The 116,351-nt window shown below is 36.0% G+C and overlaps 30 protein-coding genes across 30 annotated transcripts in view; 15 read left to right on the top strand and 15 right to left on the bottom strand.

Annotated features, from left to right (window-relative positions):
- Positions 1-5,704: 5,704 nt before the first annotated feature.
- Positions 5,705-6,622, top strand: MONOS_5564 (uncharacterized protein; the record flags this gene model as incomplete). Its single annotated transcript, XM_067875724.1, has 1 exon — positions 5,705-6,622. One exon carries the CDS (start codon positions 5,705-5,707, stop codon positions 6,620-6,622), a length of 918 nt encoding a protein of 305 aa, XP_067732042.1.
- Positions 6,623-10,152: 3,530 nt separating this feature from the next.
- On the bottom strand, positions 10,153-12,345 carry MONOS_5565 (uncharacterized protein; the record flags this gene model as incomplete). Its single annotated transcript, XM_067875725.1, has 1 exon — positions 10,153-12,345. One exon carries the CDS (start codon positions 12,343-12,345, stop codon positions 10,153-10,155), a length of 2,193 nt encoding a protein of 730 aa, XP_067732043.1.
- Positions 12,346-13,094: 749 nt separating this feature from the next.
- On the top strand, positions 13,095-16,966 carry MONOS_5566 (putative efflux ABC transporter, permease domain containing protein; the record flags this gene model as incomplete). The annotated part of the gene is made up of 9 exons (XM_067875726.1): positions 13,095-13,097; positions 13,155-13,279; positions 13,338-13,527; positions 13,658-13,735; positions 13,806-13,895; positions 13,973-14,122; positions 14,231-14,305; positions 14,486-14,640; positions 14,749-16,966. The coding sequence occupies 9 exons, from the start codon at positions 13,095-13,097 to the stop codon at positions 16,964-16,966; spliced, it is 3,084 nt and encodes a 1,027-aa protein (XP_067732044.1).
- An 833-nt stretch (positions 16,967-17,799) lies between these two features.
- MONOS_5567 (uncharacterized protein) lies at positions 17,800-20,409 on the bottom strand (the record flags this gene model as incomplete). Its single annotated transcript, XM_067875727.1, has 4 exons — positions 17,800-19,424; positions 19,484-20,051; positions 20,113-20,209; positions 20,290-20,409. The coding sequence occupies 4 exons, from the start codon at positions 20,407-20,409 to the stop codon at positions 17,999-18,001; spliced, it is 2,211 nt and encodes a 736-aa protein (XP_067732045.1). The 3' UTR covers positions 17,800-17,998.
- Positions 20,410-20,657: 248 nt separating this feature from the next.
- MONOS_5568 (uncharacterized protein) lies at positions 20,658-21,573 on the top strand (the record flags this gene model as incomplete). The annotated part of the gene is made up of 2 exons (XM_067875728.1): positions 20,658-20,724; positions 20,810-21,573. 2 exons carry the CDS (start codon positions 20,658-20,660, stop codon positions 21,571-21,573), a joined length of 831 nt encoding a protein of 276 aa, XP_067732046.1.
- Positions 21,574-21,625: 52 nt separating this feature from the next.
- Positions 21,626-24,433, top strand: MONOS_5569 (uncharacterized protein). The gene is made up of 2 exons (XM_067875729.1): positions 21,626-21,707; positions 21,790-24,433. The coding sequence occupies exons 1-2, from the start codon at positions 21,681-21,683 to the stop codon at positions 24,298-24,300; spliced, it is 2,538 nt and encodes an 845-aa protein (XP_067732047.1). The 5' UTR covers positions 21,626-21,680; the 3' UTR covers positions 24,301-24,433.
- A 5-nt stretch (positions 24,434-24,438) lies between these two features.
- On the bottom strand, positions 24,439-27,481 carry MONOS_5570 (uncharacterized protein; the record flags this gene model as incomplete). Its single annotated transcript, XM_067875731.1, has 9 exons — positions 24,439-25,216; positions 25,376-25,589; positions 25,783-26,350; positions 26,449-26,542; positions 26,644-26,741; positions 26,800-26,893; positions 26,939-27,036; positions 27,085-27,312; positions 27,380-27,481. The coding sequence occupies 9 exons, from the start codon at positions 27,479-27,481 to the stop codon at positions 24,652-24,654; spliced, it is 2,061 nt and encodes a 686-aa protein (XP_067732048.1). The 3' UTR covers positions 24,439-24,651.
- Positions 27,482-27,580: 99 nt separating this feature from the next.
- On the top strand, positions 27,581-30,511 carry MONOS_5571 (putative NADK protein 2; the record flags this gene model as incomplete). Its single annotated transcript, XM_067875732.1, has 4 exons — positions 27,581-27,584; positions 27,637-27,713; positions 27,769-29,478; positions 29,548-30,511. The coding sequence occupies 4 exons, from the start codon at positions 27,581-27,583 to the stop codon at positions 30,289-30,291; spliced, it is 2,535 nt and encodes an 844-aa protein (XP_067732049.1). The 3' UTR covers positions 30,292-30,511.
- A 5,958-nt stretch (positions 30,512-36,469) lies between these two features.
- MONOS_13364 (uncharacterized protein) lies at positions 36,470-40,079 on the bottom strand (the record flags this gene model as incomplete). Its single annotated transcript, XM_067866057.1, has 7 exons — positions 36,470-38,262; positions 38,503-39,388; positions 39,502-39,610; positions 39,669-39,752; positions 39,801-39,825; positions 39,894-40,016; positions 40,067-40,079. The coding sequence occupies 7 exons, from the start codon at positions 40,077-40,079 to the stop codon at positions 37,337-37,339; spliced, it is 2,166 nt and encodes a 721-aa protein (XP_067732050.1). The 3' UTR covers positions 36,470-37,336.
- A 1,507-nt stretch (positions 40,080-41,586) lies between these two features.
- MONOS_13363 (uncharacterized protein) lies at positions 41,587-41,859 on the top strand (the record flags this gene model as incomplete). The annotated part of the gene is made up of 1 exon (XM_067866056.1): positions 41,587-41,859. The coding sequence occupies one exon, from the start codon at positions 41,587-41,589 to the stop codon at positions 41,857-41,859; it is 273 nt and encodes a 90-aa protein (XP_067732051.1).
- Positions 41,860-42,549: 690 nt separating this feature from the next.
- On the bottom strand, positions 42,550-45,441 carry MONOS_13362 (putative PHD finger protein; the record flags this gene model as incomplete). Its single annotated transcript, XM_067866055.1, has 7 exons — positions 42,550-43,799; positions 43,970-44,197; positions 44,349-44,502; positions 44,597-44,741; positions 44,811-44,961; positions 45,189-45,293; positions 45,402-45,441. 7 exons carry the CDS (start codon positions 45,439-45,441, stop codon positions 42,661-42,663), a joined length of 1,962 nt encoding a protein of 653 aa, XP_067732052.1. The 3' UTR covers positions 42,550-42,660.
- Positions 45,442-45,506: 65 nt separating this feature from the next.
- On the bottom strand, positions 45,507-47,376 carry MONOS_13360 (DNA repair protein RAD51, RAD51C). The gene is made up of 6 exons (XM_067866054.1): positions 47,249-47,376; positions 46,942-47,196; positions 46,772-46,876; positions 46,636-46,705; positions 46,112-46,562; positions 45,507-45,994 (listed from the first exon to the last, which is right to left on the bottom strand). Exons 1-6 carry the CDS (start codon positions 47,367-47,369, stop codon positions 45,770-45,772), a joined length of 1,227 nt encoding a protein of 408 aa, XP_067732053.1. The 5' UTR covers positions 47,370-47,376; the 3' UTR covers positions 45,507-45,769.
- Positions 47,377-47,552: 176 nt separating this feature from the next.
- MONOS_13359 (Protein disulfide-isomerase) lies at positions 47,553-50,085 on the bottom strand (the record flags this gene model as incomplete). Its single annotated transcript, XM_067866052.1, has 3 exons — positions 47,553-49,780; positions 49,834-49,991; positions 50,045-50,085. 3 exons carry the CDS (start codon positions 50,083-50,085, stop codon positions 47,553-47,555), a joined length of 2,427 nt encoding a protein of 808 aa, XP_067732054.1.
- Positions 50,086-50,424: 339 nt separating this feature from the next.
- MONOS_13358 (uncharacterized protein) lies at positions 50,425-51,197 on the top strand. Its single transcript, XM_067866051.1, has 2 exons — positions 50,425-50,767; positions 50,825-51,197. Exons 1-2 carry the CDS (start codon positions 50,636-50,638, stop codon positions 51,068-51,070), a joined length of 378 nt encoding a protein of 125 aa, XP_067732055.1. The 5' UTR covers positions 50,425-50,635; the 3' UTR covers positions 51,071-51,197.
- Positions 51,198-51,256: 59 nt separating this feature from the next.
- On the top strand, positions 51,257-54,592 carry MONOS_13357 (putative N2,N2-dimethylguanosine tRNA methyltransferase). Its single transcript, XM_067866050.1, has 5 exons — positions 51,257-51,757; positions 51,846-52,767; positions 52,901-52,986; positions 53,235-54,188; positions 54,316-54,592. Exons 1-5 carry the CDS (start codon positions 51,270-51,272, stop codon positions 54,509-54,511), a joined length of 2,646 nt encoding a protein of 881 aa, XP_067732056.1. The 5' UTR covers positions 51,257-51,269; the 3' UTR covers positions 54,512-54,592.
- A 2,112-nt stretch (positions 54,593-56,704) lies between these two features.
- Positions 56,705-56,953, bottom strand: MONOS_13356 (uncharacterized protein; the record flags this gene model as incomplete). Its single annotated transcript, XM_067866049.1, has 1 exon — positions 56,705-56,953. One exon carries the CDS (start codon positions 56,951-56,953, stop codon positions 56,705-56,707), a length of 249 nt encoding a protein of 82 aa, XP_067732057.1.
- Positions 56,954-58,078: 1,125 nt separating this feature from the next.
- Positions 58,079-64,333, top strand: MONOS_13355 (uncharacterized protein; the record flags this gene model as incomplete). Its single annotated transcript, XM_067866048.1, has 1 exon — positions 58,079-64,333. One exon carries the CDS (start codon positions 58,079-58,081, stop codon positions 64,331-64,333), a length of 6,255 nt encoding a protein of 2,084 aa, XP_067732058.1.
- Positions 64,334-69,137: 4,804 nt separating this feature from the next.
- MONOS_9967 (uncharacterized protein) lies at positions 69,138-75,242 on the top strand (the record flags this gene model as incomplete). The annotated part of the gene is made up of 4 exons (XM_067880513.1): positions 69,138-72,800; positions 72,995-74,515; positions 74,672-74,926; positions 75,114-75,242. 4 exons carry the CDS (start codon positions 69,138-69,140, stop codon positions 75,240-75,242), a joined length of 5,568 nt encoding a protein of 1,855 aa, XP_067732059.1.
- Positions 75,243-75,266: 24 nt separating this feature from the next.
- Positions 75,267-76,304, bottom strand: MONOS_9968 (Spg1, Ras superfamily GTPase). Its single transcript, XM_067880514.1, has 4 exons — positions 76,163-76,304; positions 76,039-76,110; positions 75,847-75,983; positions 75,267-75,797 (listed from the first exon to the last, which is right to left on the bottom strand). The coding sequence occupies exons 1-4, from the start codon at positions 76,284-76,286 to the stop codon at positions 75,501-75,503; spliced, it is 630 nt and encodes a 209-aa protein (XP_067732060.1). The 5' UTR covers positions 76,287-76,304; the 3' UTR covers positions 75,267-75,500.
- A 177-nt stretch (positions 76,305-76,481) lies between these two features.
- On the bottom strand, positions 76,482-78,770 carry MONOS_9969 (kinesin 19; the record flags this gene model as incomplete). The annotated part of the gene is made up of 1 exon (XM_067880515.1): positions 76,482-78,770. One exon carries the CDS (start codon positions 78,768-78,770, stop codon positions 76,725-76,727), a length of 2,046 nt encoding a protein of 681 aa, XP_067732061.1. The 3' UTR covers positions 76,482-76,724.
- A 1,533-nt stretch (positions 78,771-80,303) lies between these two features.
- MONOS_9970 (uncharacterized protein) lies at positions 80,304-86,966 on the bottom strand (the record flags this gene model as incomplete). The annotated part of the gene is made up of 1 exon (XM_067880517.1): positions 80,304-86,966. The coding sequence occupies one exon, from the start codon at positions 86,964-86,966 to the stop codon at positions 80,304-80,306; it is 6,663 nt and encodes a 2,220-aa protein (XP_067732062.1).
- Positions 86,967-87,503: 537 nt separating this feature from the next.
- On the top strand, positions 87,504-87,752 carry MONOS_9971 (uncharacterized protein; the record flags this gene model as incomplete). Its single annotated transcript, XM_067880518.1, has 1 exon — positions 87,504-87,752. One exon carries the CDS (start codon positions 87,504-87,506, stop codon positions 87,750-87,752), a length of 249 nt encoding a protein of 82 aa, XP_067732063.1.
- A 1,942-nt stretch (positions 87,753-89,694) lies between these two features.
- Positions 89,695-90,507, top strand: MONOS_9972 (uncharacterized protein; the record flags this gene model as incomplete). Its single annotated transcript, XM_067880519.1, has 2 exons — positions 89,695-90,030; positions 90,376-90,507. The coding sequence occupies 2 exons, from the start codon at positions 89,695-89,697 to the stop codon at positions 90,505-90,507; spliced, it is 468 nt and encodes a 155-aa protein (XP_067732064.1).
- A 2,744-nt stretch (positions 90,508-93,251) lies between these two features.
- Positions 93,252-94,057, bottom strand: MONOS_9973 (uncharacterized protein; the record flags this gene model as incomplete). The annotated part of the gene is made up of 2 exons (XM_067880520.1): positions 93,252-93,542; positions 93,620-94,057. The coding sequence occupies 2 exons, from the start codon at positions 94,055-94,057 to the stop codon at positions 93,252-93,254; spliced, it is 729 nt and encodes a 242-aa protein (XP_067732065.1).
- A 68-nt stretch (positions 94,058-94,125) lies between these two features.
- MONOS_9974 (uncharacterized protein) lies at positions 94,126-95,340 on the bottom strand (the record flags this gene model as incomplete). The annotated part of the gene is made up of 3 exons (XM_067880521.1): positions 94,126-94,966; positions 95,026-95,271; positions 95,324-95,340. 3 exons carry the CDS (start codon positions 95,338-95,340, stop codon positions 94,126-94,128), a joined length of 1,104 nt encoding a protein of 367 aa, XP_067732066.1.
- Positions 95,341-95,392: 52 nt separating this feature from the next.
- Positions 95,393-96,427, bottom strand: MONOS_9975 (uncharacterized protein; the record flags this gene model as incomplete). The annotated part of the gene is made up of 1 exon (XM_067880522.1): positions 95,393-96,427. One exon carries the CDS (start codon positions 96,425-96,427, stop codon positions 95,393-95,395), a length of 1,035 nt encoding a protein of 344 aa, XP_067732067.1.
- Positions 96,428-98,831: 2,404 nt separating this feature from the next.
- On the top strand, positions 98,832-99,194 carry MONOS_16750 (uncharacterized protein; the record flags this gene model as incomplete). Its single annotated transcript, XM_067869624.1, has 1 exon — positions 98,832-99,194. The coding sequence occupies one exon, from the start codon at positions 98,832-98,834 to the stop codon at positions 99,192-99,194; it is 363 nt and encodes a 120-aa protein (XP_067732068.1).
- Positions 99,195-102,707: 3,513 nt separating this feature from the next.
- MONOS_17247 (uncharacterized protein) lies at positions 102,708-102,929 on the top strand (the record flags this gene model as incomplete). The annotated part of the gene is made up of 1 exon (XM_067870148.1): positions 102,708-102,929. The coding sequence occupies one exon, from the start codon at positions 102,708-102,710 to the stop codon at positions 102,927-102,929; it is 222 nt and encodes a 73-aa protein (XP_067732069.1).
- A 9,011-nt stretch (positions 102,930-111,940) lies between these two features.
- MONOS_17248 (uncharacterized protein) lies at positions 111,941-112,486 on the top strand (the record flags this gene model as incomplete). The annotated part of the gene is made up of 1 exon (XM_067870149.1): positions 111,941-112,486. The coding sequence occupies one exon, from the start codon at positions 111,941-111,943 to the stop codon at positions 112,484-112,486; it is 546 nt and encodes a 181-aa protein (XP_067732070.1).
- A 3,686-nt stretch (positions 112,487-116,172) lies between these two features.
- The window catches only part of MONOS_5822fu5823 (putative Dual specificity phosphatase, catalytic domain), a gene marked incomplete at its 5' end in the record, with an annotated part of 10,701 nt that continues 10,522 nt past the window's right edge, over positions 116,173-116,351 (bottom strand). Inside the window, one exon of the mRNA XM_067876005.1 lies at positions 116,173-116,351. This exon is cut by the window's right edge and continues 10,217 nt beyond it.

Raw genomic sequence — 116,351 nt, forward strand, 5'->3', positions numbered from 1 at the left:
TTCTTTCTTTCTTTCTCTTTTATTTTTGAATCTTATTTGAGGGCTGCTTTTATCCTGTTCATCAGTTTTTATCTTTCCTTGTTATAACTTTCGTATGTTTCAGCAAATTCTTTGAGAATATGAAAAATTGTTAAATTTTTTATTTTCTATTTTTTTTTTCACTTTCTTGTGCTTCTTTTCTTATCGTATCTGTATTCATATTTACTCAGCTTCTTTTTATACTTTTTATTCTTTTTATACTCTTCCTTTTCCTTTTTCTTCTTCTTTATATTTTATTTGATGTGCAATATTTTTTTCTGTTTGGGAATGCGCATTCAATAAATAGTCTTTCAAAAGCCGGTTTTTTGCTGTTTGTTCAATTTTTATTAAGAAATATGGATTGTTCTATTTTTATTCAATTGTTTTATTGTTTTTATTTTTATTTTTATTTTTTATTTTGTTTAATATTTCAGTTATGTTTTTTTATATATGAAATAACTTATTTCTTGTTCAATATAGTTTTTTCGTGATAATTTTAAGAATTTATTTTTATTTTTATTTTTTTTGGAGAATAATTGCGTTGTTATGCTTTTTGCATATAAAAGTTATTAGTTCATCGAAAGTTTTTATTGTAAAACTTTATATTTTTATGAAATATATTTTTCAACATTTTTTTTACGGTTCAAACATTTTGTTATGTGGAAAGATCATTCAGATTTGTTCTACTTTCTTAATTTATTGAATGAATAATAAATAAATAAATAAAATAAAATAAAAAAAATACTGTTTCTTTACCATGCAAACATTTCTTTTTTTTCTCTTTGTTGTAGTTCTTTTGTTTCTTACAACCTGATCTCTTCATTCATTCTTTGATATTTACCCCAGTCATACAAGCAAGCTTCATTCCACTTACTGCCTGCTTTGTTGAATCAGAGAAACTTCCTGCTTTCTGAAACACTTTCATTGTTATATCCTTTGTATTGCGCAGTTCACTCCAGATAGGCATCAAACACGGTTTTTTTAACTTTTTTAAAGATTTTCTTTACTGAATATTTTTAAGTTTAATTTTTTTTTTGTATTTTTATTCAGTTTTTTGTATTTCTTTTTTTGGATAATTTATCTTTTCTGTTGTGAAATCAAACTAAAAAAAGAAAATATTGACATTTGAAAATGAGTTCTATCTATTTTTTTATTTTGAATAATTATTTATTCACCACTTGAACATAAATATGATTTTTCAGATTTTCTTGATTAATCTGCACCATTATAATTTTTGGATATTTCTTTTTTAAGATAAAAAGCTACAACTTTATTTATCTGTTGTTGTGTTGAGATACTATCTGGATTTTCTTTGAATTAAAAATATATAAAAATTTTAACACTCCAGAAACATTTATATTGTATTTCAATCGTCATCATTGTTTTGGAAAGATATTTTACTAAATACAAGGAATATATGCATACAAACAACTCCAATTCCTTTTCATTAGATGAATTGCACAATTTTTGTGTAATTTTGAAATTATTGAATAATTTTGAAATTAGTATATGCTATTTTGAAATAATCAAGTAATTTTGAAATTTTTCAGATGAATTGAAAATAAGGTCGTTATTTTAAGTTTCACCAACAAATTTTATATTTAATAAAAATTGTGGGAAGATCTTCAATTTTCTCTTTAAAATTGTCGTATTCACAAATTGTAGTTTATTTATCACTAATATTATTAAATATGTTTTGCACAAATTTCAGAACGTTTAACAACAAATAATGCGAAATATATCATTTTTCATATTTTAGTGACAATCGAAAAGAAAAAAAAAATTATTTTACGTTTTATTCGATTATTGAAATGTTTCCATGAACAATAAATGATTGTCATTATTCAAAACATTTCAAAATTTCAATAAAATGGTGAAAATTTTCTGATTTGCAAATATCAACAGAATACATCAAATATGAAAGAGGAGAGCAAATTAAAACTCAAAAACATTTCAAATATTGATGTTTTGCGCAATAATGAATATTTCATGGAAAATAAAAATGTGAACGTAAGAAAAAAATTCAAAAAAAGAAAGAAAAAATAAAGTTTCATTTTAATAATAAATCAGCATTATGTTTTGCTAATAGGATTGACAAAATCATCCAAAGATTTATGCAAATCTCGTTGCTTCTTTCTCTTCCTCTTTCTCTTCTTCTTCTTCTTCTTCGGCATATTCCTCTTCTCTCATCCGCTCAGACATTCCCAGAAACAGCATTTGCATAGACATAGGCGTTTTTTCAATGATGAGAAAATTAGAAGAACATCATCTTGATAACAAAATTTTCTTAGTATCTTTTCAATGAGGCAGTTGTCAGTTCAACTTATGTCAACTTTGCCTCAAGAAAAGAAATCACCACAGACCAGTTCCTCTTTTCTCTCTTCTTTCAAGCCGTCAAAAATTTCATTTCCACTTCTCAATCATTTGCCAAATTTCTTCTTCTGCTGCATCATCAATTCCTTGATCTCATTTTCGGCTTTTAACAAGATTCGTCGTATATGTCATCCAAAACCTTCAAAAAAAAAGAAAAATATCTTCTCATTTCATTTATATTTCTTTAAAATATCTTCTTCTTCCCGATTTTTTTTGCCAGATATCTTCTTCGGCCTTATCATCAACTTTTGTTTCCCTCTTTTTGCTTTTAACAAGATTCGCCTGATACGCCATCTAAAGCCTTCAAAATAATTATCTTTGTTTCCTTTCCTTTCATTTATGTTTCACGCCACCTCACTCCTCCATGCGCCCCTTCAATTGTTGTTTTCTGCCTTCTTTAATGCATTTTTTATCCTCTCTTTCCATATTCTATAGGCATATATTCGCAGTAAATATACCTGAAAAAATATTCTAATTTCAACAACAATAATAATTAATGATGAAATTAAAAATAATCATAATAAGCAAACCTATGACTTTTATACGAATAATCTTTGTAAATTTTCTTCTTCTCCAAATATTGTTCCTTTCTGTCTATGAATTCCATCTTTCCCGCCTTCGCTTCATCTCTGCTCCCAAAAATTGCTTATTTCCAATCTTCGGTACTGCTTCCACTCGAATAACTCCGCAAACTTCATTCAATAAAAAAAAACTACCAATGAAGAAGATTCCATCTGAAGAGCCCCTTTCCATCCCTTCTCGCTGCATCACCTTCTTCTTCTCTCCATTTCCCCTCAAAGCAACACCAACACCCCTCCGCCACACATCCTCCATCTCTTCCACTTCATTCCCCAACATCCTTTTCCCAATCAAAAATATAAATGCCTCCAATATTTTGCCTCTCTTTGGTGCAAAACACTCCCTCATGGTCAGCCCTTCACCTCGCTCCATCCTTGTCGCACCTCTGTCTCCACACCCCCAATGCAAAGTGCTGCGTTCAATGTTCCTTCTTCCCGTCTTCCTCCGCCTCGGCCTCCATCCCTTGCCCTGCAAATGAGAGGCGTGACCAAACGGTTCGCAAAATAAATTATATAAAAATATAAAAAATTTACTTTCATTTTTCTTCTTTCAACCCCACTTCTCTTTCTTATCAAGCAAACATCCACAAAAACTTTTCCTCCTTGCTCTCCCTCAAGAGAACCCTCCTCAATATCCCTGAATTTGAAAAAAAAATGATCCCTTTTCCATATCACTCCATTTCCAACCTAATTCTTGACCTCCCCTCCAATAAATATATTCCATAAACTCCACACATCTTCCACACCTATATCCCACCTCGCCCCACCTCCTCAACAATAAATTCCATTTCTCAAATAACAAACACAACTCCCACTCCTTCCAACTCACAATAATCTCAACAACAACCCCTCAAAACCCCATCCCAATCCGTCTCCCGCACATCCATTTTGCATCTTAAATCTCAAAAAAATACTTCTTTTTCTCACAAAGCTCATCTTTTTATCGTTTCATTCCCCATCAAAACCCTGTTTGTTCGTAATTACGAAAATTCTTCACCCTGCACAATAAATCCATCCTTTTAATCACCTGTTAACTCTTCTTATGCCCATTCAGTCACAATACAGAGCTGAGCCTTCTTTTCTATTTTTGTAGAAAATATGTGATGGGAATGATCAAGCAATATCAAATGCTCAGAAACTATCAACGGAATGAGATTCCGAGGTATAAACAAGGACAGTTTGACTAAATGAAATATTGCCACTTAGAAGGATGACATTTCAAAAGCGATATTTATTTGAAGAAAATAAAAGTTGTTCATTTTGATTTGTGGAATGCTGCGGAGCAACTATATTTTCTATGAGAATATGAAATTTTTGGCGTTCGTATTTTTTTATTATTCAATTGATTGTTATGATGTTTCCATCTGGATCCTCCCCAAAGTCGTGATTCAGACAAATTATTAAAAATGGACAATTTATTCTTTGCAGAGCAGAACAGCGAGGAAGCGAGACAAACATTATCTTACATATATATTAGAGCCGGAATATATTTTGTTGCAAATATTGATGGTAGTTATTTTGAACTTAACATGCGCGATGGATAGAAATACGATGAATATGAATTAATACGGAACAGACAGCCTCAGAATGAGGAAGACATGTGGACATAAGAGATTTTATTTTAACTTACGATGACGATGATAAACCCTGTCCGAAGAAAAATATGAAATTGATATTTTGGAAGAAATAAATGATGAGAGAAAAAAATGAAGAAAAACGAGGAAAAAAGGCTAAACAGGAAGTTTGAAGACAATCTAAAATGAAACTGCACTTTTGTTGAAACAAAAACTTGAAGAATTGAAGAAAAGATGCTGTGCTGTTGAAATACATCAAAGAGATCTTTTTTTTGATTTGCATTCTTTTAATCTCTTTTTCTGAAGAAGTTCTAAAACAAAAATATTTGAAATTGTAATGAATATCGTTTATTGTGATTTTTTCCCAATTGTTTATCAAAAAACAGTAGTGTAAAAAGGTTTTATTCGAATTATCTTAAAAAAATCACAAAAAATATCCTTTATTAGTCTTGACAATTGATTTTAATTAAAAAAACAGCAGCGTATTTTTCGATAAAATGTTTTGAAAAACTTCATATATATGCATAATATATATTTTCACAGTAAAAATTTATCTACCTGAGTAATTGCAAAATTCCCCAAAAATTTCAAAATTTCCATTGACAATTTCAAAATTATTGGGTAATTTTGAAATAACCCAATAATTTTGAAATTTTTTTTTATTTCACAATTCATCTATTACATTTTAATGGTGTTTTTCCAACTCAACTTTTGATATCATTTTATTTTATTTTTTATTTATTTTATTTTTTTGAAAAATTCTTTGCAAAAAGTCAAATTTCTCAGCAATGTGATGGAAGTTTTTGTTTGAAAAATTATATTTATAATTTTTTTCAAATGAACAAATTTGTCATCTTTTAAATTGCTTAAGCAAGCCAAGCGTTAAGTTCATCAGAGAAATACCCTTATCAAAAATTAAAATCTGCATCCGAATCGTCTTTACCGTTTGAACTGAGTAAAAGAGAATTAGACTCTAAATATACATTTAGAAAAAAAACTGATTTAAAAATAAACAATGTTTCATCTTTTTCTGGAAAATCGCTTCTTTCTCATTCTCCTGAATTATCATGCAGGCCTCCAAGCTATTCAGATATATATAATAATTGGCAAACATCATCCAAGAAAGATTTGCTTCATGAATTTTTGAAACAGTCAAGCTCAATGGTTTCATTTCTAACAAACAAACCGAGCTCTATTTCATATGTGCATGAAATCCAGAATCAATTTTCATTAAAAAATCCTTCTCAAAAAATTGAAACTGAAACAAACGCACAGGCGAAGGATCCTTTATTAATTTTGATAAAGGAAAATCCAAAAGATGAAAGTCAAAAAAGCAGTTCATTTTTATCTCAAAAAAGAAAAGTTATTTTCAAGCTGGTGACAAAAACGAATCCACAATTGAAACTTCCAAGCGGAATTACGCAATTTGGAGCTCGAACCGTGTTGCCTGTTAATCTTATAACTCCGGCATGTGACGAAGAAACAGCAGAATTAGTTAACTTATCTTCTTCAGTTGAGAAGCGGTCTCGAAGCGATGATATCTATTCAAAACAACAAAGCAATGCAGATGAACCAACTTCTTCCATGCTTGGCTATTGCAAAAACACGATTCCAACATCAGAAGCTCCATTCATTTTTCATAGGACTATAATTTCACCATCTTTAATTCAACGCTCATCTTCTCACAGCATACAAGAGGAATCGTCTTCCCCGTCTGACGAAGAAAACTCATGTGGCAGTGACTCAAATGAAGATCATGAACTCATCGAGAACTTTTCCAAGTGGAGGCCTGCATTTATCAGCAGAAGTGGGATGAGCTGCGATATCGACTTCGAGTTTGGTAGAGAAAGGCATTCGACTTTTGCAGACATGAACAAAAGCATCATAAAAAAGAAGTGGGAAAATGACGACATTATGCTAAGGCAAGAGGGATGGAAGCACACGGATAATGTCTTTGCGAAACAGAAGAAGCAGTTAAACAGAAGGCAAATGAAAGAAGTAAAATTGTATTATTCTGCGTTTGGGGAATGGATTCATAAGGAGTGGATTGCAGATGAAGAGGAAAAAAAGGCTTTGTGAGAATGCTGAGAGAAAGATAAGAAGCAAAGAAGAACATGGGCACAATGAAAACGAAGATGACAGCTGCAAAGGAGTGAATCAAAAAGATAGCAAAATTGAATGCGAAAGCGAAGATATAAAAAAACGGAGAGATGACATTGGAAGAGATGAAGGAATTACTGAACAATGGAGAAGATAAAAGTCTGCCAATTGAGGAAAAAGACAAATTAAACAGATTGATCCAAAAACAGGAGCAGTGGAACGAGAAACTTGAACAACAAAAAACTCTTTCTGATGTTGACAAATTTCGAATTAATTTGTTTTCGTTTTTTCCAAAGAAAAAAGACAGGAATGACATAAGAAAGGAGAATGCTCAAAGATTTGACGGATCCAATAGTAATTCTTTATCAAACAGCTCTTCTCAAGATTTATTTTTTCAGATGGAGTCATTCAACCCCATTTCAATAGCCTTTCAAAGCAATGAATTGTTGCTGATGAAAGATGAATCACACGATTTATTTACAGCACATATCCCTCCTGCTCCAACTTCTTGCAATCAAATGAACGCAAAATCTCAGACTAATGAAACGCTAGTAACTCAAATCACAGCCTCATTTCCTTTATTTTCATCAGTGCTATCAGGAACAAATCGACCGAATCTGTCTGTTACTGAAACAGAGCATACGAAGAATGCTTTTGATTTCATCGATGATAAGTCTCTTTCTTTATGCAAATTTGACGAAAAGCTTCTTAGCAATTCTTTTTTTCGATGCAAAGAAACTCGAAAATTTATCACCAAAAATGCATTTCCACGCATAACCTCCAAATCTAAAAGTTTACAGTATTTGCATGTAAAGCACAAGAAGAAGAATGCAAAAGCTGCACACTCACAGTACATACTTCTGTTGACAATGTGGACTCTGCTAGACCTCAATTACAAGGAGGTTTTTCTCCTCCTGCAATATTACCACTCTTGAGTTCAGATCCGATTTATGGAACGACAAGAACAAGAAAGTGTAGTGTTATCATTTAACCCCAACCCATTTTTTTATTCTGACCCAAATTTTTGAAGTGAAAAATAAAGAAAAATTTAAAAAAATACAAAAGAAGAATCAATTCTTCGAATTATCTTTCTTTTTCCTGGTTTTCTTTGCATCTCTTCGTTTTCCTCTTCGTTTGGGTCATCAAAAATAACATCAGAGCGTCTTCTTTTGATTTTGTGTTTGAATTCAACCATTTCATCTTTTTCGTTTTCTATCACTTGTTTCATATCTTTTTCATTCTCCTTTTCTTCATTTCTCCCTAAAAATCTTTCCCAATCGTCGAGAAGTTCTTTTTTTGTAATTAACTTTCCAAAATAATCGAAACAGGAACGACGGGAAGGAAGAGGGTATTTTGATGATTCTGGTTGTTTGCGAAGAACCGGACCGAACGAAATATGAATGAATCAGCTTTATTAAAAAGCTTTTTTTATTACAGAAGGAGTGAAAGCGGAGTGAATTGCTTGAGGAAGCACGTCGACAAGTGCTTTTCTCGAAGCAGACGATGAAGTTGACGATGGAACATCAAATGATGAAGAAAGAGAAGTTTTGAGAGTCGCAAATACTCCTCTATCGAGTGGCTGAGACAAATGAGTACTGTGGGGGATGAATGTTACGACATCTATGTTATTTTCTGAGAAAGTTTTCCAAATTGAAGGATCACCGCGTGAAGGATGAGAGTCGATGAAAAGAAGACATTTCTCTGTTTCCAGTGACATGCGCTTTCTTCTTTCAACTATGGAAGGGAGAAGAACTGTTTTTGTATATTTCTTGAAGTTTTGCTTGCCCATCCAGTAACTTTTGTTGGACCAGATGTCCAGAGTTGGAGAGAGAGAGGCTTCAGTTCGTCCGGTTGTTTTTCACTTGGCCAGAGAATGATGCAAGGCAATGAATAACCATCTGCAGCCACTGCAGCAACAAGTATAGCATTGTTCATTCTTTGTGCTTCTTTGCAATACCAAGCGCTTTTGTTGGATTGATGGATTGCACTAATACTGGCAGAAGAGGGGATGAGCAAAGAAGATTTGTCAACATTAAATATTAATGAAGGATTGTGGTTATTTGCTTAGTGTAATTCTGCAATCATTTGATACCAGGGCTTCATTACACTCCTGCATGACACAGTGAGCCAATTAATATCTAAACTTTTTGGCTTGCTCTTCGTCAACTCAGGATGTCGCTTCAAAAACCTGTACGCCGCAGCATTTGAAACTGAAATATGTGGCTCGTTTTCTTCTTTTGTATCGTTTTAAACATTTTCCATCAAAAGATAAAATGTTATTGTTCCAATAAAAAACTTGAACAAACCAATTCTCTTGTTTTCTTCATTGTTAAACTGCTCACTCAAATAGAATCAATTTTGATTTCATCCAGAACTGTTTCTTCTTTCTCTTTGCTGACTGCCTGCGGTCTCCATGGTTTTCCAACTTTCCTTTCAGCTCGCAACGCCTGAACTGCGTTTTTAATACTCCTTCGGCTGATTTGCTTTGAATTGATGGTGTCTGTAATCCGGACGACTCCACCATACGCGATGTGTTCCATTCGTTCTAATTTATTTTTGTATTTTCTGTAATGAAAAGATTACATGAAATGTTTTAATTTTTTCTGCCCTGCTTTTCTTTTTTCTTCAACAAGTATTTTCATTTAATATTTTAAGGTTTAGATCTTATTTTCATTTTTTAAAAAAAAAATTGAATTAAAAAAGAAAATTAAAAAATATATATTTTGAATGAGCAAAGTGGTTTTACACCTCTTGAAACCAATCAATTTTCCGAGGAAGCTTGAATGATGGTTTTTAACAACCCCCCCCCCCCCCCCCCCGCCCCCCCATGAGAAATAGGCTTCATTTCAAAATACATTTTAAAAATTCAATATAGATTCCTTTTATACAAAAAATTAAGTTATTATTTCAAAATGTGGGATATGAAACTTTTGTAATAAAAAAAAAGGTCAGAGTAAAAAAAAAAGGAGTGGGTTAAATAATAACCCTACAACACAAACAAGAACACTGTTGAAAGAAAGACTTTCCGAAACTGTTCAACTGATATCGTCGAGACATCTCAAAACTACTCCTCCAAACAATAAATTCTTGTGGTTTCTTGAAAATCTTCCATTGAACCTGAAAAAGATAAGGCAAAGACTTTATTTCAGTAAACATCCAGAAGCCGTAAAGTCAGTGAAGAAAAGTTAATGTTACAACATATCTCAGACTTAGAAAATAGTTTTATATTTCTTTGAATTTCTTTCTTTCTTTCTTTCAATGAATATAATTTTAAAAATGACATGCTATCGTTGCTTGAAAACTACAAAAAAGAAGCACACGCTCAGCAATGCAAACAAACAAAAATATTTTTAAATAATCAGATCTTCATAAAGAAAAAATTAAAATAAATAAAAATTTCGGATTTCATACATTACGCAAAATGAAAAATTTAATTCCATTCAACATCATTGAATACACAACGCAATAAAAAAAAATAGAAAACAAATAAATGGTTACCAATAAAAAATTTAGTTCGATTTTCCTTCTATTTCATTTTGACGATCAGGCAGAGGTATCGTAATTGCAGGAGGAGGGCCAAGGAGAGGCTCAACTTCCAAAGGAGGTAAGAGAAAAGTGATCGGAGGATCGCGTTTGAGCACTGAAAGAGGGATTGGAGCAGGCATCGGTGCATCCTTTGGAACAGGCACAGGAAGCAGTCCAACTGAGGGATCATAGTCATCTGTAGGGAGTGAGGGTTCAGGTTGGTTCTGAGGAGAAGGCAATGGTAGTTGTGAAACAGATGAGAGTGAAAGAGAAGACGGAGATTCAGGTGGAGGTGTGGAAGGCGGTGAGAAAATGGATAAATCAGAGTTTGATTCTGTGTCAAGCTCACATTCATTACTGATATGACGCTTTTCCACATCTTTCTTTTGAACTTGAAAATGATCAGATTGGGCGTTTTCATCAAATAGCTTTTCATTTGGTTGAGTGAAGTCTGAAGATTTAGTTGCTGAAAGCAATTGTGATGTTCCAATTGATAAAAATTTATCAGAGGAAATAAATGAAGGAGCTTGGGGAAAAGGAGTTGGATGATCCAAATAAAGGAAATTGCTGAACGGAAAATTGTCAGAAAAATGATGAATGTCATTTATTTGCTGCGAATGTGATTGAAAATCTGAAAATGAGGATATATTTTGATGACTCTGCTGCGAATTCATATCAAAGCTGTTCAATATTTTATTCTCTTTATCAGCAAAACTTGTAAGATTTGTTAATGATGATGAGAATTTAACTTTGTCGTCTTCAAGAAATGAGTCATGTTCATGAACTTCTTTTCGATCTGTTGATGCACTTGTATCTGAATATAAGAAAGGAAGTGATGGAGATGAAAATGACTGGATATTTTTTACTTCAGTTTCCGTTGGCCTAACGAGCATAGAACCATCAGCAAACAGCTCAGGCATCGAGAAGTCTATGCAATTGGATAATATGTTATTACTAAATTTTCCATAGCCGTCTTGAAGCTCAAGATCATTATTCTGAATTTCAGAGTTGTAAAGAAGTCTATTTTCACTTCGAACTAATTCCGAATCATTAAGTTCATTTTTTGTACTATCTAATTTTTGATGCTTATCCATCACATTAGCTCGCAAATATTGCTCATCTTTCCGCTTTTTTCGCTTTTTCCGTTCTTTCGATTCAATTTTGTTTCTTTTCTCATTCAAACTCTCATAAATCGACTCTGAAGAATTGCTTTCTGTCTGTGAATGCATCTCCCTTTCCCACTGACTGCATTCCTCATCAGCCATTGTGCGTTCCTTGGCCATCTCCCACTCCATCATCTGCTCTCCGCTTGTGATCCAATCTTTCACCAGCCACTCTCCCGTCTTTCTATAAAACTGCACAGCCTCTCGAATTTGCTTTTTGAACCTCCGTCTGCTAATATCCTTCCCAACTTGCTTTATTTGGTTCACATAATCCATTTTATCCTCAAGATTTTTGATCTCTTCAATAGGAGCTTCTTCCACATCCAGCCTCCTCCGCCGCTCCACCAGCTTTTCCCACACCTCTTCTCGTTTGGCTGCCTTATGAGCTGCTCTCATATCAGCTTCCTTCCAACGCTGGAGAATGGCTTCTTTGTCGTCTTTTCCAAAAGACAAGTCAGAATCAAAATACTGTTGAGTCATATTTTTTGTGGTGCTTTTTGAATCGTCACTCAAACTTTCATGAGGACTCGAGGGAAATGTGGAGTGCGCATAGTCGCTTGCTAAACATGAAAATTTGTCAAGATGAGAATCCGCTGATTGTCCAGTGCCTTCAGTGATGACTAAAAGTGTCTTTGGTTTTTTTAACGCTGCTGAAGAGAATTCCTTTTTATTCGAGTGTTTCGCATCTGATGCTTTTTCTTGTTTCCTTTTCATATAGAACTCGCTCAAATTGAATGCCTGACTCTTTATAATTTCTTCTAGCTTGTTAGCAAAATCTTCAGAGACAGATGCTTCTGCTTTACGGTCAATGTGATCTCTATCATCATAATTATCAGATGAAATTCCTTTGTGATCAATGCAAGTGCAGTTCGGAAGTGTTTCAAGAGGCTTCAAATGATGCGAAGCATACGCTTGAATTGAAAATAATTTTGATGTTTGATCGCTGTTGCCATTGTCCAATGAAAAAGTACTTGACGTGACACTTGCACAATGTTCAGAGTATTTTGATTTCATTCTTATTAATTGATCATTTTTATTTGATTCAGGATGCTTCACTTGATCATTCGAAAAATGATTTTGTAACAAACATTCTGAACGGCAACATTGCTCGTGGATAATAGATTTTTCTTTAAAGCAAATATCCGCGCTTACAGAAGGAGTAAAGACAACAGAACTTGAATTTAAATCATCTCCAGAAAGAATGTCTTTTGTTCTTGAAGGATATTCTTTGAGATTTTCGCTAGAAATTAAGTCGCTTGCAAAATAATGTGTAGAATCTATGCATTTTATATTTGCTCCTCTATAACCGCTTGAACTACCAGAACAAGATAGATAAGAAAATGATTCTTTTTGATCAGGAATAGAATTGCAAAACGAATAATACATCAAAGAAGCTGGACTCGTTTTCAATTCTGTGTTCCTAACTGGATTTAAATTTTTTTCATCCTTATAATTGTTAAATAAGAAAATTGCAAAGAAATATTCAAAAAAAGTTTGAAAACCAATTAAAACTTTCATTTTTAAACCTTTAATTTATCAATATTTCCTTGTGAAGCAAAATCAAAAAAATTCATCATGTTTATCAAAGTAGAGCCAATAAAACGAGAAAATTACTTCATAACTCTTTTTAAAAAAAATTACATCACACATTTCTTTATTCATTGAAATCATATTTTGTTAAAGTCTGCTCTTGTTACACCATAATTTCCTTTCTTCATGATTTTCGGAGGAAAGTGACCATAATAAAAAGTTTTGAAATACTCATGGTATTTATCCTTGTGTTTGTTCCATAAATAGAGTTATTTTGCTTTCATTAACTCTAGGGCCAACATAATATTGAGAATGATTCTCATTCCGGAAATGTGTGTACTCATCTTGGATTTTATTTGACTCAGAGCGCGAGAGAAATAAAAACCAGAAAATGCAGTTATATTTGGGGCTTTTTAAGGTAATACTTTCATACACTTATTTTCATCATTAAATATAACTAAACAATATATTTATAGCGTTATGCTTGTTTGCTGCATTACATCAGTTGTTCTTTCTGTTAGTGAAAAGTTTCCTGTGGTTGTGCTAATGCTTTCAGAAGGTAGTGCAGGAGAAATTGATATGTCAATTAAAGTTGGTGAAAATACAGATCGGTTTGGGATTAATGCAACGGAAGTGGAGAGGACGGTGTCAAATCTTGGAGAGAAGGTTTGCTCCTTGCTGTTGCTCTGCAGTTAATAGAATTATCCAAATAGTATTCCCACTTTTCTCCTCGAATTGGAGTTACAGTATTTCCAAGAAAAAACGATGCGTTTGCGTTTTATACAATTCTTATTAGTTTTTGAAGATTTTTTCGTATAACAGGCCTGAGCGTACTTATTTGACTCATTTCTTAGCAATAAATACTGAAAGAGAGGTAATGAGAAATTTATTTTAATTCTCTTGCATATGCTTTTTAACGATTCGTTTTTGTTATTATGTTTTAGCGTTCAATTGAAATTGGAAGAGAGTGGACAGCCAAAGCGATTCCAAAAGGTGAAACAATAATCACTGCCTCTCTTGCACGCCTCCTTAATGTATACTTTCTTTTTTTTACTCATTATGCGCAATTTTTTTTTAAAATACATTTTCTTTTAAATGATATTATTATTAGTTGCATATTGGAGATATTCTTACCGTTCCTTTTCCAGTGACCGAGGCCACACCAATTGCAGCTTCTATTGTGCTTAGCAAACTTCCTGATGCTCTTCCATTTATGATGGATTTGTTGAAGGAAGTTAACATTTCATTCAGAATAAATGATGTTTGTGGCTTTGCGTTAAAGAATTAATCAAAAATTTTTTTGAAATATTGTTTACAATTGAAAAATTGATTAACATTTTTTTTCCCTATGATACATTAAATTGGTCAGATCGTTGATGATGCTTTGGGAAAAATTGAAGAAGAAGAAGTGATGTTTGTTGAATTAGAGACACTGTGGGACAAGGTTTATTTTTTTCTGTTAATAATTTCAAATGTAGATTTTTTTAACGTCAATTTCTCTTTGTTGTGAACAATATATTGAAACATTAATGACCATTTTATTCAATCTTCTTTCCTTTATTGATTCTCACTTTGCTATTTGTTATTCAAATTGTGTTCATTTCATTGAAATTTTTCAATTCAGATTGTCGATTCATTTCCTTCTGAAGCACTTATCACAATACACGATTCCCAATGGAAAAATGCAAACATTAGCGAATTTGTGTCAGAAGTTGTATTTTCATGCGAAGTGCCCCGCCACCCGATTTACTTGACTTTCGACACAAGAAATCTGAAAAAGTTTGCATTTCTTTTCTTTTTTTATGATGTTCGTGATTTGTTATTTTTCAATTTATTATTTTTTTGTATGCTTTGATTTCACATGCAAAACTATCTATTTATTCTTAGAAAGCTTGTGAGTTGGGCATCTCGAATAACATATGCACTGTCATTTGACGACCTCGACATCACAATGCCAGTCCCCGAAGCATACACTTTGTGGTCGATGCTTGGCATGCTGATAAACATGGTGAGCATGCTGATTGTGGTTGTTCTCGTGGGAATCTCCATCCTTCTCATTTACTCGCTTTTGCAGATCTCTGTGGATACCAGAACATTCGAACTGGGCATTCTGCGGATGGTCGGACTGAACCGTTTGGGTATCGCGGGAACGTTGGTGGCGCAGGCTTTGATGTATTCGCTTCCTGGATGGATTATTGGGATCGGTCTTGGATACTTAGTCAACTGGATTGTTGTTGGGGTGCTTGCGCGCGTAAGCTCTGTTGCGCTGGATCCGCTGATGCCTGCTGTACCGATTGTTGTCTCTTCTCTCATATCATTTGGAATATCCCTTATTGCATCAATCTTCCCAATCCGATCAGCACTCACACAGAATTTGCATGATTCAATAGACGTGAATCATTCAAAGACAAAAGTTGTGATGGTTTCCATTGAGCGTGCAAGCGATCTTTCCACTCCATGGGGATATCTGGTTGCAGGCCTTCTTCTGGCTGGTATTGGCGGGTCAGTTTACATAACTTTCCCTCAGGCACTTTTGGCAATGAACACAACACTTATTGCTTTCTTGCTGTTTTTCATGCTTTTGCTTATTCTTCTATCGTTGGTTCTTATATGCATGAATTTCGAATATATCCTCGAAACGATTGTGGCTACCGTGTTTCTGTTTTGGGAGAAGCGGGCTGTGCGAGAAATTGCGGTGAAGAATCTTGGGGCACACAGATTGAGGAACAGAAAAACGACCATTTTGTACGCAGTTTCCTTGGCGTTCATTGTGTTTGCGAACATCATGCTGACGATAGCTGTGGATCAAATAGAAACAATGGTGTTTATGGACCATGGGTGTGATATACATCTAAGAGCATACAAGTTTGAGAGTGTGATGAAAGGATCAGCTGGAAGATCGCAGTCGCGATATGATCCCGATGCACGTTATTTGAAGGATCCTGAAATGTTGGAAGCAATTGTAGATAAATACTCAGACATTGTTGCGTCTATTGCATGGGTCACACACGAAATGGAAACTGTGTATAACCAGGCGATCCGGACACAGATAGCGAACCAGGGAAGATCACATGCGTTTTATCATCATGTCTACGGAACGACTCCGAACTTTATGGACAATCTGGATCACAAATATGTCAAAGTCATTGATGAAGAGAAGTCTGGAGACTCTGTTATCAAAGCGCTGTATACAGACAGAAACAATCCGTATTCGACTGTTCTTTCTGGAGGAATACGAAAGGCGATGGACGCCAAACCAGGAGATGTTCTGATGATGAACATCATTCCAGCCACTGAATCGAGCGACGATGGCGGGAGCGCACTAAGCTTCGGTGATGCTTCTGAATTTCTTGATTTCTCGCTCGCTCGGATTAATATCACTGCCACTGCGTATCTCGAAGCCATCCCGTTTTTCAACTTTCCCTCACAAACGATCTCAAAAACAGACGAAGCTGATGTTCCACTGTCAATTCCTGCGTATCTCACGATGATTCCAGGCAATTCTGGACATTTAGACAACATCAAATACAACCATCTCCTCATCCGCTTTAAGGAAGGAGCCACTGAAAGTCAAATGTCTCGTGTGCAAGCACTGTATGACGAGCTCAAGGCAGTCATCGATGACCCAGGCGACAATGAGTCGACATACAAAGTGTGGACGCTTTTCAATGCGCTCGACGGATTTGTGCTTGCTTCAGACATTTTGAACATAACGTTTTATGCAGTGACAGTGCTTGTGATGATCTTATGCTTCTTTTCTTTGATGTCTTCGATGCACACCAACGTCTTGGAGCAGGCCAAAGAAATTGGGATAATGAGAGCGTTGGGTCTGACACGGTTCCAGCTTGTGCGTGTGTATGTAGAAGAAGCGTTTGTGCTTGTGCTCACAGCGACTGTGATGGGGATGATCAGTGGGATGGTGGTGGGTTATCTGATCATCTCTCAAATGGGCTCACTCCAGGGCCTACCGACGCCAATGTACTTTCCGTGGCAGCTGGTGCTGGTGATGATAGCAATGGCTGTTGTGACGTCAATCCTTTCTGCTTTGGAACCGACTTTGTCAACAATGAAAAAATCCATTGTTTCTATTATTAAAACTCATTAGATTTCTTTTTATTATTTTTGATGATTTTTTTGAATGCAATTTTGCTGTTTTGTTTTTTGTTATATTAAGCTTACAATTTTTTACTATTTTACAATTTTTTAAAAATGTTTTCATTATGAAATCTATTTAGCTGCTGATTTTATGTTGTTGTATGTAATTTGGAATTATTTGAGTTCTGTGTTTTGTTATATGAATAATTCTTATCTGATATGCTTTTTTAGTTTCTTTCTGTTTGCCTTTAAAATTTTTTTCTTTTTTATTTTGAATGTTTTACAATTTTATGCGAAAGTTTTATGTTGCTCTGTGTAAATTATTAGTGTTTTTTTGCATTTTCTTTTGAAAAAATTTGAAACTTTCGTTTTTTGTTAAATATTGTTTTATAACTTTTTAATTCTTTGATTATGCATTTTTCTTTAAAAAAATTTTTTCCCTATTCTAATTTTATTTTCTGCTCTTTTTATTGCAGCGAGTTTATTAATAAGCGTCTAATTTCTGCAATTTTTTTGTTTTTATTGAAGAAAATACGATGAAGATTTTGCTTCTAAAAAGGGATTGCGCTTTCTTCTTTTCTTTGAATTTGACTTCGATAGAGAGATTGATTTTTCATAATAATCACAGATTTATTCAGCAAACAACGAAAATAATGATGCTTACAAGAAGCTTCAGTTCTCATGCTATTTCATCAATAACAGAAATATTATCTCTTTTTAGCATTCGGATTTCATAATGTCAGTATCAAACTTTCATATGAAGTTAATAATTTTCCTAAAATAACTTCATACTCAGTTTATTATATAGCAAAACGATGTTGCTAAACAAATAAATAAAAAAGATTTTAACTGACCATTTCAAAAATGTTTTGCTGTTTGGATTTCCCACAAAACATCTGTTCTGAAGTGAATTAGCAATACTTTAAAAGTCAGTTACGAGAATTTTAATGAAAAAATTGCTGCAAATGAACAACAATTGCAAAAAGTGCAACCGAATTTTTGAAAGAGTAATCGAACTTAGACTAAGACTAAACCTGAGATATTACAGGTGAGCCGACGAGAACGGGATGCTTGGAGGAAAGTGTGAGAGAGGAGGAGTGATAAATGGGAAAGCAGATGAGGAATGAGACAGTTCTTGTGAAGAAGAAGAAGAAGAAGGAGGAGGAGGAGGAGGAAATACTGAAATGAATGGTGAATTGGCAATTCCTTGTGAAGCGTTCAGAGGATCTGTGCTGTGCAAAGATGAAGTGACACTTGGTGAAATGAAAGGTGACTGTGATGTAGTTGAGGGAAAAGATGGCAAAAATGGAGTAGAAACAGGAGGAGAAAGTGAAGTGCTTAGATTTGATGGAGTGATTTGTGGATCTTTTTGAAGTGAAAATGGCGATTCCGCAGACGATTCACTATTCTTATGTTCCTCTTGATCTTTAAGCATTTCTGCACAATCCTCATCTGTCTTCATGTCATTATCTTCAATTTCATTCATTTCTTTCGCCATATCCGCTCTATCAATATCTTTTGCATTATAACCCTCATCATTGTCATTATCATCATATTCCTCTTCCTCTTCTTCCTCTTCCTCTTCCTCCTCGCTTTCATCAAAATCTCCCCCTATATCGATGAAGACAGACTGCTCCATGTCAAATAGCTCTTCATGGTAAAAGTACCTCTGAATGATGCGCTTGGAGAGACGGCTGATTGTCGCATCCTGATGGCCCATCAAAACCGTCAGAACATCAACACCACGCGCCTTCACAACAGAACATGCCACTTCGTTTTGCGGCATCTTCGACTCTTCGTTGTCTTCTTCATCCATACTCTTGCTATCATCATCATCATCATCGTCTTCATCTTCATCTTCCTCCTCTGCCTCATCAGAGCACATCTTCTTGCTTCCATTCTCCTCTCTTGCTTTCTGCATCCTCTGCGCTTTCCGCCTCTTTTCGTCCTGCCTCAATTTCTTCAGCAGTGCATCCATCTTCTTCTGGTTCACCAGCGCCAGCTTTGCCGAGTTCTCTCCGCACCGCAGCAGCCTCCACAGTATCCGCAGCGATGTCTCCACACAGACTTTGCTCGGCAGCGGCAGACACGTCAGAACAGGCTCCACGATTCCTCGCTCGATCGCCTTCTCCAGCTGATACGAGGTCGCTAGCCGCACCACTCGCCACAGCATCTTCAGCAGAGCCTCCCTCACGTCCAGTGCCTCCTCCGCCACGCCAAGCTGCTGCACTGCATCGTCCACAACGCCTCCGTCAAACATGGCCTGCCGCAGCGAGTTGTCTGTCTCTGCCACCAGCGCCAGCACATCGCTCGCCCCGCGTCGCAGCTCGACCGAGCTGCTCTTCATCAGCAGTGCCAGTCCGCGCAGTCCTCCGACAGACGCGATTGAGAGACACATTGCAGGAGACTTCTTTGCCAGATGACGCACCCCACGCAACGCTGATGATGCAACTTCCATTGTACTGTTGCTAAAGGAGTGCAATAAAATAAAATAAAATAAAATAAAACAGAGCAAAAACTCACAAACTGTAGCTGGATAGCGAACTTCTTTGGGATGTTATATTTCACCAGATCTTTCTCTGAGATTGCATCCTTCGCCAAAAGACACCCAATTGCATTTAGAGTATCTTGAAGTACAGTATCGTCCTTCGATGCCAGTGCATTCGCAAGAAACTCAATGCACGCTTCTGCGTCGCCTTCCTCTACGGAACTGTGGAACAGTGCATACAAGAAAAATACCACGTTTGCCTGCCACGTTAGTGTGCACCGTCTAACTGCCATGTTTGGTGCCATTTTCTCAAGCACGCCCAGTTTCCTCACTGTAGCCACAATTACTGCACTTGTCAGGCTGAAATTCGCCAGACACCATATGCTCTGCTCCCGCACTTTCGCACACGGAGACGCAACAAATGATACAAGTTGTGCAAGAATCCCAGTCTCGATCAGAAACGCGTGGTTCACCTTAGCTGACACTGCCACGTTCGTCAATATCCACACAGCCTCGTACTGCACGTCTGTGTTCGTATGAAACAGAAATCTATTCACACAGTTCATAAGCCCGCTCGAGTTAAGCATTTCTATTTGCATCTTTGAAGCTGATGAAAAAAATAATAACAAAACCAGACGATAAAGAAAGACAAGAACAAATGTTATAACCTCTACAGCAAAGTTTGCGAATTGTTGTTGCATATCCTTGTAACTGCTCTTCTGAACATTGAAGAACAGTTTGTAAATAAGTTTGTGGATCATCAACCTTTCAAACAAAAATATGTGATAAATTTTGGAAAAAATAATTTAATAAGCTAAAGCTTAATCAAAATATCATTAATAAACAATTATTTGAAGTTCGTAAGGCAAAGGTTCATTTGGATTCCAATCTTTTTCAGTTCTCTTCCTTGATAGAAGATTTTGTCTGTTCATATCTCTAAGATATATTTGATCGTCACTTTGCATAGCTCGAGCAGAATTTTTTGCGGAATCTTGTTTTGAATACCATCAAATAATGAAAATTCTTCAAAAATTTTAAAATATTTAATTTAAAAACCTTGGTGAAATGTTTTTTCTCTAAGATGCGCTCTTTCTTGCGATGAAAGATAGAATTCAGCATAGGCCATTCATATTTTTCAAAAAATAATGCTGAAAATACGATAGAATCCAATTATTAAGAATAATTATATGGCATTTCTGATCGAAAAGCGAAAATGTCAATTTCTCAACAAGATAATTTGCAAGACGCTCAAGAACAGATTTCAGCAGTCCCAATTCCATGTATGATTGTTGCTTGATAAGATACTTTCGAATCAAACTGTTTTTTATTTTTTATTTTCAAAAATATAAAAATTTTGCTGTTTAGTCTTTCCTGAGGCTTCAATCGAGCAACAAGAACGCAAAGCCACCAAAAAATTTAAGATTCCATCAAATAAAAGAATGAAAAGAGAATCATATGATAGTGAAAACGAGGAAAGCGAAGAAGAATTTGAAGAGAATCAAAGTGAGGGAGATTCCGAGTTTTCTGAAAGCGAAGAAGATGATGATATGTCCGAGCATTCGGAAATTGAAAATGAGGACGAAAATGCACGAAAAATTAAACAAAGCGGAAAAGTGACTCAATCTTTGTCTGAAGTTAAATCATTACAAAAAAGAGAGACTCGTCTGCAGAATGAAAAAAAATCCATTCATAATGAAAAGGATGAAAGTGTGACAACGGTATTTATTGCGGGGCTTCCTTTTGATTTGAAATTGGAAGGAGTTCAAAAATTACTCTCAAAATATCATCCTCGAGAAATAAGAATAGTTCATGATAAAACAAGTGGATTATCAAAAGGATGCGTTTGGGTCGATGTCGATACCCCCAAAATTGGATGGACAATGGAAAAAGAGATACCTCGTATTGTTGTTAAAGGGAGACGGCTCGTAGCAGCTATGATGGAACGGAAAAATTGGATACTTATCGGTAAAAAAGGAGCTCAAAACAAGCAAGAAATTGGGGCGTTGCAAGAGAAGAAAATGAGGCATTTGCTTCAAAAGAAAAAGAAAATACAAAAGAAAAACAGAGAAATGAAAATGCAGCAACAACACCAACAACGCGAGAAATACATTATGAAAAAAAAGAAATAGAATTAACAAAAAATCACTTCACATTATAAAGCATTTCATTTTTCTTTAAACCATATTTGCTGTTTTGATAAAAAATCTATCTTATTTTTATCAATCAATGGAAAATCATGAGTAACTTTTTAGCTGAAAGACCTGTATGCGTTGCATGAATTATTGTTTAATGGAACTTATTCAATTCTTTTTTCAAAATATTTTTATTCGGATTATTTAAATAAGCTTGAAACGAGCTTTTTACCGACAACGACAACATCAAATGCTCATGAATTTCTATTTTCTAATGAAAATTTTTCAAAGCCCTCTTGCTCATTGCTTGCATTTTCCTCGAAAATCCAGCAAGTACATCCATCTTTGATACATTCAAACTCTGAACTTTTTGCTTTTGGTACTTCTTCTTCTTCTTCTTCAGAAAGTTACTTGCCTTCGCATGAATCAACAAATTATTGTTCTTTACATCATCTTAAAAAAGAAAGCAAATTTCTTTCACAGCATTATCCTTTGTCATTTTGCGAATCCAATCCTTGTGTACTTCAGACTTTTACAAGCACGTTCTCTGATCCATTGACTGGTCTTTTAAATGCATCAACATCATCTTCGGAAGCAACTATTTTTTCAACTTCTTTCCCACAAAAGGATCAATGCGGAACAACAGATGGAAAATATATATCATTGAAAAGTTCAAAAGTTAATTACTCAACCAAAAATGATGAAATGGCTATTCATCTACGAAATAAAGCGAAACTAGGCCATTGTGATTTAACGAAACCTCAGTTGCATTTGGGGGAAATCAATGAAAATAAAGAACTATTGAACTCTACGCAATTCCCAGAATTACCTCCACTAACCCCATCTTCTGAATTGTCATTATCAGAAAATGCATCGCCCGTAGAAGATCTTACGACAGCAATTGATGCCTGGCACCCGCTGGGTTGGACATCCAGCATGTTCGCCGCAGATCTGCAAGGCGCAAAGGAGCAGATAACTGGCACAGAAGATTTGAATGCGCTGATACACGAAATCATGTTTCATTGGAACTCGCAGGACTCGAGGTGCGAGAGGCACTACCGCACAAGCCTGGAGCGGCTGTTGGACACGCTGCGGCAGAAAGAGGGCGAGGAGCGGACTGCTGTGGTTCAGCAGATCACAAGCTTGGAAGCGCAGCACAAGAGGAAGCGGAGAAGGCTTTCGTACAAACAGGTGAATGAAGCAAGAGAAGTGAAGAAGATTATTGGCATGTGGATAACAAAGGGCCATTTCGCTGATAAGAAGGAAAAAGCCATTTGGAGCAAAGCGGAGCAGGCTGATGCTAAAGAAAATGTTGAATATGGAGATTTAGATGGTGATGATTTTGGCGAAGGAAAAATGGAAACAGAAAAGAAAGAGAGAGGAAATGAAACTACAGAATGTGAATCTGACAGCGAGAAGAAAAAAGAAGTGAAAAATTTGGATGAACTGCAGAAGCTGACAATCGAAGAGCTGAGAACAATGCTCATTGAAGGAAAGGATGATCAGTCATGCGACGAGGATAAAGAGGCAATGCTGCAGCACCTTCGACAAAAGGAAATAGAAGAACAAAAAAGAACTGAAACAGCAAACTTCCCATCTCCTTTAGAAATGATCACAAGCATTGCGAATTTGAAAAGGGCTATTTTTGATGTTATGCCCACAACCGATGCAAAGAAATCTGATCAAAAAATCCTAGCAAAAAAAGAGCATGAAAATGGTGAAGCAATCGCGAAAGAGAAAAGTAAGTATTCTTCTTTAGGAACATCTTCTTCAGTTGCTCTTCTTCGAGATACAAGAAGTTCTTTAGCCAAAAAGAATCAAAGCAAATTCATAGCATCTGCCAATGATGACGAGTCAACTTATTCTTCTGTCTCGTCATCAATGGATGATGCAGAAGATGAAAAAGCTTCAAATGACAATTTTGATTTATCACCCAAAATGAGTTATTTGGATCAACAATCTCCATTTCAATCTTTCACACAGAACGTTCCATTATGTTTATCAAACCATCATCCAATTGTCGTTCCATCCATTCCAACATCACTTCTCCTAAACACTCCAACACAACAAAGGACTTCTCAATGCATGCTTAACTTCAGTAACAGAACTGGACAATCAGCTTCACCCAAAAACAACCATTCGTTACTTGAAATAATGAAAATAAGTGATAATTCAAATAGAAGTTCTATTTCGCATGATTCATTCACATCCTTTCAACTTCAATTTCAAGATCCATTTTCGCTTTCTTCAGCAGCACAATCACAATACCTGCAAAACACAGTAAAGCCAACTAGAGCTCTAAATATTGTTCCTTATTCTCGCAATGAACCTAAATCAGAAACTTCAGAAGGCATTCAATGTTCAACTGGTAATGTTCAATTGTCTTCTCAAAAGCCTTTTTATTTCTCTAATTCTTCCTCTTCCTCTTCAAAGAGCGTTTGCTTAAGTGAAACCATTCCTATTTCCTCGCTGGTCAATCACCGCTATTCCACAAAAGTGTACATCCGCCAGCTTTCTCCTCTTGTTCTGTTTGGATCTGCTGCTCTGCTGCATAAAGTGTGCATTCTGAGAAGAGCAAGGAAGAAAGTGAGGCTGGAAAGGGGAAGAAGGATCTTTCAGAAGATACAGTTCAACCCACCGCGCAAGGATCAGATCTATTTGTGGACATTCACACGATTTAGCGATAGAGACAGGAGAAGAGAAGAGAAGAAGAGAAAGAAGTGATAATTTTTCTTTTTTTGTTTTGTTTTTTTGACTAATTTGCTGTAACTGTTAAATGTTTTGACTCAGAAAAAAATTATTTTTTATTTTTTATTTTAAATTAAAAAAAGATTGAAAATTGCACTTTGAATCGCTTCTATATGTTTTTTTAACAATTCTTATTTTTCACTTTCAATTGTGCTTCAGGAAAGCAAAAAAGAATCATTTCTCATTCTTTTTTCAAAACGCACCCTTTAACCTTGCTAAAAGAAAGTGATGTGATTCTGCAAGCAACTTCAACAAAAAAAGAAAGAGAGATTTAACAAAAAAGGTGTTGAATTTGAGGATGAAACAAACAGCGAAGTGGTGGAATGTTCAATGACGTGTGGAGGACTGCGATCTTTCGTTTTGAGAAGGCGAAAGGCGACGTGATGAAGCAGAAGAAGAAGAGCTTTGCGCTGAAGCAGACGCGGAGCGAGACGATGAAGAAGAAGCATTCCTCGGAGAAATATCATTTTTCCGTCTGTCAGAGTCCATTTCTTCGTCCCTGTCATTGTCATCTCCACGAGAAGACGAAATAGCAGCGCGCTTCACTTTCGACTGCAGCGCAGAAATGCGCGTCTGCTCGTTCGTCACTGACAGGCTCATCAGCGGAGTGTGCTTGTCCTCCCTCTCAATCGCATCTTCCAGCATTGACAAAGCATCTCTTCCTCCGAGGCTGCTCGCCTGGAGCGCCCGCCGCCTCGCCATGAAAGACGAGTCGGAGGCAGCAGACAAAGCATCGTCCAGAAGCTTCACACGCTCCTGCAATGCGTCGTTCTGGTTGCGCAGCTCCCGAACTTCTCGCTCTAATTCTTTTCTTCTCTTCGCGCTGTCGCGGAGAGAGTCTGCTTCTTCGTGCAGCTTGTCGTGTCGCTCTTTCAGCGCCTGGTATAACTCTCTGGATGTTGAAAGAGGCAAAAAATAATTAGCAATAAAAGACAATTTAATGTTTTTTTTTAAAAAAAAGTTGAAAACAATTGAATTCGAAAAAATGAAGAATATGAAAGAAAAAGGAAATTATTTCTTTCAAATAAAGAAATGAATCAAAAAATCACACTTTTGTGCTTCAAGATTCTTTTCACATTCTTCTGCTCTTCGTTTGTACAGAGAGATTTCAATGAGTTGTGTCTCCAGCTGCTCAATTTTCTGATGCAGCGCAAAGTTTTTGTCATCTTGTTCGTGAACATTCCTTTCCAGTTCATTAACATGTAGTTCAACAAGTCTGCGTGCTTCCTCCACATTTTTCAGGTGCTCTAATTCTTTTTGTGTTCCTGGATATAGTTAATAATGAAATCATAATAAAAGTGGAGGAATTACAAATAAATATGAAAGGAATAAATGAGTGTCAATTTGAATAGAACAATAATAACATGATAGATTTTTAAAAAGAAAAAAATATATTTTATGAGCAAAGATAATAAATATCTCAAGTAACATTAACTTAAAGATGTGCAGTATTCACACTTTCCAAGTCTGCTTGGGCCCTGTTGAAAGCCTCAGTGAGTCTTCTTTCGTTCTCTTCTGTTGCTTGTTTCGCTGCTTTCCGTTCTGCCTCCAGCATCGCCACTGTTGACTTCAATCTGTCGTGGTCCTTGATTGTCTTCAAATAATTGTCTCTTAAATCTTCAAGTTTTTCTTCGGCATCTTTCCTCGCTGCCTCGCTTCGCTCCAAATTCACCCGCTTTTCTTCTACCTCGCCTTGCATCAGCTTATGTGACCGCTCAATTTCTTGTGTCAGTTCTTGCATCTTTTTCATATCGATTTTTACTTCATTAATTTCTCTTTGTCTCTTTCTTGCTTCTGTTTCGCTTTCCCTTCGCTTGTTCTCTTCTCTCTGAAGATTGTCTTCAGTCCCTGCTAATCTAATAGACAGCTCAGAAATCTGCTTTTGAAGATTGTCTATTTGGAACAGTGATTCATCATTGCTCCTTCGAAGCTCCTTGATTTTTTCGTCATATTCCTGTTGAGTTGCTTTATGTGCTGCTCTTTCGCTTGTTGTCTCGTTTCTCGATTCGCTCAGTCGATTTTTCAGCTGTTGAATGAAAAATAATACATTTCCATAACGAATAATAATGATTGCGTTACGAAATCGAAATTATTTCGTATTAAATAAGTCAAAAATTCAAATACTTCTTCGTTCTCTTCTACGAGCAAATTGGTTCTTCTTGAAATCGATTCAATATCATCTTTTTGCTTCGAAATGGTATTGTTCAATTCTTCAATTCTAAGATGTCATAAAAAATCAATGTGTTCACAAATTAATAATTGAAGCATTGAAAATGTCAAAATTGAATGTTTCGTTTAAAAAAACAAGCTTTGACGTACTGATGAAGAAATTCTTCTTTTTGTGAATAAATTGTTTCGCGCATTTCATCTATTTTTGCATTTGCTGCATCTTGAGCTTTTTGCTTTTCCTCTCGTACCTTTTCAGAAATAGAAAATATAAAAAATAAACAATAAGATTAATAAATGAAAAAATACTTCGTCAAGTTTCAATTCCAAATTTTTAATTTGTAGTTTTAATTCATCGTTTTCGGTTTGTTTGTTTTCTAGGTTTTGTTGAAGCTCGTCAATTCTAGATTTTGATTATTAATTTTTTAAATGCTAATATCATTCAAACTGTTCTCGAAGTTGAAGTTCCAAGATTTTCCTTTGCTCTGTAGATGACTCGCCAAGCTTCTGTGCTTCTTCCTTTGCCTTTTTAATTGTATCTAGCAACTTGAAAATGGATTAAAATTCAAAAAATTAAAAATTTTCATAAAAAACTTTCTCGTTTTCTTGCTTGAGCCTCTTTATTTCATTACTTTGCTTTTGGCATTTTTGTTGTAATTTATCATTTTTTTGTTGAAGTTCTTCTGCAAGTTCTTCATTCTCCTGTTCCTTTTCCTCTAATTCTATTAATCTCTGCCTACTTTCTTCATCAGCTCTCTGATATTCTTTCACCATTTTTTCATAGTGTTCGACTTCCGCTTTTTGATAATTTATTTCTCTTTTCTTCATTTAATAATTTTAAAAAAATATTTCAAATAATTATTTTTAAATAAATTTCAAGAATGCAAACAAGTTTTTCATTTTCTTTCATAGCTCTTTCATATTCTTGATAAGCCTTCAACGCATCTGGCCCTTGAGCAGCCGCTTCTTCTGCTGTACAAAAATTTCCCATTCGAAATATGAAAGAAAACAAAAATATAACGGTTGTTAATGATCCAATTCCCATTCTGAATTTCTTATTTCTAATTTCCTTGCTGTTCTCTTTTTTTAAATGAGTATGAATGAATTCTTAGAATTTTTTATCATTAACTTATTTTTGTACACAAGAAAATTGCGTAGATGAAGGAATTCTTCACGCTCTTGGACCGAAAATTCATTTCAATGGAATAACTCCTGATCACAAAGTACTCATATTTTTTTGGCATTTAGCTTTAAACGTTGATTTTTACGATTATTTAGATTCAGGCAAAATGGAAACGTCGTCCGAAATACGTGATGGTATATCGAAAGCCAAATGCTCCTTCAATTGACAAGCCTACATTTGAAATTGTTGAATATTTATTGTCCAAACGTTTGACTGTGTTTATGGAAGTTCCAGAATACACACACTTCCTTGAACATTGCAATACAACTCAAATTCCATATTGCGGCCCTCAGATTTCCTCTTCAACTGCTCCTGAGTCGGAGAAAATCCATGTTTGCAATCAGAATGTCTGCAAAAATTCAAAGAAATTGGGACATCTGGAGTGGATAATAGCAAGAGATCCGTTAAATGACTTAAGAATTAATTTTCAAGGGATTCTCTCAGAAGATGAAGCAAAAGCAAAAACATATTTTTCGACTTCTCCATCTCCTCAGCCAATTCCTCAACCTTTAACTCCTAAACCATCTCTTTCGCGGTCCTCGTCTCAGTTGTCATCAAGGAGAGGGCATTCTTATTCAAGGTCTCTTCTCACATCACCTACAAAGGAACTTGAACAGCATGAAGCTGCAATTGATCTTTCTCCGTACATCATTAATTGTAGCATTCCATCATTTCAATTAAGCGAAATTGATTGCCTTGTTGTTGTTGGAGGTGACGGGACGCTTATCCGCGCTGCGGGGCTCTTTTCTGAGCGCTGTCCTCCAATAATACCATTTTCTGGAGGAACAATGGGATTCTTAACACCATTTCCTTTAAACAACCCTCAAAGTGTGCTTGAAGAGATCTTTGGCGAAGACGATGAGGAGGAAGAAGAAGAAGAACGGAGCACAGCCGAGGAGAAAAATGAAGAGTCGAAGCAGCTGCTGAGCAAAGACAGCGAAGACTCGCTGCTGAAGCCGCGGAAGAAGCGGCGGCGGTGCAGAATGACGAGGCAGTTCAGTCTGATGGAGCGGTCGCGACTGTGGGTGCGGATCATCGACATGAACGACACGGCGTCGGAGGAAGAAGAGGTGAAGAAGGAGAGAGAGCGGAGGCGCATGGAGGAGATGCTGCGGGACAGCGGCGGGCAGCTCGAGGCAGGAGGGATAACTGTTGTGAAGGCGCAGGATATGTCCTCGTTTGCAGAGAAGGACATCGTCCTGCCAGCAAATATGCGCGTCCCTGCGGCTGTGCCTGAGCGCCTCTCTTCATCCGCCACTTCATCGCTCACTCCTTTGTCTCCTTCTGCATTCTCTTCTTCTTCTTCTTCCGCTTTTTCCTCTTCCTCCTCTTCTTCTTCTTCTTCTTCCTCCTCCTCAGGAAGCGTTTCTGCTCTCAGTCCAACCACCAATTCTCCTTCGCTTCTTTGTGCGCCACAAGCAACAATCCCCGCGTTTTCTCTTCTTTCTCCGCTGAACTCGCCCGCATCTGCCTCTCTCTCCACCTCCCCCAACGCTGTCGTCTCCTCCTCTCTTTCGTCGTCTGCCGGCTCATTCTCCTCTTCTGCCTCGTTCGGCTCCACCGTCTCCTTCGCCTCTGCCGCCTCGCTCCAGAGGAAGCCCCGCAACTCGCCCGCACTCGTGCTGGAGTGCCACGTGATGAACGAAGTCGCCACGAACGGCGTCGTCTCGCGGCTGGAGACACTGCAGCTCTGCGTCGACGGCTGGTACACCACTTTGGTGATGGCCTCGGGGCTGATCTTAGCATCGGCCACCGGATCGTCTGCGTTCTCCGCTTCTGCTGGAGGCGCTATTGTGCATCCTTCTGTGTGTTTATCTTGTGCTTTTTTTTATTATTTCTCCTTCCTTTTTCAATTTTTTTTTCTTCTTTAACAGGTCCCAGCCATCCTCATCACCCCCGTCTGCCCTCACTCTCTCTCCTTCCGCCCGCTGATTGTCCCAGACTCCTCCACCGTCGCCATCCGCATCCCGCCTGAAGTGAAGCACACTCCGATTGTGACCTTTGACGGGAGAGGGATGGTGATGCTGCGGAGAAACCAGCTGATGGTCGTCACCCGCTCTGCCTCGCCCGTGCTCGCCATCTGCCGCAAATCTCCGCTCGCTGACTGGATCGCCAGCCTGGACACGTGCCTCTTCTTCAACAAGCGCACACAGATGCAGCAGCCCCCTGCACCACCTCCGCCACTCGATTTGAACCAGTTCACATGCAAAACACGGAGAAATACGGAGAAATTTGACAGTGACGACGATGAAGAAGATGAAGACGAGGATGAAGAGGATGAAGAACTGGAATATTCAGACGCAGCTGTAGAAGGGGATGATTTCTACGTCAGCTCAGACTCCAACGATGAAGCTTCACGTGCGAAACGGCTGACGCTCCTCGAACCTCAGCACCAGCAGCAGATGCTGAACGCTTCTCCCACTCATTTCCCTGCTTCTTCCTCAACCACTATCACCACAACCTTACCTCCATCCTCTGATTCTCTCACAGATGAAATTCATTCTCAACTAAAGAGAATTCCTTCCTTTCAAATCACAGGAACTCTTCCAAATCAGTCTGATTTTCTTCCAAGACCTCTCATCGTTCCTTCAACTTTTCATCATTCAAAAAGTTCTTAAAGAACTTGATATGTAATTTTGTACTTTTCAATTATTTTTTGTTTTAGATTGATTCAGGTGTTGCCTGCTCTCTTTTACAAAAATTTTCGTTTTTTCTTGGTATATGTTTTATGGTCATCTTGTTAAAAAGGAATACAACTTTTTTGAAAAAAGTTCAATCATTGTTTTCATTTTGGATACAAACATTTTCAAAAAATCAAAATATGAAATGAATTCTCAAGACGAAAAATCTTTATTTTCAAAAAAGAGTAATATTCACATGTTTCTTTTTTGTTGTTCTCTCTATCTCTCTCTTTCATCCTTAATAGAAAATAATAAAAATTAAAAACAGTTAATGAAAACAAATACAAATTGAGAAAAAAATGAAAATTTTTTCAAGTATTTGAAAATTCACATTCAAAAAAATCATTTGCATTTTCTGAAATTAAATGTTAATCAGCCCCTTAGATGTGTAAGGAATGATCCACATGGGTTGCATTCGGAACAGGTCTGTGAATAGGTTTTCATCATTAACATTTAGTGTGTAAATGAAGAAGAAAAATCAAATAACATCAAATTTTCATATATCTTCTTTCACGCATTTCATAAATTCCTCTCGTTTTATAATACCTTTAAAATAACTGTGAACCATCTTTTCATTTCTTTTTCCATTACGAAATGATTTATCAAAAGCAATAAATGCTCTTAAACACGAAATAAAAAATTTTTGATTATCATATGAGGAATTAATTGATCTTTTGCTCACCCATTTATTGAAAAGTTATTTTTCTTGTTTTTAAAATCTATTATTCCAGTGATTATTCAAAAATAATTTTCAACAAAATTATTTGGAAATATCAAAGAGTTGAAAATATACGGACATGTTATTCATTTGAAGAAAATTGCGAAATTTCTCAATCAATATTCAAAAATGTTTCAGAATAATTTTTTTAAATTGTTGATTTACAAGAAGTTTTGGACTTAAACTTATCAATGTTCAATTTCAATGAGTCATTTTCTCGATGATAAGCTTGGGGAAGATTTTTGACAAGTGTTTGATGGATCATTTTCCTTGTTTTTTCTGTTTTTACAGAATCGTTTGAATTCTTTCAATTTTATCCTCGGAGAATGTCGGTTTCCTTGTAATATTAAAAAAATAAGCAATTTATAATTTCTTTCGCATTTGCTTATAATTTTTCTTCGTCATTTTTCCTCTCCCTCATTATGATTAACATATTTCCGAATTTCAGGTTAAAAATGTGTAGCAATTTAATTTCTGATTTTATCAAAGCTCTGTCCACCAGAAATATCGCATTCATAATTCATATTCCTTGTCTTTTCTTTTTTTGAAGCCACATAAACAGTATTCTTCAAACGATGAAAAATTCTTCAAGAAAAAGTATATTTGTTAGTGTTGAGACTTTGAAATATGAATTTCTGAGAAAATTGTCCTTTATTTCCCTTTTGTAATGCATGCAAAGCTCGATTTCCGAGTTGCGTGGATTGCAAAGTGTTTTATCGAAAAGTTAGGATGAAAAGCTGAAAGGGATTAAAAGCGCTTTGAATTCAATACTATCAACAGTGTTAAGTCTGGAACCAAAGAAATCTCTTCATTTGTTTTCCGTTTATCGAATTAAAGGAACGGAGGTGGTTATCCTTTTTCAACTAAGTTCATCGAACATGTCTGCTTTTTGATGATTCAACGAGAGATTTGACATAGGGTCATAATTTTATTAGTACCCCGTTTTTTATTAGATCCTAAATTTTTTTTCTCATATTGCTTTATATAGACGCTTATACGCAATGAGAATAATTTTAAAACAAATAATATATTATTATAAGGTTGTATACCAATTATTTTTGAAAATCATTTCTTTTAAAAAAAGATCTGAATTTTTTAAGTTTTATTTTTTGATCAATGTTTTGCTCGTGTTTCCACGAGTTTTTGAAACTGAGCATTTTCCTTGTTAGGATTATTTTTAAACTTTTCTTTTTAACATTTTTGGTTATTTAATAACATGAAAAACTCTTTTTTTTCAATAGTTTTCACACCTCACCTTTTTTTCGTAAAACTGAAATTTAGAACGAACATGTTGTTATTTTTTGAATTAGTCATGTGTGAATAATTTGTAAATTAGTGTTACAAAGAATAAAGGTGATGAAAAATTTAATCAATAAGTATTTATATCAGAAAATGAAAAAGTTGATTTTTTGTTTAACCAGTTTATTTTTTTTTTAAAATGAAATTTTTAAAGTAATCTTAAATATTTGATATAACATTAAATAATGTATCATAGAAAAACAGACAATCATGTTAATAACAATTTCCTTTGTTGAAATTTCAGTTTTACGAAAAAAAGGTGAGGTGTGAAAACTATTGAAAAAAAAGAGTTTTTCATGTTATTAAATAACCAAAAATGTTAAAAAGAAAAGTTTAAAAATAATCCTAACAAGGAAAATGCTCAGTTTCAAAAACTCGTGGAAACACGAGCAAAACATTGATCAAAAAATAAAACTTAAAAAATTCAGATCTTTTTTTAAAAGAAATGATTTTCAAAAATAATTGGTATACAACCTTATAATAATATATTATTTGTTTTAAAATTATTCTCATTGCGTATAAGCGTCTATATAAAGCAATATGAGAAAAAAAATTTAGGATCTAATAAAAAACGGGGTACTAATAAAATTATGACCCAATATCTGCTTGTTCTGTGAACCCCAGATTACTTTATTTGTTTGAATTGAAATAGGGTGATTTATAAACCCGAATATTTTCATCAACCCGGTTATTTTTTTTTTTTTTTTTTTGTTCGTTGAAACAGAATAAATACAACATAAAAATATAAAAAGCAAACATTTATTTATTTATTTAACAATTTTGTGACAGTACTAGAATTTTTTTGTTTCAATTTTTGTTTTTGATGAAGATCTGAGGAATTTTTAATTTATTTTTGATCATTTGTTTTATCCAATTTTAACCAACTCTCTTTCTTTGTTTATTTTTAATTACAATGTCATAAAACGTGCATATTGACCTTTAATAATTCCAAATGTTCTATGTTTTTATCTTTTTTTTCGAATGTTTTTGACATTTCATCTTTTTTGACAAAAAATTTGAAAATATGAAAATTAAGAGCTTAAAAACATTTTCTTCATATTTTAAATGATATACATGAATAGAAAAAGGTTTGCATAAAGCATTCACCGAGTTAAAATTTTGTGAAATGTTGTTGTTTTCATTACACACATTAAATATTGAAAATGATAAAAATGTTCATTTTGCGTTCAATTTAATTTAAAATGACTAATTATTTAGATTACCAATGCATTATAATCTTTTTTACACGACGCAGTAATGAATAATCCTTTAAAATAAAAATATAAGCTCTGTAATTTTCATTTTTACATATTTTTTGAAAAAAATGATGAAATGTGAAAAACATTCGAAAAAAAAGATAAAAACATAGAACATTTGGAATTATTAAAGGTCAATATGCACGTTTTATGACATTGTAATTAAAAATAAACAAAGAAAGAGAGTTGGTTAAAATTGGATAAAACAAATGATCAAAAATAAATTAAAAATTCCTCAGATCTTCATCAAAAACAAAAATTGAAACAAAAAAATTCTAGTACTGTCACAAAATTGTTAAATAAATAAATAAATGTTTGCTTTTTATATTTTTATGTTGTATTTATTCTGTTTCAACGAACAAAAAAAAAAAAAAAAAATAACCGGGTTGATGAAAATATTCGGGTTTATAAATCATCCTAATGCAATTGTTGATAAATGAAGAACAGTCCTGTTATGTATGTGAAGTGCAATTTTGGATTATGCACAAGATATGACTGGGAACAAAATTATCATATGTTGCATCCATGTTGATAACATATCGTACCATATGTTTTTATCTTCAGACTGTTTACGAAAAGAAGGGAATAAATATTTTCAATTTTTTTGTGAAAGAATCACTTTATCAACTTTTGATTGAAAAAAAAATCCATAAGAGTTCTTTTAACGAGAAGTTGCAAATGTTAAAATTTCAGGTTAAAAGAAACTTTCCACTTTTTGATTGATTTTTGAAACTGACAAGTCAAACTTCTCCACGTTAAACGGATTTGTAAAAAAAATTTCAATAACAAATCCAAAATTCACAAAATATGAAAAAGAAAATAGATAACTAATTAAAATGATAATAAAATCTGCTTCAAAAACTAGTCAACAAAAACACTTCCATAAATAAAAACAATTACATCAAAAGAATAGCAACTGCAATTCAAATCACAAAATTGAAGCACTGATAAAACAAAACAAAACAAAACAAAACAAAACAAAACAAAACAAAATAAAATAAAAATAAAAATAAAAATGGGTGACTTTTTTTTGCAATCATATTTTTTCACACAAAAATTTCGGTGCAAAATATCTCTTGAATATCAATAATAAGAATTCTAAAAGTGAAAACACTTTTTGAGTACATTTTTATCTTTGATTCGGAAATGCCATTTGTTCTAAAAAAACAATTATCATGCTTTTTCTCTTTAGAATTTAATTTTTTTTTCAAAAAAAGAACAATTTTTGAAAAATCAACACCCCGAAAATTTTTATGATTTCAAAAATAATCACCCAAATAAAATAAATATTAAAATAAAAATTAAATCAAAAATAAAATCAAAAATAAAATCAAAAATCAAAAATCAAAACAAAGAGCCAAACACAAAAGGGCATATGCTCATTTTCCCTTACAAGCCAAAAATAATTCAAACGTCTTTGTTTTTATTTATTAATTGCAGTAATGCATAAATAACATGTTAATAATAGCAGGTTTTAGTTATTTCAATTTTAAAAGTGAATGAAAAAATAAAAAATTATTGTTTAAAATGGTCATAAATGTTAAGATTCAGAATATTCACTAGCATCTGCTCTATCTCCTGGGTTATCGTATTCTTTTTCATGAATTTCAACTGCTTCCTGCTCAATTTGGGGAACATCTGCTTCATCGTCTCCTTCTCCATCATCATAGTCATGGGGAAATGCAGCTTCAGTAGGTTTGTAATTTGTAACATTCCTCACAAATCTTGGGAATATCATTTCTTTTTGTCGTTGAAGCAAAAATGAAGCAAAAAAATCATCAATGAACTTTTCTTTGATTCCACATGGAGGCAATGATCTTCTGAAATGAGACCAACAACCTTCTATTAAATTTGTACATACTCCTGTTTCTGTATTTTTGAATTCGTATTTGTGGCAAACTATCTGATGTTTGTAACTTAAGTAATTCAAGCACTTATATGCACACCACTCATCACTGAAAATAGATGTTCATTTCTGAATGATGGCTTCAATGATGGGAATCAGAGTCTCCTTTTTTCTGTTTGGAACTCTGATAATTAAACATTTTCCAATTTCATCATTTTCTTTTCTTTCCACTGCACCAAAAAGCCATATTTGTTTCTTCTTTTTCCCTTTGTGGAACTTTCTTTTTCTTTGTGTTGCCTCATCTATTTCCACAATGTATCCTTCTCCTCCAAGAACAAACCTCACACTCGACATTCGAATTCCAATTGATTCTCGAGCAACAGAATACCAATAACCGACTGTATTTCAACCAACTCCAGTCAAATATGAGCACTGATCAATTCGAAAATTTTGCTCGAAATGCAAAAGAATAAGAAAAATTGAGTTGATTTTGATATGACTTCGATAAAAAGATGTCTCCTTCAAATATGAATTGAATTTGTTGCATGCTGAACATCTCCATGATCGATTTGTTTCATCAACTGTTGTTAGTTTCATATATCTTCTACAAGATGGGCATTTTTTCGTTTCATCAAAGTTGATTATATGAATGAACCACTCCCAACTCTTTTCTAAATCTTGAAATAGCTTGTTATAATCAGTAACATCTGATTTTTTATCAGGAACAAGAGACATGTGTGTAAAAATAATTAATAAACATTTGATTATTTTTGTTATAAATACTCATATTAACAAATTTTCCATATTTTGTGCACAAACAAAAAATATCAATTATGGGATTTTTGATCTTTTCAAAAAATTTTTCATTTTTGATGAACGATTTTCCGCTATTAATTTGAATTGATAATTGCTTGAAATAATATTTTTTATTGTTTTGAAAAAAAATATTTATAAAATTTCATGTTAGGTTAAGTGTGCACTTGCCACAAACACTTGTTTATTTAAAAAATCGTGTTTTAAGCAAAAACAGTGAAATGAGAAAAAAAGGTCAAAAATTAAATTGAAAATGTTAAAAATAAGTTAAAATAATAATATAGGAATGTGGAATGCTGATGCTGTGGATTTAAACGCTCGGTACAAAATATTTGCCGGAAAACCATCAAGTCTTTGATCTGGGTCCTAAAATTATAAAAAATATTAATAATATTTTGAATATAAAAATATCAAAATTTTCTTCAACAGAATTCTGAAAAACAAAAATATCAAGAAGTCTATTTATTTTGTTTTTGATTTAAGCCTTTTTACAAATCAAAAAAGCAAAAATAAGTTACAAAAAAGAAGGGTTGAGATAAAATTTTGAGGTCAAGATAAAATTTGCACCCTATATCAAAAAATTGATAAAATTCGCATGACCTTGTTGGGCAATTATTTTAAAAATTCATATACAAGCATAAAAACATATTTAAAAAATACTCTAATAAAAATAAGTTTAACACGAACATGGAAAAATAATACATAATTTGCATATCCAAAAATCTCAAAACATGAATAAGAAAAATTATAACTCTTCTTAATGAAAATAACAGCTGCTTCAAGAACTGTGCAACAAAAGCACAGTCAAAAATTTCAATAAACTCATAAACAGCAAAAGCAACTGCAACTGAAATACTAGTTACAAAATTGAAACACTGAAAAAATTTATTCTAAGATGATAAAATAAAATAAAATAAAAAAATAAAAATAAAAATAAAATCGAAAATAAAATCGAAAATAAAATCGAAAATAAAATCAAAAATCAAAACAAAGAACCAAACACAAAAGTTTGTGTGTAATTGGTCTGTCATTCACTTTTCCACATGCTGCTCAGACCAGCCACGAAAACGAACACTTCCGCAGAATCTTTTCCCAAAGTTCATGAATATCAGGATTGGTGGGCGGTTCATCAAAAATACTTTGATTCTCGTTCTCTTTCGCGTTTTCTTCTTCTTCCTTCTTCTTCTTTGCTTCCTCCTCCGCTCTTTTCTTTTCGGCTTCCTCTGCCTCAACTTCTTCTGCCTCTTTTCGATCCTCCTCATCGTAATACTTGTTGATCTCATCAATCGCTGCACTCAGTTCTTCAACATTCAGCTCCCTTTGCGTCACATCTATCAGCCTCTGATCTTTCTCTTTTTCTCGCATCTCCTTCGCTTTCGCCTTTGCTTCCTCTTTCTCCTTCTTCTCCAGCTCTACTCGTTCCGCCTCCTCTTTTTCTTTCTTTTTCTTTCTTCGCTCATCTGCCCGTATTTCCTGCATTTCTCTGCTCCTCTTGCTCGGAGCTAATGCCTGCCACACAAACAGTCCTTTCTTCAAATCCACCCTTCGCTTAATCCACTTCACATCCCCTTTCACTAGATACAGCCCCACACAAAACATTACATATTCAACAAACAGCCACACCAGCATCGGGACCAGTGAAAGCATCATGTTTCTTTCCATTTTGTGCGCCCGCTCAATCAGCTCGTCTGTCACAACCACCGCTGACATGAACCGCTCTGCTCCTTCCCATGCCTCTCCACTCGAAGTGGGCGGGTCAAACTTCCCAATCCCGTCCAAGCACAGCGATGGAATAAGCACAATGACAATCCCAATAGCTGATCCAAACACAATCCCACAGCACCGCATGCTCTTGCTGCATATCGTCTCGAAATCATAAACTTTTGATAGCTTCATGTTGAAAGCAAGAATATGGATCGGGATGATTGTCAGGAACAGCGGAATGAATGTTATTGTCCACGAACTGGTAATGTTGTCTGTTTGGTGGCCAACACACCCAATCATTCCGATCACACACATTCGCGTTCACACAAAAAGAACAGAATAAATAAAATGAATAAAATAAATGAATAGAATGAATAGAATGAACGAAATAATGATTTTTGTGCATCACAGATTCAATAAATAAATAAATAAATAAATAAAAATGCAATGTCTTGTTTCTCAATCAATTCGCATGCACGCACTCACCCACTCTCCTTTGAAACTTTGCATACAACACATCTTCAAAGAAAATAACACCCATGTGGAAATAAGCCCGGACATAGTAAGAAAAAATGTGATAAAAGTGAGACTCATCCTCTCTGGAAGTCTCAGCCAGGAATTGTATTCAACAAGCCCCGCGAGCATTCCTCCAAAGAAGGCAAAAAAATTTAATAAAAGAGATAATAAAATGGTTTCTGCGCTTGTCATCAATCGCCCATCTTCTGTGAATTTTTGTGTGACAGCTTCTGTGGCTGTTGCTTTTCTGAAAAGAACATCATAACCAGCACCACTTACCTTGATGCTCCTTTGAGGATACGGTTTCGTCACTGGACCATCAACCAAGCGATTGCGAATGTTAAACGTGTGCGCATCTCCATTCACAAAATTGTCAAGATTCTTGCACAAAAAGACAAATATCACAATTAGGCAAACTAACGGCGCAGTGTTCATTCCAAATGATATACAAAATTTCTTTCGCTTTACCAAATACAGAGTAAAGAAAAAGAAAAACAATGTCAGCGTCACCAATGCAACAGTGAACTGGCCCTTTGACCGAGAGAGGCTGAAAGAAAAAACCGATCTGGTGACTTTGTTCGTCAAAAGATTCGACACATGCTCATCATCAGCCAGCCTGTCGAAAACTGGCCCACGGATAAAATTCGTTGCGTAGAAGATGGCAAAGAAAAAGAAGAAAAGAAACAGCATCAGCGATATCCATGTCAATGTGAACAAAATAAAACTCATCCACGGATGTTCGATTGTGCTTTTCAGATCGTGCACATCCCTCCATAAACTTTTTCTTTTCCCAAACAGCACTTCTGGAAAAGTCCCATACAACCGAATAGTGTCCTTCCATCCTTTCGAGCTCAGACCAAACCGAGTCTTGTCCGCAACATCCTGAACACAGAGCAAAGCAAAATACAAATCAACAAATCAACAAAAACGAGAAGAAGCCCATCAAAAAGAGAGCCGCCCGCTGTGGCTGCTCTGGCACAGCACAAAATACACACATCTGCATTGTTTGGATCGTACGTGTCCAGATTCTGGAACTCATCCTGGCTCATGTAGATGTTGTCTCTCAGCCGCGGCAGCTCCTCAACCACAATCTCATGCCAGTACCTTCATCCAGCCAAATCCCGTCAAATTGCACATGAAAAAATTAAAATGCATGTCATACTCGTCCGTATCCAGTATCTTTCGGAAAAACTTTGACGTCCCCATCAGCCTCATTTTCGTTTTTGTGTCACATTTTTTCAAAATCCTGCCAAATTTTCAAAAATACATCAAAACCCAACTAAAAATTTCACACTGCTTCCATATTTCGATCGGCATATCTGCACCACCAGCATTCAACGCAAACCTTCCATTAACCGCAAAAAAGCAAAAATCAAAAAATGCACACTTTTCACATCCACAAGATCGCAATACTCATCTGACGAGCTGCTGGACATCATGTCTCCATCAATTTCAACCATGGCAACCGATCTTTTGAACATCATCTCATTTGTTGAATTGTTAATATAAACTGATGAATTCATCGATCTGGTGAATTATATGTTTTGTCAATTCACACACCTTTGCTCAACATTCGATATTCATTCATTACGTTCATTAGCATTGCTGGACAATCTGGTTATTTTCTGGGATGTCTTTATTTGCAACAAAATCTAATTTTAATATGAATATTCACAAAATTCAAAAAAAATAAAAAATAAAAAAATAAAATATTTGAAAATAATTAAAAATTGAACAGAAATCCAACAGTATTTATTTCAACACAGCCATCAAATCACAACGCATTTTCGATTGAAAGGGTGAGGATGGATAGAAGCTGGAACGAAGACTGTTCGTAGGTGCGAAGCACAGACATCCAAGATAAGAATACTGCTGATTGAGTTTTGAATTTCGTGCAGGAGGGTCAGAGTGCAGAAGACAACATGCAGTGTGTCCGAAATGGTTTGAATTTTTTGGTGCATAAGGTGTTTCATTTTCGTTTTTCGTTCAACTTCTATCGCATGCGACACGAAATAAGCTTATGTGAGTGAAATGGGTACTGTCTGAAGCGAAAAAAAAAATGATTTGCTTCTTGTTGCAGAATGTGCGCTTTGATGCATGTTAGTAACTGATAAGAATCATTGTTTTTTATTTATCCTTTTTCGAAACAATTCTGGTTTTTTGGCAGATAAAGGAGATGAAAAAGAATTCGAGAGTGAAACAGACTGGAACGAGAACTCGGAGAACGATCCGGCTGAGGAAGAAAGTGGGCTGTTTATTGGCATGGCTGATGAAGATATTGACTCAGAATAAAACCAGCAAGTGAAAATGGTTCAACAAGAAAAAGACTTCGAGGAGAAATGCTCTGGAGAACTGTCAGATGTCAGCAGCGAGGATGGTGCCGAAATGTGCAATTGAGACATCAAAGGTCTTATCGCTGAAACTGAGGAAGAAAATGGTTTGGAGAGAGGAAAAGAGAGCGAAGAAACAAAAATGCAACAGCTGCAGGCAAGAAAATGGAGAGGAAGAAAATGTCTGGGAGTCAGCTGTCTCATCTCCTTCATGTGACTGGTTGCATCTTCAAAGGATGACTTCTACGGAAGAGTCGAGCAGAAATGGTTCTGTTGTGGATGAGAACTGAGAAACAATGCGAAGAAAAACGATACTGATATGTGCGGTAAGGATGCTGAAGCGACTTTTTGTTCCATGAAAAAGAAAAAAGGAAAAAAGAACATCTGCTTCGTTTTTGATTTCTCTCTGAGAGCAGTTGAAGGTTAATTAACAACAAAAGGATGAGGAGGAGGAATAGGAGAAGCAACTTGAAGAACACAATCAGTGGAAATGGCTGAGTGAAGCGGAATGGATGCGAGGCAGAGTATGAGAAGGCAAAGGGCGAAGTTTGAGGGAAATGATTAAACAATCCTTCGGATATTGAAAGATGAGATTTAGGATGCAGAGGGGATGGAAAAGGACGAGAGCTGGGGAAGAGCACAGAGGAGTCGAAGGAGAGGAGCAGGGAAAGAGCGGGAAAGAGCGAATATCAGGAATAGGGAGCTGAAGTATGTGAGAAAAGAGGCTGAGTGGAATTGACGTGAGATTTTATGAATGGAGGAATGAGCCAGAGAGGAGAAGGGAGTAAGGAGCGGGCATCTGGGAGGAGATTATTTGGGGTAGAGAAGAGGGGGAAGGAGAGGATGGCTGGTTGGGGGATGGCGAGGGAGAAGTTTGTGAGGGCGAGTGAGGAATGGGCAGAGAGGAAAAGTGGAGATTTTGTTGCTGGTTTCACTTGGCAAGTGGAGGAGCAGATGGTTGCAGCTGAGTGGTGTTGGGCAGTGATGAGTGGACAACCAGTGAGAGGGATGATATTGAGATGAGTCACACACAAGGAGGTGTTGATGATATTCAGATTTGTTCGAATACAACAAGCATGAACGCTCGATGAGAATATGACTTTTGCTGCACCTATGTCATTTTTATTGTAGTATTTGTTGCTGCTGTTTTCAATGCTGATCGTGCTTTTTGGCATCTCCCAATTCATTTCTTGCTGATATTGTTTTTCGGCAATTCCTCTGCCATTGCTGCAATTAACAACAATAATTATAAGAGCAACAATATTTATTGCAGCTTTTACGTTGGTGGAGATATTCGCCATGAATGTGGACGCTGAAATAAAATGAATTTGAAAAAGAAAAAGAAAAAGAAAATTCATTTTTGTTTATATAAGAAATCTGACAAAAACATCACAAAAGGATAATGTCATTCATTACGCATTCACACCATATTACAGATTTTCGAACGATCGAATCTTGTGCAACTAAATTTAACTTGCATCGTTTTTTTCTCTCAACCAAATGAAAATTCTTTTCATTTTCTATTTTTTCACAAAAAGAATTTGAAGTTTTTTTATTCAACTTCAATAATTCTCATTTTTATTTTCATTTTTTGACTTCAGAGTCGGAGTAATTTTGGAATCTCAATTCTTTTATTCAATGAGAAATCAATTCGATTATTTTTTTTTTGATCATTTCACTGAATAGCGTTTTTACTAATAATTTGTTTACAAATTAAAAAGAAAAATAAAAACCATTTTGACCCATCGACATGGTAAAATAAAAAAAGATCAAGAGAATGTGAAATGTCAGATATTAAAATTCAAAAATTAAAAATTAAAAAATTCATGTGCTTTGTTGTGATTGCCTGTAAGAAGCACCCTGCGCTGCTGCAGTTTGCTGGTAATATTGTTGTTGCTGCTGTTGCTGTTGCTGTTGCAGCTGATACTGCATCATCTGCTCTTGCGACATAGTTTGCTGGTACTCGGGCTGGCTCGAATAAAGCGTCCTCGACCCCATCTGCGCAGCCATCTGCAGGGCAGCTGCCACAGTGGCCGAAGGCGATGCGGAGGGGCGGTACATCGACACAGACGTCATCGGATAGTACGTCCCCTGGTACATCACCCCCGTCATCCCTTGCTGCTGCTCCATTCCCGCTGTCCCCATCCCAGGCATCGGCGCAGGCGCAGGAGGGGAGGCAAGCGAAGATGAAGCCACAGGAGCAGCTGATCCGGCAGGAGGCGCAACACCATTTGAACCAACGCTTCCTCCAGGCGCTGTGATGGTGCTTCCGATGCTCGCAGCAGGCTGGCCCGAGGCTGAGGCAACAGGAAGCCTGGAAGAAAGAGGCGGGAAGTAGTTGTGGTACATCTGAGGCATCGACGACAGCGCCGCCGGCTCCTCTTTCTTCCGCTGGTGCATCCCTTCGCTCCACCGCCCCACTTTGCCTCCGCGCCGTGAGCCTCTCACACCACGCACTTCGAGTTCTGAAGCAGAGTAGCCATCGTCTGAGAAGTCTTCGTCGTCGTCGTCGTCTTCGTCCCCTGCTTTGAACTCGGAGTCGCTCTCATCGCCGTAGCTGTCGTACATCTTGCTCTTTCTCCTCCTCCTCTTCTCCTTCACCTCGCCCGCCAGCATCGTCATCGTGTCCTTGCGCCTCGGGTGTCTGCCTCCGCTTTCATCGTCCTCGTCCTCGTCGTAGTCGTCCTGCTCGTCCAGCCCAGACTCCCCCGCCAGCGTCGACGCCAGCTCCTCCTCTAGCGCCTCCCCACGCAAATACTCATCTCTGCTGGCACTGCCGCCGCGAGAACCAGAAATAGAAGAGGAGCTCAGTGAAGAAGAAGAAGAAGAAGAGGCTGAGGAAGAAGAGGAAAGCGCAGATGCGATTTTCGGCGCAAGTGCTGCTTTGGGACGGAGCACAGCTGCCAACGTGTCGAAGCAGTTCTCAAAGTCTTTGTATGGAAGTGGTGTGGATTTTTTGCCGGCTGAAGATAGTAAACGAAGAATAAGAAAAATAATATTTTTATTTTTTTAAAAAAAAGATTATAATTATGTTTTCGCACATGAAAAGAAAGATATGAAGAAACGAAGAAACGAAGAAATAAAGGAAGAAAGAAAGCATTTCAAAGTTACTCATGTAAAAGACAATCCAAACCTTTAACACAAGTCTCCTTCAGCCCAATGATGTCCTCTATTGTCTGTGCGCCTGCATGCTTCTCTTTGTTGGACACGTGGCATATGCGGGGCGTAAGCTGCTCGTAATAGAGGCATTTTTCATCAGCCGTCAGAGGCTCATAAGTTGGAGTGTGCACGTGGCAGTACTGGACTGTGAGTGTATCGCGACTCAAAGACGGGTTAGGGATGGTTTCGAAGCATAGAGCATCTATTGTTCAATATATCATTTCATAAGCGCAATGGGAAAATTAAGTAACAAATGCGATAAATGATAAAATAAATAAATAAATAAAATTGTTTATGATTAAAATTATCAATAATATTTAATTAAGAACACTTCAAAAATAAATAATTCAAACTTCTTGCAGCACAGTGGACATGAAAGTTGTTTTTGCAGCCATCAACACTGCATCTAACTGTTGCACCAGTTGGATTGTAGCAAATACAGCAAGATTCTTTAAATCGATACTTTTTTATATTTTCAATGTTTGCACAGCCTTCCTCAAACGTGATCTGAAATAAAGAAAAATAATGAAACAATTATAAAAAAATGACGTGTTGATTTTTTGTTTTCCATTGAAAAAAATAACTAAAAAATGGCACAAACTTCTGGAATATGAATTGCACATGATGCATGAATCCATCCTGCACCACCTGCCAACTCACTCATAGCTCCACCAAGATGTCCACACAGCTTACATCGCAATTTTTGATTGGGTTTTCCATCAGGTGTTCGTGATTTTATTCCTTTTCTATTATTTTTTAAAAAATGAATTTTGTTTAAAAAACTAAAAGAAAAGAAAAAGTTGAAAAATTCAAACGAGCAAGGTCGGCAGAGCCAAGTTTCCTGCCCAACTTCTTCATCTGTAATACCATAGCAATATTGATGGACGGCAGTTTGGCACCCATCACAATAGACGATAAGATCTTCTTGTGATGCTTCCATTTGACCGCATACCGAACAAGTTCTTTCTAATAACGTTTCAGCAATTCAAAAAAATAAAATAAAAGCAATTTATGAATCATAAATATGTTGAAAAATCGAACAAAATGGGTAAAAGAATTAAAATTGAAAAAAAAAATGGAAATTTTATTTTTCCATCAGAATAAAATTATATGATTTATTATTTTCTTGAATACAAAAATTAATAAAGCACGCTCTCCACGAAAAAAAATATTAACGCTTGTTACTTTCAAACCTTCTTCAGGTATCTCATCATCAAGAATGTCACATGGTTTGAATTTATAAGGGGGCTCTTCTTCTTCTGGATCAGTTTTAATGGGGTTTTGAAGTGTCGTTGTAGCTATTTAGTTATTTTATATTCAAATGTTATGGTAAATAATTCATGATTAAATTCCATATGTAAAACAAATGAAGGGAATCTAAACAATTCAAAAATGTTATTCCAAACTCATCGGTGGAAGACCTTTCCGTTTGGGTTTTGCTGACATGAAATTGCAAACAGTTTTTTAAAAAGATAAAAAATCTGAAGAAAAAAGATAGATCTTAACCGTTATTGAGATTCGTTTCAATGAAAGATTTTTCTTTGATCGTTGCCCCATAAATAAGCATTGAAAAAGAAAAAAACAAATAATATCGAAAATTAACAAATGCAGAAGTGATTTTTCGCACGTTCTGGAATATATTGAGTATTGCACATGCAACTACAGAGCTTTTCTTTTTGTATCCGAACAATATCAACAGCAGAGATCTTTGCTATCTTTTTCGAATTAAAGTCAGAATTTAGATCCTATGGTAAGAACATTCAATTATAATTGTTCATTCGTCTCCAATAGGTGAGGAAATGCGCTGCGAAGTTTTCGGTGGTGAACGAGGAGAGTGTGGAGTCGGAGACAAAGTTTGAATTGAAGATAACTCCATTGTTGAAGCACTTCTTAATCCTTGCTCGGTAATGACGAAGGGAATCGAAAGAGAAAACACGGAAACTGGACTTTTTAATACAGTAGCTATCCGTATTGGAAGTTGCGTCGATGGGTCAAGACACTTTTTTTATGAAAGTTACAACAATTTGCAGCAGTTTTAGAAGCACAAAGAAAATAAAAAGAAATAATGATTGAGAAATAATATGAAATATCACATAAAAGAAAGAAAAGAACTAACCATTTTAAGTGCAATTCTATGAGTGACTGATTGAGTCCACGAATCCCCCAGCGCAGGAACAAGGCGAGCTTCCCCTGATTGGCTCGTTCCAAAAGGAAGAGGAGACGGAGAAGGAGGAGACGGAGATGATGAAGATGAAGATGAACTTGCTGTGGAAGACGATGGAAATGGTTTCGTTGTGACTTGATTCGTGCACACAACAGCAACATTATTCTGCCTGGCAATATTTTGAAGAGAAGAGCCGATGTCATGTATAATTCTCATTCTTTGCTGTCCATCATTCGTAAATGCATGACGTAGACATGCGGAGATTGAATCGACTACGACAAGCCGAACATTTGGATGAGATTGTAAAAATTGAGTCATGGATTTTATTGTTGCAATCAAAGTCGTATGAGTGTGAGTTCGAAAAACGAAAATACGACTCAAAAGTACTTCAATCGAAGGACATCTTTGTATTCGTTGTAAAAATCAAAAACATTTTCATTTTTAAAAACAATTTAATAAAAAAAATAAATAAATACTCTGGTATCGATGAGACTAACGATTTTGCCATTGCTTCAACTCTGTCAGGCATAAATGAGCCTTCAGTGTCTGAGATTAATTATATATACGAATTTTACTCGGTATAATTTTTCATTAAAAACAAAAACATCAAACCAATATAGACAGCTTCAGGACTTTCTCCACAATGAAAGGCTGGAAGCTGAACTGCAAGGCAAAGCTGCATTGCAATTTGCGTCTTTCCTGTTCCCGGACTTCCACCTGAAAACAAAAAAGAAAAAATACTTTTAATTCTCACGGATGGAAGAATGAAAAAAATGATATACAAAATTCTGTGATTGTGCCAAAAGGAATTCCTTTTCCGAGAGCCGTATCCAATTCTTCACAAAGTGTTGGAATTGTTGGCATTGAAGCATGATGTTGAAGAAGTTCCCATGCTGATGTTGATTGAAATTTATGTGATAATTGAACTTCCTTAAATTGCTGGGATATTTCCGAACTATCTTGTTTGGATTCTTTCCCACTGAATGCCTTATATATTTTTAGAATGTCATGAGCTTTTTCAATGGTGCATTCGAGTTCTATTGTAAATATTTGAAACTATTATTAAAAAATCGAACGAGAGATTGTAACCTTCCGCAAGATCAGATGGAGATATCCTTTCTAAATCTTCTGCAAAATTAAATCCAGAATTATGAAGAACACTCAATTGAGAAGGCGAAAAAGGAAATGTATCCAACGATACGCGAGACATTTATTTTTGTGGGTAGGATCTTTTGTTTTTTGAGATGAAGAAACAAAATTTTGGAAAGAAATGGAAAATAAAATTATCAAATAAATAAAAACAAGACGTTATTTTTTCATAAATTAATGTAAATATATGTGAATAATGAATTATTTTTTAAAAAAGAGATTTGTTTGTTGAAATGGAAATTATCTATTTTTTCTTATTAGACTTATTTTTAGAATTTTTCTCATGACTTATATCTGGAGTTTTTAACGGATCCTTTGTTTTTGATGCTAATGCTTGTTTGTTTTTGTTCTCCTCTGCCTGAGGTGGAATACGTCTTCTTATATCTTTATTCTCTTCTTTTTCCTGCAACAACTGACTGCTTTGCACCTCCTCTTCCTCCTTCACCGTTCCCTTTTCTGGATCTTCCTTCTCGCTTTCGCTGCTGTCCTCCTCGCCGCCTCCGCCCAGCTGCCGGATGAGGTTCTGCACTGCGGGGTCGTTCTCATCCAGCGGCTCAGACTTTACCACGATCACAATCACAATCACAAAGAACAGCACAATAAACAGAACCACCCCAATGATGATTCCTGTCTGATGATCGGTGATCCAGTTCGTGAAGTGGTCTGCCTTCGACAGCGGCTCTGCCATCGACCCGGAGGGCGCAATGGCGCTGCGTCCAATACCAACAAGCCACTGGGTAAGAGAAGAAGCATTAAGAGGCCTCAATGAATGTGTTTTCGCTCCACTTCCAGTCGCTGCTGCTCCTTCTCCTTCTTTCTTATTGCCCTTTTCCTTCAGCTCTGGAAAGTCGAGGGGAGAGTTGTTCACTGCGAGGCTGTCTGGGAGCGTCCATGTGTCTTCTGAAGTGGCATTGTAGACAAACACCACTGCGTGTTCAGAAGGCGAAGAAGGCGACGCGATTTCGTCTTGCTTCAGCCCAAACCACTTGTCAAACCGCACATATTTCGTAGTGTTCAGAATAGAGAAGTACAGCTTGCCGCTGACATCTGGAGGAATAAGCGGATTAGCCAGCGATGTATTGGTATCAGATAATGACAGCTTAGGCAATGGAAGAGAAGAAGAAACAGAAGAAGAAGCAGAAGAAGAATCGTGTTTCATTGCATTTGCACTTCCTTCCACACGCGGACACATCAGATCCCACGACAGCCTCATAAACGACTGCTTCCGTTGGGCAAGCAAAGCTCCGTCAGTTGCAACACGCACTCTTTCTGCGTCTGCACTGAGCGGCTCTGAAGGAATCGCCAAAATCACACTGAGCGCATTAGCCTCTTCCATCCAGTCGCCCAGTGCCGACGTGTACTCAGCAGAGGGCGGGTTCAGGTTGCGGAAGACAAACAGAGAAATCAGCTTCGCCAGCGTCTGCGTGCTCTTCTTGACGGTCAGAACAGGCTCTGAAGCGCTGCTCTCGTATTTGTCTGTGCCCAACAAGAGCACCACGTCTGGGCGAAACGGCGGAGGCGGGCCAGATTTGAGGGTGAGTCGTTGGGCTGCGGTGGAAGGAGAGTTGGCTGAGCAGCGCGGAAGAGGCTGCTGTGGCACTGATGTGGCGGTGAGGTTCCGAGTGTGGGCCCTCATCCCGTTTTTCTCGATGAAAGGCGAGATGAAAGAAGAGCTTGAAGAAGAAGAAGAAGAAGAAGAGAAATCCACTTTTTCCTCTTCCGAATCTGATGATGTTGTAGTTTCACTCTCTTTCGCTACTTTTCTTCCAGAGTAGCACTGCGGAATCTGCACAGAAGAAGCCTCGCTTTCGGAAGTGAATGGGAAAACAGACACGAAATGGCCATTTACACCCGCCGCAAGCAGCAAGAACTTGCTCTCGTCGCTCATCCACTCGAGATACTTGTCAATGCTCTGTGATGGCTGAGGCAGCTGCACGCCGTCAAGAGAACACTGCCGCCCTCTTTCAGACAGAATCAATCTCAATGTATCTTTAACATCTTCGAGTGATGAGTAGTTTTCTGATGATTGACTGGACTTTTGAGTACGGGAAGGAGCGCTTTCTTTTTCTTTTTGGTTCGCATTGGAGTTTTCTGTCTGTTTGTTTGATGGCATGTGAAGAAGAGGTGTTGTGTCAACAATAAAATACCGCGAAAGTGTGTGTCTCTGATGCTGTGATAGGATGGAGAAGATTTCGGCTGGCTGAATGTTCAAAGCTGATTCGGGCTTTGGCTCGGATTTCATAGCCTTTTCAACAATAAAATCTTTAGAGACAACACTGGGATGTGTGAATAAATAAAAATTATTAAACTGAGCATCCAATCCAAATTCTGGCTCTTTTTGAGGCTTTGTCAATACATCTAAAACCTCAATAATGCTAAAATCAGTAACAAAAGGCTTCTCAACCATCTTTCTGACGTATGCGTCAAATGAAGCTGCTGTTCTCTCCCCGGTGTATTCCTGAATCGGATGTCCTGAAAAAATTTGAATTTCATTCAAATTATAAAATTTAAAAAAAGCTTTGTACCATTTTCAAAAACAATGATTGTTGGATATGCTTTAACTCCCATTCTTTTTCTCAAATGCTTTTGACTCTCACACTCAACGTTTCCGTAACTTACGCCTGGAGGAGCAATATTTGCTGCTTTAATCCATTCCGGCTCCATTGCAGCACATCGATGACACCTTGTAAAAAGAAATGAACTTATTGATAAATATTTAACACATATTACACAAACCAATGAGCATAAAATCGCTGGGTCAATTTTTTCAATATCATATAAATAAATTTGCAGTAAAAATTCAAGGAAATAAGTACAAGAACATACAACTCTTTAAACATTTCAAGTTTTAAAATAAACATGATAATGTATCATTTGAAACAATAAAAACATTAAGCAAGCAATAATGAATTTTAAGCAAACATCCATATTCCTTTTTCTGTTAATTGGTCAAAATAATCATTTTTCAATTCAACAACCGATGAAGTCCCTTCGGAATAAATACATAAAAATAATAATAGAAAAAGTGATTTGAGCATCCTTGCTTTGTTGCTCAAATATTCTCCTCAACAAAATACGATAACAGAACAAAAATAATTATGCTTGAATACCCATATAAATTAATTTATTTCTAAGAGAATTTAATTTCATTTTTTATTAATGTTGTAATTGAATTTTGAATTTAAATCATTGAAATTCCTTTATACTGCTATTAATATTTTGAATAAAAAGTAACAGCTATTTTTCTTTTAAAGAAATTATAAGTTGTCATGTCAACTTTGACGTGAAAAGAGACCTCAAACCATTAACACATATATTTTATCAAAAATGATTTCCATTTATTATGCAATATGTTGCTTACTGGCGATTGTTAATTGCGAACAGTCTCTTCGCAGAAAATGCGAAAATCTTCAACTTGATGCAACTGAACTGAGACATCAATGTGGAGCTAAATGCCAGGTATTTCTTATTGATTTTAATTTAATATCAAGCACTCTTTGATGTATTTGAATTTAGAACGAACTTTCCACGTGCTTTGAAGACAGTTATCCTCAGTGCTCTGAAATGTGCTCAAAAGAATCTGATGAAGAAAAACAAGATGAATGCATGAAAGGATGCATTTCACAGAAGGCATTCGTTTGTCTTGACGTTCATAGATTTTGTAACACAGGATGCAATCGACAAGCTAATCAAATACTTCTCGACGGAGGCTGCATTAGAAAACGACAACGCCCCCAAGAACAAAATAAAGCTAACAATTAATTCTAATTGTTTGCATGAATTCCACACTTCATTTAAATGTATTTGCCACAAGTGAAACAAGTAATTTTTTTGAAACAAATTTTTGCGTATTTCTTTTTAAAGAAAATTTTTTTAACTCGTACAAGAATTATAAGTTCATGTTTTTTATTTTCTTCGAGAATAAGCCTGTTATTTGAAAATGTAACCATAATATACTTTCATGGAGTCAAAACCTTCTTGGATTCGAGAAGGAAGGGCTAAAGTTCATGTTGGAACAGATGTTTTTTATAACCCCGTTCAATGTTTTAATAGAGATATGAGCATGCTTGCGGCGATGATTGCTGCTGAAGATATGAAAGAGGAATATGAAATAAAGCAAAAAAAGCGCTCTTCTTCAAAACTTAGAAGGAATCAAGATGAAGAGCAGAATTACACCAATAAAGATATGCTCCAAAAAGAAAATGAAGCAAAACTTCGACCAAAAATATGTGAAGAAGATGGAAAAACGGAAAACTTTCCAGGTTTAAAAGTTCTTGATGCACTTGCTGCATCTGGCCTTCGAGCTCTTCGTTACTATCTTGAAGTTCCTTACGTTAGCACTGCTTATGCTAATGATTTTGATGAAGATGCTGTGAAATCAATTTTCCAAAATATCGAGTTAAACAATATTAATCCTTCTTGTTTTCATGCAAATCAAGGAGATGCAAGGTTTGTAAACTTTTCAGAAGAGTGCCGCAATGTTGACTTTTATTGTTTGCAAATGCTTCAACACTTGATATTGAAATAAACATTTCAGTTTTTATATGTTATTGAATAAAAACCAGAAAACATATTTCAATATCATTGATCTTGATCCTTATGGAACTGCAGCTCCTTTTATTGATGCTGCGATTCAATCTGTTGCGGATGGAGGGCTGCTTGCTGTGACATGCACAGATATGGGCGTTCTTGCAGGCAATCATATTGATACTTGCTATAACAAATACGGAGTTGTTGCTCACAAAGCAAAATATTGCCACGAAATGGCGCTTCGCATTCTTCTTTCGACACTCGCCACGCGTGCTGCACTTCACGGAAAATACATTGTTCCGCAGCTGTCTCTATCAGTCGATTTTTATGTGCGCTGCTTTGTGAGAGTGTTTATATCGCCCACAAAAGCGAAGGAAACGGGATGCCATCTGAGCTGGCTGTGGCAGTGCAACAGCTGCCCGGCCTTTTGGCTCCAGTGCATCATGGAAAAGAAGAGCGAAAAGGAAGCCAAGAAAAAGATGGAAAAATCATCTTACATTCCAGCTGGTAAAGAGACAGAGGAAACAACGTTCAAAGACAACGTGACTGAGAAGTTTCATGTGCAGGCTGGACTTCCGTTTTCTCCTGTGCCTTCTCTTTTCTCCTCCTCCTCCTCCACTTCTTCTTCTTCTTCGAGTCTTCAGGCGAATGATCGCTGCCCCTGCTGCCGTGTGGGGAGAGTGAATCTTGGAGGTCCTATTTGGAGCAGCCCGCTGCACTCAAAGCCGTTTTTGATGAAGATGACACAGAAACTGATGGAAAGCTCAGAAACGATAGAGGAAAGTGAAGAAGATGGAGAGAAGAAGGAAGGAAAGGGAGAAAGTGAAGGAGAAGAAGAAAAAGAGAAGGATATGAAAGAAGAGAAGCCAAAAAGAGGGATATTTCGAACAAAGAAAAGAATGCTGGGAACACTCGGGGTTTTGCTAAGGGTTTGAAATTATTCACATTAACCACAAAAAAATTTTTTTATTTGAAAAACGAAATCAAAACAATTTAACTTCTTCATTTCTTGTATCTATTTTTTTTTTTCCTTCTCTTTCATTCCATTATTTGTTCTAACAGGAATTACCAGATGTTCCACTTTACTATTCATACAGCGATTTGTGCGGGTTCTTTTCAGTTAGCTCTCCTCCACCTTCGACTTTTATGTTTGTCAATTGAAAAAAAATTATTATTGTTATTATTCTTTTTTTTTTTCACGCTATTTCTTCAAAAATCACTTTTAATGAATTTTATTTATTTCTTTCTCTTTCTTTCTCTCTTCTCTCTTCTCTCTTCTCTCTTCTCTCTTTCTCTTTCTCTTTCTCTCTCTCTCTCTTTCTCTCTTTCTCTCTTTCTCTCTTTCTCTCTTTCTCTCTTTCTCTCTTTCTCTCTCTCTGTTCTTTCTATTTACCAGTTCTTATCTTCTTCTGCGCAAATATTCCGTGTCTCAGTCGCATTGCGGACCAACATTTATCAAAACGACTGCTCCACCGATGGTTGTGTTTGACTTCTTCAAGCATCTCATTCAGCAGCGCACCCCACAAAGATATCTGAAAGCGATTCAAACAGAGGGAAAATTGTGTGAATGTGCTGATGATGAAGCTAATGATGATGCTGGAGACGAAAGCTCGAATGAATTAGAAGCAGAAGAAAGAGGCGAAAACGATAAGATTGAAGAGAAGAAAGAGAAAAATGAAGAAGATAAAACTGACAATACAAATGCACATTTGTGCGAGAAGGATATTGAACAAGCCAACAAGAAGGCACAAAATGAGAAAATGACTTCAGATTCAGCTTCAATAAAAGCATTGCTTCCAGCGCCTCGTCCTACAAGAACGCAAAAACTGAAGGAAAACCGTGTGCCGGCGCTGAGGGGAATTATGCAGTCGAATTATGAGCCACTGCCGGCAACTGTATCTGCAGAAGTCGAAAGTATCACGATTGACCAGATAGAAGAGTCGCTGTATGGGAAAGTGGTGAATGGGAATGGAGAAAATGATGGGGAAACATCTTCTTCTTCTTCAGTAGCAACGAAATCATCATCGTCATCGACATCAGCAGCAAAAGAAGCAAAAGAAACGACAACTTCTGTTTCCTCTTCTTTATCTCCTTCATCCGAAGAGTCAAGCAAAGATTCCTCCAAATCTTTATGCTCTTCTCTTTCTGAAGAAGCGCAAAAGGCACTTGAAGAAGCCAAAACGCATATTTTGACTGTTATGCACTTGACTTTGAGTGAAATTGCGCCTCGTTCAGGGAAAACAGTGAAAACATCTCCAGTTGATGCATCAGAAGACAAGTTTGCACTGCCGGTTCCACGATTTATTATGGCGGAAAAGGGGTTTGGACCAAAAGCGAAGGCACATAAAGGGTTTGATTATATATGTTTGTATTTATATTTTGAATAATGTTTTTGTTTGAATTTGCTTTAAATAAAACTACAATTTTGGATTTGCTTATTAATTTATAAATTTATCAATTTATTAAAAAACTTTCAGTGAAGTATCCGAGAAGAGGAAGCAAAAGATGGCACAAAAAGAAGAAGAAAAGAGAAAAGAAAGAGAAAGAATGAGAATGGAATATGCGAAAGTGTACGGTCCGAAAGAGAAAACTTTAAGCAAAAAGGAGAAAAAGAAGTTGGAAAAAATGCAATCGAGCACAAGCTCGCAAGACGTGAGCAATCACATATCATGAATTATTTAATTTTGAATATTCACTTTTTTGAAAATTACTTAAAATCCATCTCGCATATTTAATACATCAAAATACTATCAGGCGCTTTTGTGTTTTGCTTAAAATAAGGAGAACTTCGTGAACTGAAAAGAATAATCAGAAAGGATATAGGGTCAGTAATTTATCATATCCCCTTTTTTTTTATCGGGACATAAATTTTCTGGCTCTCAAGAGCACTTTCAGAAAAAAATAAATAATAGAAAATAATTAATATATTATAATATACTATTTCAGAAAATATTTTTTCAAATTTTAATTTTTGTGAAAAGATCTGGTGTTTTTTGTTTTATTTTTAAGATCAAAGACTTGCTCGTATTTTCATGAGCTTTTTGTTTTGAGATTTTTAAGTATTGTTATTGTTATTGAACATAACTTCTTTATAATTTTGGTTATTTTTCATTGTTTAACACTTCGTTTTTTTATTATTTTTTGCATTTCACTAAATTTCGACAAATTGAAGAATGCGTCTGAATAAATAAGTTTTTTCGTTAATTTGAAAGCGTAAATATATTAATTATCAACAAATAAAGGTAATCAGAAATAAGAAAATCTTTAATTTTTAATGATCGAGATTATTATTCAAAAAAACATGTTTTTGTGTATTTTTGTGTTTTTAACTTCAAATCATATTTTTCATTTCAAAATTTTGGTGATACACATATCAATCAGTTTTTTAACTATTCTTTTATGAACAAAAACATGCTAACTCTAATTTCACATTTTATTTTTAATTTTATCGAAATTTAGTGAAATGCAAAAAATAATAAAAAAACGAAGTGTTAAACAATGAAAAATAACCAAAATTATAAAGAAGTTATGTTCAATAACAATAACAATACTTAAAAATCTCAAAACAAAAAGCTCATGAAAATACGAGCAAGTCTTTGATCTTAAAAATAAAACAAAAAACACCAGATCTTTTCACAAAAATTAAAATTTGAAAAAATATTTTCTGAAATAGTATATTATAATATATTAATTATTTTCTATTATTTATTTTTTTCTGAAAGTGCTCTTGAGAGCCAGAAAATTTAGGTCCCGATTAATTTTTTGGGTACCGACAAATTTCTGACCCTAATGCAAATTTCATACATTAATATAGCAAAAAAAAAAATAAATAAATAAATAAAAAGAAAATAAACTATTTGTTTCAAACTTTTTCTGCAACCTTATCATCACAGGTTTTTGATTCCCATGACAAAATTAATTATTTAAAATTAAAAATTGGAAAAAATATTAGTTAATTCTGTGCAACACAAAAATCAAAAAAATACATATACATTCATGACAAGACAAAACAAAACCCAATTAATAAAAATAACAACAACAACAATAATAATTTCCTATTGTCAATGAAAAACTATCACATGAAACATTTCGTTTGTCTGAAAAGAATTTTCGTTGGAAAGCGATTCATTTTCCTTCAACAATGAAAAGTTTCAACCTATAAAATTGAATTTATTGCTTTTCAAAAATTATTAGAATTTGAATATCCAAAAATTGTATTCCTTGAAAAGAAACTCTTATAAATACAAAAAAGAGAATAATACGCTTTTCTTTTGAAATCAAAAACAAAAACAAACATTAAACTCAGACAAAAAATTCAGCTTCAATATGAAAAAGTTAAAAAATAAATTTTTATTCATCAAGAATTATGTTCAACAAAAATTAATTTTTTCGGAAACAAACAAATATATTGGGCGCAGGGATTTTTATTTTAAAGTTATTTTCCTATCTTCTTCCATGGCGAATATCTTCACCAGCGCAAAAGCTGCAATAAATATTGTTGCTCTTATAATTATTGTTGTTAATTGCAGCAATGGCAGAGGAATTGCCGAAAAACAATATCAGCAAGAAATGAATTGGGAGATGCCAAAAAGCACGATCAGCATTGAAAACAGCAGCAACAAATACTACAATAAAAATGACATAGGTGCAGCAAAAGTCATATTCTCATCGAGCGTTCGTGCTTGTTGTATTCGAACAAATCTGAATATCATCAACACCTCCTTGTGTGTGACTCATCTCACATTAGCGCCTCTCGCTGGTTGTCCACTCATCACTGCCCAACACCACTCAGCTGCCACCATCTGCTCCTCCATTTGCCAAGTCAACCCAGCAACAAAATCTCCACTTTTCCTCTCTGCCCATGCCTCACTCGCCCTCACCAACTTCTCCCTCACCATCCACCAGCCAGACATCCTCTCCTTCCCCCTTTTCTCCGCCCCAAACAATCTCCTTCCAGATGCCCACTCCCCAATCCCCACCTCCTTCTCCATCTCCCACTCCTCTTTCTCCTCGTTCATCTCCCTCATCCAGCCCTTCCTTTTTTCTCCTTCTTCTTCCCGTCTCCATAACCATCACCAATCCCATACCCACCTCCAAATCCACCTCAATCTCCATCTCTCAAACACCCTCTTCTCCAACATCTCCTCTCCTCAATCCCATCCATCTCTTCCATTCCTTCCCTCATACTCACTCAACCCATTCACCTCAACCACTTCTTCCTCTTCTTCCATTTCCACCAACACCAACACCAATTCAATCCCCTCCTTCTCCCTTCACTCATCCCTCTCCATCCGCTCAACCATCTTCAAACACACTCACAACCCCATCGATGGAGCCATCCTCCCTTCTCTTAACAACCCATCCACTTCTCTCTCTGCCTTCAACGCTTCTTTTCTCCACCAAACACGTTCTTTGTCAAATGATGCTGTGGTACATATTGGAACCGAATCTCAACGAGAAACACCTGGAAGATTGACTTCATTTGATGAGAACAATCATCGCTTCGAATGGTGCGAATGGAATAATTCTGGAGATGGCTCATCTGGAGGTGCGCTTAATGTTGAATGCACAAATGCAAATCTAACAATCTGTTCCTGTTCATATACAAAATGCTCAAGTAAAGGACATGGTGGAGCGTTATACTGCTTGTATTTGTCAAATGTTATCATCACCAAATCCAATTTCACAAACTGTTCTGCTGCTCATGGAGGAGCAGCCCACACCGCTTATCCACAGCAAAATTCTATTTATTTGCATTCAGATAATAAAATTGAAAATTGTTCAATATCTAGTTGGTGTGGGACTGGCTGGTATTTTTACATTGGCGCTTTTCCATTAAATGGACAGTTCTTGTTTTCCAAATGCAAATGCATTACAAATTTTGGTGGTGATTCTGCTGGTTCTATAACATTTTATAATCCTCCGGCATCAAAGCCAAATATTTTTAAAATTAATGACTGTCAGTTTATAAACAACAAATTGAATTCTTCTTCAACATATGGTGGCGCTGCCATTTACAGCTATTCAACTTATGCCTGGATGAGTGGGACAAAATTCATCTCCTTCTGTTTCTTCGATGGCAATACAGCTGCAAATGGCAGAGGAAACGATGTATTCTTCGGTGATAGTTATATCAGCCAATCTCCATTCGAGAATTGCGGATCGACAACCTTATCCAAAAGAGTATGGAATGCGGGAACAGCAGATAACTCCAATTTCAATGGTTGGTTACCATTTGTAATGCCAAATAAAGTTGTTGCCAACAGCGGAATGGATGCAGATGCCTGTGGCAGACAAGGGCAAACCCCATGCGCCACTATCGAATATGCTTTGTTCGGCTTTGTTTTTTTTGAATATACTTCCCTTACCCTCCTGAACTCTTCCTTCACTCCTTCTCAGGTACTCTCTTTCCGTGCCCCAAATGCAAAAATCACTGGAATTGGAACAGATGCAACCATCATCGCCTCCAGTGGCATTCCTCAACCATCATCATCATCTTCTTCTTCATTTTCTTCATCATCTTCCTCTTCACCAGATCCATCTGCCTCTTCTGCCCTCTTCCAACAAACTCAGGGCTCCCTCACAGTCTCTGCCCTCGCCATCGCCCACAACTCCACAAACCCCATCACCCCCATCCTCTTCCACCTCTCCGGTAACTCCCCTTCCCTCAACCTCAACACAACCACCATCACCGGAACAACCCCATCTTCATCATCAATCACAACTCCCCTCTTCTTCCTCACTGCTGGCTCCCTCGCCCTCAACCACACAGCAATCACCCAACTCACCCTCAACAGCCAAAGCATCTTCCACCTCACCTCCCTCACCGCTCCCCTCACCCTCAACTCCTCCAACATCACCCACATCACCTCCACTGCCACCCCCACCAGCTGTGTCCTCTCCTCTGCCACCTCCCCTGCCCTCTCCATCTCCCTCACCAACTGCACCATGACCAACATCAACTCAGAACAGTTGAGCCAACAAACTGCCACCAATGGCGGGTGCATCTCATTCGCCTCATCTGCCCCTGCCAACACATTTTCAGTGAGTGATTCCACCTTTTCCAGCTGTTCTGTGAGCGAGGATACAAGTTCTGGAGGAAGAGGCGGTGCTCTCATGATCGAGTTCAACCATGGCTCACAAGTGTCAGAATCCTCCTTTTGCATCACCAATATCGTGTTTTCAGGCAACAAGGCCAGTGTCGGAAGAGATGTGTATTTTGTGTGTGAATCCCTTGTCGCTTCTGTGAAGGAACCCTTGTTCACTTTCATGAGAAGCATCACTCAGAAAGACAACTCGGTTGTTGGACATGACAGAACAGAAGCATTCGGTGATTGGGATGTGGATTTGTTTATATTCTTTGAAGGTTTCTTTTCTGACACGATATATGTTGATGGAACATCTGGAGTGGAGAATGCGTATTGTGGAATGGAGAAGGCACCATGTTTGAATGTGAATTATGGGATGGAGCGTTTGAAGAGACCACAGATTGTTCTGCAGGAGATTATTGTGTGTTCAAAATCAAAGATGGAAGGGTGTGTAAATATGAGCGGGATGAGTTTGAAGGCAAAAATTAAGGCAATTGTCGAAATCGAATGCCAAAGGGAAGTGAGTGGATCTGAAGAATGCGTTCTGAAATCAGCATCACTGACAGAAATGAAATTTATTGGAATTGTTGTTCCTTCAAGTTTCAGCAGAACAATCACTGATGTGATTGAATCGGGCACTCAAAATGGCGAATTGCATATGAAGAACTGTGAGATGAGTGTTTTTGGAGGGAAGCAAAATACAATTGCATTTTTCTTGATCAAATCGACAGGAAAGATGATTGAACTGGACTCTGTCACGATTTCAGATGTGAAATCAGCAGTCTCGTTGTTTTCACTTTCGCTTTCAACAGGAAATGTGAATGAACAGGAATACAAGGTGAAACTGTTGAATTGCACACTGGAAGGATTGGAGATTGATAGCGGAGTTGCAGTAGAGGGCAAGGCAGCCGTATTTGAAGGGAATGTGGGAGTTGAAATGGTGATGAATGGAAGTACAATTAACGGGACATTGTCAGAGAAGAGCAAAGAAGGAGGAGCACTGCAGATAGCGTTGAGTGAAGGAGGATTTATGACAATTGAAAATAGCTCATTTTCTGGATGTGTCTGTGAGAACGGGAGTGAGAGAGGAAAAGGAGGATTCTTGTATTTGGATTGCCAAAATTGCTTTGAAGAAAAGCCATTTATTTTTGATGTTGGAGTGACTTTTGAGAACAATAATGCAGCAATTGGAAAAAATGTGTTCATTTTGGGAAAGGATTTTAATTCTTCTGTGACAAATGCTTCGTTCAAGTTTGATTATTCATCAATGATAGATGATAAAAATTTGTTTGTGGGAAGTGATAGAAAACATCAAGAAAAGGATTTGTTCATGTTCCTCGTTCCATTCAGCTCATTTGAGATATTTATTTCATCGAGTGGATTTGATGTTGCAAGATGTGGAAGCGAAGAAGAGCCATGTTTCACGATGTGGAAAGGGATGGAAAACATGAAAAAGGAGAATGGAAAGAAGACAATGCAAATTGAAGGATCAACTGTTATTCGAGATTCATTCAACTTATCCAATTTATTGATCAAAAAAGCTACTTCAATAGGAGAAGAGAACACGAAAACAGTCTTGAATTTTGAAAAGGCAGCTGGAAGTCAACTGGAGTATTTCATGGGAAATGATGATCATCTTGAATTGACGAATATCCATCTCCAACTGACGTCTGGATTTGACAATTCAGCCAAAACAATTATTTCAAACAAAGAAGGAGCTTTGGTGATAACTGGATGTTCATTCCATTCAGAGGCAGAAGTGAACAATGGATTTGATTGTGTATTTGTGGATGCGATTGGAGGAACTGTGGAAGTGAATGATTTGTCTGTTGAATCATGCGATGTTGGAGATAGCATTTTTGTCATTCACGATGCTGGAGTTGTTTGCCATTTTGTGAATGTTCGAGTGGAATCATTGAATGAAAGCAGAGGATGCATTTTGTCAATCAAGAAATCTGAAGCAGGATTGAAAATTAATGAAGAAGATGAAGAATGTGTGAATATTGAGATTGGCAAATCATCATTTTCAGGAGTGAAGAGAAGTGACAATGGAGCAAGCATTTTGGAGTCAATGAGCGAGAAAAAGATTTGCTTGGTTGTGAATGAGAGCAGCATAACAGAAGATAAAGCAGAATTGAGTGAAAAAGGAGGGGCAATATTTTTCACATTGGGAAAGTCTGGTTCAATGAAAATAGTTGAATCAACAATCAGTCATTGCAGCTGCAGTATTGGTTCAGGGAAAGGAGGGGGAGTGTATTTGGCAACAAAGGAAACAGGGCTTCTCAATTTCACATTTGTGGGGATGAAGTTCAGTGCAAATACAGCAAAAGTGGGGAATGATATTTTCATTGAATGCTTCAACATCTCATCACAGATCAATGAAACTCAATTTCAATTTGATCTTCGAGAAGGTCATTATTCACGAATTAATGTGATATATGGAAGAGATGAATGCGATTATCCGAATGATACAGATCTGATTGGATTTGTAACAATCCATCAGAGCGATATAATAATTGTTAGTAGTATAAATGGTTCAAATGACAGACAATGTGGAACAAACACACTTCCATGTGATTCGATTGATTATGGCCTTCTACATTTGACTTCAGAGCTAATAAGTCAAATTCTCATTGTTGAAGAGAGTGTAATAAGTGGAGAGATAAATTTGAAAGAGATGTGCTTGAGCTCGAAGAATAGAGATTTATGCAAAGTTGAAGTGAAACAAGGAATTGAAAAAACAAAGGATTCTGTAATTTCAACAACAGGAGAAGTTTCTTTATTGAGAATAAGATTTGTGTTTGATTCAGATTTCATTTCTTCACATGAATCATTAATATCACCGGAGGGAGGGATTCTTGAAATTATGAATTGTTCTTTTTCGTCAAAACAACCTAATGAAGAAGGAAATGCAACTTTTGCAGACATTCAATTTCACATTTTCAACATGGCAAAAGGAGAATTACAACTTGACGGATGTTCTTTGTCAAATCTCATTCTTCAAAAATCTGCATTATATCTTTTATCTCCTCTTCCATCAGTTATTGATTCATTAACAATATCCAATTCAACAATGGAAACTTCTCTGTTAGATATTAATGAATGTGGTCAATTAACAATTAAGGATTTCAATACAGAAAATATCACAGTTGAAGGAAATGAAGAATCATTGATATCTTGCCTGTCAGCGAAAAAGACAATTCAATTGACAAATTGCACAATGTGTGGAGTCAGTTCAAAGACCGCAAAAGGGAAATTGATGAAATTGGAGAATTGCTTGGATGTGAAAATGGACAGTTGCGTTTTTGATGGAAGTGCAAAGGAAAGAAATGAAAAGAATTTGAATTCCGAAGGGGAGATGTGCAAATGGGATGGATCTCTTGTGGATGTTGCGAAGAGTTCAGTGGTGATGAAAGATTCAACAATTGCAAATTCACCAGAAGGTGGAATAACAATGAATGGAGGGGCATTGACTGTTAATGATGGAAGATTTGAAAACAACAATCCATCAATTGAAAGATATCCATCATTGAGAAGAAATATCATCTGTTCAGATTCTGGAACATTGAATGTGGTGAGTTTGAAAGGAGGAGATGGAGTTTTGCCAAACACTTCACTTTGGATGTTAAATGAAGGGTGCAGTTTTGAAGGGATTGTTTCAGAGAGAGATTCATCATTCTTCATTCCAGTTCTGGAAAGTGTGGAAGCAAAGGAAGAAGCTGATAGAATGAAGCTGATATTCAAAGGAATGCTTCTTATCCCATGTAATCTATCATTCTCGGTTGTGAAGAGGAAGGGAGAAGAGAAGGAGATTGAAAAACATGATTTTGATTCAAATGGATTTTTGTCAGAAAGAGAAGCAGAAGGACGTGTTGTAAAAGATCTCATCAGAAGTTGTGGAGATGAAGTCGAAGTTAGTGTGTATGTTTTGTTTGGAAATACAGAATCTCCTTCATCAACAAATTCAATCGTTCTGAAGAATGCAAGTGAAAATCAGTCAAGCGGAAATGAAAAGATTGTTGAAGGAGGAAAAGAAGGGAAATCGTTATGGATGTGGATTGTGATAGTTATGGCAGTTGTTCTATTAATTATTCTGATTATATCAATAATATTGGCGATGAGATGGAGAAAGCAAAAGAGAAGAACAGAAGAATTGGAGATAATCGTGGAAGACAATATTAAAAAGGATCCGAAGCTGATTGAGATGGTGACGATGGAGATGTCACCAGAGGAGCAGTGGAGGAGAGCTGAGAGGGAGGCAGAGAAAAAGAACGATGAAAGGATGAAGAAGAGAATAAATGGAAAGCAGATGGTGCATTCTGAGTCCGAAGAGCATTTGCTGTCTGAGAGTGGATCAACAGAATACATCTTGGGAAAGGATTCAGACAAGATTCCAGAATGGGCACTGGAGAAGGCTGACGAGAAAGAAGAAGATATTTCGAGAAAGAGAACTCCATCTCCATCCATTTCATCCACTTCAACAACAGATACTTCAGACACGGAATCCACATTTGTTCGCATGGAAGATGCTTGTCCGACCACCTCGTCGATGTCGAACTTGGTGGATGCCATGGCCTGTTCGTCTCCTCATGAGAAGCTGATTGTGGACTTGAGGGATTCGCTGTTCATGTTGCTTCATGGAAGGAATAAGACAAAGGAGATGGCAATAGGAAGTTTGCAGGAGAGGGAGCAGACAGCTGCCCAAATCCTGTTCTGGGTAGCCAATCTCGCGCTTCACTCATTTGACGAAATGGAAAATCCTCTTCAATCTCTTTCCAATCTGAGCCCTCACATTGTGTTGTTCTCTGAGCACATGGTCATCTGCATTGTGATGCACTCAGATCTTTTATCAGATGACAGTTCAGACTCATCATCCATCTCTTCATCAACTATTGTGACATCTGCCAGTGATAATGATGATGATGATGACTCTCTGCCTTCATCGGCTTTTGAGGATGAAGATTATTACAAAAAAGAGTGTTTAAGGTGGAAGGCACCAGAGCTGCTGATGAACAAAAACATTGGAGCAACAAATGAATCAGTTTCATTCTCGATTGGGATGATGCTGTGGGAGTGCTTGACACTTCAAATACCGTTTGGAGATTATGAAGCAGAGATAGCAGGGCAGAAGATATCCAATGGTGAAAGGCCAAGCTTGGAGAGTGTGAGTGAATCGAGACTTCACAATCTGGTGTTGAGTTGCTTGTTGCAGAAAGTGGGAAGCAGGCCAACGCTGCTGGATGTGAAGAAGGAACTGTTTGGGATGTATGGAAAAGGCGGATGGGTGATGACAGAAACGGATGCAGTGGGGGTTGTGCCGATCAGGGTTAATTATGGAAGTGGAAGGAGAAGGGAAAGCGGAGCGATATCAAAAGAAATATTGCTTGTTGAGGAGAAAAATGAATGAATGAATGGAAATATGATAAGATGTGTGACACTGAAAATCATTCAAGGAACAAATATTTGATTAATTGGGTGTGTGAAGAAAAGAAAGAAATATGAATGGTTGTTGCGATGAAAACAGGTTGGATATTGGACAAACAGCAATTATGAAAAGCAACACCTTCGAAATAAGAAGAAATGATTTTTAAAACGAGATTGAAGGAGGAAAAAAAAAACAGAAAAGTGGTTTTTAAATCACGAATTATTTGGAATGGCAAAAATGTTTTTTTCTCAAAATATTGAAATGAATGATGTTTTTGTTCAAATTCGATTAGATGTTCATTTTTTTGGAATATGGCTGATCCTTTTTGAAATCAAACTTTTGTTCGAGTTTTGATGATAAAATTTTCCTCAATGGGAAAATAAAGATTATTTATCTTTGTATGTATATCTTGATTGAAAGTTTTAACTTGTGTTTTGCTCTTTTTTTTTTCCTTATTCTCATTGAGACAAAAATTTTTTGGTTGAAAACTCGAATGAAAGTTTGATTTCAAAAAGGATCAGCCATACGCTTTGAAGTTTTCATTTATTTTGACTTTCGTCCTATTTATTTTGTTTATGACATTGCATGAATAATTGTTTTTGAAGCTATATCATTGTTTTTTCAAAATAGATATTCTTTATTTTTCAAAAATTTATTAAGTTTTGAGAGACAAATGAAAAATTTTTCAATTCTTTTGTTGGATGTTTTTGATATTTATTTCTCTCTCTTCTTTTTGTCTTGTTATAACTCCATTACAAATCAAAATGCTTGATATTTTTCCTTCATTCAGTTTTTTTGTTCATTTTCCCAACTGGCAGGTTTTATTTCGAGTATTTATGTGTGTTTTTATTTGAAGGTTTTCTTGTAATTCTTGTAATTCAAATATTTCTTTTTTCAACACCTTTTATATTCAGCATCCACTTCATTCTTACAACAAAAATAATGCAAATTTGTTAATGTTAAAGACAGGGGAACAAAAATTTCTTCATTAGACACAAAATGAAAAATGAAAATGAAAAGAAGAAAGAAATGAAAAGAAGCCAACATCATTTGTTTAATAAAGAAAAAATAGTTTTTTTCTTTTTTTTTTTTTAAATGAAAATTAAAATAAACTATTACTAAAACTTCTTAAGATTTTTCAAAGCACTTTGGAAAAGATTTGTTGATAGCATCTGTAATATCTGGTCGTTGTTTCTCTTTTGTCAGTGACAAATTGAGAAAAAAATATTCCTCAACTGACATTTAGTTTCGAATATAATAAATATTGGGAACTTGACCATATTTATTTAAACTTCGATTTTTTCAAAATAATAAAAATTGCAGTATATCGATTTTCAAATTAATTATTGCAGTAATTAAGAATTACAATATCGTTAAAAATAACCCTTTTTGACAAATCATAAATATCTTGTTAGTCATTTTGTCATTTTTTTCAATTTTCTCTTGTAATGTCACAGAGGCATAAGGGAAAAATTGAAGTTATGAGCAAATTTTTCCAATAAATTAATAGATTAATAAATAAATTAATAAATAAATATTCTTATTCACTTTTAAAGGAATGCATATTTGATAGAGCTGAAAAGAGAAATGTTATTGAAAAGATTCAAATAACAAATATTTTTGAAAAAGAGAGAATTTTCTTGAAATAAAAGACAACTATTCTTGGATTTTCACAGAAAATGGTTCACAACATGTCAACAATAACACAATATTCGATAATGCAGAACAGCGAAATCTGATTGTTCAATATTCGATTCAATCAATTGAAAAGAACACTTGCCTCAACATCCCGAATCTCTGTTTGTTATTTTTTCCATTTTTTGATTTTGAATGTGTTATTCTATTCGAAAATGAAAGTGGAAATTTTTCACATTTTTTTTTAACTGCACACATTTTTATCTATTTGAACACTCAGTAATTGAAATCGATAAAAATGTCAGAAGTCTCAAATAGAATAAAAATTTTTCTTTTTTATCTTTTCAAGAAAATGGCACATGAGGGAAAATACAAACTTTCAAGCTTTTTTTTGAACAAATGGGGGAAAATTTTTCTTTTCAAGCATTTTCAATAAAAAATAATGCACTTTTAATTGACTTTTTTTGATAAAAATACACAATAAAAATGATTCCATTATTCTACATTCGTGAAATGCCACTAAACTTCATGTTGTAAAATCAATGATATCTGATCCCTGATGTGCAAATCCAATTTTTTGAAAATCAGAGAAAGCGAAACAAAGTTATTAGTGAAGCAAATTTTTTGAACTTTGTGCATAAAAAGCTTGAAAGTCCATATTTTTCCCCAAATCATTTATTCTTAAATGAACGCATCACTTCATTAAACTTACAGAGATTTCAAAATAAATAGAATTCTGCTATCTGCAAACAAGTATCAAAGAATTCATTTCTTTATGCTTTGTGACATGATAAATAGATTAAATGATCTGAATCCATTTCAATTGATCTTTTTTATCACAAAAAGCTCATCCAAGGAACAAAATTTTTAAATGAAAAAATTTGAAATGTCAAATTCTGTCACATTTGTTTTGCCCGTATTTGATCAACTCTTTTTTTTTTGATTATTTTTTAAATAATAAGGTAATGAAATAATCATGTTGATTTTCAATAATACCAATTGTTTTTTGTTTTGAAAGAGTTTTTCTAGAGTTTAAAATATTTCGAAGTTTTTGATTAAATCATAATTAAAAATGATTTTTTTCAAATCCAGAACAATTAATTTCTATTTATAACCAAATATCAAATGTCAATAAGATCAAAATGTGTTGCAATTATCACTTATTTGTCTTTTGCAATAAAACTTAAAACAAAATGAGCATATTTGTCTTTAATAATAATTGATTCATATTTTTGAAAGCCATAACATTTCACAAAGTTTTCATGAAAATAAATCTTTGTGTGTGTTGTTCAATTTGAAAAATCCCGAATGTTTTGTTGAAAAAATAAAAGTAATATTTCATGTTTTTATTCAATTTCTATTCACTTGAACGAATCTCATAAGAATGTTTAAATAATATTACAAAGTCACAGCTTCCATTTTTGTGAAGTTTCGCAAGTTTCAACAAAAATTTGATCAGCTCATGATATATTAATTTATTTGATATTTAAACGTTTTCGACCTGGGTGATTATTTTTGAAATCATCCATTTTTTCGGAGAATGTGTAATTTTCTCTTTCACGGTTGTTTGCAAAAGAATTTCCATAAAAGCGTTTCGTGTTTAAAAATTACTGTCTTTCAAATGCATGTTATCATTAAAAGACAGAGAAGCACATTTAAGATTTTAATGAAAATATTAGATTGATTTCTAAATGTTAGCAATAAATTGTCAATTCGAAATTTTTGATTGGAAAAACATGAAATCAAAAAGAATCACACACCTGGGTAATTATTTTCGAAAAGTCGCAAATGTTTAATTTTCAAATAAATCAAAAATTTCATATCTTGATCAAATTTCGGTTCCCGCTCATGCAACTTCACAGCAATGTGTTAAATAGCATTGTCAAATTATATCCTTCGCTTTGGTGAAGTTACATGAGCGGGAACAGAAATTTGATCTAGATATGAAATTTTTTATTTATTTGAAAATTAAGCATTTGCGACTTTTCAAAAATAATTACCCACCTAACAAAAAAATACCACATAAAACGATTTTTCATTTAATACATATTTCGATGAGCATTTAATAAACATTGCATCACATGTAATTTTCTGTTTTCAAAAATTATTTAAAGCTTAAACAAAGAAATGTGAATAATTCATGAAAGACTCTGCAAAAACAAAAAGAATATTCTTGGAATTTTTAAAGGTCAATATGTTTGTTTCATTTCCTCACCAGATATAAAACATTTGCGACTTTTCCAAAAGAAGACCCATATGTTGCATTTTTTTTGCAAATTGTTTATTTCTTCTGTTTCTACGAACGGAATAAAAAAAAAAATAAAAATAAAAAATAAAAAATAAAAAATAAAAAATAAAAAATAAAAAATAAAAAATAAAAAATAAAAAATAAAAAATAAAAAATAAAAAAATCTTTCTTTTCAACTGATAGACAAAAGAAGGAAGAAACTATTATTGCGCATGGAAAGATTGTTTGAAAAGAAAAAGTTTGCTCAAAAAGAATTCTGTACCCTTTATAAGAATTATTTTAATGAATTTTTTATTTTCCCAATGATTAAACGCACAATACAATTGTATAATAGAGGAAAATGGAAATCCGCATTAAGTTGCATCGAAAAGGTAGTACAAATGGATGAGTCATTTCCTACATTTCAGATATTAAAAGCATCAATTATTTCTCATTCTTCTGGATTCTCTGATGATAATTCCTTGCTTGAGAAATTATTACGCTATATCTCCAATAACTTCAAACAGTTTAAGCTCGTATGTGCAACTGTTGAACGAAGCCAACGACTGGAACATTTGTATTATTTTATTTTACAACTATTTCTCGCAGAACCGAACGAAACGACAGCATTGCTGGTATATTTACTGTCAGTCAGACTTCAAGGAATTGCAAATCAATATCATGTGTGCCAGTTCTTTTTTTTTTAATTATTTATTTCTTCAATAGGTTTTAATAAAATTGGCCCCGTATATTAAAAGAGATCGATATCAACAACTTCTCACACTTCTATTTGCTCAAACATCATTGTGTCATACGTACGAAATGAGTAGAGAACCAATTTTGCGATGTGTGCAGACGATCAACCATTATCTCCAAGGAAAAGAAAAATTTCAGAAACATTTCGTACGTGATGCTTTTTATCTGATGGCCAAATCCAAAAACATGGATTTATTCGAGGAGCTGCTTTTTGATCCCAAATATAATTATCCCTTTGTTAACAGTTCAGCAAAATGGGCATTTATAGCTTCTGTTTTATCGATGCATGCAAAAGAAGAAGATTTCGAAATGAGGCGAAAAGAAACTTCTAAATTCAAATCCTCGGAGAGATGGGCAGATGTAAACCGCATTTGCAAATACCTTATGCTCACAACAGCTAATGAGACACCAATTGGATTTGAACTTATCATGCTATATTTGGATTCTGTGATTCATCTGTCTCACACAGTAGCTTCTCCATTATTAGAAAGCATCGAACCAGGATTTTTCGATGAATTTGCTGCAAGGCATCTGAAACAAACAGAAGAAGAAGATGAAGTTATTTCTGCAAAGAAACCTTCAATATCCAAAAAATTATTAGAAACAACTCTCTCAAACCCGTTTTTTGTTCGAAAGTCGCCCTGCAATCAATGCTCGCCTTTTCTTTCAAAGAGCGGCTCAGTGTGGATGAATGAGAGCAAAAAGAAAGCTGAAAGCTTGGTAACAGAAGAGAACCTACGCAACAGGAGTATTGCAGAGAACAGCTTTCATCCTTCATTACTGGAACCAGATTTTGACAGCAAAAGTATTTTTGCTCTATTTGAGTGGCTGAAAGCAACATTTAGCACCAATAGAAACGTGTTTCTGGGAGAAATGGAGTACGTTCGCAGGCTTATTGGCGTGGCTTTTGTGCACATTTCATTTCCATGGAGCGCCAACGATCGCAACAAGACTGTTCCAGTCTCCACATCCTTTGCCTCTTCTTCCTCTCTCGTCACTCCGCTCGACTGGAAGATGTTTTCACAGTGCAGCTCGTCTGCTTTCTGGGATAACCCAATGAAATCCTCATCATTTCCCTTTCAGTTACTACCATCTCAATGGGATCCGTTGAGCGCTTCTTTTTCTCGAGGTACAAAGCTGTTTGATGACACCATATTTCGCGCATATCAGCCTAGGTGTTCTGACTTCTCTTCTCTGGCTTCTTCTTTTGTTTCCACTTCATCCTCAACCTGTTGCCTTCAACCGCTTTTCCCTGTTGCCTCTGAGCAGCGTCTGTTTTATCCGTTCTCTGCTCCGCCAGACATCACTCTGTATCCACTCACAACATTGGCACAAAAGCAAGGAACTCCAAATCAGATTACATCTTCACTTCATTCTCCAACAAGCACACAGTCAAATTCAACAATACCTTCTGCTTCTATTTCACCTGCTTCTTCATCTGCATCTGCATCTGCATCTTCATCAGGATCAAAGCCACTTCCTTCACTTTCATCCAGCACAGGTGCCAGCCGTTTCGACTTCTCTGTTAGCAATCATCATGTGGCAGTCGTATCACCTCATTCATTCACTTCATCCACAATTTACCAACATCTTCCACCACATCAGCACTTCTTCCCTTCCTCGTTCATTCCAGTGTTTGTCGACACACACAGCATCAACATCCTTTCTAACTCTTCGTTGCATTCCTTCTCCACATTCCCTTCTTCTGCCGAATGCACAGACCCCGAATCTGCTGCACACGAACACCATCTCCTGCATCTTATAGAAGATTACACTGACCGCTTCTTCCATCTCGCAGACACTGCTGTTGAGGTACTTCCATTTGCTCGCCTGCTTTCCAGCAGCTCAATCGATGAACTGAACAGCCATCTCGATCAGAGATACACAACACTCAAAAAGAGAATGCAGGCCACACCGACACGAAAGCCAGGTGCTCAAACAGCATCTGTCCAGCCTTCATCTTCAACCACCTCCTCTTCCAATCCAACTCAATCACCTCAGTCAAATCAAACAACTCAAGTTTCTCAAGTAACTCAAGTAACCCAATCACTTCATTCTTCCACTTCATCGCCTCCATCTTCCTCCTCTGGCTCGAACCCACCCAATCTGCAAGACTTTCCCGTTGACAAGCGGTTGAACATCTGCATCTGTGACCATTGGAGCCCCTATGACTTCATGCTTGCAGTGAAAGTGAATGTGACGCTGCTGCTGATCTGCCTGGGAAGACTCGACAAGATTCGTGTGGATGTCATCAAGACCAACCTTATTCTCGGTATGCATCTGGTGAATGTACTGCGGGATACACTACCTTCTTATGTGTCGCTGGAACAACTTCTGAAGGAAGATTCAAAAGAGTTACCATCAAATCCTTCTTCTTCTTCTTCTTCTTCTTCTTTATCTCCTCTTTCTGATTCATTTCCTTCTCTTGTGCATATTTCCAATCCATCTATTTGCGTTCCTTCTCCTTCGTCAGATTACTCAATCTCTCAGCTCCTCAAATCATCCATCCAACGTCCCGTGCTTCTTGCTGACTGGGCAGAATACAACACAGTTGGTCTGCAGATGAAGCTGTGCATCCTTCGTCTCTTCCACCTGCACTTCGCAACCACCCACAGCACACCACAGATGCTGGAGCTGCTTGCGATGAGCGAGGCGCAGGACGATGCGAAGAAGTTTGGAAATGGCTCGCGTGATGTTCTGCTGCTGCTGGCGCGGGTGCAGCTGCTGAGAGAGACAGGGGCGGTGGCTACGGCGCTGGTGCAGTTTATGAAGTGTGTGAGTGATATTCGGGAGGGCAAGCAGCAGAGTATTGCTCAAATGAGCAGAGTGGAGTGGGATACAAGCACGACTTCGAAGAGGCATAAAGCAGAGATGCTGAAGAAGTTGGTGGAGAGGGAGATAAGTGAAGAAGAAGAAGAAGGATCGGGAAGTACTGAAATTATCACTGTTTCGCATGCTAAGCAGGCATTTTTCACTGAGCAGTCGTGGAAAGAGAGAGAAGAGCTGAAGCAAAATATGCTTGTTAATAGACAAAGATGCAGAATGCTTGAAGTTTACGAAAACGATGAAATAAAAATGGAAGTTGATGATGATGACGATGAAAGAAATAAGACTTCAGATTCTTCCAACGAGAACAAAGAAAAAGAGCAAAATTCATCTGAAGCCAAATCCAGCACAGATATCAAAGAAGATTTCACACTGACTTCAAAACAGCAGCAGCAGCAGCAGCAACAGCGTCAGCCAGAAGACTTCATTGAAGAAATTAACCCGCTTAGCTCGTCGTGGATCATGCGCCATTCGTCTGTGTTTGTTCTGGGATTTGCGCATCTCCTGTTGCGAGACTCGCTATTTGCGTGGGAGCCCTTCAGTGTGTACTATCTGCTCAATACGACCGAGCAGGCAGTGAGAGAAGCGAAGATGATGAATTCAGCTCTCTTGATGGATGCACACGCAGCGGGGGACATGGAAAAAATGGAGGACAGTGTGCAGCTGAAGCGGCGGCTGGATTTCTCAATGGAAGAATTCTGTGCGAAAGTGAATGTGAAGCTGATGGAGATGACGACGCTGACACTTGTGACGTCAACCGCTCCAAATCTGCTGGAGGACACAGCAATGCTTGCAGCAGAGCTGATGAATCAGACGAGAACAGAACGAGTGGTGGCAGACGAAGGAACAGACATTGAGCTTCCGCTGGTGGCGAGGCCGAGCTCATTCTCTCCGAGGATGAAGTGGATAATGCTCGTGAATAGAATTGCACTACTGGTTTCGAATGCAAACACGGCGATTTATGACTGCGGATTCATTCCAGTTTATGGATTTTTGAAATGGAATGTTTGCATTTGCTTTGGATATATCTGCTTGTTGGAATGAACTTTTGGATGCTTTTTCGATTTGATTGGGAAAATCATTTCCTTTTTTCTTTTCTTTTCTTTTTCTTTTTATTGATAATAATTTTTCGTATTTTATTGATTATTATATTCAAATTTTCTTTATCTTGATTTTTTTTTATAAATATATTCCATTAGGAAAATGAGATGCGCTGTATGTATCTTGTATATGCTCTCTTTGTCACTTTATACGCCTCCTTCAAATCATCCACCATCAAAAGCAACAACCAGCAGTACTCCACACAACCGCCCATTCGCCTCGAGCAGCCTATCACCGACCCATCCTCACTCTCCAAGTCTGCCATTAAGCCTCAACAGCAAGTCAGACAACCCCAACAGCAGCTGCTCTATCCGATGCCTCTCAACGACTGCGAGGAAGAGTTTCCTCCACTACCTCAGATGTCCCGCCAGACAACACTGTTTGCCATTGCACTTTATGCTCATTCTTTGTCTGCTCTCTCTGCTGTCTCCCGCACTGCTGAGCAGCCGCAGCTGAGTCTGTATCGCAATCCGTCTTTGAGAGAAGTACTAGCGGAGGCAACAAGAGAATGTGCCACAAAAGAATTGGTGTTCTCCACACGATTCATTCATCAAACAGCTCTTGTGCAGAAGCTGCTGCAGCCGCTGCCTAATTTGTATTCGGAGAAAAGTGTGATTGGACTGCCGAAAACCACTTCAATGAAATTGGATGAATTTTCAGGTGATTTGGAAACAGTGAATCAGAATTCACAGCAAAGCTCTTCAATTTCAAAGGAAAAAGAAGCGTTGCAATCAAAATCTGGTGAAGAGCAAAGCCGAACAAGTGCGCAAACTTCATCAACTGGTTCATCAAGTGAAATGAATTCATCTTCTGTGCAAACGCCTTCCTCCTCCTCCTCATCATCATCATTAACATCTTCTTCTTCTGCATTGCCTTCAATTTCCTCTGCTTCACCAGAATCATTTCCAGATGCCTCTTCATCTCTTACTGCCGCTGAAGCTCTTCAACTGAAAGATGCTATTTCTCCACATGTCACATCACCAACCACGATGATGCTGCCTTTTGTGCTGTTTTCATTCAATTTCTTCAAACTGGCACATCTTTTCCAGGAGTTTTTCCGCTTCTTCGGAGTAATTGACAATCCTGCTGATGAGAGTGACGAAGGCAGCGGTAGAGGGAGCTCATCCCCAACATCTTCCTCTTCCTCTTCCTCTTCCTCTTCCTCTTCTTCCACTTCTTTCATTCCACCAGATCCCAAAAGCGTTCCATATGTTCTGACACTTTCCTATTCCAGCATGAACCCTGACGAGCTCAACCGAATCTCGTCCTCTTTCTCTGACCCTGTTCTTTCTTCTTATTTATCCCCTTCTCAGACGTCACCGATGATGCTTCCTCCCTTTTTCACTGAGCCAATTTTAGCACAGCTCCCCTTCGAGTCGCTGACACGAAGCACAAACGTGCCGGCTGAGTTGAAAGAGATGATTTCTGTCATCATGACGCTCTTCACAGACATCAGCAGTGCGATCTGCTCGCTGGGGGCAACTTACCCTATTCAGATGCAGTTTCTTGCATCTGTTTCGTTCTTCATTATATTTTGCGCTGCGCCTGTCACGTCTTTTCTTGTTGATTGGGTTCATCTGACGAACAAAAGAGGATGGAAGCTGCTGAAAACAACTCCGGTTTGGATTATTTACTGTTCTTTTGATATTTTTTTTTTCAAATATATTCTCATTCGATTAATGAAAACTTTGATATTTTCACTCTTTATGCACTAATTTAAATTCATTTTATTTTTTTTTACCAAATTATTTGCTACACTGTTTATTTCCAAAAAGATGGGGAGCATCAAGAATTCCTTGAAAATGCTGAAAAACAAAGCGCTTTTGGAGATTGGGCGTGTGTGCAACTGTCTTCACACTCACTCCATCTGCCCTCTCATCACATCGGAACAAGCAAGTAACAAATTTCCATCCAACCTTTCTTCAGCTTCTTCTTCATCGTCTTCTGCTTCTTTACCAAATCCATTCTCGTCTGCATCTCAGATTGCCAAAAAGACTAAGCACACACTCTTCCACATCGATAGTATTCCGGTTTGTTGTTATCATTAATTGAAAATAGTTTAAATAATAATAATTATTTTTTTGAAACATTCGTGCGAATTTTTATGTTTATAAAACAACCAATTAATATGACAACAAATTCCTTCATTCCATCTTATTGCTTAATTTGAAATTTGTATCTTTGATTACACTAACAATTTTTCCTTATGAATCACAGGAATTTGCGCCAACCCCACTTCATCTGAATACCATTAACAGCATCTCTTCGTCCCTTCAAACAACATTCACTCGTCAAGAAAATGAGCTTCTACAGTGCATAACATATCTCCAAACTATCAAATTTTGATCAACCTTCAAAAAATAAAAGTTATTTTCAAGACTTCTTTTTCTTTTCTTTTTGAGGCCATCTCTTTTTTAGACCATCTATTCATCCATTATGTGAGGGGTGAGATGATTGGCAAAGTGGTGCTTGAGGAAATGATATGATTAATAAACAAAAAAAGAAAGAAAAAGCGAAAAAAGTAATTATAAATATTAAAATATTCATCTAAGTATAACAAAAAAAGAATGGATAAGAGAGTGAAAGGAGGAGAAGATATTAGACCTACAGCTTTTCTTCCTCTTTTCCATCTGCTGTATGTTGAGCGTATGGTTCGAGTTCCAAAATGGGGCATAATGGTTCGTGAATTTCTTCAATTTGTGGTTTGAAGTCAAGGAGTTTCGCCAAAACAATCTTAAATATATTTTTGACGTTTATAGAAATTCTGGCACTCGCAAAGATAAGTGGGCATTTCATTGCTTTTGCATAAGCACGTGCTTTATTTACTGTTGAAGCTTGAGTTTCTGGTGGCAAGGCAATAAATAAATCAAATTTCGTTCCAACCAAAAATGGTGCAGCTTTCTGAAAGAAAATATAACATTCACAATCAAGGAGAAAAAAGCGTTCAAACCTTATTGAATTTTCGAGCTTGTCTGTACCATTCTTTAACTCCAACAAGAGTTGACTCTCGAGTTAGATCAAACATAAACAAGATAGCTGATGCATCGTTACAAACAAGAGGCAGCATATTAACAAATTCTTTTGCTCCTAAACAACGAATTTTGCTAAAACAACGAATAAAAAATGTCCAATAAGTGCAAGCCTCCCAAATCCCAAATGTTAAATACAACTTCTTGTCCTCTGATTTTTTGTTTTTTTTCCATGAAATTCACACCTAATTACGGAAAAAATAACTTGAATTGACGAACTTAACAGAATTCTCAAACCAAGCGTCAAAATATAATCTTCATCGAATTCATTTTGTACGTATTTGACCATCAAAGATGTTTTTCCAATTTGCTGGTCACCGACCATGCCAATTTTAAATGAAAGAGCTTCACTCTCGGACATTCCAATAGTATTAGATCTTTAACCCACAAGACATAAAATTATGATCTTTGTGACTTTGATTAACAATAAGATGAAACAAAATTCATTTCGTATAAACATCCTTTCATGTAATACATATTCATTAAAGGATGTGCGCGTAGAAAAACTTTATTTTTCAAGTTATTTACTTTTATGTGTGGCAATAACAAAATGAGATTCTTCTTCTCTATCAAGAATATTTTTTTATCAAATATAAAAAAATAATTAATAAATAAATGCTAACGAAAAGTTAATTGAAATTTATGACTATTTAAAAACGATGCAACTCTGATCACAAAGGTCGTTTGGAGCATCTGAAGGCTTCATTTAGGCACACTTATCTTCAAATGAATCTGCAAAGGCTCACGTTTTCATTATTAAACAAAGTGAAGATGAAATTCCATATTTCTTTAAAGAGTTTCATTTGACTTTATTCTCTTTTTTCTTTTGTTTTGGTAGTATTTCGTGTAAAAATGCCCTTGCAAGAGGCAAAGAGGCAGCAATGCTATTTTCAATTTGAGGTGATGGTTGAGTAGAACTTGAAGAAGAGGAAGAGGAGGAGGAGGAGGAGGAAGAAGAAGATGATGATGTTGACGATGCCTCAGAAAAGAAAATGTGATTGAAAACGTCTCGTGCTTTGTTGATAATGACATCACGAGCATTTGTAGCTGGAGACAATTCTCCTTCTGAAGTGGATGTAGAATCATTGGAAGAAGGTGAAGTGGAAGAGGAAGAGGAAGAGGAAGAGGAAGATTTTGTGTTTGTCGCTTGAAGATTTGAAAGAACTACTTTTGGCAAAAGAAGAAGTGTCACATCAGCTGTGAATTCAGCACATCTTTGAACGATCCTTTCCTCTCGCTGCTCTTCTTCGTCCTTTTTCATTCTCAACAGCTCGGCCTTCCAAAGCTTCCTCCTCGGCATTGTTCCACCAAATCCCGCGCCTCGTGTGCTTTGCTCGTAGTTGTCGCTGAGCTCATCGTCATAATCGTCGTCCAAATCCCCCAAATCATCCTCTTCTCCGCTTTCTCTACTCCACTCATCGTCTTCTCTGCTCTCTTCGTCGTGATAATCGGAGTCGATGTCAGACAGCCTTCCTCGGCAGCGCTGCTGCAGCCTCGTTTTGGGCCCGCTTCTTTGCGGCGTGCTGCTCCTGCCTCTGCTCAAAGGGCGCGGTGGAAGGCTGCATCTGCGTGTGGATGAAGTCGATGAAAGATTCTGAGTGGATGCTTCTGAAGGATACTCTCCTGTTTGCCGCCTCCCTCTTTCAAGCAACCGCCTTCGCTCCATTCGCTGCTCTCTTTCGAGCCTTTCGCGCTCTTTTTCTTTCTGAATGACAATAAGCTCTGTTTCTTTTAACCTCATAGCAGCACATTTGCGGCAAAACACCAGAGTGAATAAAGTCTCACTTTTATTTTGAGAGCATGGTGAAATGGTTCCAAGTATTACGATGTTTGATGAGGGAGTTAATAACGGCTGAAGCAAGCGAGTAAGTCTTGAGTTGCGAAACGGAATGAAAGGCAAAGAATTGCGACGCGCTGAAGACGAAAAAGAAGATGATGTGGAAGAAAAGCTTGACGATGCTAATGACTGAACCACCAAGCACAGTGAGGATAAAGAACGATTAATTGATTTTGCTTCGTCTAACCTTTTCCCGACAGAACCTGTCTTCTTTATTCTTTCGGACCCAGCAAGATCAACAAAAGCCAAGCAACTTGTTTGAATTTTTGATGTTGGAACAGGACTTGACGAACTCGATGCAAAAGGTATGTTATCATCATCTTCACCAACAGTTTTGGATTCGATTGTGAAGGTTAATATTGTGTGAGATCGCGATGACGTAGAATTCATCATGGTTGGAGCAATTGCACGACGTGTCAGTCCAATGTTAATTACAGAAATGGCTTCTTCTTCGCTTGTTACTTCAACTTCTCTTTGACCATCAACAGTTGGTCTTGGATGGAATATTGTAGCAGAGCGAATAAGAACAACTCCACCACTTGGATCCAATAAATCAAATACATCATCTCTGTACATTTGAAGAAAAGATATTCTAATGTTCCATGCTTTGTTCAGTGGCGATGAATTGATAAAAGAAAAAATCTGTTTGATGGAAAATGGAATAATACCCAAGCTTGACGTTGATAATTTTCCTATTGTTCCCATAGTATACGTTTTTCCTGTTCCAGTTTGTCCATAAGTTATAATTGTTCCATTTTGACCATTCATTACAGATTTTACGAGTTCATAAGCAGATCCAGCATAAACTTGCTTTTGGTCTGCTTCCATCGGATAGACTTTATTAAAATGAAATACCCTTTGCAAGTCAAAGCTCGTTTGTATGGATATAGTGGGATTTTTTGAATCAGAATCAGAATGAATAATCAAATCTTCAGAAGCATTCTTAAACTCGTCTTCAAACGGTGGCCGGATGCGAATTTGCACAGATATAGATCCTTCTCCGTGCATATCCACTTGTATTTTATTTTCAGCTGCTTTAAGTTCTTTTTCAAAAATTTTAAACAAAAATTTTGACCCATAATAAATAATATTGTCTCATTTTTCAAAAAGTGATTTTTACCAAAAAATCATATTAAATGAATAATTATAAAAGAAAGTTATCGAATTTACAATCAAAATTTTAATAGTTTTAAAATGGACAAGTTTTTGTTCAAAATTAAAACCGATTTTTCAGTTATCATTTCTTTTTTCATTTTCGTATCGGTAAAAAATCTGTATAGTCAATATCTTTTTGTATGTGAACTATTTATATAATTCTTCATTTTTTCATGATAAATTGAGTATTATAAAATGGTTTTTATTCCGATGAAATCATGGAATATTTACATTTTGAAAATAAAAATAATTATATTGCTTGCATAATTGTTAATTGATTCATTAAAAAACTTACGTTTTTAATAGTTTTCGATGAATTAAATGATGAGTAATTGAAATGCTTAGTGCAAAAGATAATAAAAACGGTTTTTATGTGATAAATGAAGAAATTTTTGTTCCCCTGTCTTTAAAATCAACTATTTTGCTTTATTTTTGTTGAAAGAAAGAAGTGGTTGCTGAATATAAAAGGTGTTGAAAAAAGAAATATTTGAATTACAAGAATTACAAGAAAACCTTCAAATAAAAACACACATAAATACTCGAAATAAAACCTGCCAGTTGGGAAAATGAACAAAAAAACTGAATGAAGGAAAAATATCAAGCATTTTGATTTGTAATGGAGTTATAACAAGACAAAAAGAAGAGAGAGAAATAAATATCAAAAACATCCAACAAAAGAATTGAAAAAAATTTCATTTGTCTCTCAAAACTTAATAAATTTTTGAAAAATAAAGAATATCTATTTTGAAAAAACAATGATATAGCTTCAAAAACAATTATTCATGCAATGTCATAAACAAAATAAATAGGACGAAAGTCAAAATAAATGAAAACTTCAAAGCGTATGGCTGATCCTTTTTGAAATCAAACTTTCATTCGAGTTTTCAACCAAAAAATTTTTGTCTCAATGAGAATAAGGAAAAAAAAAAGAGCAAAACACAAGTTAAAACTTTCAATCAAGATATACATACAAAGATAAATAATCTTTATTTTCCCATTGAGGAAAATTTTATCATCAAAACTCGAACAAAAGTTTGATTTCAAAAAGGATCAGCCATATTCCAAAAAAATGAACATCTAATCGAATTTGAACAAAAACATCATTCATTTCAATATTTTGAGAAAAAAACATTTTTGCCATTCCAAATAATTCGTGATTTAAAAACCACTTTTCTGTTCTTTTTTCCTCCTTCAATCTCGTTTTAAAAATCATTTCTTCTTATTTCGAAGGTGTTGCTTTTCGTAATTGCTGTTTGTCCAATATCCAACCTGTTTTCATCGCAACAACCATTCATATTTCTTTCTTTTCTTCACACACCCAATTAATCAAATATTTGTTCCTTGAATGATTTTCAGTGTCACACATCTTATCATATTTCCATTCATTCATTCATTTTTCTCCTCAACAAGCAATATTTCTTTTGATATCGCTCCGCTTTCCCTTCTCCTTCCACTTCCATAATTAACCCTGATCGGCACAACCCCCACTGCATCCGTTTCTGTCATCACCCATCCGCCTTTTCCATACATCCCAAACAGTTCCTTCTTCACATCCAGAAGCGTTGGCCTGCTTCCCACTTTCTGCGACAAGCAACTCAATACCAGATTGTGAAGTCTCGATTCACTCACACTCTCCAAGCTTGGCCTTTCACCATTGGATATCTTCTGCCCAGCAACCTCTGCTTCATACTCTCCAAATGGGATCTGAAGTGTCAAGCACTCCCACAACATCATCCCAATCGAGAATGAAACAGATTCCTTTGTTGCACTCATCTTCTTGTTGATCAGCAGTTCTGGTGCCTTCCACCTCAAACACTCTTTCTTGAAGGCATCCTCATCCTCAAAAGCCGATGAAGGCAGAGAGTCATCATCATCATCATTATCACTGGCAGATGTCACAATAGTTGATGAAGAGATGGATGATGAGTCTGAACTGTCATCTGATAATAAGTCAGAATGCATCACAATGCAGATCACCATGTGCTCAGAGAACAGCACAATATGAGGACTAAGATTTGCTAAAGACTGAAGAGGATTTTCCATTTCATTAAAGGAATGAAGAGCAAGATTAGCAACCCAGAACAGAATCTGAGCAGCTGTCTGCTCCCTCTCCTGCAAACTTCCTATTGCCATCTCCTTTGTCTTATTCCTTCCATGAAGAAGCATGAACAGCGAATCCCTCAAGTCCACAATCAGCTTCTCGTGAGGAGACGAACAGGCCATGGCATCCACCAAGTTCGACATCGACGAGGTGGTCGGACAAGCATCTTCCATGCGAACAAATGTGGATTCCGTGTCTGAAGTATCTGTTGTTGAAGTGGATGAGATAGAAGGTGATGGAGTTCTCTTTCTCGAAATATCTTCTTCTTTCTCATCAGCCTTCTCCAGTGCCCATTCTGGAATCTTGTCTGAATCCTTTCCCAAAATGTATTCTGTTGATCCACTCTCAGATAAAAGGTACTCTTCAGACTCAGAATGCGCCATCTGCTTCCCATTCATTCTCTTCTTTATTCTCTCACAATTCTTCTCCTCAGCCTCTCTTTCTGCTCTCTTCCACTGCTCTTCCGGTGACATTTCCATTGTGACCATCTCAATCAGTTTCGGATCCTTCTTCACTGTATCATTCACAATCTCTTCCAGTTCTTCTGTTCTTCTCTTTTGCTTTCTCCATCGCATCGCCAATATTATTGATATAATCAGAATAATTAACAGAACAACTGCCATAACTATCACAATCCACATCCATAACGATTTCCCTTCTTTTCCTCCTTCAACAATCCTTTCATCCCCATTTGTCTTTGTTTCACTTGCATTCTTCAGAATAAATGACTGAGTTGACGAAGGAGATTCTGCATTCCCAAACAAAATATTAACGCTCACCTCAACATCATTTCCACAACTGCTGATGAGATCCTTTGCCACACTTCCTTCTGCTTCTCTTTCTGATAAAAATCCATCTGAATCAAAATCATGCTTTTCAATATCTTTCTCTTCACCTTTCCTCTTCACAACTGAGAATGACAGATTACATGGGATAAGAAGCATTCCTTTGAATATCAGCTTCATTCTATCAGCTTCTTCCTTTGCTTCCACACTTTCCAGAACTGGAATGAAGAATGATGAATCTCTCTCTGAAACAATCCCTTCAAAACTGCACCCTTCATTTAACATCCAAAGTGAAGTGTTTGGCAAAACTCCATCTCCTCCTTTCAAACTCACCACATTCAATGTTCCAGAATCTGAACAGATGATATTTCTTCTCAATGATGGATATCTTTCAATTGATGGATTGTTGTTTTCAAATCTTCCATCATTAACAGTCAATGCCCCTCCACTTATTGTTATTCCACCATCTGGTGAATTCGATATTGTTGAATCTTTCATCATCACAGAACTCTTCACAACATCCACAAGAGATCCTTCCCATCTGCACATCTCTTCTTCTTCATTAAAATTCTGCTCATTTATTTCTTTTGAACTTCCATCAAAAATGCAACTGTCCATTTTCACATCCAAGCAATTCTCCAATTTCATCAATTTCCCTTTTGCTTTGTTTGAGCCAGCTCCACCAATTGTGCAATTTGCCAATTGCATCTTCTTTTTCGCTGACAGGCAAGATATCAATGATTCTTCATCTCCTTCAACTGTGATATTTTCTGTATTGAAATCCTCAAGTGTAAATTGTCCACATTCATTTATATCTATCAGAGAAATTTCACTTGTTGAATTGCAAATGGTTAATGAATCAATAACTGATGGAAGAGAAGATGAAAGATATATTGCTGTTTCTTGAAGAATGAGATTTGATATCTTGCATTCCATAAGTTGCAATTCTCCGTTTTTCATATTAATAATACAAAATGGAATGTTTGCAAAATCTTCTTTTCCTTCTTCATTAGGTTGTTTTGACGAAAAAGAACAATTCATAATTTCAAGAATTCCTCCTTCCGGTGAAATAAGTGATTCGTGAGAAGAGATGAAATTCGAGTCAAATACAAAGCTGACTCTCAGCAATGAAACTTCTCCTGTTGTTGTTACCAAAGCATCCCTTGTTCTTTCAATCCCTGATTGCACTTCAACTTCACAATATTCTCTCTTCTTCGAACTCAAACTCATTTCCTTCAGATTTATCTCTCCACTTATTACACTCTCTTCAACAATGAGAATTTGACTTATTAGCTCTGAAGTCAAATGTAGAAGGCCATGATCAATCGAATAACATGGAAGTGTATTTGTTCCACATTGTCTGTCATTTGAACCATTTATACTACTAACAATTATTATATCGCTCTGATGGATTGTTACAAATCCAATCAGATCTGTATCATTCGGATAATCGCATTCATCTCTTCCATATATCACATTAATTCGTGAATAATGACCTTCTCGAAGATCAAATTGAAATTGAGTTTCATTGATCTGTGATGAGATGTTGAAGCATTCAATGAAAATATCATTCCCCACTTTTGCTGTATTTGCACTGAACTTCATCCCCACAAATGTGAAATTGAGAAGCCCTGTTTCCTTTGTTGCCAAATACACTCCTCCTCCTCTTCCCGTGATACCGCTGCAGCTACAATGACTGATTGTCGAGTCAATCATCTTCATCGATCCAGATGCACCCAATGTGAAGAATATTGCCCCTCCTTTTTCACTTGTTTCTGTTTTGGCTTCTGTTATGCTGCTCTCATTCACAACTAAATCTATCTTTTTCTCACTTGCTGACTCAAAAATGCTTGCTCCATTGTCACTTCTCTTCACTCCTGAAATTGATGAATTGCTAATTTTGAGATTCATTTCCTTTCCTTCTTCATTTATCTTCAATCCTGGTTCAAATTTCTTGATCGATAAAATACATCCTTTGCTTTCATTTAACGAATCCACCCGAACATTCACAAAATAGCAAGTTATTCCAGAATCATGAATGACAAACATGCTGTTTCCAACATTGCATGATTCAACAGACAAATCATTCACTTCCACATTTCCTCCAATCATATCCACAAATGCACAATCAAATCCATTGTTCACTCCTGCCTCTGAATGGAATGAACATTCAGTAATAGCCAAAGCTCCATTTTTGTTTGAAATGATTGCTTTGGCTGAGTTGTCAAATCCCGATGTTAACTGGAGCTGGATATTCGTCAATTCAAGATGATCATCATTTTCCATGAAATATTCCAGTTGACTTCCAATTGACTTTTCAAAATTCAATATTGCTTTCGAGTTCTCTTTTCCCATCTTTACACTCTTTTTGATCTGATAATTGGAAACATCGAATGAATCTCGAATGAAAGCTGATCCTTCAATTTGAATCGTTTTCGTTTCATCTCCTTCTTTCACATTTTTCATCACTTTCCACATTGATTGACATGGTTCTTCTTCACTTCCACAACGAGCCACATCAAATCCTTCTGATGAGATAAATATCTCAAATGAGCTGTATGGAATAAGGAACATGAACAAATCTTTGTCTGAATGAAAATCATCACTTCCAACAAACAAATTGCTGTCATTTATCATTGATGAGTAATTGAAGTGGAATGAATCATTTGTCACAGAACTATTCAAATCCTTTCCCCAAATGAACACATTTTTTCCATTGGTTGCTTTGTTGTTCTCAAAAGTTACGCCAACATTAAAAATAAATGGATTTTCATTCAAACAATTTTGATAATCCAAATACAAGAATCCTCCTTTTCCATTGCCTGATGAAAGTGAACAAAATGACACATTTGTTGATTTGATCACCAAATCTTCATTCCCTTTCAATGTCACCCTTGCAACACCTCCTTCTTCACTTCTTGAGTTCTCAATATTTGAAAAGTTGCTGTTTTCAAGCAAAACAGAAGAAGCCATCACAAATGGAGATTTGGAAAATGAGGTTCCTTTTAAACTGCATCCCTTCAATGTGCAACTTCCAGTGGTTGTTGTTATCAATGAGTATTGAATGATATCTGATGATGATTGAATTTCAAATAAACAGTTTACGAGTCGAAGAACTCCACTCGATGAAACCAATGAATTAATATTTGGCTCAAATTGACTTGGAATTTGGAGCTTCAAAGACAACAAGCTGAGTGAAACTGTTGATGAAATAACAGATGAAGTTGTTGCAGAATCTCCATTGATTCTCTCTTCAAAATGAACAATCTTGTGTTTAATGGTATCTCCTTCATTCACACACCCTTCAATCGCAAATGCATCTGCGAATGAATAAATATCTTCTATTGTCCCTTCATCTTTCACTTTCACTTTCCTTTCTCCTTCTGTCCCACTTCTGTCAATGTGATTAATCCCACTTTTCATCGATTCGCATGGGAATATTTCACTTCCACACCCCAATGTGTCATGTCCATCTGTCGACACAGTCACCTCCACCCACTTCAGTCCAACAAGAAACACTCGAAGATCCATTTCCCCATAAATCCCATCTTCTCCAACAAATGCATTCCCATCCTCCTTGTAACCTGAGCAATCAAATGCAAAACGCTCTGTATTCACACTGTTGACCAGATTGCTGCTCTTCACAAATATGTTCTTCCCAACTTCTGCCCTGCATTCACAAAATGAAATAGATGATAGCATAAATCCCCCTTCATTCAAGTTGCAATCCAAAAATATTCCACCACCTCTTCCTCCGTTATTCACGTCCTCGCTCACACAACAGCTGGAAAAGGTGGAATCACTCACTGAAAATGTGTTGGCAGGGGCAGATGAGGCGAATGAGATGCACCCGCCATTGGTGGCAGTTTGTTGGCTCAACTGTTCTGAGTTGATGTTGGTCATGGTGCAGTTGGTGAGGGAGATGGAGAGGGCAGGGGAGGTGGCAGAGGAGAGGACACAGCTGGCGGGTGTGGCAGTGGAGGTGATATCGGTGATGTTGGAGGAGTTGAGGGAGAGAGGATTTGTGAGGGAGGTGAGCTGGAAGATGCTTTGGCTGTTGAGAGTGAGTTGGGTGATTGCCGTGTGGTTGAGGGTGAGGGAGCCAGCAGTGAGGAAGAAGAGGGGAGTTTTTATAGTTATGGAGGTTGTTCCGGTGATGGTGGTTGTGTTGAGGTTGAGGGAAGGGGAATTATCGGAGAGGTGGAAGAGGATGGGGGTGATGGGGTTTGTGGAGTTGTGAGCGATGGCGAGGGCAGAGACCGTGAGGGAGCCCTGTGTTTGTTGGAAGAGGGTAGAAGAGGCAGATGGATCAGGTGAAGAAGAAGAGGAAGATGAAGGCTGAGGAATGCCATATGAAGAGATAATTGTGGTATCTGAGCCATTTCCGGTGATTTTGGTGTCAACTGCGCTGAAAGTGAGTGTTTGAGAAGGAATAAATATTGAGTTGAGGAGAGTGAGGGAGGTGTTTTGGAGGTGGGAAATGAAGCCGTTGAGGGCATACTCAATGGTGGCACATGGTGTGTGCTGAGGTCTACCACAGATTTCCATATCAATTCCGCTATTGGACACGATTTTGTTCTGGGCTATGAGAGGGAGCCAGCTGTTATACTCTGTGTTATCAGCTGTTTCACAATTCCACACTCTTTTTGTTGAGGTTGTTGAACAACAATTTTCGAATGGTGATTGAGTGATACTTGTTCCATTGAAGAATGCATCATTTCCTCTTCCATTTATTGCGGAGTTTCCATCAAAAAAACAAAATATGATGAATTTCACTTCATTCATCCAATCATACGTTCTGGTGCAACACAGAGCAGCGCCACCGTAGGTAGTTGGATTTTCTACTTTATTTCCGATGAACTGGCACTCTTGGAGCAAGCACTGTTTTGGTTTTTCTGGTGGATGCCAATTAAACGTGACTGCTCCTGCCGTATCTCCACCAGTATTTGCAACACAGATGCAATTTTTAAACAAGAATTTTGCATCTGATGGCATGTTATCGAGACCAAAATACCAACCAGTCCCATAAGCGTTTGTTATTTCACAGCTTTCCACTCTATTATCTGAGAATGTCCAAACAGCATTTGATTGTGGATGCCATATTGCGGCTGCTCCTCCACCAGATGCAGAGCAGTTTGTAATATTGGATTTTGTGATTTCCATTTTCAACAAACTTGCACAATACAAAGCTCCACCATTTCCATTGCTTGAACAATTATTGAATGAACAAGAAGTGATTGTGAGATTTGCATTTGTGCTAATAACTTTAAGTGCACCACCATAATCATTCCCACCATTTGAATCATTCCATTCGCACCACTCAAAGCGATGGCTGTTCTCATCAAACGAAGTCAGTCTTCCAGGTTTCGCTCTTTGGGTTTCGGATCCGACATGCACGACAGCAGTATTTGATGAAGAGCGTGTTTGGTGGAAGAAAGAAGTGTTGAAGGTAGAGAGAGAAGTGGATGGACTGTTGAGGTTGGGGAGAATGGCGCCATCGATGGGGTTGTGAGTGTGTTTGAAGACGGTTGAGCGGATGGAGAAGGAGGAGTGAAGGGAGAAGGAGGGGATTTTATTGACGTTGGTGGAAGAACAGGAAGAGGTGGATGATGTGAATGAATTGAGTGAGCGTGAAGGAAGGGATGGAGAAGATTGAAGTGATTGAGGAGAGGAGATGTTGGAGAAGAGGGTGTTTGAGAGATGGAGATTAAGGTGGATTTGGAGGTGGGGATGGGATTGGTGATGGTTATGGAGACGGGAAGAAGAAGGAGAAAAAAGGAAGGGCTGGATGAGGGAGATGAACGAGGAGAAAGAGGAGTGGGAGATGGAGAAGGAGGTGGGGATTGGGGAGTGGGCATCTGGAAGGAGATTGTTTGGGGCGGAGAAAAGGGGGAAGGAGAGGATGTCTGGCTGGTGGATGGTGAGGGAGAAGTTGGTGAGGGCGAGTGAGGCATGGGCAGAGAGGAAAAGTGGAGATTTTGTTGCTGGGTTGACTTGGCAAATGGAGGAGCAGATGGTGGCAGCTGAGTGGTGTTGGGCAGTGATGAGTGGACAACCAGCGAGAGGCGCTAATGTGAGATGAGTCACACACAAGGAGGTGTTGATGATATTCAGATTTGTTCGAACACAACAAGCACGAACACTCGATGAGAATATGTTTTGTGCTGTGACAATATTATGATTATTGTAGTATTTGTTGCTGCTGTTTTCAATGCTGATCGTGCTTTTTGGCATCTCCCAATTCATTTCTTGCTGATATTGTTTTTCGGCAATTCCTCTGCCATTGCTGCAATTAACAACAATAATTATAAGAGCAACAATATTTATTGCAGCTTTTGCGCTGGTGAAGATATTCGCCATGGAAGAAGATAGGAAAATAACTTTAAAATAAAAATCCCTGCGCCCAATATATTTGTTTGTTTCCGAAAAAATTAATTTTTGTTGAACATAATTCTTGATGAATAAAAATTTATTTTTTAACTTTTTCATATTGAAGCTGAATTTTTTGTCTGAGTTTAATGTTTGTTTTTGTTTTTGATTTCAAAAGAAAAGCGTATTATTCTCTTTTTTGTATTTATAAGAGTTTCTTTTCAAGGAATACAATTTTTGGATATTCAAATTCTAATAATTTTTGAAAAGCAATAAATTCAATTTTATAGGTTGAAACTTTTCATTGTTGAAGGAAAATGAATCGCTTTCCAACGAAAATTCTTTTCAGACAAACGAAATGTTTCATGTGATAGTTTTTCAATACAATAGGGGATAAGTATTTTTATTGTTATCGTTATTATTTGGGTTTTGTTTTGTCTCGTAATGTGTGTTTGAAAATATTGATTTTTGAATTTCATAAAATTAACTGATATTTTATCCAATTTTTAATATATACAGATATCGCATAAAATACCGGACATCGCACAAAATACCGGACATCGCACAAAATACCGGACAAGGTCGATTACACAATAACAGCAAGAGGAATAATTCTGACAATTTTCCTCAAAACACATCTCATTAATACAAACTCATTTTAAAAACGAGACTTTCAAAACGACTTCATTTGTGCTCAGAAAAAATTATTTCTGAAATCTCGGAGAAACTCAAAATCAAATTTCTCCGAGATTTCAATAATAATTTTTTTAAATATTCTGTCGACACAAAAATGAAAGTTTTGTATATCAAATGAGTTTGTATTTATGAGATGTGTTTTGAGGAAAATTGTCAGAATTATTCCTCTTGCTGTTATTGTGTAATCGACCTTGTCCGGTATTTTGTGCGATGTCCGGTATTTTATGCGATATCTGTATATATATATTGTTGTTGTTGTTGTTGTTGTTAAAAATTGTATTGCGTTTTATAGCAATTGGATACTGCCTGGAAAAGTTGTCAAAAACCCGACAAAAGCATTTATGGTTTTTGTTTCTTTTATAAATTTTTTGACAAATTTTTTGTTTTCATGCAATTCTTTGTTAACGTGAAATAAGCTATTAGATGTGTAACTTTCTTTCGAAATTAACTTTATTTTTTTCCAAATTGTTTGAACAAATATAGAGGCTCTTGGTTCATCTTTTTATTTACATTTTTTTCTTTATTGGCACTTTTTTTTTAAATAAAAATTAATCTGACCCACAAATGATATTTTATAATATATTTATGGTATATATACAAATGTCAAGTATTCTCATATTAAAATTTTGAAAGATATCCAATTTCTTGTGGAGGGGAAATGGAGGGGTTCACGTCCTTCCATTGAGCTTTCATGAGAAATTGGACTGCACAAAGGTTTGTAAATATTTCTAATTCATTCAAAAATATAAATATTAATTAAAAATTCTTTAATGAGAATAAATAAATAAAAAAATTTATTAACGATCATTACCAAATATATATATATATGAAATTGCTAGTGAAAAAGATAGCTGAAGCGGCGCAGATGCGGCTGAAGGAAGCAATGTCTTCATTGCATTACGGAAAATATAGTTTAAGATTAGAAAGGATTGCACACATTGTAAATGACAACGTTATCGGGCTGGTCGACGGGGTTAAATACTGTGGAATAAGCAAAAAATCTTTGGAGCACGCAGTTAAATCCATAAAAAACGGCAGACCAATTGCAAAAGTTGGGCACCCACCAATTATCAGCGGTGAAAAAGAAAAGCAATTCTTGGAAGAAGTCACAATAGAATCTCGATCTGGGACAAGCCTCACATTAAGAAAAGCGCGTGATCTGGTTTGCAATTGATATTTGAATTGTATATGAATTTTTATTTCGATGGAAAATATAATTAACGATAGTGAAGAAGAGGAGAAAATGAAGAAAAGAAGAAAAAGACAGTCACTCTGAAGACGGTTCACGCATTCATAAAGCGCCATCCGGAATTGAAGTCATCGCTTTCAAAGCAAGTTGATATAAACAGACTTGCAGCATCTTGTCAGAAAGTTCTAAAGAAGTGGTCCACCAAATTACAAGCATAACACGATGAAAACAAATATCCCGAGGAACTAATCTTCAATATCGATGAATCTTCGCTTCGAATTCCAACTTCTACACGTGGCGTTGTTGTTCATCCTGCAGGATGAACAAGCTGGATTCAAAAAGACTGCCGAACGGATGCAGAATGCCACTCTCGTTGCTGGAATCGATGCTGATGGCTTCTCGCTTCCGTCTGTCGTGCTGTTGCCGAGCGCAACTCTTCCAAAAGAATAAACTACGCTATAAACGCCGTTGCTAGATATTTGGCCAAACACAAATGGCTGGATGGACAAAACACCATTCAAAAAATACGCCTTAACAGTTCTGCTGCCAGCTATCATTGACAGAAGAAAACGTTTCTTGAAGGAATCTCATCGTTGCCTTCTTCTCCTGGACTCGCACTCATCACGGGCTGATCCAACCATATGGGTGATTTTTTTTTGATATCATAAAAAAAGATCAAAAATTGAAAAAAGAATATTAATTGTGGTATTTATTGATCATATAGTAAAATTGATTTTTGACAAGTATTTAGCTTTTATTTCTGTCATATATATTTGTTTTATTTTTTCTCCCCAAAAAGACATACCTTTTTAATGTTTTTGGTGAAAAAGGATTTTATGATCAAGTTTCAAAAAATATTAAAAAATCAATCTTTAAAAGGAAAATATAATTTCAAGTTTCAAAACTTGCAATACAAAAATTTTTGAAGAAAATATTATTTGTTGAACATTATGGATGGCTTTATATACATAAAATTTGTGAATTTTCAAAAGAAGTTGCGATGCATTTAATATTAATTTTGCTGAAACTTCATCATTAAGTTCCTGTTGTTGCTGAGCAGTTCAACGGATTCGTCAAATGGAGATAATGTTGAAAAGGATGCAACAAACAACGGGAACAAAATCGTTGCAAATGGTGGAATTGATGCAGATGCTTGTAGCAAAACACAGAAAAACCCATTTGCCACGATGGAGCATGTTCTCGGATGCGTTGCTCCCTTCAGCGATGCTTCTCTCTCTCTTCTCATCTCCACTTTCACTCCCACAAAGACTCTCACCTTCAGCGCGGTCGATACAAAATTCACTGTATGCGATATTATTTTTCCAATTCTCAAATAAATTTCTTCTAATTCTGATGGCTTTTCATTTCACTTCATATTCATGAATTTTCATCTTCTTTTCAACAGGAGTTCATATCATCATTTATCTTTCATAGAGCCCAAAATTTGCACAGGTTATTTTATTTCTTCTTCTTTTCTTCAAATAGCATTTCTTCAATCATATCAACAAGCTCTTCAAAACCTTCAATTTCTTTTGCCACTCCCATTTCTCCTTTTTCATCCGCTGCAGACGCACTTATTTCATAGATTTGTCCTTCGATTATTGATCTTCCTGAAACAACCGCTTTCTCTCTTTGTTTCATCTTCTGCGATATATTGAAGGCGCATGACATTATGCAATCTCTCGAAGATCATCCACATAATCGTTCGTTCCAAATAACGTTTTCTACTCTGCTCCTTTTGTTTTCTGTGAATTCTTTCAATCTCAAAATGAATTATGCAGAGGCAACCTTCATGGATTGTGCACCCGATGATCGGCTTTTCTTGGTTTGATATTGAATCACTTCCGTTGACATATAATTTCAGCTGATATTCTGCGATAGAATAAATAATCCTTTTGTTCTTCCGAAAAGAAAATGAAAGATGACGCTTGGCCCTGAATTCGATGAGAATTTGAATGAAATGGAAATGACATTTTTTTTGTTGTTCGTTGAAGAAGGTTGATGAAAAATAAGGAGTTGAAGGAGAAAATGAAGACAATACAAAAGGATATAAAGGATGAAGTTGCGATTGATAAAAATCATGTGGTATATAAATATTATCATTAATCTGGTTGCTCCTTCGTCTTTGTATTAATCTTGCTCTTCTGTCTGTTCGACTGTTCATCAAGCACAATGAAGCACTATCGCCCTGACTGCATATGGCAAATGTATTACTTTGATTCAATCTCTGCTGTTCTTGTTCCATTGTCTTTCCAGTTCAATCATCACTTTCATCATCTATTTCCATATAACATGAATCTTCATCAAATTCGATATCAGCACCGTCATCATCATTATCACTCTCGTTTTTGAATTACAAATTCATTTCGCTCATCAGGCGCATCCACCACACAAGTGAATGCGGATCAGAAAGAGACGAAGGAAAGCGTCTGTGAAGAGGTTGAAACATGTGCGGAACAAGTGGTAACTGTGTCGCCTTTGCAATTCGATTGAAGTCCCAAGGAGAAGAAGAGGTGGAAGACTGTGATAAATCAAGCAATGAATAAGAACAAGGTGATTTTGATGTCTCAGCCAACGAAGGTGATAAGGGCGAAGATGAATTAGTTTGAGAAGAGGGATGCATTAATGAATAACTTGAAGCGCCAAGCAGTCAAGAAACACAAAACTTTGGTGAAGAAAATGAAGTTTGACGGAAAATAGGGTGAACTTGTTGAATTTCAAATAAACACGAAGAAGTTTTGTCTATCTGTTCTTCATTCTTTTTCGTTTGAATTCTATCTTTCATTTTTGAATCAGAATCAGACTCATTCTCCGAATCATGCCTTTTCCAACTCTCTTTTTCATCGCGTTTTCTTTTTTCAATCTTTTCCTTCAGATTTTTGCTCAAAGAAAATTGAGTAAGTTCTATTTCTTTCCTTTTCAGCTTTTCCATCAAAACAGTTCTGGCAACTGCTTCCTTTTGCCTCATTTGTCTGAAATACGTTGGATTCTTCTGCTTTAATTCTGCCCTCCGCTGCTTCATAGCTGTTGACACAACAAACATCAGCTCATTTTCTTCTTTGCTAAGATTAGACATCCCGTCTGCTTCCTCAAAACGGCGTCGTCGAAGTAATTTTGGATTATTGTTTGAATATGAAAAAGAAGAAGATGGAGCGAATGAATCCTAATGTGGTGGAGTTGAAGTTATCGAATAGTCATTTTCTTGTCTCAGTCTTCTTTCTCTTCTCCATAACGCACGAGCACATCCAATCCTCTTTGGGAGCACGTCTTTTCTCTTCATCTTTTCTGTCGTGTCTGCCCATCTCCACATTCTCATTTGCCATCGATGGAGTAGTCAGTGCTCGTGGAACAACACCACTATCACACAAAGATGGGTGTGTTTGTGTCTCCACTCCCTGAAGAAGGAAGCGCAGAGTGGGGTCTTCGAGCGAAGGAGCAGACAGATCTCCGCATAGAATGATTGGATGGATGCGCTGGGCAATCGGCTGTGTGGAGGCAGAGTTGAGAACACGATCGCCTCATATCTTTTGTGGAAATTGCATCTCGTCTCTTTAAGTGTCACATCTCTGTTGATTCCCCGTGTGAGCTGCATCAGCTGCATGAGGCGGATGGAGCTGGCTGCTGAAGGAGAGATTGAAGAAGGAGAAAACGAAGAGGATGTTGACGAATATGGCTGTTGCTGTGTTTGAGAAACAGATTGGTTTGGCAGGTCAAACAAAAGAGCATTCACAACGAATATCTTTTTTGAGGGGACGAAATGTCGCGTTGATGAAACAGCCTGCGATTGTTGAGAAAGAATGACCGTTTGTGTCCGAGTGAGTGGAAGACGCCTTCTGAACATCACACGAGACGATGAAGAGGAAGAGTGAATTGGGCAAATATGCTTTTGATGATTTCTGCCTGTTGAATCTTTGTGATGATGATGATGACGATGATGACGGCGATGATGATGACTTCTTTGAATATTATCATCAGGAAAGTGTGAAGGCGAAGATTGCATTTCTACCAATTGACCATCTTTTTCTTTTTTCGTTTCATCGTTTTGTCTATCTTCTTTTGTTCTCTCTGTTAATTCATCACTTTCTTTCTCCTTCTCTTCTTCTTCCTCTTCATCATCACTGTAACTTTCAGACTCAAACACTTCCTCGTTCTCCTTTGCACAGCCTCTCTCATCTCATTCCACGCATCCTGGTCAGCATCTTCATACACAAGCCACTCTTTTATCAGTTCACCCAGCCACATTTCTCTTCGCAGGCGCTGCGGCTTCGGTGACAGCATTGAAGCAGCTTTCTTTTTCTTTGCGGCTGCTTGCTGTTGAGAGGGAACAGGATACACAGGAAACGAATGCCTTGAACTGGAACGCGGAAGCATCGCATCTGAAATCAATGACCTCTTTTGAACAATAGCAGTTTCATTCACATTTTCAATAGGAAGATTTCCTGTTTGCTCTTTTGGTGAAACCTCTTTTCTGTTTGTTTCTGTCTTTTGTGCTTGTTCTTTCACCGTGTTGATTGCATCCAAAGGATCAAAAGCGATTTGCTCAGACGAAGAAAGGTGCAATTTGTTTGGAGTCGAAGGACTTTTCCCTCCTTCTAGGGCAAGCGGCCGAATAGCAGGAGGAGTTGAAGCAGAAGAAGCAGAGGTAATAACAGGAGATGAAGATGAAGACGATAAAGATGACGAAGAAGTTTGCTGAGTTACGGATTTTTCATTTTCCTTTGTTCGAATTGGAATGGACTGAGGTTGAATAGCGGGAGAAGAAGCACCCGAACTTGGTGAAGAGGTTGAAAGAGCTGGTGATTCTGAGTCTATTTTGTGATCCTTTTTGAGATGAGCATCCAAAGTCTTCAGGGCCAACAGAAGAAACTGAGTTCTTTCTTCTGTTGTGAGAAATGAAGAAAGATGCCAACTACGAGAAAGATAGCGAAGAAAACAGCTTCGACAGAGCATCTCTTCTTCCAGGAACACTGCTCTGATTGAATGTTCTTATCCCTTTCTCCTTCTGAAACATCAAAGGTGATCCTTTCCCTGCTCATTTCATTCCCTTCCTGAGTGTCGCCTCTGCTTCCTCTTTGTATGGCCACCAGCCCCTCCACTTCATCCCCCTTCCTCTTCTCAACTCCGCCCTGCTCTGCCTCAGACCACTCTTCAGCGCACTCATCAGATCCAGCTTCGCCCTTGTCTGCCTCGTATCGGCAACCGCAAACACAGGCACTTTTCGCATCTTCCACACAAATTGCACATTTTCCTCGCTTTTGATGCGAACATGGCGGCAAGGCACATCCAATTCATCGCTCAAATCTTCCAGGTCAGAATTAGCTACATCATTCAGCATTCAGTCCAATTTCCGCTCTCTTGTCAAGATTGGCGTTTGGCTTTCTTTCGCCTCTTGTTGCGCCTCGCTGGCCATTTTGTTCTCTTTCTGGTTTGTTGGCGTGCCTGTCTCAAGGTGTGGTTGTAGTATTCCTTGGATGCTGCTAAACAGATTCTTGTCTTTTTCTTCTTTCTCCATTTTCCTGCGCTCCCGCTCTTCTTTCTCCTTCTTCTTCTTCTGTATCTCCTGTTGTTTCATCAGCCGAAGCAGTTTTTCTCTCTGATCATCAGATTCCAATGAACAAAACGTGATCTTCGCTTCTTCATCGTCCACCTTCCCTTTCTCATTCTGAAACTCATCTTGCATCGCCCTTGTCACTTCTCTGTTGAAATTCTTCATCCCCATCACACCCAACGTCACCCCTCCTCCTCCTCCTCCTCCTCCTCCTCCAATTCCTCCTCCTATTCCAATTCCTATTCCTCCAACAGCAGGTGATAGCGGAGTTGTCGGTGCACCAACAGCCCCTCTCCCCATCTCCATCTCTTGGCTGTACACAATCAACGCTCTCCCTCCGACTCCTCTCCATCCGCCGTCCATTCGCTTCCCTCGCGTAAAGTGTATCGTTCCAAAGGCGCCTCTTCCTGAAGTATATTGCTTAGGCTGTGGAGAAGGTGATGGTGTTGGAGAGGTATTTGCTGTTGTGTTCTGTTGTTGTGGTTGTTGCTGCTGTTTTTGCTGAGCTTGCGATGAAAGAGGCTCTGGCTTTGGCTCATCTGAATGCGTTTCGTCTTTTTTGCCGTTTTGAATTGATTCTTTCGCGTTTGCATTCTTTTCTGCTTCTGTTTGATAGTCTTTCTTTTGAAGTCTTTCAACACTTTCCTGAGCTTCATTGTTTTCATTTCCTTTCTTTTTCATCGAAGCACTTTGTTTTGTTTCAGTGTCATTTGCATCATCATCGTATGCTCCTTCCTTTTCACTCACATCGCTCTCCAAACTATCAGTTGATTCGTCATCTGATAGAATTCCCCCAACATTCACCACATTCTCATAGCTCATCAGCTTCAGAATATTCTCATCGTCTGCATTGTCCTCTTCATACAGCCATCCATCCCCTGAGCTTATGTTCCGTCAGTCTTCATCATCGAATTCTTCTCAACTTCTTCGGAACACTGTCAGAATCTTTCTTAGCTTCTTTCACTCCCAGCTCATCTTCATCTTTCTTGTTTTGTCTGTGGAGCTTATCCAATACTTTATAAAGTTCTTTTCTTCACTTTCCAATCTTTCACACAATGATTTTGTTCTGTGACATTTCATATTTCCGACACACTTCCTAATGAAGTGAAATGTTGATAATTTGATAATAATTTCAAATCACACATAAACAGCAATACAATAATTAATTTTTGAGTATTTTGCAAATTGATAATAAAAACAAACTTTGTCAAAAATGAACAAGAATTAATATAGTCACATTGAATAGTCTTTCTCTTTGTTTCATCAAAAATTGTCTATGTGCCAAACAAAATTACCAGTTTCTAAATAAATAGGTCAAAATTCTTATATTAATGAAAAATAACAACGATTTGTAACAAACCTTTTATACAGCTTTGTCATTACAAGTCAGACGTCCTCACATATTAAATATATAGAATGACTGAAAAAAAATAAGAAAAATCTTCGAAGACAGTGCATGGGAAACAATTCATTTCACACAACACTTCATCCCAAATAAAAAATATGTTAAAAAACAAATTATTACCAACTTTTTCCACTAACAGATTTTCAAAAAAAGCATCAGACATGTTTATTATTGTTATTTATTCACATTGAGCAAAATAGATCATGGTATTCTTAATGGCGCCATTAATAATAATTTGTATTTTTTATGATCAAAAATTTCAAAAATTTTTCAAAATTTTTTATTTTTGTTTCATTTAATTTGTGAATATTATTGCTTTATTAATGCAAACATTTCATCAGAAATTGGTTTTGATTTTTTTATTGTATGATTAAAGGTGAAAAAAATTAATTTTACTCAAAGAAATATTTTATTGGTATTTTTTTTATTAAAAATGTTAATTAAAAATGAAAAACAATTACAAAAAAAATAAATATTTATTCAATAAGTTGATAAAATGTTAATCCTGACTTCCATCCTTCCAATGATAAATTTTTCCAATACTGATTCCATTTATCAAATGCTAGCAGTGAAAAACCTCATCGTCGCATTCAAAGAAAATGCTTTTCTCTTCAATCAAATGCTTTTTATCCTTCACAACTGCAATGAAATGTCCATCTTTGAATTTTGATGTTGAATGAATCACAGTTCCACAAAGCTGATATTTTGCTGCAATCATATTATTGTCAGAGAAGAATTTCAGGGAAGTTTTTGCTTTCAAAGGATCAAAAAAGCAGATATCAAAAGGGCCATTTCCTTTTTCAGCAACAAACAGTTGAGTTGGAGGGGGATTGACTGATGAAGGTGTCAGATTGTTATGAAACACACACAAAACACAGGGAAAAGCATCAAGCCTGATCCATTTCAATTCAATTCTTCCAGTTGAACATTTTCCACACACCTGTTTCATTTGATCCTCCTCCTCTTTCACGACAGAAAAATAAGAATTTAAACCTTCAACAATATCAGCGTTTGATATTGGCACCTCCAACGTGATTCCCCTTGGCTTTGAAGTCAATTGATTACAAGACTGACATTTCATAAACTTGTGACTATGAAGTTGAAACTTTTTAATAACGCAATCATCCTCCTCCGACAATAACTCCAGAAATTTTTCATATGTTGAAAGAGAACCTTTAGGTTCCGACAATGGTCCAAAATTATTCTCATGCATCTGAATCATTCTCTTCGTTCCCCAAAAGAATTTCTGAAAATCACACCCACTCAAACATTGCAGAACCAATTGAAGCGATTGTCGATCTGTTAAGTTTCTTTTGCTCGAAAAGCTCCTTCCCAAATCCAGAGATGCAAAACATTGACATAATGAACTGAATGAACAAGTCTTTCCCAGATTCCTCAATCCTCTTTTCGAAATTTTGTATTTGTAAACACAAGATCTTGAACCCACATCACCATCCATCACATGCATTGATAAACAGTCGATAAATCTCTCAATTGGTGCAAACATCAGATAAACTGTGTCAGTTCTTGAAGGGTTTTTTGAATTGGATTCCATATCGTCATCTTCATTTGAAGATATTTTCTTTTTGCTGTGAAAGAGTGTTGCTAACTCTGACTCTAAGGGTGATGAAGTTGACAAAGTTAAAGAGGGAGAGGAAGGGGAGGAGGAGGAAGAAGAACAAGAACAAGAAGAACAAGAAGAAGAGGAGGAGGAGGAAGAGGAAGGAGAGGAGTGAGATGGAGGAGAAGGAGAAGGAGAGGATGAAAATAAAGGAGAGGAAGAGGAAGAGGAGGATGAGAGAGAGGAAGGAGAGCAGTAAGATGGAGGAGAAGGAGAAGTGGAAGGGGAAGGAAAAGGAGAAAGAGAAGAAGACAAAGAGGATGAGGAAGAGGGGGAAGCAGGAAAGGAAGCAGATGAGGATGCGGATGAAACTGTTGAAGGATGAATATTCGAAGGAGTTGATGGGAAAGAAGATGGAAATGATGGGGAGGAAGAAGATTGAAATGAAGATGGAGAAGCCATATTTAAAGGATGGAAAGAGGATAAATTTGAAGCAGAAGGGAAGGATGAGGAAGAAAATGAAGTCGATGGGAATGAGGAGGAGGAAGGAGATGAGAATGATGGGAAAGGTGAAGAAGATGATGGAATTGATTTTTCTGATGGAGGAAAAGCAGAAAACATAAAAGGAGATGGAAAGGAGAGAGTGTTGATTGAGGAAGATGAGGATGATGATAATGTTGAAGTTGATGGTGATAATGAAGATGATTTCGGAGTGTAATTGAGTGAAATGCAATCTTCTGAATCTTCCATATCCATTTCTATTGTTTCAATTTTTTTCATTTTCGGCTCCAAGATATCCAAAATATGATTTTGAAGAATCACGTTGAGAAGAACGTTGTTTCCTTTTCATTGGCGGTGTTCTGTCTGTTGAAATTTCTTTCTTTTGATCGAAAAACGATGCTCGAAAAGGCGCTGGTTTTATTACAAACCCAAACTCTTGGCTTAGTGTCTGCTGAGAGAATTCTTTTGTCAGAATCAATAGCATTTCACTTTGTAATTCATAGGAGAGGCTATTGAAAACATGACTCAGCTCTTTTATGGTTCGTTTCAGTGGATCTTCATATTGCAAAATAAAAAAAAAATAATAATAAATATTTATAAATAAAAAAAGAATATTTAAAAAAACATTGAATAAAGAAAAATTACATAAATAAAACATTGTTTAAGAAAGACACGCCATTAAATGATTTTAATAAACTTTCGAAAAGTTGCCTTCCTACTTGTGTTTGTTGGAAAAGCATAAATGAAACCATTTCTGCGTGAGAGAGTGACATTTTTTGTAAAAAATTTGTGAGTTGGACCATATCCTTCTGCAGGCTTCTAAATTCCAATTCATTATGAACCCTTTTAGCTGACAACATTGTCGATAAACCGATCCAGTCAATGAAATTGCAATATATGGGAATTTTTTTATGAGAAATGGAACTCATAAAACAATAAAAAAAAATAATAAAAATCAAATTCAACTAAATATGTTAAATTTCTGACCAATAAAAAATTGAACATAAAAAAATAAACAATGTTTATCTATTTTTGAACAAATATAAAATAAGATACAATAAAAAAAATATTCATAGTTTAATGAAAATTTCTAAATTTTTTTTCATTGCGGAAAAAATAATTAACAACTCATATTGCTTTCTCATTATTTGATAATTAAAAAATAAATTTCAAATACTTCAAAAAAAAATATTTAAATTTCTAATATATATTATTTATATTAATTTTGATATCACATTAAAAAAAAGTTTTAATAATTAATTAACAACATTCAAATGACTTTTTTCACATTAATAAAGCAATAATATTCACAAATTAAATGAAACAAAAATAAAAAATTTTGAAAAATTTTTGAAATTTTTGATCATAAAAAATACAAATTATTATTAATGGCGCCATTAAGAATACCATGATCTATTTTGCTCAATGTGAATAAATAACAATAATAAACATGTCTGATGCTTTTTTTGAAAATCTGTTAGTGGAAAAAGTTGGTAATAATTTGTTTTTTAACATATTTTTTATTTGGGATGAAGTGTTGTGTGAAATGAATTGTTTCCCATGCACTGTCTTCGAAGATTTTTCTTATTTTTTTTCAGTCATTCTATATATTTAATATGTGAGGACGTCTGACTTGTAATGACAAAGCTGTATAAAAGGTTTGTTACAAATCGTTGTTATTTTTCATTAATATAAGAATTTTGACCTATTTATTTAGAAACTGGTAATTTTGTTTGGCACATAGACAATTTTTGATGAAACAAAGAGAAAGACTATTCAATGTGACTATATTAATTCTTGTTCATTTTTGACAAAGTTTGTTTTTATTATCAATTTGCAAAATACTCAAAAATCAATTATTGTCTTTTTTTAAGTGACTGAAGTGATGACAAGAAGATGAATGAAGCTATTAAACATAATATAAATAAATATATCATTTCGAGAAAAATTAGAAAGGCTTATTGAAATGTTTCGTGTTGTTTGCCTTTTCATTAACTGTTTTAAATTATTTTATTTAACTTTTGAGTATATTCAATAATGATGCTCATTACTGTTCATCTGCAATTTAATAATGTTCAACCTCAATTCCATCATTCATTCAGAACCAACTGATGAGAGTTCTCGACAACAATGTGTATTTATCTCTTGTCTCTTCAGCATCCTCCTCCTCTTCTTCTTCCCCTTCTTCTTTATTGACTGATCTGTCAATTTGACAGCTTAACGGAGCCATTTTTGCAAGAACACACGAAAAAATCAAATACTTTTTTCGCCCAGTTCTTCGCATGTTGAACACATGTAGTTCTGTATTTGTTGTTGAAACAGACAATCAAAAAACAAGTGGATGATTGGAGAAATTTACTGATGCTGGAGACATCAACAGACCATCGCAGTCAGTTCGCATTGCTCCCGCCTGTTTCTTTAATTTTTCGGATAAAGAAGAAGAGCAAGATACCAGCGAAATGCGACGAATGCAGTCGAAAAGCAAGATAACTGCATTGTGTGTGGTGACTGGCCTGAGGATCCTTCCCTCTGCAGCTGTTGTGGATGTGCACCGCCACAACACGGAGAAGGCGATTCTGTGGAAAGAACTGTCTTTGAACCAGTTGAACCACACGTTTGCCCACGAGCTCACTCCAGCCGACGAGACATTCAACCGCAACGATGGGCTCCTTGACACAGAGGCTGGCATGCGCTTGCTGCTGGATCTGTTGCATTTTCCTTTCAATTTAGGTACCAATCCGCTGCAATATAAAGACACAGAGGTGTTTGTGTGTGTGTGTGCAAAGCAACATGAAAATATCCTATTGATTAGCAAACACACAATTTTACAAATTATAATGTGAGAGTGGAGTATTGAGTGGAGGAAGGAAATATGAGGAAGGGGATGATGCATCAGATGGGAGGGATGGGTCTGGGTGGAAATGGAGGTGGAGGAGCAAGTGGAGGAGAAGGAGGAGGATAAAATGATAACAATGGAGGAGATGGAAGTTGTGGAAATCAAGGAGAAAACAAATGAGAATGAATATGTCCCATTTCAATAGATCCACGCGAGGGATATCTTGAAACCGGAGAAGAACGTGTGAATAGATTTTCATGTGACAGCCACAGCAAGTGTATTCATCAAGCTTCGTTCATCTGAAAGCATCTGGGAGGAGGGAAGCACGCGGTGAAGAAGATTGCATGCCAGATGCTAATTCAAATCAAAGCACGTGTTGGGTTTGAGAGCGAGCGAGAAGAAGAAGAAACGGAAATGCATTTTCTGGAATAAATAACCCATCGGCGAGGTGGATGCACCAATGCAGTCGATCGTGATGCGGAACAAAGGTGGGACGAGCGTCGACAACTGACTCGATCTGACTGATGAAGAGCGGCTGAGTTTTTCCACATCTGAATATTCACTGTTTGAATAACTTTTCACGACAGGGATTGTGCAAGCGCATGAAATGTGGAAAACAAATTGTTTCTTCCGTCCGCTGATGCAAAGAGGTTATTTGGAAAGGATTCCGATCAATCTGGGAAGCAGGAACAGCTCGATGAGTGTGATGAACGCGAATGTTGGAATAGGAGGAGCAGTTTGAGGAGATGGGAATGTGAATGGAACGAATCATTCACCATCATAGAACAATGGAATAGTGATGGGAATTGGTGGAGCACAAGGAGGAGCACAAGGAGCAGCCGGAGGAGGAAGTGATGGAACAGAAGGAATAACTCACATGGAAACAGTTCTGCAAGCGCTGCTGGAAGGCGACGGTTTCATCGCGAAGGAAGGAGCAGAGCCACTTGTGGATGAGAAAAAGACAGCAACTCCATGTTCCTCTTTCTCAACTTCCTGGCCAGTTATGCTTATTGTCACATGAGCGAATTGGCTTTGGGGGTGTGGCAGGTGGGAGCATCGAGCTGAGGCTGGTGTGTCTGGTGTGTCTGCGTGCGAGGAGCACCCTGCATTGCAGAAGAGGGCGTGTGAGAAAGGAGAGAAGAGAGAAATTATATTAGATACAGAAGAGAGTCGTCCACTGACAAGTCGGATGCTTCGATAATTTGGCCGATTGGAGGAAAGAGGACAAAAGGAGAGAAATGCGTATGTGTGTTGTGCAGTCGCATGTTCTTAAAGGCTGTTCAAGTTGAAGAAATTTCATTTCAATGAATAATCACTATCGTTATCTTCACATTTTCGATCTCAAATTGTTATTATCTTTTTCAAATGTGAATGAAGTCGGTGGTGAAATTACAAAAAAAGCGAAGCAGAAATGAATGATTATTGGCATTAGGAGAAAAAAGTGATCAAAAAGAGGATATATGTGTTTTGATTGTGATCGATGAATAATTATGTGAAAAAGAAAATAAAAGAAGATTTGTGAAATGAAACAAAGAAAAAATTAAAATTGTTTATTTATAGTTATTGTTTCATCTCGGATATTTCAAAAAGAAAATAAATAAATAATTGTTGATGTTCAAACAATAATCATACTTATTATTTTTATTTGTTCATCAGTTAAACAAATAATCTCTATTCAACACATCTGTGCAGTATTTAAAAATTTATATATCTCTCTTTTTTTTTTTTTATTTGCTCATTTCAGTATTTTTTATTTAGAAATAATTTTTTTATTTCTATTTGTTATCAAAACTAATTTATTTTGATGGTTCGTTTCATTTTTTTGATTTATTTTGCATGAAAAAAAATATTTAATAATGAAAACGAACTTTTTCAAAAAAATGAGTTAATCAATTCAAATTGAAAAAAAAAAAAACAAAATATATTCGAAGGTTTATTTTTTATTTCATTTTTTAAAAAAATTAAAAAAATTCCAATTCACATAGTTCAAAAACATCTGCATCATTTTATTTTTCCAAATAAAAATAATCACAAAAATGATGACAAGCTCAAATGAGAAGTGTGATCAGTCACTAACAGATATATGAAAAAATGAGTATGATTAATCATTTCGATGCAGATGATCAGTATTTGACAAAAACAAGAAGGAAAAATTTTGCAAGAGGGAAAGTTATTAGAAAAAGAATGATCGAAATTTTGATCTATCATTATGTTTCTTTTTTTTCTAAAAACTTTCCCTCTTGCAAAATTTTTCCTTCTTGTTTTTGTCAAATACTGATCATCTGCATCGAAATGATTAATCATACTCATTTTTTCATATATCTGTTAGTGACTGATCACACTTCTCATTTGAGCTTGTCATCATTTTTGTGATTATTTTTATTTGGAAAAATAAAATGATGCAGATGTTTTTGAACTATATAAAGTTATTAGTCATTTTCGAAAAAATATTTATTTCTAAAAAAACAAAAAATAAAGAAAAATCCCGAGTTGTCATTTTTTTATAAATTGATAATAATTCCATAATAAATTGTAATAATCACTAAAATGTCATTTTCAAAACAGGAGTCAACTCTAAATTCACGATGCAACGTTCTATGGAAAGAAATACAACGCATCGGTGGAGATGACTTTGATTCATTGCTCGTCTATTTGTTTTACAACTACAGAAAATCATCTTCAGTAATTAATGATTTTCTGAAGTCCTTGAATGGTTTGGACTTTAAAATTTTTTGATTGTTAATAACTTATATTTTTCTCTAATAATATTTATTTTAAATTAATATTTATTTTTTTATTTTTATGAAAACTTGGAATATTACGAAATACTTCTGAAAGATCTCTCAGTTGTGTACAAGCATGCACAATTACACACGCAAACGATGATCCTTCAAGCACTGACGCGCAACGCATCATTATCTGAGCTTCTGGACTATGGATTTGACATTACTGAAGGAAAGTATAATTATGCAAAACAAACTCTTACAAAAAACCAAGGATTTTTAATACCAGCACAATTGCCTCACCCACCATCATGTAAAAGTGGTTTGTATTAAATTTTATAATGATTTCTTTTTTTTACTGTTTTTTTATTTTTTTCAATTATTTTTTTTTATTTTTTTTTTAAGGTCTTAATGAACAAGATTGGGAAAAGGGCAACAATTGGATGTTGGCCCATTCCACAGAGGCATCAACTTCATAACAATCAGCCAAGAAAAGATCAAAAAAGGTTCCAGATTACGCACAGTTCATAGAGGAATCTGCATGGGATGATATTATTATTACAGAAAAAAATAATTCAAACAAAAAACAATCTTCGTCATCGAAAAAAACAAATCAAAGCAGCAACAATGCCAATGTCATTCCATCTGTGAAACCTTCTTCTACAAATAATACACCTTCTCAAACAGTAAACAATCCAATCAGCACTCCACTTCGTGCTGAAAGAAAGACAATAAGAATTAAACAAAAAAATTCATTTCATCATCGTCATTCTTCTCCATCACTGATTCCTATTCACAAACTTTACAAAGAAAAAACTTCATCATCATTTTCATCATCCTCATCTTCATCATCATCATCTTCTTCTTCTTCATCATCGTCTTCTTCTTCATCATCATCATCATCATCCTCATCATCCTCATCATCCTCATCCTCATCATCATCATCAATTAGAAAGAAAAAGAAAGAAATAGATAATACTCCTCCAACAGACAAAGTTTCATCATCCTTTAGCAACGAAAATATGTGGATTAGTGGTCAATTGATTGAATATGCCACTTCTCCCACTCTTATTCCTCCACTGGCATTTCAAAATCTTCTCTCAACATTTCCAAAAAATAATGACATTTCAATTACTCCATCACAATCACCTCAATCAAATCAAAACGAATTAACAAACAATAATAGATCATTAAAAAACATTTCAAATAACAACACAATGAATCTTCATCCTTCTTATCCGTTAACATCTCCATTTCCTTCATCACATTCACAAAACTTAACAAACATAACAAACACTAGTTTTAAAGGATTAATCAATTTAGGCAACACATGTTATCTTGCCTCTCTTCTTCAGTGTTTCTCTTCAATCACTTCACAAAAACCATCAATCATTTCAAAAACACGCTCAAAACAAACATTATCATTTCAAATGATGAGTATTTGCAATCAAATCCTCAAAGATGGAAAAAAAGTACATTCATGGATCCCATCAATTGTTAGCAAATGGGAAAATTTTTGCAGATACGGAAGCAAGCAGCAGCAGAATGTGTCAGAGGCATTCGATAATCTTCATAGACTTTTCGAAAAAGATGGATTGATAAAGAAAGATTGCTTCTGTCCTATTTTGATTTCTCATTTCAATTGTTTAAAATGTCAAAAACTCACATCACACATCGACAACATCAACAATAGCATAATCATCAATTCTTCATCAACTCACAATGGTTTGTCTTCTTTGTTTTCAACTGAAATACTAGATGGGAAAAATTGTGTATATTGTGAAGAGTGCAAAGAAAAATGCTGCACTGCTCGGTGGGAGGAAATGATTTCATTTCCAGAGGTACTAGCCCTCTCCCATGAATGTACTGATCCTGCTAGTTCTCCACCTTCTCGAACACTTCTAATCAAGACTGATATGTCGAACAAACGTTCATTTTGCAAAGGATATGCAAATGAAAAAGATTCAACATTTCACAACAACAATAAAGAAACAACATTCTATCATTTCATTGGTCAAGTTCTTCACAAACAGTTTGATAACAGTAATGGTCATTTCATTGCTGTTGTGGAAAGAAAGAAAGGAATTAGAAAGATGTGGATCACCTGTAACGATGATGATATTAAACAATTTGATAGTGACAATTGGACTAAGACTTGGAAAGAACTTTACGCACAGGGTTACACTCCTTCACTTTCATTCTACGTAAAAGAAAACTCACTATCTACGCATCCAACTATTCAATTTGGTGGTTCCTCTATTTCTTCCTCCTCTTCTCAATCTTTAAATATCAACAACACAAACACAGACACAACTCCATCATCATCGTTTATCACACCACCACATCATTCTTCTTCCATTCCACAACTTTCTTCATCAATAACAACTAACTATGGATTGGAAGCACTAAAAGAAAGAAGAAAGAAAACGGGCATCTTTTCTCCCAATGAAAAGAGATTAATCTTCAAGCCCAAGACTAAATTATGGAAAGAGTTTTCCGAAGAAACAAATATTAAAGTTTCTTTGTCACACTTCTACAAACTCACAACCAACTTCTCCAAAGCAAAAAGGCGCACAGACCTCTGCGGCATGTGTGAGAAGTTGAACTATCTTGAGAACAAATTAAAGTCATCTCAAAACAAAAATGGACTTTCTTCTACAGAGTTTCATACACTCAAACTTCTTCGACAACATCGTCTTGTTGCAGAAATGCAACGCAAACACTATCAATCAACTGTTGATAATTTGAAAGAGGGAGAAGCAGTCTTCGTCTTCGACTTCAAAGAGAAATGGAAACTCCCCATCAGAAAAAATCAACTTCAACAAGAATTCTTCAATTATCAACAAGTATCTCAATTCACAATCATCTCTCTTCAAAAAATTAATAATCAACAAATAAAACGAACTTTCAACTTCTTCTCCGACTGCCTCTCAAATGATCACAGATTTGTTATTGAGTGTCTGGAATCTGTGATCAAAAGACACTTCTTCTCAGACACTCACACTTTTAAGTTCTTCTGCGATTCAGGTCCACACAACCGAAATCGCTTCCTTCTTCACTTCATCCTCTCCAAACAATCAAAACTTCTTAAAAAGAAAAATACACAACTCAATTTCTTCGCTGAGCACCACGGAAAGAATATATGTGATAGTGAATTTGGTGCATTAGTTAATTCAATCGACAACAATCTATCAACTGAACACATCACTACACTTCATGACTTTATCAACTTCTTCGAAAACAATATGAATGTTTCAACATCTGTTTCATCATCTTCACAATTGAATATTTTTGAATCATCCTCATCAAACAACTCCCCATCGTCAACATCTATCAAGGAGTGTGTGCATGAGAGGTACTTTGAAGAGTATGTACCATCTCAGCAAATTTCATGGCCATCACTGTCAGTCCCTCACATGAAGGACTATTTATACTTTGAGCGCAAGGGCTCATTTGTCTGCGCATCTGCTGTTGGATATCTTCCTCAACGCTCTCTGGTTGCCCTCGAATCTTCGACAATGAAAGAAAAGGTTCAACGTTCAAGAAAGTCATTTCACTCTGATATCACATCATCTAACTCTTCTCTTCTTTCTCAATCTTCTCAAGATCTTCTTTCAAGAAGATTTGATCTTCTTCTTTACTCTTCTTCTTTTAATGAATCTCAAAATTGTATTAATAGTGTCCCTTTTTAAGAAACTAGTTGTTGTGTATGCTTAGCTAGCACTCTATCGGAAGGGTGCTGGACATGACTGTTCGTATTAGATATTGCAGCCTTCGGGCTGCAATATCCGGACCTGGATACGACGAACAGCCTCCCAGGTACACAATAGTTAGAATCCGATTGTTTTCTTACTGTTTCTGTCCCTATAATGTCCCTATTTGCACTTGGTAATAGTCCCGAAATTTATTTATGTATATCTTAATAGAGATTCATTTTTTGATGGGTGTTGTGAAGAGTTTCAATGATTTTTGGATTGGATTTCAGGAAAGGAGAATAGCTGAGAGTGTGAAGTGATGTTTCATCACTGTGTCTGCCTTTTTTCTCTGTTGGATTTGATCTTTTTGAGTTAGGAAAAGAGAAATATCAGAAAGGGTGGAGTGGGTAGAAAACAAAGGATAAACAGTCAAGTTTGTTTTTACACCTAAAGTATTTGTATTCTTTTGTGTTTTGAATTGACTATGATACCATGTATTTGTTGATATAGGAATGCTTTTTTTTGAATCTTTTATTGCTCATATGAATTGATATTGAATTGACTGTCGGGAAATGTTTTAATGATGATATAGTAAAAATATATTCCTTTGAGAGTGATGCAACAAAAAAAGAAACTTATATGTTGCTTTCAATATTTAAGCTGATTAATACAATGAAGTGCTGTTGTTATTTGTGTGTTATTTTGTTTTATGATTGTTATCGAATTAACAATGAATTTATTTTTATGTTTTTCTCATCACTGAATATTCATCAACCGTTGTAGTTACTCAACAATGAAGATATTAATATCAAAACATTTATATATTGAATAGAACAATAATTATAAACATGTTCATTCAAAAACAAAACATTTTTAAGTGTTAAATTTTTCAAAGATATTTTTCTCATTTGAAATGAAAATTCAATGAAAAATAAAAAAACATATTTTCACCTTTATTCAAACATTAAAAAAATCAAAACCAATTTCTGATGAAATGTTTGCATTAATAAAGCAATAATATTCACAAATTAAATGAAACAAAAATAAAAAATTTTGAAAAATTTTTGAAATTTTTGATCATAAAAAATACAAATTATTATTAATGGCGCCATTAAGAATACCATGATCTATTTTGCTCAATGTGAATAAATAACAATAATAAACATGTCTGATGCTTTTTTTGAAAATCTGTTAGTGGAAAAAGTTGGTAATAATTTGTTTTTTAACATATTTTTTATTTGGGATGAAGTGTTGTGTGAAATGAATTGTTTCCCATGCACTGTCTTCGAAGATTTTTCTTATTTTTTTTCAGTCATTCTATATATTTAATATGTGAGGACGTCTGACTTGTAATGACAAAGCTGTATAAAAGGTTTGTTACAAATCGTTGTTATTTTTCATTAATATAAGAATTTTGACCTATTTATTTAGAAACTGGTAATTTTGTTTGGCACATAGACAATTTTTGATGAAACAAAGAGAAAGACTATTCAATGTGACTATATTAATTCTTGTTCATTTTTGACATAGTTTGTTTTTATTATTAATTTGAAAATTTTATAAAATCCAGTCATTGTATTTCTATTAATGTGTGATTTGAAATTATTATCAAATTATCAATTTAAATTTTATATTAGGAAGTGTGTCGGAAATATGAAATGTCACAGAACAAAATCATTGTGTGAAAGATTGGAAAGTGAAGAAAAGAACTTTATAAAGTATTGGATAAGCTCCACAGACAAAACAAGAAAGAAAAAGAGGAGGAGGGAGTGGAAAAATACATGGGAAATAAGGATAATGCTGAACTGAAAGCTGTGATAGAAGGAAGCTTAGAGAAACTAAATGATGATGAGCAAGATGATTATTTCGAGAAAATGGTGAGAGAAAATGAGGAAAGAGTTCTATAAGGAGCAGAGGCAGAAAGCGCAAGAGTATATAGGAGAAGGGTGGAGTGAAGAAGGGAAGACGAGAAGAGAATTATTTTCTGGAATGAGAACAAAGACATGAAGACAAGCAAGGAGAAGTCTCAATTCAATGGCTGCGGGTTGAAAGACAGTGAAAGAAAGCGGAAACAATTCTAGAAGAAGAACATGGCATTCTATTTGGTGAAGTCGTGGAAAAGCGTGAAAAGGAATGGGAAGAAGCGTGTGGAGACATCTTGGTTCAGCCAGAATTCAAACATCACCCCGCTCTCTACTGAGAAACAAATGAAGAGGAAGATGAAATCGATTGAAGCAGCGCAGAGCAGAAAAAGGAAGAGGAGAGGGAATATCTAAGAACATGCGGAGAATAATCTGGACAAAAGGAGAGAGGGTAATTATTAAGCTCATAAGGTGATGAAAGAGAAAGAGAAAAAGGAAAAAGAATTGAACATGAGAAATATTTATAGACAGAGAAAGATGGAACTTCAAAGAGAAAAGATGATAGAATGATCCATTTGGAGACATAAGATGGAAGCAGAACATCTTTTGTTATTTAATACTTCCAAGAGTAACAATTGTCAGGAAATGTCGTTTCAGATGAAGAATTTTAATGCTCAATTGTTTAAAAGCAGGAAGCAGAAGCAGTAGGGGAGAATGCAATGAGGAAAAATGAAAGAGGAAATGAGCAATTTTGTGTCGAAGAAAAAGAGGAAGAAGAGAGATGGAAAAGCGAGCTGAGCTAGCTGAATTGCAGCAATTCTGAAGCATAGAAGTCAGCTTCGTTGAAAGGCAGGCATGCTCGTTACACGTATTCAGTGATTTCATCATCATCATCTTCTTTTTCCAGAGCAACAAAACGTTTTTCAGTGATCCAAAGGAAAAGACAAAATGACAGCGAAAAGGAAGAAATGCAGCAAGGATGACATGGTTCTGTTCCTAGAAGACGAAGATTATTCCTTCGGATCAAAGAACACAATTGCAAACAAAGCATTAAGCCCATCTAATTCTCAATCACAGGCATCTGCTTCATCTTCCCCTCAGATTTCTTCGTTGATTTCTCCACAAAGTTCCAGCAAACACACAAAGGCTCCACAAAGCAGCATTCATGCTTCATTGGAAGGGATGAAGAGGAGGAAAGAGGAGAAAAAGAATACAGTTTTTCTTTCGCCAAATTCGTTGCTGACACCAGAAAGAATACTGATTCTGATATCTATATGTCACATTGCGCTTTTTGATGACAAGTGGTTAGCGGAGAAAGTGAAAGATGGAATGAAGTGAAAGGAGCAATGAACGAAGGCGAGAATGAAATTTGACGAAAGATTGAGGCGAATAAAAGAAAAGAAGCTGAGAGAAGAAAGAGAAAGAGAAGCAGAAAGAATTATAAGCTTGCCTTTTAATCAGCAAAATGCTATTAACACAACGTTAAATGGACCAAATCAGACTCTTCAGTCAACGCTCCAATCAACTAGATCAGCATCCTTCTCTTCTTCTCCTTCCTCCTCTTCTTTATCATCATCATAACCTTCTTCTCTATCCTCACAAATTCCATCTGATTTCTATCATATTGATAATGCTTCACATTCTTCATCACCATCACTTTCACATCCTTTTTCAAAGTTATCAATATCTCCTTCTTCCACCAATACTCCAACTTTCACAAATCAAATATTGTATCCAGTTTCTTCTTCGTCAATGTGCTTTCCTGAGCCAAAATTGTCGGCTATTCCAAGCCGCATCGAACGAGTTGAATTGGAGAAAGCGATACAGCAGAAAATGGAGAAGATGCAGAAGAAAGAGACAGAGAAGGAGAGAGAGGAGCTGCTGGAAGAAGAGCAAGAGAACTCAGAGAAAGAGCGGGAAAGGTTCGAAGACGAACGGAAGAAGGAACTGGAGCAGGCTGAGAAGAAGCGAAAGGCATTTGCCTCCTATCGGAAGAAGAAAAAGATTGAAAGTTACAAATCAAACTTTAAAAGTGTAACGAAGCAGAGGAATGTGTTTATGAAGGAGCATTTCGAATCGCCTCCAGTTGTTTGGATATTGAAGGCGCTGTCGATTCGAGATGATCTATCTTTTGATCGGCAGGCTGTTCAATTTGAAAGCTTCGCAGATGTGTTTCACAATAAAAGCACATTTTCAACTGCAGAAAAAGGAGAAGATGACAATTCGGAAAACTTATCTTTTTTGAAAGAACAACAAAAGAAGAAGATGAAGAAAAGAGTTGTATTTCAAAAGAACTGAAACATTCTGAGAAAATGCCAAGTTAAAGTGCGAATTTGTTTTTCATTATTCAATTTGCTAGCTTCTTCTTCTTCGTCTTTTTCTTCTTGTGCTGAAAAAACATATCACACACATTCATTGTCATCATCACTCACTAAAAATGATTGAGTTTCTTTGTTTTTCGCATGTGTTCAAGAAATAATAATTGAAATATAGATGATGGTCATTTCTGAAGAAATGAAACAGATAATAATGCGAAAAAGATTTATAAGTTAATGATGAGTATTAAGAGAAAGAGACGAAAAGAGTTGTTTTTACAATGAATGATGAATGGAAATCGGATTGAAAAAAATTGAAGAGATAAAAAAGAAAGAAGTTAACTGGAAAATGGGAGAAGCTGGAACAGAAGACGAAGAAGAGCCAGAACGTAATACTACTACTGAGAAAGGTGAAATTGTTATTTATTTGAATCATTCTGTCTGTGGATTTTTCCTGATTTATAAAGAGATCAACAACGAAGAGAAGGGAAAGGCACTGATCATCCACGCAGTGAAGGGCATATCTATAAATGAGGAGCCATATGAAGAAAAAAGCTGGAATTCCTGTTAACCATCAGAGTGAAAAAAGGTTGAACATTCAGGCATATGACTGTATGTTGTTTCCATTTTGATAACAATAACTGATTGTAGCTGCCTTGTTATTGGCGAACAAACAGCTGTTGGGGGCACATGCTTCCTTTAACTGAGAAGACTGTGACTGCTGTGTTACTCTGGAAAATGATAAGAAGAAAATCCAATTTGCGAATGTATTCCTTTAAATTTTGTGTTTCAAATGTGGTTACTCGTATGTTCATTTCTGACCAGTTGCTGATAGAGCCTTGTGAATACTGTGGATATTCTCTGTTTACCGAGCAGGCTTCAAGTGAAGCCGAGGTGCAATTATATAAGCACCACTGTTATGCACAAAATGTGGAAAGCTTTTTCAGAGCATCAGCAAAATTTGCGAGATCCGTTGGGTTTTTTTTTTTTGAAATGATAAAGCGTGTTGATGACGAGCTGGTTCAGCAAAATGGTCGTCGAAGAGAGTAGAACATGCTAAAGAAGCTGTCTGGCAGATTTTCTTTTCGAAAACAATGGAGCTTGGAGTTGAGGTTCAGATGCATCTCTGTTGGAGAAAAGAGTCAGGAGATAAAAGCAAGAGATCCGAAAAGGATGGAGAAGAGGGAAGACCGTGCAAAAGAGTTTGAATAATGTGAAAAGATGTGACAGAAATTGAGAAATTAACATCAGCGAGCTGGCAGAGTTAAAGCCATCAAGAACAATATTTTTCTAAACAGATTTAATTCGAATGTTGGAAAGGCAACTCTGGTGGTTGATGTGTAGGACGGCTGTGGATGTGGGTCCCAAGTGGACAAGCGCGGAGCCGAACTGGCAGATAGAGAAGCATATATTTTGTCAGCAGAATATCAGCTTGGAACAGCAGAAGATGATAAAGTGGAGGCGTGAGGTTGAAGTTGATGCACAACATTGCAACTCTTCGCTCACACCTCTGACAAGAGCAAGCTGGATATCGCCAGACTTATGAGAGCATAATGATTGTGAAGTTTGAAGATTTCAATACGAATTCTGCTCTGGGTTTGTAGAAAACAGCAAATGAGAGAAGCTTAAACACCTCAAAGGGATGAAAGCAAGAGGAATGCGAGTTTCGCAAAAGTGGATGGAGAATCGATGAGGATAAATGACTGTAACTAGGATGCTGAAGCGAAAGTGCAATGATCCAGATACCCACTCCCTTTTTGCTGCCTCCGCAGTCACATATGAAAGGGGTTATTGGGAAGTTTGTGTTAAAAAGGAGCATCGAGCGAAAAGCGGATCAGCTGAAAGAGAAACAATGAAAGTGGGACTCAGTGAACAAGGAAGGCGATTCCTAAGAGGTGGAGAATAGTTAAAAAATAAAGCCAGCTGTTCATCAAAATATTTTGTTGTATCTGAAACAGAAATATTTGTATTTCTATTTATTTATTCATAATTTCTTTGTATTTTTTTTCAATAGCTTTGATCAATTAATTTGAATAACTAATTTCCAGAATTATTAATTTAAAAACAATTATTAACAATAAACAATAGTTTATTCTACAAATATTATGTGTTTCCATCATATTTTTCAATGTTTATTATTGAAAATTGATTGTTTTTATCTAAAGTTTTTTGATCTTCAATTTCAATTTCTAAAATACTTTGAAATGACATCATAAAACAAGTTTTTATATAAAAAATTGATTAATAACGTATCGAAGTTATTATTATCATGTTTATAATACTAGATAACATTTATATTGTTCTGAATATTATTGTTTCGATATTTTCTGAAAATTTTTTATATATTTTTTTGAATATTTCACAAAAACAATTGAAAACAAATTTTATTTAGCAAATAATTAATAATAATTATTTATCAAGCAATATTTTTGCATTATCATCACTTTTATTTTTCTTTTTTAACCAACCCTTAATGAAAAATTTTTTTGATCAAACGTCGGAATTTTTTATGATATCAAAAAAAATCACCCATATGGAGATAGTTCAAAGAAGCCGAAATAGACGTTGTCAGTTTCGTTCCACATACAACACACATATCGCAGCCGCTGGACAGAGGCGTATTGGCAGTGTTAAAGTCGGAGCTTTCAAACAATTACAGCTCCCCATCATCTTCCTCCTCATCTGATAAAAGAACAGCCATCGCTGATGTGTCATCACAAGCACTTCACACAGCATCCACACCATTGGTGATCAAAAAAGCCTTCGTTAACAGCTGCATCCTCGGCAATGGATCTGGATAGGTTCTAATGAAGCTTCCTCAGTTTTCTCAATACTCCATTCCTTCTTATTCACATTGTGTCGACTTCTTCGGAAATGAAATAACAAAAGAAAAGCTTCTTGATGAATGGGATGAATATAATGAAAAGCACAAGATGAAAATTGAAAAAGAAGAAGAAAAGGAAATTGAAGAAGAAGAATTGTCTTTGGAGAAAAAAGTGAAAAAAATATTCAGAAAAATTTAGAACGATGACGATGAAACAAGTGATGAATATGACCACTTTGAACATGAAAATGGAAAAAGAAAAGTCAGAAGAGTAATTGATTCTTGTTTCGTATTTTTATGATGTGTTTTATCTTTTTTTCATCTCAAAAAATTTTGGTTCCAATAAAGAAAAAAGTGCCAATAAAAAGATGACACCATATATTTTTTATAAAAATATTTTATTAAACACTCAAAAGAAATGCATTCCTTGCCATCGCTTTGTCAAAAATTATTCGTAAAAAATTTCGAACAAAAGTTTGATTTTAAAAAGAATGAACTATCTTGAATATTTCAAAATCTTTTTGTTTGCTTATTGAAAATTCAATATGGGTTATTCTTTTTGAAAAGTCGCAAATGTTTAATACCTGGATCATTTAGAATTGAATCTTTTTTGATTTTTGTTTGTATAAAAATCTTCAAAAATCTCTTAAATGCACTTATTCTCGCATCAATCAAGTTTAATTGTTCTAATTTGCAAAGTGATGAACAATGATGGATTTTTCATTAAAAATGATCAATTAATGTCCAATTATGTTATACCCATTTATTAAACATTTGCGACTTATCAACAAGAATAATCCATATAATTCATCATTAACATGTTTCCCCAAAACCAATTGTTTAAATTGAAAGTGTTTGGAAATTTTTATATTTTTAGGAAGAATGACAGAAAAAAATAAATGCTGAACGAAAATTAAAAGAAAACTAAGGCATTCAACTGAAAGACTTATAAACGAAAAATTTTGTTTTTTAACTCTATAAAACACATTTTGGACTGAAGCAATAATAAATCTGAATTAAAAAT

This window comes from Monocercomonoides exilis (genome assembly GCF_001643675.1).
Source record: "Monocercomonoides exilis strain PA203 chromosome Unknown scaffold10-1930038, whole genome shotgun sequence".
NCBI lineage: Eukaryota > Preaxostyla > Oxymonadida > Polymastigidae > Monocercomonoides > Monocercomonoides exilis.

Coding starts and splice junctions, on each gene's coding strand:
- MONOS_5569 (XM_067875729.1), top strand. CDS start 21,681: ATGAGTAACTTTTTAGCTGAAAGACCT. Junction 21,708..21,789: donor ACTTTTTAGCTGAAAGACCT/GTATGCGTTGCA, acceptor TATTTAAATAAG/CTTGAAACGAGCTTTTTACC.
- MONOS_13360 (XM_067866054.1), bottom strand. CDS start 47,369: ATGTCTCGCGTATCGTTGGATACATTTCCTTTTTCGCCTTCTCAATTG. Junction 46,563..46,635: donor TTAGTCTCATCGATACCAGA/GTATTTATTTAT, acceptor ACGAATACAAAG/ATGTCCTTCGATTGAAGTAC. Junction 45,995..46,111: donor ATAGAATTGCACTTAAAATG/GTTAGTTCTTTT, acceptor TCATAAAAAAAG/TGTCTTGACCCATCGACGCA.
- MONOS_13358 (XM_067866051.1), top strand. CDS start 50,636: ATGATTTCCATTTATTATGCAATATGTTGCTTACTGGCGATTGTTAAT. Junction 50,768..50,824: donor AATGTGGAGCTAAATGCCAG/GTATTTCTTATT, acceptor ATTTGAATTTAG/AACGAACTTTCCACGTGCTT.
- MONOS_13357 (XM_067866050.1), top strand. CDS start 51,270: ATGGAGTCAAAACCTTCTTGGATTCGAGAAGGAAGGGCTAAAGTTCAT. Junction 51,758..51,845: donor GCAAATCAAGGAGATGCAAG/GTTTGTAAACTT, acceptor TAAACATTTCAG/TTTTTATATGTTATTGAATA. Junction 54,189..54,315: donor AAAGCGAAGGCACATAAAGG/GTTTGATTATAT, acceptor AAAAACTTTCAG/TGAAGTATCCGAGAAGAGGA.
- MONOS_9968 (XM_067880514.1), bottom strand. CDS start 76,286: ATGTCCGAGAGTGAAGCTCTTTCATTTAAAATTGGCATGGTCGGTGAC. Junction 75,984..76,038: donor TAACATTTGGGATTTGGGAG/GCTTGCACTTAT, acceptor TTCGTTGTTTAG/GAGCAAAAGAATTTGTTAAT. Junction 75,798..75,846: donor AAGCTCGAAAATTCAATAAG/GTTTGAACGCTT, acceptor ATTTTCTTTCAG/AAAGCTGCACCATTTTTGGT.